Below are 144,179 nucleotides of genomic sequence, written 5' to 3'. Positions count from 1 at the left end.
GCGAGTGGTCCATCAATTTTACTGATTTTCTCAAAGAACCAACTTCTGGTTTTGTTGATTCTCTCTATTGTTTTCCTGTTCTCAATTGCATTTATTTCTGCTCTGATCTTTGTTATTTCTTCCCTTCTGCTTGCTTTGGGGTTAGTTTGCTGTTCTTTCTCTAATTCTTCCAGGTGAGCAGTTAACTCTTCAATTTTTGTTCTCTCTTCTCTTTTAATATAGGTGTTTAGGGCAATAAATTTCCCTCTCAGCACTGCCTTTGCTGCATCCCATAAGTTTTGATAAGTTGTGTTTTCATTGTCATTTGCCTCGAGGTATTTACTAATTTCTCTTGTAATTTCTTCCTTTACCCACTGGTTTTCTAAGAGGGTGTTGCTTAGCCTCCATATGTTTGTGAATTTTATGACTTTCTGCCTTTTATTTATTTCCAACTTCATTCCACTGTGGTCTGAGAAAGTGTTTTGTATAATATCAATATTTTTAAATTTGTTGAGACTTGCTTTGTGACCCAACATGTGGTCTATCCTAGAGAATGTTCCATGAGCACTTGAGAAAAAAGTGTATCCTGCTGTTGTTGGATGCAGTGTTCTATAAATGTCTGTCAAGTCTAGTTCATTTATCATACAATTCAACATCTTTATTTCTTTAGTGATCCTCTGTTTAGATGTTCTATTCATTGATGAGAGTAGTGTATTGAAGTCTCCAACTATTATTGTAGAGGTATTTATTTCTCCTTTCAGTGATCGCAGTGTTTGCCTCATGAATTTTGGGGCATTCTGTCTTGGTGCATAAATATTTATGATTGTTATGTTTTGTTGATGAAATGACCCTTTTATTAATATATAGTGTCCTTCTTTGTCCCTTTTAATTGTTTCGCTTTTGAAGTCTAACTTGTCTCATATTAATATATCTAATCCTGCTTTTTTCTGGTTGTTGTTTGCATGAAATATCTTTTTCCAACCTTTCACTTTCAGTCTATTTTTATCCTTGTGTCTAAAGTGAGTTTCTTGTAGACAGCATATAGATGGGTCCAGTTTTTAATCCATTCTGCCAGTCTGTGTCTTTTTATTGGGGAGTTTAATCCATTTATGTTTAGTGTTATTACTCTAAGGGCAGTACTTTCTACTACCATTTTGTTTTTTGGAATTTATATTTCATATCTTTTTTTTCCTCTCCTTTTACCTTTCCTGATAATTTTCATTTCTGCAGTCTTCTCCAACTCTCTCTCTCCTGTCTTTTCCTATCAGCCTGTAGCACTCCCTTTAGTATTTCTTGTAGTGCCGGTCTCTTATTCACAAACTCCCTCAGTGTCTGTTTGTCTGAAAATGTTTTAATCTCTCCCTCATTATTGAAAGAAAGTTTTGCTGGACATAGAATTCTTGGTTGGCAGTTTTTCTCTTTCAGTATCTTAAATATATCATGCCACTGTCTTCTTGCCTCCATGGTTTCTGCAGAGAAATCTGTACATAGTCTTATTGACCTTCCCTTGTATGTGATGGATCGCTTTTCTCTTGCTGCTTTCAGAATCCTCTCTTTGTCTTTGACATTGGACAATCTGACCAGTAAGTGTCTTGGAGTAGGTCTAATGGGATCTATTCTATTTGGGGTATGTTGTACTTCTTGAATCTCTAATTTTCTGTCTTTTATAAGAGTTGGGAAATTTTCAGTGAATATGTCTTCTATTACTCTTTCTGCCCCTTTTCCCCTCTCTTCTCCTTCTGGGATACCCATAACATGTATATTTGTGTGTTTCATGTTGTCACTCAGCTCCCTAAGACCCTGCTCATATTTTTCCATTTTTTTCACCATCTGTTCTTTTGTGTGTATGAATTCAAATGACCTGTCTTCCAGTTCACTGATCCTTTCTTCTGCCTGTTCAAATCTACTGTTGTGTCCCTCCATTGTGTTTTTCATCTCCTCCATTGTGGTCTTCATTCCCATGAGTTCTGCCATTTGTTTTTTTAAGTTTATGAATTCTTCTTTGTGGTCATCCAATGTCTTCTTTATATCCTTCAGCTCTTTTGCTATATCTTTCTTCATTTCATCGAATTTATTTAGCATTAATTGCCTCCACTACTGTATCTTAGCTGAGCTATTAGTTTGTTCCTTTGGCTGGTCCATGTTTTCATGTTTCCTGGTATGGCTTGTTATCTTAAGTTGTCTGGGCATCTGATTTTCTTGATTAGTTTATTTAGGAGCTTGTTTTCTATCTTTTACCTACTGGTTTTCTTGTTGGTTGGCTTTGTTCTCTGGCCTCTGTTGTTCAGTTCAACTTATTCTAGACCTCTAACTTTGGTTCTATTTAATTGATCAGAATTTTTCCCCTCTTGTTTTTCTGTTTCTTGCTTTGCCTCTATGTAACCTTTTTGTGAATGTGTCTCCTCAGATATGGTCGACCCTAGTCATATTTTCCCAGTCTAGTGAGGCCCAGGTCTCATTGGGAGGGTATGGAGTTTTCTGGAGAATGAGACCCTCCTATGAGGCCTTTAGAATTGGTGCTTTTCCTCTCCTGTCCAGCAGGTGGTGCTTGCCAGCCTGCAGCAGCTCCCCCACCAGTGTAAGGAGGTGTGGAGACTTTAGTTCTCCTGGTGACTCTGATACTGTTGGGGGTGTGGCTGACTGAAGCTGGAATCTGAATTCCAGCCCCTGGGGTCTGAGTTCCGAAAAGGACTGCCAGTTGAGCTGGACCTCCCTCCACTCTCCCAATCCTCAGAACTCCAGTTATCTCTCAGGGGGACTACTCCCTTCTCCCCTATCCTCTTTGCCGCCTCTCCAGGTAGATTCCTTGGTCAGCCTGAGTTGCCAATTAAAGACGGTGCTGGAGGCCTTCAGTAGTGAATATGGAATTCAAAGACACTGTGGGTACTCTCTCTCCCCCAAGCCCAGCCTAGTCCCTCAACCTGGGCTTTCCGATAGAAAATAACCACATATATTACTTTTAGATTAAAAAAAATAGAAAAGAAAAACAAGAAAAAGAAAAAAGGAAAAAAAAAAGAGCCTCTTTTAAAAGTCTTTCCCCAGCCTGGAAGTTTTGTCAGTGTCAGAATAGAACATTTAAAGATATGCTTTGGTCTATTGTCTGATAATTACTCTCCAACAGCTTCAGTTCCACCCCTGCTGGAGGCTATTAAAATGCAAAAAGATAAGGGATCAGTGAGAAGCCAGAAGGGACAAAATGTAGGAAAAAAAATGGCTTTTTTGGAGTCTGGGAATGAGGGCCCACTTTTACTTGTCCCCACTTCTCAGAGCCCAGCCCTTCTTTAGCACCCCAGCTCCCAAAATTAGTTAATTAATTTGTTAATTAATTCTGCAGTTGAGGTTGGGTTAAGCCTCCCTTCTTGCCCTCAGCAGATTGCTGTTTTTTGGGTTTTTTTTTTCCCTTTCAGGGAGCCAGCAGCAAGACAGTCTGTGAGGTCTGGGTGGGGAGGGGTGCCAGACCCCTGGTCTGGGGAACTTACAATGTTCACTGCAATCTCAGCTTTTCCTCCAATTCCAAACTTGTGTCCAATGTGTGACTGGTTACTGGAGACCCTGAAAACACTGTTTCATCTAGTTCTTGGGTATTGTTGACAGAGTGATGCAGGAATGAGACACGGACACAAAGCTAAGTATCCAGGGAGCAGGGGGCCCACTTGCCTCTTGGGCTAAATGGACGATAATGTGGAGTTGCTCCAGCTATTTATTAGAGCAGATCATGTGCATATGCTAAAGATCCTCGGGCTCAGGAGAGCCCACCAGATATCTACATTCACATCAGGTCATTTACATCAGGTGTGTACATCTTGTTTACATCAGGAACGTCACAGTCACAAGTTACATCACGTGTTTACAGAAGCATCATCATCATAGTCACAAGACTTACATCAGGTGTATATTGTTATCATAGTTACAAGACACACATCTTTACAGGGCGGGCCTGCATGGCATTCTATGCAGGCCTGTGGCTCAGCATTCTAAGCCACCACCCCAGATATGCCTCAGGCAGCATGGAAGACTCAGTTTCCCACATATCCCCCTTTTTGTTTTAGCTGCTGGCCAGATCTCTGTCTGCCACTTGGGCTCTGATCTGAGCTGGGCATGGGAAACAAAGTAGCCATGGGGGCAGGAGATCTCCCTTAAAAGGGATGAGGGTTCAGACCCTTGCAAAGCTGGGGGAGTGAGGTTCTGTGCCCCACCTCTGTTGGCCCCCAAGTTTTCTCCTGATGGCCCCTCTGTGACTGTGCCCATCTTAGGTTGTTCCTTCCCTAAGGAATCTTACCCATCTCTGGCTAACCAGCCATATTCGGGGGCCATACAGGGTGAGGTAAGGGAGGGGCAACGCCCCCCAAGAGGGTTAGTTTTGTCTCCTTGACAGCCTATGCCCTGTGGCCTCCATGCCCAACAATGGTTTGGACCCAGGCAGCCAAAATAAGGAGGAGGGAAAACTGAACAAACTGTACTCAGCAATAGCAATAAGAGCCATCATTGCTGCCATCAGGTTAGAACCAGTCATAGACAGCTTGTCTCATTGGACTTGTTTTTCAGCATCCTAAAAATTTCTTTATCTGCCCCCAAGTTGGATGTCGGGCTTCCCTAGTTTGGGGTGTTGGCCCGATCACTGTTGTCTTCAGTGTCAGACCCTGGAACTGCATCACTGGTGGCTTGATGTCCCATAGGAATTTTCTTTTCTTTGCTGGGTTCAAGGTACGGCTTCAGTCATTGAGCAGGTATCCAAAGTGGTGCTCGTCCATCACCTGGGGAAACACAAGTATAACCTCTTCCCCATGTTAATAAAGTGACCCTGCAGGTTACACAGAATACCTGCGGTGTGAAGAATCTGCCAAGCAGCCATGAAAGCTGCAAATTTAGTGGATGCAAATTTTTCTTTATCTTGATTTGCTAAAGGGATGGAAAAGAAACAGTCTTTGATATCAATAACCACTAAAGCCCAGTTTTCAGGAATCATGCTAGGATTGGGGAGCCCAGGTTGTAAAGGTCCCATGGGCTGAATGACAGCATTGACACTCCATAGATTAGTTAACATTTTCCATCTCCCTTTAGCCTCAATTCTGTTCTAAGCTTTTTTGTCAATTATCAACAGCCTGTCACCAAGTCTCAAATTGATTAGCATCTTGGCCAGGAGGCACTTCCTCAGTAACCGTGACTGTGAAAGCAACAGGATAACTCATAGCCCCCAAACTTCCACACAGCTTCACCTCCACAAGACCCCACCGAGCACCCGACAAACAGGCTGGCCTGGTCAGTGGAGCACCGCCAGGCACAGTAAGAGGAGGTGGGGGAAGGCAGATGCCACTCCCCACAGCAAGGCTCAGAAAGAGGTCTGGGGCACCAACAAGAACAAAAAACCTGAGATTTCACTGGATCTTTTTTTACCCTTATCTTCATCAGAAAGAGGTTTGGGACCAGTATCGTCATCAGACTCATATTCTTCCTCATCATCCTCAGCCCCCAAAGCTTCAAGAACAGACTCAACCAAAGACCATGTAGACCAAATAGCAGCAGGTAAATCAATTCCTTGCATATGTTTTTGTTTCAATTCCTTACCTTCCTGCTCCCAGTCATGCAGTTCAAGGGAGCCAAGAGTAGGGAACAAGGAACAATACTTTTCAATAACCTGCAATAAGTCCAAAATCTGTGATTTCCCCACCTTAGTGCCACCGGCCCACAGCCGCTGCCGTAAGAGGGAAATATAGGAAACATATTTATTGTGTCCTTCAGCATTACCCATTACTCTGCTTATAATGCTAGGGGTCATTCTACAAGGAACGCATACAAACACGCGGCCGCTACCTCCACCCGAGTTCCTGCACCATTGTGCCTCCTTCGTTCAAGCGATTCTTCTGTCAGGAACCAGATCTGGTTCTTAAGTCCCTGTTTGGGTGCCACTTATTGCTGACAGGGTGATGCAGGAATGAGACACGGACACAAAGCTAAGTATCCAGGGAGCAGGGGACCCACTTGCCTCTTGGGCTAAGTGGACAATAATGCCGAGTTGCTCCAGCTATTTATTAGAGCAGATCACGTGCATATGTTAAAGATTCTTGGGCTCGGGAGAGCCCACCAGATACCTACGTTCACATCAGGTGTATTTACATCGGGTGTGTACATCTTGTTTACATCAGGAACGTCATAGTCACAAGTTACATCACGTGTTTACAGAAGCATCATCATCATAGTCACAAGACTTACATCAGGTGTATATTGTTATCATAGTTACAAGACACACATCTTTACAGGGCGGGCCTGCATGGCATTCTATGCAGGCCTGTGGCTCAGCATTCTAAGCCACCACCCCAGATATGCCTCAGGCAGCATGGAAGGCTCAGTTTCCCACACTTGGGCAATTCCCAGCTGCTCTAGGGGAGAGACGAAATTCTGCTCCCCACCACTCCACCATCTTGCCCCACCCTCCACCTACAGATTTATTTTTAACCAAACTCGAGAGATATCTTTCAGGTTAAAGTTCAGCTTTAAAGCACAGATATCTTCTTGCTCTCTTTGCAGTTGCTGTATTTTCCTCCCAAGCTCATTTCAAACTGCTGCCTCTCTCAGCATAAAACTAATATGAAAAAGTTTCCCTTAGTTAATTCCCATTTTAATTGATTCCTTTTAGAAGTTACTCCCTAGAAATTAAGATCTGCATATTCAGGTCAGAGTTATGCTCACTCTGACTGCACTGGCATATTTCTCTCACAGACCTCATCAGAACTGCTATGTCTCTCCAGAGCCTTTGGTGTAGTCTCCCTTTCTCATCATGGTCAGAGCCTGTTGTTCCTTTTGCAAAGGCAACGCATTCTAAACCAGCACATTTGACATGGTCAATTTGACCTTGCATCAGTGGACTGAATGATATAGAGATATATAGCAAATATTATTCCAACAATTACAATACAAAACCACAGAAGGTTGATTTGCTGTTGTTTATTTTAATCAGAATGGTTGCTTGCTTCTTTTAGCAACTCTGGTGGACAGAAAATATGCAAGAAAAACAAAAGTACATACATACAGATCATCAGAGTTAAAGACCGAAAACAACTTATATCCACATATAAGAACACATTTATTAGTTGAGGTTCTACATATACTGCTGTTGCTCCAGATAAGTAACTTGTAAAGAAAGAGTTTTTTCCTTTGGCAAAACCATTTGAGACCATGAGAAAATGAAACTCTTTGGATTTCTGACATCTAATGTAATATCAGATAGACTTCAGTTCAAATCCCTCCTGGGCCGCTTACTACCTGGGTAAGTTGCAGACTGTAGGTACTCAATAAATGTTAACTTCCTTTATTCCTCCTTCATAGTAGGAACTGATGGTCAGCCAAAATTTTAGTGTTCTAACAGCAAAAATCTTGACCTTTACAAACTGTCAAACCCAGTAGAGTTTTGAATGAAGCCCTCTGTGTTAGTACATAGATGTATGTACCCCAGAAAAACATGTTCTTAAACTTAGTCTAGGACGTGAACCTACCGTATGTAGAACCTTTTGATGAGGTTACTTTAGTTAAGATGTGGCCCACTTCATTCAGATGGGTCTTAATGCTATTAGTGGAGTCTTCCTAAACAGAATGAAATTCAGACACAGAGAGAGAAAACTATGGGAAGAAAGATCTGAAGGTCAACAGAACCCAGAAGAGAAGGGAAAGGCCAGGAGAGGCCATCTTGTACATTGTGGTGTGACAGAGGAATCAAGGATCAAGGATCAACACCAACCAGCCTCAGAATGAGAAGAAAACATCACCTTGATGATGCCTTGATTTGGACTTCCTTTTAGCCTCAAAACCATGAGCTAATAAATTCCCATTTTTTAAGCCAGGCCAAAACATGGTATTTGCTTGAGCATCCAGGAAAACTAAAATGCCTTCCTTAAAGGATTTGCTGATTTTTCTTCATGTTCAGATATCAGTGCTTGTGTTTCAGTTATAACAAGTAATTGCATCCTCAACATACTCTTCAAAAAGCTGGAGATGTGGTTTAGTAAGTGATTAACCAGTGCTTTCTTTTCAATATCAAGTTATCATATTGAGCCAATGGGTGTAATGATGCATGTATTTCTAGACTAAATAGACATAGAGAGAGGGTCCTAGCTATCTTTTTAGACAGTCATTCAAGTAAATTATCCTTCATGAATTAGAGTTGGCAAGAAAGTGTCAGGTGCAGTAAAGGATTCTGGATGAACATAGGTTACCAGGTCAGGATCAGAAACAGGAGAGGGTAAAGTAACGTGCTAAGTGAAGGCCAAAAATAGAAATTAGAGTCAACTTTCCAGGACAAGCCAGAAACAGGTGGAGTGAGAAGAATCTCACTGAAGAGCCATTTAGAGAACCCAGCACAGGATCTTATCTATTCCATCATTGGTACCCTTCAACAGGTTGGGTTCCAGTTCTGACTTATTTGGATTCTAACTGTGAACCTCTGTCTCTTCCAATTAGTTAAGTACGTCTGGAATTACCAGCTATGGACTTTGAATCAAGGAGGCAACAGAGTGGAACATGGTTATTTGCTTTAACTCTGGAAAAAACACCCCAAGAGCATTCAATTTTGCAAAATGGCACACAGGATCAGGCTTCTTGGTTGAGCCAGTTTGCTACCATGAGAACGTGCTGACATCAGGAATCATACTGTTTTCCAATTTTACATCCTCAAAGCATCCAGGTTTCAAAACTATCCTAATGATTATTAGTAAATGGTTGTTGAATTGCATTTCATTCCTAGCTGTTCTTTTTGTTTTGCACTCAGGCTGAGAAGTCGGGTAGGGTGGCACGAAGAAAACTCTAAAATATGTGTGGCCTTGGGATGAACTTTATGAAGGTACTTGTTCAAGGTTCTCAGAGTCAATATTGTGAACTTCCCTGATGAAGAATCACAATTGATAAATACAACCATCCTTGCTGTCATATGGGATGGACAATCCTTTGCAGCGGTGTTCCCCTGGCTTTAACATGCACCACAATCATGGGATTCTTTCAAATATATAGACTTTCTGATCCCACCTCTAGGGATTTTAATTCATTAGGTCTAGATCAGAGCTTCAGAATCCCTGTTTTCACCAAGCAACCCAGTTTGATGCAAATGGTTTATGGACCACACTTTGAAAAACAGTGAGTATGTGTATGTATAAAAGAGAGAGGGGGGATAAAGAAGAAGATTCCTCACTTCAAACAAACTCAGTCTTTCTTCTGAATGAGGATTCTCAACAAAACCACATAATTATTCTAAGCACTCAATTTGACTTGTGCACTGGCCTAGGGATGTCATACAGTATTAAACTAAGGGCATTTTGCACCAAAGGTGAAGGTCCCATTCACAAGCTTCAACATCCACACCAACTCTTGGTCTTCAGTTATCTTGTAGATTCTAAACCACTGAGAAGATATATTTGGTGTCAAAAAAAGACCAGCACATAATTTGTGCTGTTCTAGCATCAACATTTCACCTGAGGTAGCCTCCACCATGAACCTTAGGTTGAGTCTGTCTTGAATATTAAAGGTCAAAAGGAAATGCTGTTTTTCAATCAAAATCCTCTCTTATTTTCTTATCCCCACAACCAACACCTGCTTCTTCATTTGGACAGTTAATTGAATCTACTGTGTACCCAGTTAATTGAGTCTACTGTGTACCAGATATTCCTGATCATTCCAATTTGCTAATGCTGCCATTATGCAAAATACCAGAAATGGATTGGCTTTTATAAGAGGATTTATTCAGGTGCAGATTTAAAGCTCCAATGCCATAAAAGTGTCCAAACTAAGGCATCAACAAGAAGATACTTTCACTGAAGAAAGGCCAAAGGTGTTCAGAACACTTCTGTCATCTGGGAAGGCATGTGGCTGGTGTCTGCTGGTCCTTTGCTCCCAGGTTTTCTTTCAAAATGGCTTTCTCTAAAATGTTTCTGGGTTTTGTCTTCACTCCTCTCTCTCAGCTCCTGTGCATCCTTGTTTCTTTCTCCCAGGGTGTTTCCCTCTAAGTGTCTGGGGGTCTTTCTCCTGGGCAAACTCTGGGCTTTATCTCTTAACTTAGCATCTCCAAATACCCTTCTGTCCACAATTTCAAGCATCTCTCAGTGTCAGGGAGCATCTGAGTCTGTATTGGCTCTTAGTGTCTCTCTTAAGTACTCCAATGAACTAATAAAGACCCACCCTGAATGGGTGGAGCCACACCTCCATGGAAATAATTTAATCAGAGTTTCCACCCTAATCAACAGACTAATCAGTCTGCCCCCACAAGATTGCATTAAAGAATATATCTTTTCTGGGGTACATAATATATCCAAACCAGCACACTGATACAGAGCAATAATACTGCTTAACATTTATTCAGTACTAAATTCCAAGTGCTATACTATGCTCTTTGTATGCATTATCTTATTCTCACAACAATCATAGGAAGTAGGTACTAATATTATTCCCATTTTACAGATCATAAAGGTGAAGAATTTAACTAGGGTCACATAATAAGGAGCAGAACTGAGATTTGACCATTAGTCAAAGCATACCATGATCAATTCACCATCAATTATATCAGCACTGGTTATGGATTGGAGCAGAGGTTCTCAAAATGTGGCCCCACACCAGCAGTGTTAAAATCACCTGGTAACTTCTTAGAAATTATCATTCTTGGGCTCTACCTCAAATCTAATGAATCAAAATTTATGACTGTGAGGCAAAGAATTTGTTTTATCAAGGGCCTTTTTGGTGCTTCTGAATCATGCTAAAGTTTGAGAACTACTGAATTAGAGAACTGGCTGTAAAATTCTATGAATCCTAGAAACTGTTTCAAAGTCTTGAGTTGGTCAGTCAACCATGGTTACTCATTGTTATTGTCAGTACAACTCCCTCCATGGGAGAAATATAATTGCAAAGCCTATAGAGGTCCATTGGCCCTCATGGACCACACATTTCCTTATTTTAAAAGACACTTTTTATACAAGATAGTAAGAACTGACATGCTCCCACCCTTGCTAGCAAGTCAAACTGTCATCTAGGCATCCATTTTCTCATTCATTCATTCACTTATTTATTTATTTATTCATTCTACAAGTATTTAAGAACCTCCCATGTGTCATGAACTGGTGCTGCATACCAAGGATACATAACAGGTACATATTGACAACTACATCCAGGAAATCTTACAGTATATGATATTGAACTTTGAGATATGGTGGAAGCTTTGACCAATTTGAAGGCTATGACTAAGTACAAGTAATGGCCATATCAGTTCAAAGGTCTTGGGTAATAAAACCCTAGAAGGAGTGTTGCCATACAACGAGGTTCCACTACTTTTTGTTTCATTACTGGATCTAAACAAAATGTGCTTAGAGCATAAGATAAAACCACCCAGGGACTAAAATTAAATTCTGTGATCCCCAGCCAAGTGCCAGCCAGAGCCAATTGCCAGATGGCTTTTACAGCATCTCCCATGTGGCATAGATAGACAAATACTACTGTAATAGCTCATTTTACTTCATGAAAGTTTTGTCACTACAGGACTGACACCTGAAAATACCTTATCTTTTAAAACAGTCTAGTAATATCCCTGATAGTTTGGTGATATACAGATCTGCTTCAAGAATGTAAGCTCTGTGAAGCCAGGCTTTTTGGTGTTTATTTTGTGCCCTGATATATTTCAAGTACCCAAAACAATGTCTCGTGCATGATAGGTGCTCAACTGATATTTGCTGTGAACTTTCCTGACCTATTCTAGTTTCATAGAGCTATTCTTTTCATCAAGATGATTTGTCAAATTTGTCAAGTACACTCTACTTCAGTTTTATAGCTTTGCAAGGCTTTTTCATAAATATAAATTCCCACCTCCTCAAAGAAAACCCTTAGTTAAGACTATCTAACCAAGTTTTGTTTTAGGAATTATTGTCATCTCATTTATAATACACATACTCTTTGTACCTAGACAAATTCATAAGCCAAGTATTGGCTTTGGAAAAATAAGCCACTTAAAAGCAGGCAAGCCAGATATAGTTTCTGGACCCTAGAATGTCTTTCCAACTGGAGCAACTCTGATTTCCTGGCTATAAGCCAGGCAGGTTGAGAACACAGGGATTTCCTTCCTTGGCTGGCCTCTCAAAAGACTGGGATGACTTAAGAAAGGCTCTGGTGCTTGTTTCCTTTTTGGCAGCTGCTGCCATGGATACCCATGGCTAGAAAGCAATGGGCAGAATATCAGATGACTAGAGTCAGAGTGCCAAATCCAGGGCAGGAGCTCAAGTTGCTGAGGCAGGAGCAGCAGGGAGAAACAAGTGTTTGCCCTCACATATTGGCCAGAGAGGAGATCCCTGGCAGAACTGGTAGCTCTCAAGAAGGTCTTGTCACCTGCTTACTAGACCTCTGCTGAGTTGTTTAATCCTAAAGCTCCTGGCAGGGTCCTGCCAGAGCACAGTCCAAATATTAACAAGGTGGATTCCTCTGGGTAGTGGTTGGATTCTACTGGGTAGGTCTTTCTCAAGGATTACTCACCCTGTAGAGCTGAGAGCATGGCAAGTTCAGCTTCAGGCTCTGCATCTGAAGGCTGAGTAACTTCCAGTCTCTGAAACTGTGCAGGGTTATGCTTCTCAGCACATTTATTAACCAGGTATCTCCAAATATATGCGTTCATCCCCCCAACCCCACACCTCTTCATGAATAAAGGGAAAAGTGGGCATCTCTGGCTCTGCTTTCTCAATATGCAAAATAAAATATGGATAGTTTCACCTCTCTTTTAGGGAAGCTCCAAAATCTCTTCTCCATCTCTACTTTCTTAGCCAACCTACAGGATTGGCTGGCTGGGGTTTGTTCTGGGGGTACCAATTTTGATTCTCCAATTACCTTCACAATATCAGGTTACTCCCAGTATTCTTTTAAAATTATATACCATTTTTTGAATGAACAATCCATGTATTAATCACTCAGCTAAATAAATGTTTAGCTGAGAGTTTCAGCAGGTCAAGTATCTAAATAGCAAACTTTTGTTTCCCCATTGACTTTCACAAAACAAACAAACAAACAAAAAACTGGCAATGGTCCATTCAGGTATAATTGTCACATCAATAAATAAAGTAAAATTTGCATTGGATAGTGCAGCAAACATTTTCAAATGATGTAGAAAAAAATTGATTGTTTTATTGTAATAAGAATTGTCCAAAAAGAAAGACATGGAATGTGAATGCAAAGTAGTATTTTTCTTATTGTAACAATAGATTAAAGGGAATAAAGAGAAGACAATGGCAGTTTAGGAGAACAGAATACACTGGATTAAAGTGAATGAATTTCTATCACCCTTCCTCCATCCCTGACATACTTGCAACAGGAGAAAGCCAAATCTCTGGTTACTCAGACGCTGTTCCCTAGCATATTTTGGAAGCTGCTAGCTCTCTAAAATGAACAGATTGCTCTGAACTGAAGGAAGGAAAAGACACAAATACAGCTAAGGCATTTTCAAAATGCAAGAGGAAATGTGCAAACAAGCACCACCAACAGCCATGGATGGGGGTGGAGAGTGCAGAGGACACATTTGCTGAAATCTAAAGACTATACAGTCTGCCATCAGCATCAGATGGTACAAAGCAAACTGATTCCCCTTACTGTGATTGGATGAGGGTGGTGATGAGATGGAGTATTGACGGGTAAAGCTGACAAGCCAGTCAGCCAAAAGACTTCTTAACGGATGCTTTAGCAAATACATTTTGTCCCTCACTTGCTTCTCAGCCTTGCATGTCCAGAAACTAAATCTCGCACTTACTTGCAAATGGGTCAGACTCCGGAATACTGACTTGTGCCACTAAATTCACAAGAAACTGCTCTAGAAATCAGAACATGTTTGCACTCATATACATTTGGAGGATATTCCTTTACAGAGGCCAAAGTGTTTGTGTATGTGTGTGTGTGTGTGCTCTCCAAACCTCATTCTGATATTATGGGACCACAGAGTCAAATTCATCAGAAGAAGAATGCAAGATGCACATGAACATGCACATCACATGGACTCAGAGCACAGCACACAAAGAATATTATCCATAGTGAGACCTAACCAGCTATTAAGGAAAAGGCCTCCCTGGTGCCTGGAATGTATATGCTCTCCAGAATCTGCATCTGAGTCCCTCTCGCCTTGGCCACTCCAGGCTTCCATGCTGATCATCCTCTTTCTGTTGGCCTATTCTTTCCTTTGATTAATACTACTTGATTAAGCTAGAGTCAAGTCTTTTCTCCCAACTTCTAGCCTGGTCCACAATATTCTGACTCTATTTAAGTGCATATTGTATGAGTCAATATCTCAGCTATCTCAGGCTTCATTACTTTTGCCACCATGTGTGGGTTTTGACACAATTTGGAAATTCAGTGTTTCAAATTGTTATTTGTTGAACCTCTTAGTATTTTATATGTATATGTATGTATGTGTGTGTGTAGGAATAGTCACTACTCATTTTTATTATCCAAAAAGCACTGCTTAGAAAAGTGAATAGAGTTGGAATGGAGCTGAGAAGTCATTTCACTCAAATGCCATGTAAAGCTTGAGCTCCCTCTAAAACATCTTTGTGAAACAAATGCCCCCAAGGGAGATACGGAAAAGCTTTCAGGGAGTAGATGACAATTAAATTGGTTCCTCAAAACATTGGACTTTGATCTTGAAAACAAAGAGTAAAGATGATGGAGTAACAAAATCTTAAAGGTTCTAAGAAAGGATAGGGCATTTGGGGAGAATAAATGTTATAGGCTGACAGAGTATAAAATAATATAAGGGGAGGAATGGAGAATGAGCATGGAAAGCTAGATAGGAGTCACATAACAAAGACTTGAGTCACATAACAAAGGCCAAGGAGTTTGTACAATAGGGAGTTATTGAACATTTTGGAGCTAAAACCATAAAACTCTAAGAAGAAAACTTAGGGAAAAATCTTCAGGACCTTGTATTTGGCAATGAATTCTAAGATATGACACCAAAAGCATTATCAACAAAATAATCAACCCACATTCCATCAATAGATGAATGGATAGACAAAATGTAGTATATACATACAATGGAATATTATTCACATAAAAAGGAATGAAGGTCTGATACATGCTACAAAATGGATAAATTTTGAAAACATTATGCTGTGTGAAATAAGCCAGAAAAATATTGTTTAATTCCACTTACATGAAATACCTAGAATGAGCAAATTCATAGAGACAGAACATATATTAGAGATTACCAGAAACTGGGAGAAAGGGGGAATGGGGAGTTATTGCTTAGTGAGTAAAGAATATATGCTTTGAGTAACAAAAAGTATTTCATAATGGATGGTGGTGATGGTAGTACAACATTGTAAATGTAATTAATTCCACTGAATTGTACACTTCAAATTGGCAAAAATGGCAAAAATTCTTCCTTTTTAAATAATTTTTTGTAACAGAAGTTATTAGATTACATAAATATGCATAAAATATATAAAATACAGAGTTCCAGTATGTCACACTATTATTAAAACCTTGCATTAGTGTGGAACATTTCTTATAATTCATTAAACAATATGTTTATAATTGTACTGTTAACTATAGTCCATCATTTACAATAGGATTCACTGTGTTGTACAGTTCTATGTCTTTTCTTTTAATTTTTGTTCTAGTAACATATATATGACCAAAAATTTCCCCTTTTAAGCACTTTCACATATATAATCCAGTGCTGCTAATTACATTCACAATGCTATACTACCATCACCACCATCCATTACCAAAACTTTACAGAAACCCAAATAGAAATTCTGTATAATTTAAGCATTAACTCTCCATTCCCTACCTGCTACCCAACCCCTGATAACCTAGATGCTAGATTCTATAAGTTTCTTACTCTAATTATGTCATATCAGTGAGATCATACAATATTTCTACCTCTGTGTATGACTTAACTTCACTAAACATGATGCCTTCAAGGTTCATCCATGTTGTCACACATATCAGAATGTCATTCCTTTTTAATGCTGAGTAATATTCAATTGTATGTATATACAACATTTTCTTTATCCATTCATCAGTTGATGGACACTTGGGTTGCTTCCATCTTTTGGCAATTATGGATAAGGCCACTATGAACAATGGTGTACAAATATCTTTTCAAGTCCCTGCTTTCAACTCCTTTGGGTACATACCTAGCAGTGGGATTGCCAGGTCATATGGTGATATCACACTTAGCTTTCTGAGGAACTGTCTTCTACAGTGGCTGCACCATTTTACATTCCCACTAGCAGTGAATGAGTGTGCTTATTCCTCCATATCATCTCCAACTCTTATAATTTTCTGTGTTTTTTAAATAGTAGCCATTCTAGTGCATGTGAAATGGTAGCTCATTGTGTTTTTTTAATGCAATTTTATTGAGATATATTCACACACCATACTGGATAAAGGGAGTGTCGATCACAAGTTTCTCTTTTATAATCACATGGTCACATGATAAAAGCTGTATAGTTATACAATCATTATCAAAGATCAAGGCTTCTCGATGATGGTTCAACAATTTCAGGTATTTCCTTCTAGCTATTCTAATACTAGAAACTAAAAAGAAATATCTATATAATGAGTCAGTAGTCATAATCATTTGTTAAATCCTGATTTCTCAGTTACACTTCCTCCCTCTCATTTGATCCATTCTCTCAATTTTCAGGGATATTTGGGCAATGACCATTTTAACTGCTTACTTTTTGAAAGAGGTGTTGACCTGATAGGGTAGAGGAATGAAACTGCTTGATGTTCTTGGACAGACTGTTACCTCTGGGTTTCAGGGCTTATCTGGCATAAGAGCCATCTGGAGGCTTTAAGTTTCTGAAAAAATAATCTTACTAAGTAAAACTCTTATAGAGGCTTAGATAGAGCACAGGGTATTCTTTAGAGGTTTCAGGAATACTGTTGATTGGGTCTTGGCATACTGTGACAATTTGCAACATCTGGCTGAAGCCTGCATGAGGGTAACCTCCAGAATGACCTCTCAACTCTATTTGAAATCTCTTTGCCACTGAAACTTTATTTTGTTTCCTTTCTTTTCCTCCTTTTGGTCAAAAAGGCATTCTATGTTCAGTAAGGATTATTGTAAAGTTTCCTAAATTGTAAGATTTTACAGCAGTCACATCTATTCCTGAGTTTTAATTGTCATTTAAGAGATGTTTATTTCATATAAAATTTATATTCTCGTAGTGCACTATAGAATTTAACCTATCTGCTCAAGACAGTTATAAGATTTCTTTTTATATTCTACATATTAATCTCTTATCAGATATGTGGTTTTCAAATATTTTCTCCCAATGCATAGGTTGTCTTTTCACTTTCATAGTAAAGTTGTTTGATGTGCAAAAGTCTTCATTTTGATGAGGTACCATTTATCTATTTTTTTTATTTTGTTGCTTGTGCTTTGGTTGTAAAGTCTAAGAAACCATTGCCTAACACATGATCCTGGAGATGTTTCTCTATTGTTTCTTCTAGTAGTTTTATATTCCTATTTCCTATATGTCTGTCTTTCATACATATTGAGTTAACTTGTATATGGTGTGAGATAGGGGTCCTGTTTCATTCTATTGCATGTGGATATCCAGTTCTCTCAACACCATTTGTTGAAGAGATCATTCTTTACCAATGAGAGGGCTTGGCATCTTTGTCAAATATCAATTGGCCATAAATGTGAGGGTCTATTTCTGAACTTTCAGTTCAATTCAATCAATCAATATATCTATCCTTCTGCAGGTACAATGCTGTTAAGAAGACTGTGGCTTTGTAATAAATTTTAAAGTTAGAAAGTGTGAGTACTATAACTTTGTTCTTTTTCAAGATGGATTTGGCTATTTGGGGCCCCTTACCCTTCCAAATAAATCTGATGATTGGTTTTTCTACTTCTGCAAAGTAGGGAACTGGAATTTTGATTTAGATTGCATTGAATCTATAAATAATTTTGGGTAGAATTGACATCTTAACAATATTTAGTTTTCCAGTCATGAGCCAGGAATTCCCTTCCATTTATTTAGATCTTCTTTGATTTGTTTTAGGAAAGTTTGGCAGTTTTCCATGTATAAGTCCTTTATATCCTGATTAAATTTATTCCTAAATATTTGATTCTTTCAGTTGCTATTGTTATTGAAATTTTTTCTTGATTTCCTCCTCAGGTTGCTCATTACTAGTGTGTAAAAACACTGTTGATTTTTGCATGTTGACCTTATACCCCACCATTTTGGTGAATGCATTTATCAGCTCCTGTAGCTTTGTTGTAGATTTTTTGGAATGTTCTACTATATATAGGATCATGTCACCTGCAAATAGTGAAAGTTTTACTTCTTAATTTCCAATTTAAATGCTTTTAATTCGTTTTCTTGTCTAAGTTCTCTGGCTAGAACTACCAATACAATGTTGAATAAGAGTGGTGACAATAAGCATCTTTATCTTATTCCACATCTGAGACAGAAAACATTCAGTCTTTCATCATTGGGTATGATGTTAGCTATGAGTTTTTCATATATATCCTTTATTACATGAGGAAATTTACCTCTAGTCCTTGTTTTCTAAGTGCTTCTATCAAGAAAGTATATGATTTCATCAAATGCCTTTTCTGCATCAGTTGAGATGATCATGTGGTATTTTACCTTCATTTTGTTAATGCTGTGTATTACGCTAATTGATTTTCTTATGTTGAAGCCCCCTTACATACCTGGGATAAATCCCACTTGATCATGGTGTATAATATTTTAATATGCTGTTGGATTTTATTTGCTAGCATTTTGTTGAGGATTTTCATATCTATATTCATAAGAGACATTGGTCTATAATTTCCTTTTCTTGTAGTGTATATATCTGACTTTGGTATTAGAGTGATGTTGACCTCATAAAATGAGTTAATTTTTGTTCCTTTCTCTTCAATTTTTGGAAGAGTCTGAGTAAGATTGATATTAATTCTTGCAATGTTTGGTAGAATTCACCTGTGAAGCCATCTGATCCTGGGCTGTTTTTGGGGAGAGGATTTTGATGGCTGATTTAATCTCTTTACTTGTTTGTTTCCTCTTCTTCTTCTTCTTTTTTTTTTTTTTAGATATTCTATTTCATCTAGAGTCAATGTAGGCTATTTATGCATGTCTTAGAATTTGTTCATTTCATCCAGGTTGTCTAATTTGTTCATATACAGTTGCTCATAGTATCCTTTTATGATCCTTTATATTTCTGTGGGGTCAGTAGTAATGTCCCCTTTCATTTCTGATATTATTCGTTTCCACTTTCTATCTTTTTCTCTTTGTCAGTTGAGCTCAGGGTTTGTCAATTTTATTGATCTTTTCAAAGAACCAACTTTTAGTTTTAACTCTCTATTGTTTCTTTGTTCTCAATTTCATTTATTTCCACTCTAATCTTTGTTATATCTTTCCTTCTGCTATTTTCGGATTAGTTTCCTCTTCTTTATCTAGTAACTCCAGGCATGCAATTAGGTCTTTGATTTTAGCTCTTTCTTATTTTTAATTTAGATACTTAGGGTTATAATTTCCCTCTCTGCACTGCCTTTGCTGCATCCTGTAAGTTTTGATATATTTTGTTCTTGTTCATTCATCTCAAGATATTTAGTGATTTCTTTTGCAATTTCCTTTTGACGACTGATGGTATAAAAGTCTGTTGTTTAGGAGAGGTGGGGCAAGATGGCAGACTGGTGAGCTGTATGTTTTAGTTACTCCTCCAGGGAATTAGGTAGAAAGCCAGGAACTACGTGGACTGGACACCACAGAGCATTCTGTCTTTGGGCATACTTCATACAACACTCATGAAAATGTCGAACTGCTGAGATCTGTGAAATCTGTAAGTTTTTGCAGCCAGGGGACCCGCGCCCCTCCCTGCCAGGCTCAGTCCCATGGGAGGAGGGGCTGTCAGCTCCGGGAAGGAGAAGGGAGAACTGCAGTGGCAGCCCTTATCGGAAACTCATTCTACTGATCCAAACTCCAACCATAGATAGACTGAGACCAGACACCAGAGAATCTGAGAGCAGCCAGCCCAGCAGAGAGGAGACAGGCATAGAAAAAAAAAACAACACGAAAAACTCCAAAATGAAAGCAGAGGATTTTTGGAGTTCTGGTGAACACAGAAAGGGGAAGGGCGGAGCTCAGGCCTTGAGGCGCATATGCAAATCCTGAAGAAAAGCTGATCTCTCTGCCCTGTGGACCTTTCCTTAATGGCCCTGGTTGCTTTGTCTATTAGCATTTCAATAACCCATTAGATCTCTGAGGAGGGCCCTTTTATTTTTCTTTTTTTTTTTAATCCTTTTTTCTTTTTCTAAAACAATTACTCTAAGAAGCCCAATACAGGAAGCTTCAAAGACTTTCAATTTCGGCACATCAAGTCAAGAGCAGAACTAAGAGAGCTCTGAGACAAAAGGCAATAATCCGGTGGCTGAGAAAATTCACTAAACACCACAACTTCCCAAGAAAAGGGGGGTGTCCACTCACAGCCACCATCCTGGTGGACAGGAAACACTCCTGCCCATCGCCAGCCCCATAACCCAGAGCTGCCCCAGACAACCCAGTGTGACGGAAGTGCTTCAAATAACAGGCACACACCACAAAACTGGGCGTGGACATTAGCCTTCCCTGCAACCTCAGCTGATTGTCCCAGAGTTGGGAAGGTGGAGCAGTGTGAATTAACAAAGCCCCACTCAGCCATCATTTTAGCAGACTGGGAGCCTCCCTACACAGCCCAGCAGCCCAGAACTGCCCTGGGGGGACGGCACTCACCTGTGACATAGGACAGTCATCCCTCAACAGAGGACCTGGGGTGCACAGCCTGGAAGAGGGGCCCACTTGCAAGTCTCAGGAGCCATACGCCAATACCAAGGACTTGTGGGTCAGTGGCAGAGACAAACTGTGGCAGGACTGAACTGAAGGATTAGACTATTGCAGCAGCTTTAAAACTCTAGGATCACCAAGGAGATTTGATTGTTAGGGCCACCCCCCCTCCCCGACTGCCCAGAAACACGCCCCACATACAGAGCAGGCAACACCAACTACACACACAAGCTTGGTACACCAATTGGGCCCCACAAGATTCACTCCCCCACTCACCAGAAAGGCTAAGCAGGGGAGAACTGGCTTGTGGAGAACAGCTGGCTCATGGACGCCACCTGCTGGTTAGTTAGAGAAAGTGTAATCCACGAAGCTGTAGATCTGATAAATTAGAGATAAGGACTTCAATAGGTCTACAAACACTAAAAGAACCCTATCAAGTTCAGCAAATGCCACGAGGCCAAAAACAACAGAAAATTATAAAGCATATGAAAAAAACAGACGATATGGATAACCCAAGCCCAAGCACCCAAGTCAAAAGACCAGAAGAGACACAGCACCTAGAGCAGCTACTCAAAGAACTAAAGATGAACAATGAGACCATAGTACGGGAGATAAAGGAAATCAAGAAGACTCTAGAAGAGCATAAAGAAGACATTGCAAGACTAAATAAAAAAATGGATGATCTTATGGAAATTAAAGAAACTGTTGACCAAATTAAAAAGACTCTGGACACTCATAGTACAAGACTAGAGGAAGTTGAACAGCGAATCAGTGATCTGGAAGATGACAGAATGGAAAATGAAAGCATAAAAGAAAGAATGGGGAAAAAAATTGAAAAAATCGAAATGGACCTCAGGGATATGATAGATAATATGAAACATCCAAATATAAGACTCATTGGTGTCCCAGAAGGGGAAGAAAAGGGTAAAGGTCTAGGAAGAGTATTCAAAGAAATTGTTGGGGAAAACTTCCCAAATCTTCTAAACAACATAAATACACAAATCATAAATGCTCAGCAAACTTCAAATAGAATAAATCCAAATAAACCCACTCCGAGACATATACTGATCACACTGTCAAACACAGAAGAGAAGGAGCAAGTTCTGAAAGCAGCAAGAGAAAAGCAATTCACCACATACAAAGGAAACAGCATAAGACTAAGTAGTGACTACTCAGCAGCCACCATGGAGGCAAGAAGGCAGTGGCACGATATATTTAAAATTCTGAGTGAGAAAAATTTCCAGCCAAGAATACTTTATCCAGCAAAGCTCTCCTTCAAATTTGAGGGAGAGCTTAAAGTTTTCACAGACAAACAAATGCTGAGAGAATTTGCTAACAAGAGACCTGCCCTACTGGAGATACTAAAAGGAGCCCTACAGACAGAGAAACAAAGACAGGACAGAGAGACTTGGAGAAAGGTTCAGTACTAAAGAGATTCGGTATGGGTACAATAAAGGATATTAATAGAGAGAGGGAAAAATATGGCAAACATGAACCAAAGGATAAGATGGCCGATTCAAGAAATGCCTTCACGGTTATAATGATGAATGTAAATGGAATAAACTCCCCAATTAAAAGATATAGATTCGCAGAATGGATCAAAAAAAAATGAACCATCAATATGTTGCATACAAGAGACTCATCTTAGACACAGGGACACAAAGAAACTGAAAGTGAAAGGATGGAAAAAAATATTTCATGCAAGCTACAGCCAAAAGAAAGCAGGTGTAGCAATATTAATCTCAGAAAAAATAGACTTCGAATGCAGGGATGTTTTGAGAGACAAAGAAGGCCACTACATACTAATAAAAGGGGCAATTCAGCAAGAAGAAATAACAATCGTAAACGTCTATGCACCCAATCAAGGTGCCACAAAATACATGAGAGAAACACTGGCAAAACTAAAGGAAGCAATTGATGTTTCCACAATAATTGTGGGAGACTTCAACACATCACTCTCTCCTATAGATAGATCAACCAGACAGAAGACCAATAAGGAAATTGAAAACCTAAACAATCTGATAAATGAATTAGATTTAACGGACATATACAGGACATTACATCCTGGTGATTTGGGTATCAGCACATACTTTTCTAGTGCTCACGGAACTTTCTCCAGAATAGATCATATGCTGGGACATAAAACAAGCCTCAATAAATTTAAAAAGATTAAAAGTATTCAAAGCACATTCTCTGACCACAATGGAATACAATTAGAAGTCAATAACCATCAGAGACTTAGAAAATTCACAAACACCTGGAGGTTAAACAACACAATCCTAAACAATCAGTGGGTTAAAGAAGAAATAGCAAGAGAAATTGCTAAATATATAGAGATGAATGAAACTGAGAACACAACATACCAAAATCTATGGGATGCAGCAAAAGCAGTGCTAAGGGGGAAATTTATAGCACTAAACGTATATATTAAAAAGGAAGAAAGAGACAAAATCAAAGAACTAATGGATCAACTGAAGAAGCTAGAAAATGAACAGCAAACCAATCCTAAACCAAGTACAAGAAAAGAAATAACAAGGATTAAAGCAGAAATAAATGACATAGAGAACAAAAAAACAATAGAGAGGATAAATATCACCAAAAGTTGGTTCTTTGAGAAGATCAACAAGATTAACAAGCCCCTAGCTAGACTGACAAAATCAAAAAGACAGAAGACCCATATAAACAAAATAATGAATGAAAAAGTTGACATAACTGCAGATCCTGAAGAAATTAAAAAAATTATAAGAGGATATTATGAACAACTGTATGGCAACAAACTGGACAAGGCAGAAGAAATGGACAATTTCCTGGAAACATATGAACAACCTAGACTGACCAGAGAAGAAATAGAAGACCTCAACCAACCCATCACAAGCAAAGAGATCCAATCAGTCATCAAAAATCTTCCCACAAATAAATGCCCAGGGCCAGATGGCTTCACAGGGGAATTCTACCAAACTTTCCAGAAAGAACTGACACCAATCTTACTCAAACTCTTTCAAAACGTTGAAAAAAATGGAACACTACCTAACTCATTTTATGAAACTAACATCAATCTAATACCAAAACCAGGCAAAGATGCTACAAAAAAGGAAAACTACTGGCCAATCTCCCTAATGAATATAGATGCAAAAATCCTCAACAAAATACTTGCAAATCAAATCCAAAGACACATTAAAAAAATCATACACCATGACCAAGTGGGGTTCATTCCAGGCATGCAAGGATGGTTCAACATAAGAAAAACAATCAATGTATTACAACACATTAAAAACTCGAAAGGGAAAAATCAATTGATCATCTCAATAGATGCTGAAAATGCATTTGACAAAATCCAACATCCCTTTTTGATAAAAACACATCAAAAGGTAGGAATTGAAGGAAACCTCCTCAACATGATAAAGAGCATATATGAAAAACCCACAGCCAGCATAGTACTCAATGGTGAGAGACTGAAAGCCTTCCCTCTAAGATCAGGAACAAGACAAGGATGCCCGCTGTCACCACTGTTATTCAACATGGTGCTGGAAGTGCTAGCCAGGGCAATCCGGCAAGACAAAGAAATAAAAGGCATCCAAATTGGAAAAGAAGAAGTAAAACTGTCATTGTTTGCAGATGATATGATCTTATATCTAGAAAACCCTGAGAAATCGACGATACAGCTACTAGAGCTAATAAACAAATTTAGCAAAGTAGCGGGATACAAGATTAATGCACATAAGTCAGTAATGTTTGTATATGCTAGAAATGAACAAACTGAAGAGACACTCAAGAAAAAGATACCATTTTCAATAGCAACTAAAAAAATCAAGTACCTAGGAATAAACTTAACCAAAGATGTAAAAGACCTATAGAAAGAAAACTACACAACTCTACTAAAATAAATAGAAGGGGACCTTAAAAGATGGAAAATATTCCATGTTCATGGATAGGAAGGCTAAATGTCATTAAGATGTCAATTCTACCCAAACTCATCTACAGATTCAATGCAATCCCAATCAAAATTCCAACAACCTACTTTGTAGACTTGGAAAAGCTAGTTATCAAATTTATTTGGAAAAGGAAGATGCCTCGAATTGCTAAAGACACTCTAAAAAAGAAAAACGAAGTGGGAGGACTTACACTCCCTGACTTTGAAGCTTATTATAAAGCCACAGTTGCCAAAACAGCATGGTACTGGCACAAAGATAGACATATAGATCAATGGAATCGAATTGAGAATTCAGAGATAGACCCTCAGATCTATGGCCGACTGATCTTTGATAAGGCCCCCAAAGTCACTGAACTGAGCCATAATGGTCTTTTCAACAAATGGGGCTGGGAGAGTTGGATATCCATATCCAAAAGAATGAAAGAGGACCTCTACCTCACCCCCTACACAAAAATTAACTCAAAATGGACCAAAGATCTCATTATAAAAGAAAGTACCATAAAACTCCTAGAAGATAACGCAGGAAAACATCTTCAAGACCTTGTATTAGGCGGCCACTTCCTAGACTTTACACCCAAAGCACAAGCAACAAAAGAGAAAATAGATAAATGGGAACTCCTCAAGCTTAGAAGTTTCTGCACCTCAAAGGAATTTCTCAAAAAGGTAAAGAGGCAGCCAACTCAGTGGGAAAAAAATTTCGGAAACCATGTATCTGATAAAAGACTGATATCTTGCATATACAAAGAAATCCTACAACTCAATGACAATAGTACAGACAGCCCAATTATAAAATGGGCAAAAGATATGAAAAGACAGTTCTCTGAAGAGGAAATACAAATGGCCAAGAAACACATGAAAAAATGTTCAGCTTCACTAGCTATTAGAGAGATGCAAATTAAAACCACAATGAGATACCATCTAACACCGGTTAGAATGGCTGCCATTAAACAAACAGGAAACTACAAATGCTGGAAGGGATGTGGAGAAATTGGAACTCTTATTCAATGTTGGTGGGACTCTATAATGGTTCAGCCACTCTGGAAGTCAGTCTGGCAGTTCCTTAGAAAACTAGAAATAAAGTTACCATTCGATCCAGCGATTGCACTTCTCGGTATATACCCGGAAGATCGGAAAGCAGTGACACGAACAGATATCTGCACGCCAATGTTCATAGCAGCATTATTCACAATTGCCAAGAGATGGAAACAACCCAAATGTCCTTCAAAGATGAGTGGATAAATAAAATGTGGTATATACACACGATGGAATACTACGCAGCAGTAAGAAGGAACGATCTCGTGAAACATATGACAACATGGATGAACCTTGAAGACATAATGGTGAGCGAAATAAGCCAGGCACAAAAAGAGAAATATTATATGCTACCACTAATGTGAACTTTGAAAAATGTAAAACAAATGGTTTATAATGTAGAATGTAGGGGAACTAGCAATAGAGAGCAATTAAGGAAGGGGGAACAATAATCCAAGAAGAACAGATAAGCTATTTAACGTTCTGAGGATGCCCAGGAATGACTATGGTCTGTTAATTTCTGATGGATATAGTAGGAGCAAGTTCACAGAAATGTTGCTATATTATGTAACTTTCTTGGGGTAAAGTAGGAACATGTTGGAAGTTAAGCAGTTATCTTAGGTTAGTTGTCTTTTTCTTACTCCCTTGTTATGGTCTCTTTGAAATGTTCTTTTATTGTATGTTTGTTTTCTTTTTAACTTTTTTTTCATACAGTTGATTTAAAAAAGAAGGGAAAGTTAAAAAAAAAAAAAGAAAGAAAAACAAGGAAAAAAAAAAGATGTAGTGCCCCCTTGAGGAGCCTGTGGAGAGTGCAGGGTTATTCACCTAACCCACCTCCATGGTTGCTAACATGACCACAGACATAGGGGACTGGTGGTTTGATGGGTTGAGCCCTCTACCGTAAGTTTTACCCTTGGGAAGACGGTTGCTGCAAAGGAGAGGCTAGGCCTCGCTATATTTGTGCCTAAGAGTCTCCTCCTGAATGCCTCTTTGTTGCTCAGATGTGGCCCTCTCTCTCTGGCTAAGCCAACTTGAAAGCTGAAATCATTGCCCTCCCCCCTACGTGGGATCAGACACCCAGGGGAGTGAATCTCCCTGGCAACGTAGAATATGACTCCCTGGGAGGAATGTAGACCCAGCATCATGGGACGGAGAACTACTTCTTGACCAAAAGGGGGATGTGAAAGGAAATGAAATAAGCTTCAGTGGCAGAGAGATTCCAAAACGAGCCAAGAGGTCACTCTGGAGGGCACTCTTACGCACACTTTAGACAACCCTTTTTAGGTTCTAAAGAATTGGGGTAGCTAGTGGTGGATACCTGAAACTATCAAACTACAACCCAGAACCCATGAATCTCGAAGACAGTTGTATAAAAATGTAGCTTATGAGCGGTGACAATGGGATTGGGAAAGCCATAAGGACCACACTCCACTTTGTCTAGTTTATGGATGGATGAGTAGAAAAATAGGGGAAGGAAACAAACAGACAAAGGTACCCAGTGTTCTTTTTTACTTCAATTGCTCTTTTTCACTCTAATTATTATTCTTGTTATTTTTGTGTGTGTGCTAATGAAGGTGTCAGGGATTGATTTAGGTGATGAATGTACAACTATGTAATGGTACTGTAAACAATCGAAAGTACGATTTGTTTTGTATGACTGCGTGGTATATGAATATATCTCAATAAAATGATGATTAAAAAAAAAAGTCTGTTGTTTAACCTCCATATATTTGTGAATTTTCCAGTTCTCCACCTGTTATTGATTTCCAGCTTCATTCCATTATAGTCAGAGAATGTGTTTTGTATAATTTCAATCTTTTGACATTTATTGAGACCTGTTTTGTCTCATTTGGTCCATCCTGGAGAATGAACCATGAGCACTTGAGAAGAATGTATATCCTGCTCTTTTGGGATGCAATGTTCTGAATATGTCTGTTAGGTCTAGTTCACTTATCATATAATTCAAGTTCTATGTTCTCTTATTAGTCTTCTGTCTAGATAGTCCAAATCTATTGATGAGAGTGGTATATTGACATCTTCCACTATTATTGTAGAGGTGTCTATTTCTCCCTTCAGTTTTGCCAGTGTTTGCCTCATTTGGGTGCACCATTGTTAACTGCATAAATATTTATGGTTGTTATTTCTTCTTGGTGAATTCACCCTGTTATTAGTATGTAGTTTCCTTCTTTGTCACTTGAAATGGCTTTTGACTTACAGCCTAATTTGTCTGATACAGCTGCCCCAGACTTTTTCTGCTACTATTTGCACAGGATATCTTTTTCCATCTTTTCACTTTCTACCTATTCAGGTCTTTGAGTCTAAAGTGAGTCTCCTGTAAACAACGTATCATTGGATCATGCTTTTTATCTATTTTGCCAATCTGTGCCATTAACATTCAGTGCTATTACTGTAAAGGTACTACTTATTTTGGACATTTTGTCCTTTGGTTTTTATATGTCTTACCTTGTTGTCTCCTTTTCCTTTATTTCAGCCTCCTTTTCCATATAGTTCATCTTTTGTGATGTACCTGAATGATCCCTTTCTCATTTCTGTTTCTATGTATTGATATGCTCTCTTTGTGGTTACCCTGGGGTTTATATTATAAAACATAAATATATATATGTATGTATGTATATATATATATATATATATATAAATAATATATATATATATTATATATATTAATTTGAAAAGATACTTGCTGGTTTGAAACTGTTATGTACCCTAGGAAGGCCATGTTCTTTTAATCCAGTCTTGTGGATGCAAACTTATTGTGGGTGGGACCTTTTGATTAGTTTGTTTCCATTAAGATGTGACCCACCCAATCATGGGTGAGACCTTTTGATTAGATTGTTTTCATGGAGTTGTGACACCACCAATTCAGGGTGGGTCTTAATTAGATTTCTGGAGTCCTTAAGAGAGCTGAAAGCCCACACAAACCCAGACACTTGAAGACACTTGGAGATGCAGACATAAAGACATTTGGAGATGCTAAACTGAGAGATGGAGCCAAGGATCTTCCCCAGAGAAGCTAAGAGAGGATCCCCAGATGCTTAGAGAGAAATGCCCTTGGAGAACAGGAAAGGATGAATAGAAGCTGAGAGACAGAGAAGCTAAGAGACACAGAAGCACAAAGACATTTTGGAGAAAGCCATTTTGAAACCAACCCAGGAGCAAAGGATCAGCAGATGCCAGCCACGTGCCTTCCCAGCTGACAGAGGTGTGATGGATACTATTGGCCTTTCTTCATGGAGGCATCCTCTTGTTGATGCCTTAGTGTGGACAGTTTTATGGCCTTAGAACTGTAAATTTGGAGCCTAATGAATCCCATTTATAAAAGCCAATCCATTTCCAGTATTTTGAATAGTGGCAGCTTTAGCAGACTGGAACAAATACCAACTTAGCTTCAAAAGCATGTAATTTTCTGCATCAATATCCCTATATTTCCTTTTTTATATTGCTTTTTTCCACACTACCTTTTTATATTTTGCATGTCTATTATCAGAAAATATGACTTTTTCTTGTTCAGTTTTATTCTGACTCTTCTAGGAATTAAAGATTAGAGTTGTGGTTTGTATATTGAGTATACAGTGCTACAGTGCTTTGCTTTTATCCTTTTAGTTCTGTTTACTGAAGATCATCACTTCTTCACCCTACTCCAACCCACTGTCTCCTGTCTTATCTTTGCCACCTGCAGACCTCCTTTTAATAAATCTTGTAGGGCAGATCATTTGTTGACTAACTCTCTCAGTTTCTGTTTATATGTGAATATTTTAAACTCTCCCTCATTTTCAAAGGACAGTTTTGGCAGATAAAGAGTTTGAGGATGGCAGTTTTTTTCTCTTTCAGTACCTTAAATTTATCATACCACTGCCTTCTTGCCTCCATGGTTTCTGATAAGAAATCAGCACCTAATCTTATTTAGGACCCCTTGTATGTAATGAATCACTTTTCTCTTGCTGCTTTCAGAATTCTCTCTTCATCTTTGGTAATTGACATTCTGATAAGTATGTGCCTTGGAGTAAGTCTATTAGGGTTTATTCTTTTTGGAGTTTGTCATGCTTCTTGGGCATGTATATGTATGTCTTTCATAAGGGTTGGAAAATTTTTGGATATTACATCATCAAGAATTCTTTTTTCCCCTTTTCCTTTTCTTCTCCTTCTGGGTTACCCATGATGAGAATGTTTGGATGCTTCATGCTGTCACTCATATCCCTGAGACACTGTTCAATTTTTTCTATTCTTTTCTCTATCTGTTCTTCTGAATGTATGATTTTGATTATCCTATCTTCTAGTTCACTGATTTTGTCTTCTGCATGTTCAAATCTGTTGTTTTGTATGCCTCTACTGTAATTTAAATCTCCATTATTTGCCTATCATCTCAATAATTTTTGTAATGTTCCTTTTTTAAGCTTTTGAATTCTTTATGTTCACCCATTGTCGTCTTAATATCATTTCACTCTATACCCATTTTGTACTTCATCTCCTTGAAAAGATTTAGGAGATTTGATTGAACTTATTTGATAAGTTATTCCAAATTCTGCAACTCCTCTGAAGTTTTAATTTCTTCCCTTGACTGAGCCATATCTTCCTGACTCTTAGTTTAGCTTGTAAATTTTTGCTGATGTCTGGGCATCTGATTATCTTGATGTGTTAACTCTGAAGGTCAGTATATCCCTCTTGCCTAGGGTTTATTGTTGACTGGCTTTGTGTTAAGACACTTCTTTAACACTTTGTCCAAGTTATTCTGGACCTTTAGAATAGCCCATGTTTAACTTTTCAGATTCCCTCAGCTCTTCTGTACCTGATTCTTGTTTGGATATGCTGAACAATTTTTAAGGTTTCCTTTTTTGTATGCAGTTGTTTTAACTCCAGGAGAAAAATTCCTTTCCCCTGTTTCTTATCCAGGAATATTGATATGTTCAGTTTGTTTTGCACAAAATTTTCTCCATAGCTCTTATGATTTGTTTAAATTGTCTCCTTCTGTCACTGTCCACTTTTCAATACACTTTTCATCCTATCTTAGAGCAGTTTGTTTTCCCCTTCCCCCACTTTTTGTCAGGATTTTCTGCCTCGAGTTTCTTCCCTATTAGGGTATCCCACCCCATGGAGCCAGATGGGGTCCATCCAGAAAGGTCTGTTTTGCATTTGGGTGCCATGAAACAGAGATTGGACTTAATGTGCACCCCTCTTGTCAACAGCTCTTCCACAGTCTCTTTTCTCCCTGGAGGCACTTCTTTTTGTGGCAATCTTCAGCCACTTGTGTTCCACCCTGGATCTCTGTGAACTTGGGTCCTTCTGCCCAGATATGCTTTGGATTCTAACTTGCTACTGTGAGTGGCTCTATGGTCTGCATCTGATACAGGAGGGACCCAGGCTGTGCTATCTCTGTGCAACTCCCAAGCTTCATGGGAGCATGTAAGGGAAAGGGCTCTGAACTGGCAGGTCTGAGATGCAAATTTCCTACCCAATTTTGGTGTTTTTTCCTTTGGTTTAGTGTTTCAGAGTCCTTTTCCAGTTTCTATCATACTCCAGAATTCCAAGCAAGTTGGATTTGAATTTGTCTTTTTTGGTTGTTTCTGAGGGGAGAATTTTCCAGGAGATGTCTTACACTGCCATGTTGATGACATAACCACAATGGAAAATTTTATATTGTATATATGTTACCACAATAAGAAAATTTAAATTAAAATGTTTAAGAAGATTAAGGAAAAATAATCTTACAGTAATGTGGAAAACAGATTGTAGGAGAGAGACTGAAAGCAGGAAGAGAGTTTAGAAGGCACTTGCAGTAGCTTAGGAAAATGGATGAGCTCTGATTTTAGCAGAGAAGTGCATTTAGAGAATGAACAGAATTTCATAACTATTTCTGAGGTGGGATTTTTGGACTAATTGAGTAAGTGTATGTGTGTGTATGTGTGTGTGTGTGTGAGTGTGTCAAGCATTTATTTTCAAACAGCTAGAATATCTATTATTTCCTGTGATCCTTGTAAACACTATGAATTATGTAGACAGCTATTTTGTCCCCATTTCCTAGATAAGGAAATGCAATGAGAAGTTCCACCTTGTGATAAGCTGGTGTCATATTGCATAAAACCAGTTGCAGGACCAGGACAGGTACCCAGGCCTCCTGACAACACAAATAGCACCCTTCATCCTACACTCACATTCCTACACTTCTACTCCAGGTTTTGAGCAACATTCTGCCAATAAGGATATTGCTCTTTTCTCTTCTAAATGACCTACTTTTTAAAAAAATATTGACTCTTATTTGCTGAGTATAAATTACTGTGACACACTAACCAAATTTCATTTGCTTGCTTTGTTATCTTAAAAAAAATAGCTTCAGCTCAATGTAATCCATTCTTTGTAGCACTATCATCTCACCTAAGCCATATTGCTGTTTGACTGAAATACACCAAGGGAAAAGCATTATTCACTCAGTCTTACCACAAAATTAGTGGCTTCTGCACAGTGTAGCAAGGGAAGCCTGTACTAATATTAGAATAAATGGTAACTCTTTTATTGATTTTGAGGATTTCTTATAGAAATAAAATAAAAACCTAAAAAAAAGATCACATCTGGGGTTATTAGAATTGCTTCCAAATGGAAAGCAATGTGATGCCTCACCACAAACCCTGCTCTGGCCCAGAAACAGACATAAATGGATACATGGGAACCTGCCAGATCATTTCCAAACAGAAGATAGGAATAGTCCCTGGCCTGGGGACAAAATGAATTGTGAGTTGCAGGTACTGGTAAAATATTTCTCAAGAATGTGCCAAGAGATCTTTGAAGAAGCACCAAAGGTCTCATTATAGGAAGGGAACTGAGATGAAAACCATATGTTTCAGTCAGGTCTGAGGGCACAGCAACATAGGTAATGGATAGTGCCATTCATTCAGTACCTTTCTCCCTTGTAAATGGTAAGCTTTTGGCATCCTGATATCTTCTTTTTTTGATGCAATTTTATTGAAATCTAATCACATAACATACAATCATTCAAAGTGTACAATCAGTTGTTCACAGTATCATCATATAATTGTGCTTCCATCAACACAATCAAACTTTGAACATTTTCATTACTCCAAAAAGTAAAATAAAAATTAAAATAAAAAAGAACTTCCAAAATATTCCATTCCCCTCCTCCCCTCATTGTTCATTTACTTTTTAAAACAGTTTAACTGAGATATGTTCACACACCCTACAGTCATCCACAGTGTAAAATCAATTATTCACAGCACCATCATACCATTGTGCATTCATCACCAGAATCAATTTTTAACCTTTTCCATACTCCAAAATAAAAATAAAAGCAGAAAAAGAACCCCTAACTCTTTCCATTCCCTCCATCCCACCTTATTCTTCATCTAATTTTTTTCCCCATTTTTCCACTCATCTGTCCATACACTGGATAAGGGAGTGCAAGCCACAAGATTTTCACAGTCACACAGTCACCCTATGCAATCTTCATAGTTATACAATCATCTTCAAGAATCAAGGTCACTGGGTTGCAGTTTGACAGCTTCAGGTATTTCCCTTTAGCCATTCTAACACACCAAAGACTAAAAGGTGATATCTATATAGTGCATAAGAATACCCTCCAGAGTGACCCCTCGACTCCATTTGAAATCTCTCAGACACTGGAACCTTGTTGTGTTTCATCTCTCCTCACCCATTTTGGTCAAGAAGATCCTCTCAATTCCACAATGCTGGGTTCAGGCTCAAATCCAGGAGTCATTTCCCACATTGCCAGGGGGATTCACACCCCTCAGAGTCATGTCCCACATAGGGGGAAGGGCAGTGAGTCCACCTGCCAAGTGGGCTTAGTGAGAGAGAGCACCACATTTGAGCAACAAAGAGGCTCTCTGGGAGGACTCCTAGGTACAATTATAAGTGAGCATAGCCTCTCCCTTGCAGCTACTAACCTCACAGGGGAAATCCCCCTGATTGAGGGCTTGGCCCACCAAATTGGCAGTACTCAATATTTGCAGGAAAATCAGCAATAGCCCAGCCACATTTCTCCCCACCTCCTTGGGGGAACCCACAATGACACTTAAACTCTGCCCATGTCACTCTGAGATGTGTCTGGATTTCACCTCAGCCTGTAAAAACTCACCAAATCCCACTTCCCATTCAAAGCTCCACACATCTATGGTGTTCACACAAACTGCACAAGTTAAATTATCCAGTGTACTACAGAAAATATAGATCCTGCACCAGATAAATATCTCGTCCTTTAGTCTCATACATAAGTTGTAGTTTTAAAACCCATTCAGTATCATCCTTTAACCCTGGGCCTGATTTGCCTTAGTCCTAACCAGATCCTCTTCATTCATTTTGTAATTAAAGTCTGAACTCTTTTTGAGCTCTTTCAACAGTTGCTGTATGGGCTAATACTGACATTCATAGCTCCCAAGTTCTAGTTCTGAGTCACACAGATACCCAAAGTTCCAGAGACCAACCAGGTTATACACAAGGAGCTCAGCATCTCAGGATTTAGAGATAATCATTACAACTCAGGAATAGATGTGACTGCTGTAAGAGATTACAATCTAGGGACCATTACAATAAGCATTTCCCTGATAAGCTGTGCCCTAAGATTCAGTTCTCAGAGTTTATACATTATAGTTGGTCCATATTAATGAGGCATTATAATGTTTGTCCCCTTATTTCTGGCATGCTTCTCTCAAAATGTACTCAAGATCCGTTCACCTAGTTGTGTGTCTCAGAGCTTCATTTCTTCTTGTAGCTGCTTAATATTCTATTGTATGCATACGCTACAATTGACCATTCTGTTCATCAATGTACTACTCTTAGGCCACCTCAGTCTATTGCAAATAGTGAATACTGTCATTGTACATACCAGTTTGTAAATGTCCATTCATGTTTCTGCTCTGTGATCTTCCAAGTGTATACCCAATACTGAGGTTGCAGGACCTTGGAACCCCAAAATACCTGGCTTCTTGTGGGACCACTGTACTGGCCCCCAGATAGGTTACACCATTCTACTTCCCCACTAGCAGTGCATACATCCATCTCTCTCTCAAAGCTCTCTCCAGCACTTGTGTTGCTCTGTTTATTTTTCCCTGCAATTTTATAGGGCTGTATTCAAATATCACACAATTATCCACAGTGTACAATCATTTACAGTATCATCATATGGTTGTACATTCATCACCACAATTGGCCCATACACATGTTCATTACTCAAAGAAAGAGAATTGAAACAAAAGAATAATAAAAAGGATAAAAGTAAAAATAAAATAAAATACAGCAATAAGTTCAGTAACAAAAAGGATAAAAGGAAAAATACAGATAAGATAAAATACAATCACAATGAAGGAAGAAGTGAAAAAAGTAAAAAGACAAAAGAAAAAGAAAGAGAAAAATGGCAACTAAAAAGCCACAAAAGAAAAAGTTAAAATAAAATAAAATACCATAAAAAGTCAGATGACAACATTAATGCCAAAAATCCCATAACCATCTCTTATGCCCCTTCTAATAGACATTTGGATTTAGTATATTGCCTTTGTTACAATTGAAGAAAGAATATTACAATGTTACTGTTAACTATAGACTGTAGTTTTCATTGTGTTTATCCCCCAATACCACCCCCTTTTCAACACCTTGAAAAGTTGACATTCATTTGTTCTCCCTCATGCAAAAACATATTTGTACATTTTAATATAGTCATTCACTGCTCTAGGATTCACTAAGCCACACAGTCCCAGACTTTATCTTCTGTCTTTCTGTCTGGTGTCTACATGCCCTTAACCTTTCTCTTTCAACCATACTCACAGTCATCTATGTTCAGTGTACTTACATTATTGTGCTACCCTCTCCCAAAACTGTGTTCCATACCTCTCACTCCTGTCTTTTCCTATTTGTCTGTAGTGCTCCCTTTAGTATTTCCTGTAGAGCAGGTATCTTGTTCACAAACTCAGTGTCTGTTTGTCTGAGAATATTTTAAACCCTCCCTCATATTTAAAGGACAGTTTCGCTGGACATAAAATTCTTGGTTGGTGGTTTTTCTCTTCCAGTATCTTAAATATATCATACCACTGCCTTCTTGCCTCCATGGTTTCTACTGAGAAATGTGCAAATAGTCTTATTGATTTTCTCTTGTATGTGATGGATCACTTTTCTCTTGCTGCTTCCAGAATTATCTCTTTATCTTTGACATTTGATAATCTGATTATTATGTGTCTTGACATAGGCCTATTGAGATCTTTTCTGTTTGGGGTATGCTGCACTTCTTGGATCTGCAATTTTATGTCTTTCTTAAGGGATGGGAAATTTTCAATGACTATTTCCTCCACTATTTCCTTTCCCCTTTTCCCTTCTCTACACCTTCTGGGACACCCATGACATGTACATTCATGTGTTTCATGTTCTCATTCAGTTCCATAAGACATTGCTCATATCTCTCCATTCTTTTCTCCATCTGTTTTTTTGTGTGTAGGGTTTCAGATGTCCCATTCTCCAGTTCATGAATCTTTTCTTCTACCTTGTGAAATCTGTTGCTGTATGTCACCATTGTGTCCTTCATCTCTTGCATTGTGCTTTTCATTCCCATAAGTTCTGCCAATTGTTTTTTCAAACTTTCAATTTCTTCCTTGTGTTCACCCAATGTCTTCTTTATATTCTTTATCTCTTTTGCCATATCTTCCCTCAAGTCATTGAATTGATTTTTGGGTTGATTTTTTTAATTGACTTAGGAGATGTGTTTGATTAATAATTAGTTGTTTCAATTCCTGTATCTCAATTGAAGTATAAGTTTGTTCCTTTGACTGGGCCATATCTTTGTTTTACCTGGAGTGATTTTCTTCCTAGGCATCTGATTTCCTTGAATGCCCCAATCAGATTTTCCCAGACCAGAAGGGCTCAGGTCTCAGGAGGAGGCTGTGTATTCAGAATTAGGTTTCCCTGAGGATGGGTCCTTGAAGATTGACAGACTTTCCTGTGAGGCCTCTAGACTCTGTGATTTCCCTATCCGGACCAGCAGGTGTCACCTATCAACCTGCAGCTCCCCACCAGTGTAAAGAGGTGTGGTCCCTTCAGTTCACAGTGGACCCTGACTTGGTGAGGGGCCAAGGGTGTCAGAAACCAAGCTTAAGTTTTTTTCTGGTTTGCTTGTTTGTTTTCCCTCAGGCCCTGAGGTCTGAATTCTCTGAGGGAGGGCAGCCACTACAGCTGGTCCCACCCTCCTTTTCTTAATGGAATTATCTTATCCATTTGAGTTCCTCCTTTGTCTTTCTGGTTCTGTTAACTCCACACTTGTCTGGGTCAGCCATAACAGTTGAAAATGCCTGGGGCTTCTCTAATGGGCTGCTTATCATGAGAGAAAAAAATGGGAAGAGAGCAAAAGCCCCTTTTCAGAGCCAGTCCCCAGTCCCTCAGTTTTTTGGGGGCATAGCCATCTCCCAGTATTCTGAAAAGTCTCTTTTTTATTTATTTACGTATTTTCCCCTCAGCCCTGCCTCCTCCCTGCTAGAAGGAATCTGCTTCCTTCCTGCTCTGTGCTTATAGCTTGTATTCAGTAGTCCAAAAGTGTTAATTAAAACTACAGTTGGAGCTTGGTTGAGTTATTTTCCCTGTAATCTGTTTCTTTTGATCACATGGTAGTGTTTCAGCTTGGCCTTCCCTGTCTGAGAGGGGAGGGGCTTCAGCTCTGAGTTTGTGGAACTTCACTTACGATTATGTTTTATAATCTCAGTCACTTCACCCATTCCAGGCTGGTGTACAATGTGTGTCCACTCATGGATGTCTTCCAACAGTTTTTCCAGATTATTTACTAGTTACTCCTGGTTGTTTACTAGTCACTCTAGGGGACTAACTAAATTCCACACCTCTCTATGCTGCCATCTTCCTGAACTCTTCTAAAAGGGGCCCTCAGATCTGTGCTACTCAGAACTCTTCCCTGATAGCCAAAACTTTTTCCTGTCTCTGTCTTTATGCCTTATTACTGTTCCAAGACATACATTTACAGGATTTTGAGTGTTGGTTGAAAAATTTAGGCATAGATGCATCAACCACCCTGAAATAAGGTATCTTGGAAGTAAAGCCATGGACATACTGCATCTCAGTGCACACAGGACATAAGGGCCCAATGCTGTGGACTAGGCATAAAGGATTTACATCTCAGTCTAGGTTACCAACCCACAATAAGAACTTCTTGCCAGCTTTCCTTGGTAATGTGAACAGACATAAAGCAAAGCAAGTATCATTTATTGGGCTCCTGGACCCTGCCCACCCCCCAAGCCAGGCTGGTGAAGAGGTGGCAAATCTAGGCAGGAGGTAATAAAACAGTGTCTTTCAAAAGCACCTGTGCATTTTACCACATCTCTTAAATCAGTTTCATCCTTGAGCTCACCATAAAAAAGCTTTTCCAAGTCACTAATAGGAGGGAACATGATGTGGTGAAAAGATGACCCAACTTGAGAGTCTAGAGACTTGGGTTTAAATCTCAACTCTACTATGTCTAACCTTAAGCAACTCACTTAACTGTATGAATCTCAGTACCTCATCCACAAAAGAGGGACATTAATTTTTCTTACCTATTTTATAGTTAAGTGCAGTAGAGAGTAGTAGTTTACAAACTTTTGTTAAACAGCAGAATCCTTTTTCTTCCCAAAAGAAATCCTAGTAGAAACCCTGATACAAAACTAGACAAAGTAGAGCTGCTTTGGTAAAATTGGTCCTGGAGGGCCTAGGAGCATACCAGCTGGGCCTCTGCCACCCCCAACACCTCCTGTGGAAGGGGGTTTGAAAATCTGTTGACCCACCAAAAAGACCTCCAAAGGGAGGAGTCAGGAAATAGAGGCTCTAGTTTCAGTTTACCAATAGCTAACTAAAATCTCATCATTAAAGTCATAGTTCATCAGATTGAGGCTTTGATACCTGAAGAAATCCTACCTTCCTCCCCCCTCCCAAGGGTAATATTTAGAACTCTTGATGGTAATTTACATCTCAGTGTGAATAAAGGATTTCAAAAAGAACTCTTACTGTTTCTTTTTTTCAAAAACATTATCTATTTATTGTTTTTGTTGATTATAAAAGTATGCATGCTTATTATGAAAATATAAACAACAGGAAAATATATAAAATAGAAACGTAACCCTCCCCATGTGCCCACAATTCTCATCCACCTCTACCACCAGATAAATTGCTGATGTCCTTTGGTAAAATTCTTCCAAACTTTTGTGAGTATACATACAAACATTCTGTGTGCATGTGCATACGTGTGTGTGTATACATACTCTTTTTTTTTGAGAATATGAACATGTTCTGATATTGCTCTACAACTGCCTCTCATCACTTAATCATATATCTCAAAAGTCTATTGATGGACATATAGGTCTATTTCCTTTATAAATAGTTGACTACCTTCTAATTGCAACATATAAAATTTATCTAATCCCTTATTGATGGACCTGTAAGTGTTTCTACCTTTTTTGTTACTGCAAACACTGCTACAATACAGATCATTTTAATATAACTCTTGATTGAGGGTGGGGGCAGAGAACATAAGGGCACTGGTCTTAGGCAGCAAAAAAAAAATTACCTCAAGGGCACAAGGGACAGGGAGGCCGGGGCACTGGAATTCAGCTGTGGCCTCCTTCACCATTTTGTTAGAGGCTCTACATGACTTCTCTTTTCCTGCAAAAGATTGAGGCAATTTCTATTATCACATTGCTTAGAAAGCCAGCAATGTTTGCCCACTTCACTGAAAATTTTGTATTGACTCTATGGACTCCGTCTTAGCATTTATTGATGATCAAAGACAACCAAATGACCAGCTGAGCATAATTATTTTTCAAGTCTTAAGCTCATCTATCAGCCCACCTATGACAGAACTAGACTTCTCAATTACATTAACTTTTGGACCCCTCAGGCCTCCCACTCATCAATGAGAAGTAGTGTATAACCAGTTTTGAAATTTCTTCAGGGTGGAAGAGTAAAACAATTATAAACCACACCTTAATTAGTTACTTATTACACTAACTGAGCACATTCATTTTAGAGCTCCCAGCTTATGGGTTTTCACTCCATTTAACATTTTAAAACCCATCATGTTGAATGTGGAATTAAGTCTCAGTGACTGATGTAAATATCAGATTGAAAGCAAAACTAAAGAATACAGGATACCATGCCAGAATTGCAGATTGAGTGAAAAATCTACTTTATAGTCTTCCCCAGAGAATGATCTGGTTGGATGCTTCTTGAATTATTATGAAGAAGTGGCATTATACATTTTTTTATCTTCATTTTATTGAGATATATTCACATACCACGCAGTCATACAAAACAAATCGTACTTTCGATTGTTCACAGTACCATTACATAGTGGTACATTCATTGCCCAAATCAATCCCTGGCACCTTCATTACCACACACACAAAAATAACAAGAATAATAATTAGAGTGAAAAAGAGCAATTGAAGTAAAAAAGAACACTGGTTTCTTTGTCTGTTTGTTTCCTTCCCCTATTTTTCTACTCATCCATCCATAAACTAGACAAAGTGGAGTGTGGTCCTTATGGCTTTCCCAATCCCATTGTCACCCCTCATAAGCTACATTTTTATACAACTGTCTTCGAGATTCATGGGTTCTGGGTTGCAGTTTGATAGTTTCAGGTATCCACCACCAGCTACCCTAATTCTTTAGAACCTAAAAAGGGTTGTCTAAAGTGTGCATAAGAGTGCCCACCAGAGTGATCTCCCGGCTCGTTTTGGAATCTCTCTGCCACTGAAGCTTATTTCATTTCCTTTCACATCCCCCTTTTGGTCAAGAAGATGTTCTCCATCCCATGATGCCGGGTCTACATTCCTTCCCAGGAGTCATATTCCACGTTGCCAGGGAGATTCACTCCCCTGGGTGTCTGATCCCACGTAGGGGGAGGGCAGTGATTTCACCTTTCAAGTTGGCTTAGCTAGAGAGACAGGGCCACATCTGAGCAACAAAGAGGCATTCGGGAGGAGGCTCTTAGGCACAACCATAGGGAGGCCTAGCCTCTCCTTTGCAGCAACCGTCTCCCCAAGGGTAAAACTTATGGTAGAGGGCTCAACCCATCAAACCACCAGTCCCCTATGTCTGTGGTCATGTTAGCAACCATGGAGGTGGGGTAGGCCAATAACCCTGCATTCCCCACAGGATCCTCAAGGGGGCACTACATCTTTTTTTTTTCCTTGTTTTTCTTTTCTTTTTTTTTTTTTTAACTTTCCCTTCTTTTTTAAATCAACTGCATGAAAAAAAAGTTAAAAAGAAAACAAACATACAATAAATGAACATTTCAAAGAGACCATAACAAGGGAGTAAGAAAAAGACAACTAACGTAAGATAACTGCTTAACTTCCAACATGTTCCTACTTTACCCCAAGAAATTTACCTAACATAGCAACATTTCTGTGAACTTGTTCCTACTATATCCATCAGAAATTAGCAGACCATAGTCATTCCTGGGCATCCCCAGAACGTTAAATAGCTTATCTGTTCTTCTTGAATTATTGTTCACCCTTCTTTAATTGCTCTCTATTGCTAGTTCCCCTACATTCTACATTATAAACCATTTGTTTTACATTTTTCAAAGTTCACATTAGTGGTAGCATATAATATTTCTCTTTTTGAGCCTGGCTTATTTCGCTCAGCATTGTGTCTTCAAGTTTCATCCATGTTGTCATATGTTTCACGAGATCGTTCCTTCTTACTGCCGTGTAGTATTCCATCGTGTGTATATGCCACATTTTCTTTATCCACTCATCTGTTGAAGGACATTTGGGTTGTTTCCATCTCTTGGCAATTGTGAATAATGCTGCTATGAACACTGGTGTGCAGATATCTGTTCGTGTCACTGCTTTCCGATCTTCCGGGTATATAATGAGAAGTGCAATCGCTGGATTGAATGGTAACTCTATATCTAGTTTTCTAAGGAACTGCCAGACTGACTTCCAGGGTGGCTGAACCATTATACAGTCCCACCAACAATGAATAAGACTTCCAATTTCTCCACATCCCTCCAGCATTTGTAGTTTCCTGTTTGTTTAATGGCAGCCATTCTAATTGGTGTGAGATGGTATGTCATTGTGGTCTTAATTTGCATCTCTCTAATAGCTAGTGAAGCTAAACATTTTTTCATGTCTTTCTTGGCCATTTGCATTTCCTCTTCAGAGAACTGTCTTTTCATATCTTTTGCCCCTTTTATATTTGGGCTATCTGTACTATTGCCATTGAGTTGTAGGATTTCTTTATATATGCAAGATATCAGCCTTTTGTCAGATACATGGTTTCCAAAAATTTTTTCCCATTGAGTTGGCTGCCTCTTTACCTTTTTGAGAAATTCCTTTGAGGTGCAGAGACTTCTAAGCTTGAGGAGTTCCCATTTATCTATTTTTTCTTTTGTTGCTTGTGCTTTGGGTGTAAAGTCTAGGAAGTGTCCACCCAATACAATGACTTGAAGATGTTTTCCTACATTATCTTCTAGGACTATTATGATCCTTCCTTTTATATTGAGATGTTTGGTCCATTTTGAGTTAATTTTTGTGTAGGGTGTGAGGTAGGGGTACTCTTTCATTCTTTTGGATACGGATATCCAACTCTCACATCCCCATTTGTTGAAAAGACCATTATGACTCAGTTCAGTGACTTTGGGGGCCTTATCAAAGATCCGTCGGCCATAGATCTGGGGGTCTATCTCCGAATTTGCAATTCGATTCCATTGATCTATATGTCTATCTTTGTGACAGTACCATGCTGTTTTGACTACTGTGGCTTTATAATAAGCTTCAAAGTCAGGGAGTGTAAGTCCTCCCACTTCGTTTTTCTTTTTTAGAGTGTTTTTAGCAATTCGAGGCATCTTCCCTTTCCAAATAAATTTGATAACTAGCTTTTCCAAGTCTGCAAAGTAGGTTGTTGGAATTTTGATTGGGATTGCATTGAATCTGTAGATGAGATTGGATAGAATTGACATCTTAATGACATTTAGCCTTCCTATCCATGAACATGGAATATTTTTCCATCCTTTAAGGTCCCCTTCTATTTCTTTTAGCAGAGTTATGTAGTTTTCTTTGTGTAGGTCTTTTACATCTTTGGTTAAGTTTATTCCTAGGTACTTGATTTTTTTAGTTGCTATTGAAAATGGTATCTTTTTCTTGAGTGTCTCTTCAGTTTGTTCATTTCTAGCATATACAAACATTACTGACTCATGTGCATTAACCTTGTATCCCGCTACTTTGCTAAATTTGTTTATTAGCTCTAGTAGCTATATCGTCGATGTCTCAGGGTTTTCGAGATATAAGATCATATCATCTGCAAACAATGACAGTTTTACTTCTTCTTTTCCAATTTGGATGCCTTTTATTTCTTTGTCTTGCCGGATTGCCCTGGCTAGCACTTCCAGCACAATGTTGAATAACAGTGGTGATAGCGGGCATCCTTGTCTTGTTCCTGATCTTAGAGGGAAGGCTTTCATTCTCTCACAATTGAGTACTATGCTGGCTGTGGGTTTTTAATATATGCTCTTTATCATATTGAGGAAGTTTCCTTCAATTTCTACCTTTTGAAATGTTTTTATCAAAAACAGATGTTGGATATTCTCAAATGCTTTTTCAGCATCTATTGAGATGATAATTTGATTTTTCCCTTTTGAATTTTTAATGTGTTGTAATACATTGATTGATTTTCTCATGTAGAACCATCCTTGCACGACTGGAATGAACCCCACTTGGTCATGGTGTATGATTTTTTCAATGTGTCTTTGGATTCGATTTGCAAGTATTTTGTTGAGGATTTTTGCAACTATTTTCATTAGGGAGATTGGCTGGTAGTTTTCCTTTTTTGTAGCATCTTTGCCTGGTTTTGGTATTAGATTGATGTTAGCTTCATAAAATGAGTTAGGTAGTGTTCCATTTTCTTGAATGTTTTGAAAGAGTTTGAGTAAGATTGGTGTCAGTTCTTTCTGGAAAGTTTGATAGAATTCCCCTGTGAAGCCATCTGGCCCTGGGCATTTATTTGTGGGAAGATTTTTAATGACTGATTGGATCTCTTTGCTTGTGATGGGTTGGTTGAGGTCTTCTATTTCTTCTCTGGTCAGTCTAGGTTGTTCATATGTTTCCAGGAAATTGTCCATTTCCTCTACATTATCCAGTTTGTTGCCATAAAGTTGTTCATAGTATCCTCTTATAATTTTTTTAATTTCTTCAGGATCTGCAGTTATGTCACCTTTTTCATTCATTATTTTGTTTATATGGGTCTTCTGTCTTTTTGATTTTGTCAGTCTAGCTAGGGGCTTGTTAATCTTGTTGATCTTCTCAAAGAACCAACTTTTGGTGATATTTATTCTCTCTATTGTTTTCTTGTTCTCCATGTCATTTATTTCTGCTTTAATCCTTGTTATTTCTTTTCTTCTACTTGGTTTAGGATTGGTTTGCTGTTCATTTTTGAGCTTCTTCAGTTGATCCGTTAGTTCTCTGATTTTGGCTCTTTCTTCCTTTTTAATATATATGTTTAGTGCTATAAATTTCCCCCTCAGTACTGCTTTTGCTGCATCCCATAGGTTTTCGTATGTTGTGTTCTCATTTTCATTCGTCTCTATATATTTAGCAATTTCTCTTGCTATTTCTTCTTTAACCCACTGATTGTTTAGGTGTGTGTTGTTCAATCTCCAGGTATTTGTGAATTTTCTAAGTCTCTGATGGTTATTGACTTCTAATTGTATTCCGTTGTGGTCAGAGAATGTGCTTTGAATAATTTCAATCTTTTTAAATTTATTGAGGCTTGTTTTATGTCCCAGCATATGATCTATTCTGGAGAAAGTTCCATGAGCACTAGGAAAGTATGTGTATCCTGGTGATTTGGGATTTCATGTTCTGTATATATCTGTTAAATCTAATTCATTTATCAGACTGTTTAGATTTTCAATTTCATTATCAGTCTTCTGTCTGGTTGATCTATCTATAGGAGAGAGTGATGTGTTGAAGTCTCCCACAATTATTGTGGAAACATCAATTGCTTCCTTTAGTTTTGCCAGTGTTTCTCTCATGTATTTTGTGGCACCTTGTGCATAGACATTTATGATTATTATTTCTTCTTGCTGAATTGCCCCTTTTGTTGGTATGTAGTGGCCTTCTTTGTCTCTCAAAACATCCCTGCATTTAAAGTCTATTTTATCTGAGATTAATATTGCTACACCTGCTTTCTTTTGGCTGTAGCTTGCATGAAATATTTTTTTCCATTCCTTCACTTTCAATTTCTTTGTGTCCCTGTGTCTAAGATGAGTCTCTTGTATGCAGCATATTGATGGTTCATTTTTTTTGATCCATTCTGTGAATCTATATCTTTTAATTAGGGAGTTTAATCCATTTACATTCAATGTTATAACCATGAAAGCATTTCTTGAATCAGCCATCTTATCCTTTGGTTTATGTTTGTCATATATATTTTCCCCTCTCTCTATTAATATCCTTTATTGTACCCATACCGAATCTCTTTAGTACTGAACCTTTCTCCAAGTCTCTCTGTCCTTTCTTTGTTTCTCTGTCTGTAGGGCTCCCTTTAGTATCTCCAGTAGGGCAGGTCTCTTGTTAGCATATTCTCTCAGCATTTGTTTGTCTGTGAAAAATTTAAGCTCTCCCTCAAATTTGAAGGAGAGCTTTGCTGGATAAAGTATTCTTGGTTGGAAATTTTTCTCACTCAGAATTTTAAATATATCATGCCACCGCCTTCTCGCCTCCATGGTGGCTGCTGAGTAGTCACTACTTAGTCTTATGCTGTTTCCTTTGTATGTGGTGAATTGTTTTTCTCTTGCTGCTTTCAGAACTTGCTCCTTCTCTTCTGTGTTTGACAGTGTGATCAGAATATGTCTCGGAGTGGGTTTAGTTGGATTTATTCTATTTAGAGTTCGCTGGGAATTTATGATTTGTGTATATATGTTGTTTAGAAGATTTGGGAAGTTTTCCCCAACAAGTTTCTTTGAACACTCTTCCTAGACCTTTACCCTTTTCTTCCCCTTCTGGGACATCAATGAGTCTTATATTCAGACGTTTCATATTATCTATCATATTCCTGAGGTCCCTTTTGATTTTTTCAATTTTTTCCCCATTCTTTCTTTTATGCTTTCATTTTCTATTTTGTCATCTTCCAGGTCACTGATTCATTGTTCAGCTTCCTCTAGTTTTGTACTATGAGTGTCCAGAATCTTTTTAATTTTGTCAACAGTTTCTTTAATTTCCATAAGATCATCTATTTTTTTTATTTAGTCTTGCAATGTCTTCTTTATGCTCTTCTAGGGTCTTCTTGATATCCTTTGTATTCCGTACTATGGTCTCATTGTTCATCTTTAGTTCTTTGAGTAGCTGCTCTAGGTGCTGTGTATCTTGTGATCTTTTGATTTGGGTGCTTGGTCTTGGGTTATCCATATCGTCTGTTTTTTTCATATGCTTTATAATTGTCTGTTGTTTTTGGCCTCTTGGCATTTGCTGAACTTGATAGGGTTCTTTTAGGATTTGTAGACCAATTGAAGTCCTTATCTCTAATTTATCAGATCTACAGCTTCGTGGAGTAAACTTTCTCCAACTAACCAGCAGGTGGCGTCCACGAGCCACCTGTTCTCCACAAGCCAGTTCCCTGCTTTGCCTTCATAATGAGTGGGGGAGTGAGTCTTGTGGGGTCCAATTGGTATACCAAGCTTGCGTGTGAAGTTGTTGTTGCCCACCCTATATATGGGGCATGTTTCTGGGTGGTCAGGGAGAGGGGGTGGCTCTAACAATCAAATCTCCCTGGTGATCCTGGAGTTTAAAAGCTGCTGCAATAGTCTAATCCTTCAGTTCAGTCCTGCCACAGTTTGTCTCTGCCACTGTCCCACATGTCCTTGGTATTGGCGTGTGGCTCCTGAGAGTTGCGAGTGGGTCCCTCTTCCAGGCTGTGCACCCCCTGGTCCTCTGCCGAGGGATGACTGTGCTATGTCACAGGTGAGTACCATCCCCCCAGGGCAGCTCTGGGCTGCTGGGCTGTGCAGGGAGGCTCCCAGTCTGCTGAAATGATGGCTGAATGGGGCTCCATCAATTCACACTGCTCCACCCTACCAACTCTGGGACAATCAGCTGAGGTTGCAGGGAAGGCTAATGTCCACACCCAGTTTTGTGGTGTGTGCCTGTTATTTGAAGCACTTCCATCACACTGGGTTACCTGGGGCAGCTCTGGGCTATGGGGCTGGCGATGGGCAGGAGTGTTTCCTGTCCACCAGGATGGTGGCTGTGAGTGGACACCCCCCTTTTCTTGGGAAGTTGTGGTGTTTAGTGAATTTTCTCAGCCACCGGATTATTGCCTTTTGTCTCAGAGCTCTCTTAGTTCTGCTCTTGTCTTGACCTGCCCAAATTGCAAGTCTTTGAGGCTTTCTGTATTGGCATTCTTAGAGTAATTGTTTTAGAAAAAGAAAAAAAGGATTTAAAAAAAGGGCCCTTCTCACAGATCTAACGGGTTATTGAAATGCTAAGAGACAAAACAATTAGGGCCATTAAGGAAAGGTCCACAGGGCAGAGAGATCAGCTTTTCTTCAGGATTTGCATATGAGCCTCAGGGCCTGAGCTCTGCCCTTCAGCTTTCTATGTTCACCAGAACTCCAAAAATCCTCCACTTTTGTTTTGGAGTTTTTTGTGCTGTTTTTTTCTATGCCTGTCTCCTCTCTGCTGGGCTGGCTGCTCCCAGATTCTCTGGTGTCTGGTCTCAGTCTATCTATGGTTGGAGTTTGGATCAGTAGAATGAGTTTCCGATAAGGGCTACCACTGCAGTTCTCCCTTCTCCTTCCCGGAGCTGACAGCCCCTCCTCCCACGGGACTGAGCCTGGCAGGGAGGGTGCGGGTCCGCTGGCCACAAAAACTTACAGATTTCACTGATCTCAGCAGTTCCATGTTTTCATGAGTGTTGTATGAAGTAAGCCCAAAGTCACGTTGCTCTGTGGTGTCCAGTCCACGCAGTTCCTGGCTTTCTATCTACTTTCCTGGAGGAGTAACTAAAACATACAACTCACCAGTCCGCCATCTTACCCCACCTCTCCCAGTTATTTTTAAAACATTATACATTTTTAAAACGCATTTCTAGAAAATACTTTTTTGTTCTGTGCACTTCTGTGCTTCAGCTTGGCAGCAATGGTGGTTTTACTGACCAGTCAATAAGCATTTAAGGGCTGTTTTAGTTTCCTGTGTGCTAAAACAAATACCATGCAATAGATTGACTTAAATAACAGGAATTTATTGGCTCACAGCTTTCAGGCTAGAAGTCTAAAATCAAGATGTTATCAAGGCAGTGCTTTCTCCCAGAAGACTCTGGTGTTCTTGGGTTGGCCTCTGGCAATCTTTACTGCTTGGCTGTTCTGTCACATGGCAATGCATATGGTGGCCTCTCCTGGCTTCCCTGGGTTCAGTTGACTTCTAGTTTCTTTCTGTGGCTGTCTCTGTGTGTCTGAATTTCATTCTGCTTTTAAAGGATTCCAGTAACAGAATTAAGATTCATCCTGATTCAATTGGGCTTCTGTTACTTAACTTGAGTAACATCATCAAAAGGTCTTATTTACATAGGTTAACACCCACAGAAATGGATTGAGCTTAAGAACATGTTTTTCTGGGGAAACATCCTCAAGCCACAAAAAGGGCCAGGCATGGACAAGATAGTTCCTAGGTACTGGGAGCTTGGAAAGATAAATAAGATAATATCCATATCTTCTGATAGTTTAGATCTCAGCAAGTACATAAGTAATAGGTGTGCACAAGTTTAACATACAGTTGAAGAAGTAGAGTTCATGCATGTTAGGAGAAAAAAATGGGGGCAAGAAATTTCAGGTTATAATTAGATCAAGAAAGATGTCCATGGAAGACAACGCATATAAGGTGGCCTTAGAAGGATAAGCAGGAGTTAAACTAGGGTGGGGGATGTCTCAAACTGATATGCATTCCGAAGCCCAGAAGAGATGTAAATGAGTGTATTTGGGCTAGGTGTAAGCACATAGAAAGCAGTGGGACATGTGGTGAATGGGAGTATGCCTCATTTAAAAGCAGTTAATAAACACTGCAGACCAAACAAAATATGCCTATGGACATACTTTGATCTTCAAATGCTGGTCTGCAACAAAGAGAAAAGAATGAGGCATTTCATGAAGAGGCTTTGATAACAAAGGGACAGAGGTTGGAAAGAGTAGATTATGCTCAAAGAAAAGTAATGAAACCATTTTGTTTAGAACACACTGGAAAGGGGGGAGGGGAAAAGGAAGACAGTAAGGAAATTATAAGACAAAGAAAATAACCTTCATTTGCATGCTAAGAATATCACCTATATTATCACATTTAGTCTTTGCAACTGCCATTTTTAAGTAGGTATTATCATTCTCATTTTTTAAAAAAAAATTAACTGAGATACAAAGAGGTAGGTAATTTTCCAAAAGCCACATAAGTAAGAGTGGCAGAGGTGAGAAACAAACACAAACTTGCTTGTTTCTAAAATTTCTTTCCATTATGTCATATTGTATGGTATGAGCTAAGGTAGATGTGGTACATTGGGGCCAGATTGTGAATGACCTTGAATGACAAACAAATGAGTTATTAAAAAAAAGGTTGGGGAGAAGGAATAAGATGGTAGCATAGAGAGGAGTGTAAGCTAGTTTGGCCCCCTGGAACAACTAATAAACAACCAGGAACAACTAGTAAATAATCTGGAATAACTGTGGGTGGACAAACATGACTGTCTACTCATCTTACACCAAATGAATTGGGAGGAATGCCCAGATTGAGGCATAAAATCTGTAAGTAAAAACTGTGGATACAAGCTGGGAGCCTTCTCCCATCATGGCCCAAACTGCAAAGCCTCATGGTGCTACAGAGCAGCACTCTCCAAGCAAGTGAATATAGCTCAGCTGACCTCCAAGTGGGGTTTTAATTAACAAATGTGGACTGCTCAATAAAAGATATGAATCTCCAACAGGCAAGCAGAGGCTTTTGGTGATGACTGACCTTGGAGAGCCAGAGGGTGGCTGCAGACTGGCCCTGAAGGGGGCTTTCTGTCCCTTTTTTGACTCAGTGGATCAAGACTCAGTCATTTTCAGTTTTCAGCTCTGAGACCCAGAAAACAGTGGAGATAGCACAGGCAGAGAGACTATTCAAATGCAAATGACTTCTCACCAGGGGTTATATCTTCCCTAAGAGGAAAGAGGTGGTGCCAAGCCCTACTACCCACCTTTCATTCAGAACCAGACCCCAGAGCCTGGGGGAAAACAGCCATGGGCCACACATCCTTACACCAGTCTGGAGCTACAGACTGACAGGTGCCACCCACTGGGCAGAAAAGCACAGTGACTTGCGGTCTCACATTGTGTGCCAATCTTCTAAGACACACCCTCAGGGTTACATGATACTATTGCCTCCTGCTGAGACCTGAGCCCATTCTGGTCTGGGAAAACCTGATTGGGGTAACCAAGGAAATCTGATGCCTATACAACAGAAAACTACAACCTACACTAAGAAAAATGAAGTTATAGCCCAGTCAAAGGAACAAATTTACACTTTAATTGACACACAGGAATTTAAACAATTAATGCTAAATCAATTCAAAAAGTATAAGAAAGATACGGTGAAAGGGATGAAGCATATAATGAAAACACTGGGAATACATGAGGAAGAAATCAAAAGTTTGGAAAAACAACTGACAGAATCTATGGAAATGAAAGGCACTACACAAGAGATGAAAGATACAATGGAAATGTGCAACAGCATATTCTCAAGAGGCAGAAGAAAACACTCAGGAACTGGAGAACAACGCACCTGAAAGCCTACACACAAAAGAACAAATAGAGAGAGAATGGAAAAATATGAGCAATGTCTCTGAGAATTTAAGGACAAAACAAAATGCAAGAATGCACATGTCATTGGTGTCCCATAAGGAGAAGAGAAGGGAAAGGGGGCAGAAGCAATAATAGAGGAAATAATCACTGAAAATTTCCCATCTCTTATGAAAGACATAAAATTATGGATCCAAGAAGTGCAGTGTACCCCAAACAGAATACATCTGAATAGGCTTATACCAAGACACTTAATAATCAGATTATCAAGCATCAAAGATAAACAGAGAATCCTGAAAGCAGCAAGAGAAAAGCGATCCATCACATATAAAGGAAGCTGGATAAGACTATGTGTGAATTTCTCAGTGGAAACCATGGAGGCAAGAAGGAAGTGGTATATTTAAGATACTGAAAGAGAAAAACCACCAACCAAGAATCCTATATTTGGCAAAACTGCCCTTCAAATAGGAGGGAGAGCTTAAAATATTCTCTGACGAACAATGAAAGAGTTTGTGAACAAGATACCTGCTCTGCAGGAAACACTAAAGGAAGCACTGCAGACAGAAAGGGAAAGACAGGAGTGAGAGGTATGGAAAACAATTTTTGGAGATAGTAGCACAGCAATGTACGTACACTGAACAAAGATGATTGTGAGTATGGTTGAAAGAGGAAGGTTAAGAGTATGTAGGACACTGGAACAAAAGACAGAAGATAAAAACTGGGACTGTATAATTCAGTAAAACTTAGGGTGCTCAATGATTGTAATAAAAGGTACAAATATGTTTTCACATGAGGTAGACCAAATGAATGTCAACATCACAAGATGTTAAAAATAGGCTGGGATTGGAGGTAAATAAAATCAATGCAAACTAGAGACTATAGTTAACAGAAACATTGTATTATGCTTCCTTTAATATAACAAAGGCAATATACCAAAGCTAAATGCATATGGGGGGGGACATAAGGGAAGGGCATGGGACTCCTGGCATGGTGGTGTTGTGTGACTATTCTACTTTAGTTTAATGCTCTTTTTCTTTTTGTTGCTTTGTAGCTGTTGAGTTTTGTTTAGTTTAGTTTAGTTTTGTTTTGTTTTTCTCTCTTTCTCTATTCTTTTTCTTTTGTCTCTCTGCCTTCTTTGACTCTTCCTCCTTCTTTATGGAATAAATGGAGATGTCCTTATATAGATAGTGGCGATGGTGCTGAATACATAAATACATGACTATACAGGGAACCAATGATTGTTTACTTAGGATGGAATGTATGCTGTGTGAAGAAAACCATCTTAAAGTGGGTTGATGAAGAAACCTTGAGGGCACTATATTGAGTGAAATAAGACAAACACTTAAGGACAAATATTGCAGGGTCTCACTGATATGAACTAATTATAATATGTAAACTCAGAGACATGAAATATAAGTTACCAGGATATAGAATGAGGCTAAAGAATGGGAAACAGTTGCTTATTATGAGCAGAATGTTCAACTAGGGTAAACTTAAATGTTTGGAAATGAACAGAGGTGATGGTAGCATGTTCTGAGAATAACTAACAGACTTGTATAGTTTGTGCAGGTGGTGAAAGCTCAGAGTCATGAATGTCACCAGAAGGAAAACTGGAGGTTAAAACATGGAAATGTATAAAGCAGTGAACCTTGTGGTAGACAATGTCTGTGATTAACTGTACAAATATTAGAAAACTATGTCATGAACTAGAAGAAATGAATGACACTATAACTAGAAGTTAGTAATAGATGGGGCATATAGGAAAACATATACCTATTGCAACCTATATACTACTGTTAATAGTATTTTAACATTCTTTCATCAACAGTAACAAATGTGTTATACCAAAACTATGAATCAATAATGGAGGGAGGGGATGGTTAGGGGGTATTGGAGGATTGAAGTTTCCTTTTTTGATCTGTATGTCTTTTCTGGAGTAATGAAAATCTTTTAAAAATTAAAAAAATTAATTGTGGTGATGGATGCCCAGCTGTATGATGGTACCATGGGCACCTGATTGTACACTTTGGATCTTTGGATAGTTGTACAGTATGTGAACAATCTCAATAAAAACTAAAAACTTTTTTTAAAAAAAGGTTATATCAAATCAGGTAAAATATCAAAATATTGTACTACACACATTCCATGAATTTTGAATACAGAACTTTTAAATACCCCACGTGAAAGAAAGGTCAATTTTAACATGCATCTCTCTTCCCCCTTCCTACATGTATCTTATTCCCTTTCTCCCACTCTAAGAAGGTCAAGCAGTGAAGTGACATCACACTGCTTGGGTTTGAATCCTGCTTTGCCAATACTAGCAGCATGACCTTGAGCAAGCTATCTAACCTTTCTATGCCTCAATTTCCTCATCTATAAAATAGTAATCATAATATAATCTAACTCACAGTATTGTTGTACAATTCTTGGCATGGTGTAAGTGCTCAATAAATGTATAGTTCATCACTTAAAATTTAGCTAATGCAATCCCAGATAGCCTCTTTCAATCTCTGTACATCAATTGTCTTTATCTCATATTCTCTTTCCTCCTGTCTTCCAGCCCTTGACCTCACAAAACGTATTTTCCTCTATCCCTTCTTTTCATTTTATGTGTATCAAAAATCAAACCTAGTTACGACTAATGAGAATGAAAGGAGTGTGAGTCCTGAATCAAAAAAAAAAAAAGGAAAGTAACAAATTGAGATATGTAGTTATACAAAGAAATCAATTTGCATCATGGCAGATATTGCTTGTTGTTACCCAATAACTATTCTTCCTTTCTTCTTCTTTTTTCATTTTCTTCTCTACCTGTTTGTTATTCAATTTTATTGAGATATATTCACATACAATATAATCATCCAAAGTGTACAATCAGTCATTTACAGTACCATCATATTGTTGTGCATTCATCCACAAAATCAAATTCTGAACATTTTAATTATTCCAAAAAAATAAGAATAAATATTAAAAAAGTGAAAAAGAACATCAAAAAACATTCCAAACCCCCCATTCCCCCATTTAATTTTGTCCCCATTTTTCTATTTATCTTTCCACACACTGGACAAAGGGAGCGTGACCACAGGTTTTCACAATCACACAGTCATACTGTCTGTTCCAATTTGCTAATGGTGCCATTAAGCAAAATACCAGAAATGGATTAGCTTTTATAAGCAGGGTTTATTTGGTTACAAAGCTACAGTCTGAAGGCCATAAATTGTCCAAGGTAAGGCATCAACAATAGGGTACCTTCACTAAAGGATGGCCATTGGAATCCAGAAAACCTCTGTTAGCTCAGAAGGCATGTGGCTGGTGTCTGCTTGCTCCCAGGTTGTGTTTCAAAATGGTATTCACCAAAACGTTGCTCCTGAGGTGTTTTGTCCTCTCTCATCTGCAGCTCCTCTTCAAAATGTCACTCTCAGTTTCTTTCCAAAATATCACTCTTAGCTTCTCTGAGGTCCTTCCATCTGTGAATTCCTTTATATGACTGCAGTGATCCAATTACACCTACCATGAATGGGTGGGCTAACACCTCCTTGGAAATTATCCAGTCATTTCACCCACTGTTGATTGAATCACATCTCCATGGAAACACTCAATCAAAGGATTCCAGTCTAGTCAACATGAAAATGTCTGCCCCCATATGATTGCATTAAAGATAATGGCATTTTGGGGGACATAATAGATCCAAACTGGCACACTGTTTAAGCTGTACAGTTATACAATCATCTTCAAGAATCAAGGCTATTGGGTTGCAGTTCAACAGTTTCTGGTATTTCCATTTGGCTATTCCAAAACACAAAAGTCTGAAAAGGGATATCTATATAATGCAAAAGTATAACCTCCAGAACAATCACTCAACTCCATTTGAAATCTCTCAGCTGCTGAAACTTTATTTTATTTCATTTCTGTTTTCATTTTGTTCAGGAAAGCTTTCTCAATCCCACAATGCTGGGTCAGGCTCATCACTGAGAGTCACATCCCACATTGCCAGGTAGTTCTCCACCCTTGGGAGTTGTGTCTCATGTAGGGGGGAAGGGCAGTGAGTTATACCTGCAGAATTGGCTTAGAGAGAGAGGTCACATCTGAGCAATAAAAGAGATTTTCTGGGGGTGACTCAGGCACAATTATAAGTATGATTAGCCACCCCTTTGCAGTAACAAGCTTCATAAGGGAAAACCCCAAGTTTGCCCAGAGGGCTTAGCCCTCTAAAATGGTCGAGTCCAATGCTTGCAAGAGTATCAGTAATTCCCCAGGTGGAGAAGTGTAATATTTCCACATTTTCCCCAGTTCCTCAAGGGGAATTCACAAATACATTTTTATTTTCTTCCCAAATTACTATTGGATGTATCAGGGCTTCACACTAACCTATAAAAACCAACCAGATCTCACTCCATATTCCAAGTTCTACATAATTATGGTGTTTGAATACACTGACCATACAAGTAAAATTACAGAGTGTGCTACAGAAAACACAGGTTTTGCACCAAATATACATCTTTTCCTTAGGTCTCAAACAGAAGTTGAAATTTTAAAACAACATTGTGATGGTTAAGTTCTTGTGTCAACTCAGCCAGGTGATAGTACCCAGCTGTCTGGTCAAGCAAACACTGGCCTAACAATTGCTGTGAGGACATTTGTGGCTGGTCAATAAACCAACAGGCTGGTTTATTAAATCATCAGTCAATTGACTGCAGCTGTGACTGATGACTTACCAAAGGGTGTGTCTTCCACAATGAGAGAATGCAATTGGCTGGATTTAATCCAATTAATCAGTTGAAGACTCATAAGTGAGACAAATAGAGGACCTTCACTTCTTCTTTGGCTGCCCAGTGAAGTGTTTCCTGAGGAGTTTGTCGAAGTTGTCAGTTCATTTCCTGAGGAGTTCGTCAAAGTTGCCAGTTCGTTTCCTGAGGAGTTCATCGGACATCTTCCTTGAAGTTGACAGTTTGCTGACTGCCCTACAGAATTTGCACTCATGCATACTCGTCGAAGTTGCCAGTTCGTTTCCTGAGGAGTTCATCGGACATCTTCCTTGAAGTTGACAGTTTGCTGACTGCCCTACAGAATTTGCACTCATGCATACTCAGAGTTGCGTGAGTCACTTTTATAAATTTTATAATTATAGATATCTCTCATTGATCCTGTTTCCCTAGAGAATCCTAACAAATACAACCATCAATATCATCTTTACCCTTTCATCTGATTTTCCTTAGCCCTAACCAAATCAGCTTCATTCATAGTTTTAAATTGAAGTCTGAACTCTTTTTCAGCTTTTTTAACAGTTGCTGTATGAAGTAATACTGACTTTCATAACTGCAAAAGTCTAGCTCTGAGTCTTAGGTGTCACACAGATACCTGAAGTTCCAGGGACTGACCAGGTCAGCATCTCAGAATTTAGAGATAACCATTACAACTCAGGAATAGATATGACTGCTGTAAGAGCTTACCATCCAGGAAACTTTACATATGCTTTTTCCTGATAACCTATGCTTTCAGATGCAATACTCAGACTTTGCACATTATTGTTAGTTGCATAACTCACAAATTCATTTCTTCTTAGAGTTGCTCAATATTCCATTGTATGTATGTACCACAGTTCACCATTGCATTAATCAGTTGATGTACCCTTAGGTCATCACCATCCACTGCAAATCATGAATACTTCCACCATAAACACCAGTGTGCAAATGTCCATTCTTGTCTCTGCTCTCAGTTCTTCCAAGTGTATATGCAATAACGGGGTTGCGGGACCATATGGCAACCCTATACTTAGCTTCCTGTAGAACCACCACACTGCCCTCCAGATAAGATACATCATTCTACTTCCTTACCAACAATGATCAGATACATCCCTCTTGACATATTTTCTCCAGCACTTTTAACCTCCTATTTTTTAAACAGTTCTATTCGCACACCATATATTCCATCCCAAGTAAACAATCAATGGTTCCCAGTATAATCACATAGCTATTCATTCACCAACACAATCTATATAGGACATTTCCATTTCTTCCACAAAGACAGAGGAAGAGGAGAAAAAAGAGAAAGGAAAAAAAGAAAAAAAAAGATGAATAACAAATAAAAGGATAAACAAAATTAAATTAAAAGGACAGACAATAAGATCACCACCAAGAATCCTATACCCTTCCCCTGCATCCACCTCTAACAGATATTTAGATCTGGTATGTTGCCTTTGTTACAATTAATGGAAGCATATTATAATGTTACCATTAACTATGGAATCTAGTTTTCATTGATTTTATTTTTCCCCAATGAACATCCCATTTTCAACATCTTTCAAAATTGGCATTCATTTGTTCTCCCTCATGTAAAACCATTCTTATATTTGTACATTTAAGCACCATCATTGACAACTCTGGGTTTCACTAAATTATACAGTCCCAGTCTTTATCTTCTATCTTTCCTTCTGTTATTATACTTGCCCTGAGCCTTTCTTTTTCAACCATAATCACAAACATCTTTGCTCAGTATACTCACAATATTGTGCTAGAATCACATATTATTGGGCTATCCATTTTTTGATCTATACAACCAAAACTGTTGAACATTCTATAATCATTTGTCATCAAATGCTCAATCACTACCCTCTTGCTATCTCCTAATGAACCATGTTCTCAGCTTTAACTCTCAATGTTTGCTCATTATCATTGGTTCATATTAGTGAAATCACTAATATGAGCAGGATTGTTACTAATTCTTTCTTGACTGCTTGGTAGAATTCACATGTGAAGCCCTCTGGTTCTGGGCTTTTCTTTTCTGGGAGCTTTGTGATGACTCACTGAAATCTCTTTACTTGTGATTAGTTTGTTGAGGTTGCCTATTTCTTCTTGAGTCAATGTTGATTCTTCATGCTATTCTAGGAAGTTGTCCATTTTGTCTAAGTTGTCTAGTTTATTAGCACATAGTTGCTCATAGTATCCTCTCATTATCTCCCTTATTTCTGTGGGGTCAGTGGGTAATGTTCCCTTCCCCATTTGTGATATTATTTATTTGCATCCTCTCTCTTTTTCTTTGCCAGCCTAGCTAAGGGTCCATTGATTTTATTGATTCTCTCAGAGAACCAACTTCTGGTTTTGTTGATTCTCTTTATTGTTTTCATGTTCTCAATTTCATTTATTTCTGCTTTAATCTTTGTTATTTCTTTCCTTCTGTTTGCTTTGGGGGTTAGTTTGCTGTTCTTTCTCTAGTTCCTTGAGGTGAACAGTTAATTCCTCAATTTTTGCTCTTTCATCTTTTATAAAATGGGCAATAAATTTCCCTCTCAGCACCAGCTTTGCTGCATCCATAAGTTTTGATATGTTGTGTTTTCATTGTCATTTGCCTCAAGATATTTACTAATTTCTTTTTTAATTTCTTCCTTGACCCACTGGTTATTTGAGAGGGTTTTGTTGACCCTCCATATATTTGTGAATTTTACGGCCTTCTGCCTGTTATTGATTTCCAACTTCATTCCACTATGATCTGAGAAAGTGTTTTGTATAATATCAATATTTTTTAATTTATTGAAACTTGGTTTGTGAGCCAACATGCTATCTATCCTGGAGAATGACCCATGGCCACTTGAGAAAAACATGTGTCTTGCTGTTGTGGAGTATAGTGTTCTATAAATTTAAGTCTAGTTCTTTTATCATACAATTTAACATCTCTGTTTCCTTATTGTTCCTCTGTTTAGGTGTTCTATCCATTGATGAGAGTATTGAAGCCTCCAACTATTATTGTTGAGGTGTCTCTATTCCCTTCAGTGTTGTCAGTGTTTGCCTCATGTATTTTGGGGCACTCTTGCTCACTGCATAAATATCTATGACTGTTATGTCTTCTTGATGAATTACCCCTTTTATAATATATAGTATCCTTTTTCTTTTTGCTCTTTTAATTGTTTTACATTTGAAATCTCATTTGTCTGATATTAATATAGCTACCCCCTCTATTTTCTGGTTGTCTGCATGAAACATCTTTTTTTAACCTTTCACTTTCAAATTTTTTTGTTCTTATGTCTAAAGTGAGTCTCTTGTAGACAGTATATAGATAGATCCTGTTTTTTAATCTGTTTTGCCAGTGTGCCAGTTTGACTATATTGTGTCCCCCAAATGCCATTATCTTTGATGTAATCTTGTGTGGGAAGATGTTATCAGTGTTGATTAGATTGTAATTCTTTGAGCGTTTCTTTGGAATGTGCCCCACCCAGCTGTGATTGATGACTGGATAATTTCCATGGAGGTGTGGCCCCACCCATTTAGGGTGGGTCTAAATTCAATCACTGGAGCCATATAAATAAGCTGAGGGGCAAAGGGAACTCAGTGCAGCAGTAAGTGACATTTTGAAGAGGAGCTACAGCCAAGAGGAACACTTTGAAGAATGCACTGGAACTGAGAGAGGAGCCAAAGCTTACAGAGACATTTTGGAGATGGCCTTTGAAAGCTGACTTTTGCTCCAGAGAAGCTAAGAGAGGACAAATGCCCCAAGAGCAACTGAGAGTGACATTTTGGAGAGAAGCTGAAGCCTAGAGAGGAACATCCTGGGAGAAAGCCATTTTGAAACCAGAACTCCAGAGCAGACACCAGCCACATGCCTTCCCAGCTAACAGAAGTTTTTTGGATGCCATTGGCCATCCTCCAGTTAGGGTACCTGATTATTGATGACTTACCTTGGACATTTTATGGCCTTAAGACTGTAACATGTAACCAAATAAACCCCCTTTTATAAAAGCCAATCCGTCTCTGGTGTTTTGCATTCTGGCAGCATTAGCAAACTAGAACAGCCAGCCTATGTCTTTTTATTGGGAAGGTTAATCTATTAACATTTAATCATTTAATGTTATTTAATGCTATTACTGCAATGGCAATACATTCTTCTACCATTTTTTCTTTGGCTTTTGTATGTCATACCTTACTTTTTATCTGTCTCTCCTTTTAACCTTCCTGATAGTCTTCGCTTCTATATCCTTCTCCAAACCTTTCTCTCCTGTGTTTTCCTATCAGCCTGTAGCACTCCCTTTAGTATTTCTTATAGAGCAGTTCTCTTGTTCACAAAATCCTTCAGTCTCTGTCTGTCTGAAAATATTTTAAACTCCCCCTCATTTTGAAGGAAATTTTTGCTGTATATAGAATTCTCAGTTGGCAGTGTTTCTCTTTTAGTCATAAATATATCATACCACTGCCTTCTTACCTCCATGGTTTCTGCAGAAAAATCTGTACATAGTCTTATTTAGCTTCCCTTGTATGTGATAGATTGATATTCTCTTGCTGCTTTCAGAATTCTCTGTTTTTGACATTGGACAATCTGATCAGTAAGTGTCCTTGAGTAGGTCTAGTCAGATCTATTCTGTTTGGGGTACACTGTACCTCGTGAGTCTGTAATTTTATGTCTTTCATAAGAGATGGGAAATTTTCAGTGATTATTTTCTCCATTATTCTTTCTGACCTTGTTTCCTTCTCTTCTCCTGGGACACCCATAACACATGTATTTGTGTACTTCATGTTGTCATTCAGTTCCCTGAGACACTGCTTGTATTTTTCCATTCTTTTCTCTATCTGTTCTCTTGTGTGTAGTATTTCAGATGTTCTGTCTTCTAATTCACTGATTCATTCTTCTACCTCTTCAAATCTCCTGTTGTATGTCTCCAATGTGTTTTTCATCTCTTCTGTTGTGCCTTTCATTCCCATAAGTTCTGTCGTTTGTTTTCTCAAGGTTACAAATTCTTCTTTATGGTCATCCAGTGTCTTCTTTATATCCTTAATCTCTTTTGCCACATTTTCCTTTGGCTCAATGATTTCATTTATAAGATTTGGTTGAACATCTTTAATCAGTTGTTTCAACTCTTGTATCTCAGCTGAAGTGTTAGTTTTCCCTTGGGCTGGTCCATATCTTCATGCTTCCCAGTATGAGTCAAGATTTTTTGCTGTCTAGGCTTCTGGCTTTCTTGATTACATTGTTTTCACTCTTTTACCTAGAGTTTTCTTGTTGGTAGGCTTTGTTCTAACTGTTCTTTGGCATTCAGCTTAACTTATTCTAGACCTCTAGCATAGTTTCAATTTAATTGAACAGAATCTTTCAGCACTTGTTTTTCTTGTTCTTGTACTGCCTACATGGAACCTTTTATGAAGGGGTCTCCCCAGATAAAGTTGACCCCAATCAGATTTTCCCAGTCCAGACAGGCCCAGGTCTCAGGAGGAGGGTATAATCCATATCAAGTTTCCCTGAGAAAGAGACCCAGCAGGTTGTCAGACACTCCTGTGAAGCCTTTAGAGTCTGTGTTTTTCCCATCCTGTCCAGCAGGTGGTGTTAGTCTGCCTGTGGTTCCCCACTGGTGTAAAAAAGATGCAGTGCCTCTAATTCTCAGCAGTCCCTGTCCCTGCAAGTAGCATTGTTGATTCACTCTGTTTCTGTTTTCTAGCCCCTGGGGTCTGAGTTCTCTGAAGGAGTACCCACAATTGAACTGGGCCCCAGCCCTCTTTTATTGAAGAAGATATGCCCTTTAGGGGATTATCTCCTCCACTTGACTCACTGCTTTGTCTCTCAGACTTATCTTCACTCCACCTTTGCCTGGGTCCATCTGCCAGTTGAACATATTAGAGGCTTTCTGTAATGAGAAACTTAGAATAGTTTTTAAAAACAAAAAAAAAACTAAAAAAAGGAAAAACAAATAAAAAGGAAATCCCTCTTCAGAGCCTTTCCCCAGCCCCTAATGTTTCCCAATTAAGAGCCAAAGTTGGTAGCCATTTCTATGTGCCTGTTTTTCTGGGGTCCAGCCCTTTTCCAGTATTCTGAGCTCCACTAACTCCAAAAGTCTCTCTCTTTTTTTGTTAGCCCTGCCTCCTTTCAGCCAGGGCAAAACTTCCTGGTTCCTTTAACTCTTGTTCTTGATTTATCTGTGTTCAGACCTTTTATTCAGCAGTCTGAATTTGTAGTTAATTCTCCAGTTGGAACCTGGTTGAGCCACACTCCTTGCTCCCAGCAGAGACTGCTTCTTTTTCCCTCAGGTAACCAGTTCCAAGATAACCTATGATGCCAGTGGGGGATGGGCACCAGCTCCCTAGCAGGGGAAACTCACAGTTCTTTACTGCTATTTCAGTATTCCACCCATTCCAGACTGCTGTACAATGCATGTCCAGTCACAGAAGTCCCCCAAACATTTGTTCCAGACAGTTTCTGGTTATTTACCAGCAGCCCTAAAAGAGTAACTAATTCCACACATCAGAATGTCACCATCTTGCCCTGCACACCCCTTCTTCTTTAGTAAAGAGAACCTCAAATTTTTTCTCAGTGCATTCAGCACAGGAATGATTACATTTCTTAGCTTCTCTTTCCACTATGTGAGATGATGCATGTAAGTTCTGAAGAGTGAGGTACAAAGAAAAGTGGTGCATGGAATCTCTAGGAAGTCTACTGAAGAGAGAGAGGAAGTATTTTTCCCTTTGTTCCTTCACTCTCTTACCTGGAAAACGGATGCAATAGCTGAAGCTCTTGCCAACAACCTAGATTCTGGGGATGGGGCCTCTGAGATAATTCTAAAGTATACTAAAGCTTAACAACCACTGGTTTATACCTATTGCCAGTTTTCCCTTTTGCAGAAATACAAATATATTAAGCCTGTTCAATTAACAGTGTGAATAACTTTATCATATAAAATTACCAGGAGAAAATTATGACAAGATTGAGGTTAAACAGCTTCAGGATACTGGGCCTAACAACCTGTTTTGTTTCTTCAAATATCAACTGTAATCATCTGTCTTACCCACTAGAATATAACCTTCATATTATTTAATAAAAACTCACATAACATTTAATATGGGCCTGGTACTCATTTAATCTTCATAACAACCCCATGAGATAGATACTAATACTATTTCTTCTCCATAGATTCAGAAACTAGGGCACAGAGTGTTTGATTTGTCTATTATCAAATAGTTGCTAAAGAGCAGTACCAGATTTCAGACTCAGGCAGTTTGATATCAAGATTGTGCTATTAACTGCTGCTCTATGCAGCTGCTCTGTCAAATTGAGATCTTGCATTGTTCATCACTTGTATGCCCAGTGCTTAGCATGATGTCTAACAAATACTGAAAGCTAATTCTTGAATGAATGAATGAATGAATGGGAGAAAAGAACAAAAAGTGGGAAAATTAGATGACACTGAATTCCTTTTCATATACTTTACCACCTGAGTGCCAGACCATATTCTTTCAGAGGTAGTAAGGATATGGGAATGTATATTACTGTGGATCTAGATCCTACAGGTAAGGCTCTGAGAGCTTTCCCCACAGAGGGTATCTTGGCTTTGCCAAGAACAGAGGTTTGACAAATAAGATAAAAGTTTCCTGATAAAACATCATGCACACTTACCTTGCTAAGTCACTAACTGGAGAGTGCTCAGAGATGCTGCATTATTTGTGAGTAGTGTGAAGTCACTGCATTTCTCTTTTGGGACAATAGGGAGACCCTATTGTGTCCCAAAAAACTAATTTTAGGAGGTAAAGTTAGAGTTTACAAGAGCCATTTCTACCTAGACCTCAGCAATGAAAGTTACCCTTCTGACCCAATCTTCAAAGTAATTTTAACAGATGACAGTAGACTCTGGTCAGCCAAGATCACCAGTTAAACCAGAAACATAAGGACACTCCCACTTCCTTCCATCTCTTTTGCTTTGAATAAAACAGAAAGATTTCATCCAGAATAAGCACAGTGACACTACAACCTTAGGCGAGTAATAGTAATTGCAGATAACAAGTGTTGGGAAAGGGGAGCAAATGGAGGTCCACCATCTCAATGGCTAAACTGCCTTCAAGGAGCCAGGGACATTAATTCCTTGTTTTAAAAGTAGGGAATAATGCCCCTAGAAGGGAGTAGAGAGAGTTCATTTTTTCAAATCTGAAAAAAATAACATGTTTTCCTTCAGAGTTCAGAAAAAATTAAAATTTTTGATAACTTTTGTGCTTTTCAAAAACACATTTACAATATTTATATCAGGTCAAAATGTGTGTTTAAATCTCTTCTGCACTCAGGGTTCTCCTAGTGGTCTGAGTGACATCAGCCCGGAGGCTGAAAGCACCTTTTCCATAGGATTAATGACTTCACCCTAATGAAGCATTTTCCTTGGATTTGCAGACAAGAAAGCTCTGTCTTCCACACGACCATAAATTTCAGCCACTTTGTTCCATCTCAGTCTGGGTACAATCTGGGTACAATCCCAGAAACAATACCAGAAACTATAACTCAGCAGAACTTCACTGGGGTTGATACTAGTCTAAGCCCACCTGAAGTCTCAACAGTGGACAACTACAAGGTTCTCAGAAGGAGCAGCAAAGCTCAATAGGTAAAACACAGCATCCTTTGCCACAAGCAAAAGGGGCTTTAGGAAATATTCCCATGTTGACAAAATTTGAATGTGTTTGTTTTTACTAAGAAAAATGTTGTCCACACATTCTGGAACAGTTTGGACATCAAATATTCCCCTCCATTGTCTCTTAAAATATATAGGAATTTGTCAGACCATCTTTCCTGACTTACAATTTGCAAAATATGGTCACTACAGTGATACAGAGTTTGAACTATGCAAGGCAGATAGCTGTTATACAAGCTTACAAGAAAGATGAAAACAAAAGAAAACATGCAACAAATTTGCCACTCAAGAGCAGATAAATTTTTGAAGTGATTGGTGGGGCAAGTTTCTCAAAGATTTTGCATGCAGTGTCTCTGTGTAAACCAACACTCATCAAGATGTTCTATTTCAGGCTCTGTGTCCATAAGTATCTGTCTTTTGCCAACATCCTAATACTGCTTCTGTTTGGCTCTGGCACAATGTTCTTCAAGAAGGGGATTCCTCAATAGTCAAAAGGGCAGTCAAATCATGTGGAAGTGTGCCATGTGGATACGAATTAAAGCTTAAATCTTCTTCATTTAAAATATCTGTATAACAAACAAGGCTGCATGTGAACAGATGAAATAATATTTCATGTCAGTGGATTTTTCACAGACCTACAACAACCAATAAAATGTTAGGTATCTAGTAGGGTGGCTGTAAAGTAAAAGAAACATTAAACAAGTGTTATCAATAATACAAGGGAGAGGAACAAGAAGGGAAAAATACAGTGTAAACAGAAGAGCCAAGAACAAAAGCAGAAACTTCCCAGGAAGATGGTGGAGTAGGGAGCTTCAGAACTCACTCCTTCCTCCAAAAAAGCTACTAAACAGGCAGGAACTCTCTGAAACAACTGTTCTGGGGCTCTGGAGGCCAGAAGAACACTGTACAGCATCCAGGGAAGAACAGAAGGAAGAGACTGATAGAACACAATAAACAACCCTGAGTAACTCTCTCCATGCAGTGACTGCTGGTGCCCATCCCCAACTCACCTTTTAAGTTGCATTGAGATCAGTATCTAGATAGTTGCTGCTGTCAGAAAGGGACATAAAAATCCTCTTCTCCAAGTATGGGGTTGGTGAGGGCATAGCCCAGCACTGATCATGGCTTTTGACTAGCAAATTTATACTACTGGGTCCTGGCTCTGATCTACAGTTTCAACCCACTCCAGACAAAAGCAAGGCTGTGGCAGCTATTGTTTCAACACTACATCTGACAGGGACAAAAGTGGTGGAAGTTTAAAGACTGAGTGAAGAGAACAATTTGCTACAGGGTAACATCTGCTCAAAAGGGAAGGAAAGCACAACTTCAGAGAATCATCAAAAAGTCTTTTAGTGTCTTTCCTGACTCTTTCCTAAGGGGACTTTTGAGCCAGTCTATAACCCCTTCATGGGTCCCTGGCCCTGTTTCTGCTGGCAAATACTGGCTTGAGAAAGTCCTCTCCAGGATGACCCTCCTCCCAGAAGTTGCCCTTCAGGCAAAAGGGGCTAGAGACAATGAGAGGAGTGTTAAAAAAAAAAAAAAAAAAAAAAACCTGCAGAGGCAAAACAAAAACAAATAGAACAGATCAAGATACCCAGAGAAGGAACAGAGAAAAGGAAGCTTTCTCCTTGGGGTGAAACAATTGCACAAATACTGCAAACCTAAAACCTGTACTAAATATCCAGGGCAAGAATCAGATGAAGAAGAACTGAAAAAATCTGATCAGTTAAAGATTCTATTCTAAAAGTCTAGAATAAGTTGAATCAAGTGTCAAAGAAGAGCCCTAAAACAAAACCAATCAACAATAAAACCTTAGGTAAAAGATAGAAAAACTGACCTTCAGAGTCAACTCATCACAATAATTAGACATTAGTTAAAAAAATTACAAGCCGTACTAGGAAAAGGAAGGTATGGCCTAGGCAAAGGAACAAAATTAAAAGTAGAGGAGACACAGAATTTGAAACAACTAATGAAAGATATTGAAAGAAATCTAAATCAATTCAAGGACATGAAGAACAATATGGTTAAAGAGATAAAAGATATTGAGAAGACACTGAGTAAGCATAAAGAATAATTTGAAAGTACAAAATGAAATATAACAAAACTTATGGGAATGAAAGGCAAAATAAAAGATAAAATACAGTAAAGGAATATAAAAGCAGATTTGAACATGCAGAAGAAAGAATCAGCAAATCAAAAGACAGGATACTTGAAATCTTACAGACAGAAGAAAAATGGAGAAAAATGAAAGAAAAATTGAACAGGGTCTCAGGGAATTGAATGACAACACAAAGCACACAAACATATGTGCCATGCATGTCCCAGAAGCAGAAGAGAAGGCAAAAGGGGGAGAGAGAATATTTGATGAAATAATGGCCAAAAATTTCCCAATACTTATGAAAAACATAAATATACATGTCCGAGAACCATAACATAATCCAAAGAGAATAAATCCTAATAGGCCATATTATGAGATACATACTAATCAGAATGTCAAATGCTAAAGATAAGTAGAGAACCCTGAAAGCAACAAGAGAAAAAGGGATTTGTCATATAAATGGAAATGCAATAAGATTAAGTCCCCATTTCTCATCAGAAACCATGGAGGCAAGAAGGCAGTGGTATGATACATTTAAGGTACTGAAAGGGAAAAACTGTCAGCCTAGAATTCTTTATCTGGCAAAACAGTCCTTCAAAAATGAGGGAGATTATAAAATATTCACAAATAAACAGAAATTGAGAGAGTTCAACAAGAAGAGACCTGCCCTACTAGAAATACTAAAGAGAGTTCTGCAAGCTGAAAGGAAAAGACAAGAGAGAGTAGCTTGCAGTAGAGTGTAGAAATGAAGATTATCAGTAAGGGTAACTTAATGGGTAGAAAGGAAGACAAAAATAAGATATGACATATAAAAATCAAGGGATAAAATGGTTGAAAGACACACTGCCTTTACAGTAATATCACTGAATGTTAATTGGTTAAATTCCACAATCACGACACAGATTGTCAGAATGGATAAAAAACTATGACTCAACTATAAACTGTATATAAGAGACCCACCTTATTTCCAAAGATGCAAATAGGTTGAAAGGGAAAGCCTAGAAAAACATACTCCATGCAAAGAGTAACAAAAAAGAGCTGGGGTATCTATGCTAATATCAGACAAAATATACTTCAAATGCAAAACTGTTGTAAGAGACAACAAAGGACATACATGGTAATAAAAGGGGTAATCCACCAAGAAGAAATAACAACCATAAATATTTATGTGCCTAACTATGTTGCCCTGAGATACATGAGGCAAACACTGGCAAAACTGAAGGGAGAAATAGACACCTCTACAATAACAGCTGGAGACTTCAATGCACCAATCTTATCAATATATAGAACATCTAGACAGGGATCAATAAGGAAACATAGAACTTGAATAAAATCATACATGAACTGAACTAACAGACATATTCAGAACATTGAACACCAAAACAATAGGACGTATATACATGTCAAGTACTCATGGGTCATTCTCCAAGATGGACAACACATTGTAACAAAAATAAATCTCAATAAATTTAAAAAGATAGAAATTACACAGAGCAGTTTCTCTGAACATAATGGAATGAATCAATAATAGTTGGAGAACTGAAAATTCACAAATATGTGGCAAATGACACACTCTTAAATCAGTCAGGCAATCAAATCAGAAATTGCAAAAGAAATCACTAAATATCTAGAGATAAATGGAAATGAGAACACAACATAACAAAATGTGTATGATGCAGTGAAGGCAGTGCTGAGAGGGAAATTTATACCCCTCAACACCTATATTACAAAAGAAGAAAGAGCTAAAATTCAAAGACCTAATTGCACACCTGGAGAAACTAGAAAAAGAACAGCACTAATACCATAGCAAGTAGAAGGAAAGAAATAACAAAGATTAGAGCAAAAAGAAATGAAATTGAGAATCAAAAAACAATAGAGAGAGGTGGAGCAAGATGGCAGAATGGTGAGGTCTGGGCTGTAGTTACTCCTCCAGGGCAGTCAGTAGAAAGCCAGGAACTGTGTGGCCCATACACCACAGAGGAATTTGAGATTGGACAAACTCCATACAACACTCACAAATGTGTGGAACTGAGATCAGCAAAATCTGAAACTTATCATGGCCAGGGTGCCCACATTCCTCCCTGCCAGGTACAGTCCCATGGGAGGAGGGGCTGGCCATGCTGGGAACAAGGAGGGAGAATGAAAGCTGAAACCACAGATAAACTGAGAGCAGACACTGGAAAATCTGGGAGCAGTCAGCCCAGTGGAGAGGAGATAGGGCTAGCAAAACAGCAAAAAAATAGAAAACAAAATAAAAACAGAGACTTTGGAGTCAGGTGAACATAATACAGAGAAGGTCAGGGCTCAGACAGGATCAGACATATGCAAATCCAGGGAGGGAGAGCATTTGTCTGAAAAGCCAGCTTCTCTGCTTTCTTGATTGCTCCTTAATCACCCTCAACTCCTGGTCTTTTACTATTTCAATAGCCCATTAAATCTGCAAAGACTGTAAACAGTCCATACCAGGCCATTCCTTTTTCTTTCAATTTTTTCTCTTTTTCTTAAACAATTACTCTAAGAAGCCCACTACAGAAAGCCTCAAAGACTTGCAATTTGGGCCCAGACAAGAGCAGAGCTAAGATAGCTCTGAGAGACAAAGCAATAAGTCTAGTGGAAGAGAAAATTAGCTAAACACCATAACTTCCCAGCCCTTTGGGAACTCAGATCCCAGGGGTTGGAATTCATTAACTAGCTTCAGTCAGCCATGCCCCCAACAGGGTCAGGATCACCTGGAAAACTAAAGGCTCCCCACCTCCTTACACTGGTGGGAGAATTGTGGGCTGGCAAGCACCACCTGCTGGACAACATAGGAGAAGCACAGAGTCTAAAGGCCTCATAGGACAGTCTCATTTTCAAGGAAACTCCATACCCTCTTCCAGAGACCTGGACTTCTCTGGACTAGGAAAACCTGACTGGGGCTGACCATATTTGAGGAGATCACCAAATAGAAAGGCTACATAGAGGTAGGGTGAGAAACAGAAAAAAAAAGGTGAAAAACTCTGATAAACTAAACAGAATCTAAGTTAAAGGTCTAGAATAAGCTGAACTAAACACCAAAAGCTACAGAGCAAAGCCAATCAACAAGATAATCCTAGGTAAAGGAGTGAAAACAAGCTCCAGAATAAACTAATCAAGAAAGTCAGATGCCTAGGCAGCTTAAGATAATGAGCCATACTAGGAAACACAAAAATATGGACCAGCCAAAGGAACAAACTAATAGTCCAACTGAGATACAGGAGTTGAAGCAGTTATGCTAAATCAGTTCAATCTGCTGAAGAAAGAACTAATTGGAGATGTTCAAACAAATCTAAATCAATTCAAAAATCAAGTCAATGAACTGAGAGGAAACATAGCAAAAGAGATGAAGGGTATAAGGACACTGGATGACCGTAAGGAAGAATTCCTAAACTTGAAAAAAAGCAAGTGACTGAACTTATGGGAATGAAGGGCATAATGGAGGAGATGAAAAAGACAACGGAGGGCTACAACAGTAGATTTGAACAGGCAAAAGAAAAGATCAGTGAATTGGAAGAACAGGCATCTGAATGCACACACATGAAAGACTAGATGATGAAAAGAATGGAAAAACATGAGTATGATCTTAGGGAGCTCAGCAACAACATGAAAAACACAAACATAGGTGTTATGAGTGTCCCAAAGAGAGAAGAGAGGGAGAAAGGGGCAGAAAGAATAATAAAAGAAATAATCACTGAAAATTTCCCAACCTTATGAAAGATAAGAAGTACACCACCCCCAAACACAATAGACCCCAATAGACATACTCCAAGACACTGATCAGATTGTCTGATGTCAAAGACAAAGTCGATAAGACTGTGTACAGATTTCTCTGCAGAAACCATGAGGCGAGAAGACAGTGTATGATATATTTAACATACTGAAATAGAAGAACTGCCAACCAAGAATTCTATATTCAGCAAAACTGTCCTTCATAAATGAGGGAGAGATTAAAATATTTTCAGACAAACAGACACTGAGAGAGTTTGGAAATACGAGACTGGCATGACAGGAAATAATAAAGGGAGTGCTACAGGCTTATAGGAAAAGACAGGAGAAAGAGGTTTGGAGAAGAGTATAAAAATGAAGATTATCAGGAAGGGTAAAGAGAGAGAGAGGAAAAAATAAGACATGACATATAAAATCCAAAAGACAAAATCATAGAAGAATACATGAATAACACTAAATGTTAATGGATTAAACTCCCCAATAAAAAGACACAGACTGGCAGAATGGATTAAAAAACAGTACACATCTATATGTAGTATACAAGAAACTGACCTTAGACACAAGGACAAAAATAAGCTGAAAGTGAAATTTTGGGAAAAGATATTTCAAGCAAACAACAACCAGAAAAAAGCAGGAGTAGCTACATTAATATCAAAGTAGCCTTCAAAAGTAAAACAGTTAAAAGAGATAAAGAAGAACACTATATATTAATAAAAGGGTCATCTCATCAAGCATATATAACAATCATAAACATTTACACACCAAGCCAGACTGCCCCAAAATTCATAAGGCAGATACTAAGAACACTGAAAGGAGAAGTAGATAATTCCACAATAATAGTTGGAGACTTCAATACACCTTTCTCATCAATGGATAGAACATTTAGAAAGACAATCAACAAGGAAACAGAGACGTTGAATTGTATGATAAATGAACTAGATTTGACAGCAATTTATAGAACACTACACCCCACAGTAGCAGGATACACATTCTTCTCGAGTGCTCATGGTACATTTTCTAGGATAGACTACATGCTGAGTCACAAAGCAAGACTCAACAAATTTTAAAATATTGACTTTATAAAAAACACTACCTCAGATCATAATGGAATGAAGTTGGAAATAAATTACAGGCGGAAGAATGTAAAATTCACAAATATATGGAGATTATCAAATGTCAAAGTCAAGGAGAGAATTCTGAAAGCAGCAAGAGAAAAGTGATCCATCACATACAAGGGAAGCTTGATAAGATTATGTGTGGATTTCTCAGTAGAAACCGTGGAGGCAAGAAGGCAATGGTATGATATATTTAAGATAATGAAAGAGAAAAATTGCCAACCAAGAATTCTATATCTGGCAAAACTATCCCTCAAAAATGAGGGAGAGTTTAAAATATTTTCAGACAGACACTGAGAGAGTTTGTGAACAAGATAGCAGCTCTACAAGAAATACTAAAGGGAGCACCACAGGCAGATAGGAAAAGACAGGAGAGAGAGGTTTGGAGAAGAGTGTAGAAATGAAACTATCAGTAAGGGTAAAAAGAGAAAGAGGAAAAAATTAAAATAAAATAAGATATGACATATAAAATCCCAAAGACAAAATGTTAAGCAGTGGACATTATGTTGAGTGAAATTAGCCAGAAACAAAAGGAAGGATACTGTATGGTCTCACTAATATGGACTAACACTAATGAGTGAAATTTGAGAGCTTGAGAACACAGGTTATCAGGAGATAGAAAGAGGTTATAGATCAGACATTTGATGCTGAAAGAGTACAGAAGTTTCAACAGGATTGATTGTATAGATCCAGAAATTCAATGGGTAGCATAATAGTGTGTGATGGTAACACAATATTGTAAGTACTCTGAACAAAGATGAGTGTGAGTACGGTTGAAAGAGGAAGGCTAAGAGCATATATGACACCAAAAGGAAAGATAGAAGATAAAGATAGTGATTGTATAACTTAGAGAAACCTAGAATGGTCAATGATAGTGTTTAAATGTACAAACATAAGAATGTTTTTAAAAGAGGGAGAACAAATAAATGTCAACACTACAAGGTGTTGAAAATTGGATGGTATGGGGAAAAATACAATCAATGAAAAATAGAGTCTATAGTTAATGGTAACATTGTAAGATGTTTCTATTAGTTGTAACAAAAGCAATATAGCAAAGCTAAATGTCTATGAAGAGGGGGATATATGGGAGTGATATGGGATTCTTGGTGGTGGTGACGTTGTCTGACCTTTTCATTGTATTTTATTTTTATTTTTCTTCTATCTTTTGTATTTTTATTCTTCATTTGTTTTCCTTTTCCTCTTTCTTTGGGGTAGAGATGGAAATATCCTCATATATATTGTGGTGGTGAATGCATAATTATGTGGTTGTACTGGAATCATTGATTGTTTACTTAGGGTGGATTGTATGGTGTGTAAATAAAACTATCAAAAAATAAACCAAGGGATACACTGTAGAAAATGTTGAGAGAGGGTGTACCTATTCCTTCTTGGTAGGGAAGTAGAATATCACAGCCCAGCAGGAGGGCAGTGTGGTGGTTCCACAGGAAGCTAACTATGGGGTTGCCATATGGTCCTACAACCCCGCTGTTGTGTATATACTTGGAAGAACTGAGAGCAGGTGTACAAGTGGACATTGCACACTTATGTTTTTGGCTGCCATATTCATGAATCATAATAGATGAAGGTGGCTTAAGGGTACATTGACTTATAAACAGAATGGTGAACTGTGTGGTATACCTACAGTGGAATACCAAGTGGTGGTAAGAAGAAATGAAGACATGAGGTATGTACCTAGGTGAATGGACCTTGAGGACAGTATGATGAGTGAAATAAGCCAGAATTGAAAAGACAGACATTATAACACCTCATTAATATGGACTATAATGTGTAAACTCTGAGAACTGACTCCTAGGGCACAGCTTACCAGGGAAATGCTTATTGTAATGGTCCCTAGATTGTAAACTCTTACAGCAGTCACATCTATTCCTGAGTTGTAATGGTTATCTCTAAATTCTGAGACGCTGAGTTGTTTGTGTATAGTCTGGTCAGCCTCTGGGATGTTGGGTCTCTGTATGACACCTGAGACTCAGAGCCAGAGTTTGGCAACTATGAATGTCAGCATTATCCCATAGAGCAACTGTTAAAGAGGCTGAAAAAGAGATCAGACTTCAATTAGAAATGTGAACAAAATGGACTTGATTAGAACTAAGGTAAACCAGACTAAAGGGTAAAAGATGATATTCACTGTGTTTTAAAACCTCAACTTCTGTGTGAGACCAAAGGAAGAGATGTTTATTTGGTGCAAAAATCTATACTTTCTGTAGCACACTATGTAATTTAACTTGTTTGGTTATTTTTTTCAAACAGCATAATTACATGGAACCTTGAATGGGGGTGAGAGCTGGTTGGTTTGCACTGGTTAGCATGAAACCCTGATACATCCCAGAGTAATTTGGGCAGAGAGTAAGGAGTATTTGCAGGGCCCACTTGAGGGCCTAGGGAAAAGTGTGAAAACATTAAACTTCCCCACCTGGGGAATTCCTGATATTCTCACAAGCACTGGGGACTACCAATTTAGAAGGCCAAGCCGTTGATCTTGGGGCTTGCCCTTATGAAGCTTGTTACTGCAAAGGAGAGGCTAAGCCTTCTTATACTGGTGCCTAAGAGTCACCCTCAGGAACCTCTTTTGTTGCTCAGATGTGGCCTCTCTCTCTCTAAGCCCACTTGGCAGGTAAACTCACTGCTCTCCCCCACTATGTGAGACATGACTCCTGGGGATGAGCCTGGACCTGGTATTGTGGGATTGAGAAAGCTTTCCTGACCAAAAGGGGGAAGAGAACTTAAACAAAATAAAGTTTCAGTAGCTGAGAGATCTCAAATAGAATTGAGAGGTCATTCCAGAGGCTATTCTTATGCATTATATAGGTATCCTTTTTTAGTTTTTAGCGTACTAGAATAACTAGAAAATACCTGCAACTGTTGAACTACAATCCAGTATCCTTGATTCCTGAAGATGATCATATAACTATATAGCTTATATGGTGTGACAGAGTGATTGCAAAAACCTTGTGGAGTCACACTCCCTTTATCCAGTGTATAGACACATGAGTAGAAAAAAGGAGGACAAAAAGTAAATGAATAATGGTGGTGGGGGGGAGAAGAGTGAGATGTTTTTGGTGTTCTTTTTTACTTTTATTTTTATTCTTATTTTTTGGAGTAATGAAAATGTGCAAAAAATTGATTGTAGTGATGAATGAACAACTATGTGATGATACTGTGAACAGTTGATTGTACATTTTGGATGATTGTATGGCATGTGATTATATCCCAATAAAATTACATTTAAAAACTCATTACATGGTGCCTAAGAGTCTCCCCCTGAGTACCTCTTTGTTGCTTAGATGTGACCCTCTCTCTCTCTAACTGAGCCATCTCGACAGGTGATCTCGCTGCCCTCCCCTCTACGTGGGACCCGACTCCCAGGGGTGCAAATCTCCCTGGCAACGCAGAGTATGACTCCCAGGGGTGAATGAGGACGCGGCATCGTGGGACTGAGAGTATCTTCTTGACCAAAAGGGGGATGCAAAATGAGACGAAATAGTTTCAGTGGCTGAGAGATTCCAAATGGAGTTGAGAGGTCACTCTGGTGGACATTCTTATGCACTATATAGATAACACCTCTTAGGTTTTAATGTATTGGAATAGCTAGAAGTAAATACCTGAAACTACCAAACTCCAACCCAGCAGTCTGGACTCCTGAAGACAATTATATAATAATGTGGATTACAAGGGGTGACAGTGTGATTGTGAAGACCTTGTGGATCACACCCCCTTTATCTAGGGTATGGATGAGTGGAGGAATGGGGATAAAAACTAAAGGACAAATGGGGTGGGATGGGGGGATGATTTGGGTGTTCTTTTTTCACTTTTATTTTTTATTCTTGTTCCGGTTCTTTCTGATGTAAGGAAAATGTTCAGAGATAGATTGTGGTGATGAACGCATAACTATGTTATCATACTGTGGACAGTGGATTGTATATCATGGATGACTGTATGGTGTGTGAATGTATTTCAATAAAACTGAGTGTAATAAAAAATATTAATAATAATAAAAAAAACTCATTACAAAGCTACAGTAATCAAAACAGTGGGTACAGGCATATAGATCAGTGGAATAGAATTGAGAATCCAGAAATAAACCCACACATTTACGGCCAATTGATTTTTTTCTACTTTATTTTGAAATAAATTCAAAGTTACAGAAACAGTTGCAAAAACAATACAAAACCCATACACAGAACTCCAGCATACCCCATGCCTCTCCCCTGATACCCCAATCCACCAACTTTAACATCCTGTCACACCACCATTTCTTTCTTTCCCTCCCTCTCTCCCTATCTATCATCCATCATCTATTGCTCTGTCTTCTGAACATATGAGAGCAGGCTGCACACATACTTGAAAAAACAATATAATTCACATATACGTTTCCCATGAACAAGAACATTCTTTTATGCAATCCCATTAAGTGCAGCTAAGAAGTTCAAGAAATTCAACATTGATACAAAGCTTACATTCTATATTTCCTTTTTTTTTTTGCTTATGTCTCAACTGTGTCCCTTTGAGCCTCCTCTCCTCCATCCTCAGATCCCATCCAGGATCATCCTTGACATTTAATTGTCATTGCCTATTTAGACTGTCTTTTTCTTTCTTTTTTTTTCTCAATTGTGGAAACATATATACAGCCTAAATCTTCCCATCCCACCCCCTCCCTAGCATTCCATTAGTGGGATTAATCACATTTAGAATGTTGTAATGCTATCACATTTCCACCATCCATTACTAGAAATTTCCCTTCACCTCAAACAGCAACCCTACAATCATTTCTTAACTCCCCATTGCCCTTTCCCCTACTTCTCATAACCCATACTCTTCATCTCTATGGTCATATTCTCTGATAATTTCTTTGTGTTTACTGTGGGGCTTAAATTTAACTTCTTAAATCTGTAACAATCTTGTTTTTCTTTGATACCAACTTAACTTCAATAGGACACATAAACTATGTTCCTATGCTCTTCCATTCTCCCACCTTCATGTAGTTCTTGTCAGAAATTACCTATTATACACTGAGTCCAAAGCCACTGATTTGTCATTAGGTTTTATATATTTTATATCCTGTAGGAAGCAAATAGTGGAGTTGCAAATCAAAAATTATTGACTTCTGTTTGTATTCCGTTGTGGTCAGAGAATGTGCTGTGAATATATTCAATTGTTTTTTTTTTTTTAATTTATTGAGGCTTGTTTTATGTTCCAGCATATGGTCTATTCTGGAGAAAGGTCCATGATCATTGGAGAAAAATGTGTGTCCTGGTGATTTGGGATGTAATGTTCTACATATGTCTCTTATTTTTTTCTATATCTCTCTCCTTTCTTTGCTTCTCTGTCAGTAGGGTTCCATTTAGTATCTGAAGTAGGGCAGGTCTTTTATTAGCAAAATCTCTCAGCATTTGTTTGTCTGTGAAAAATTTAAGCTCTCCTTCAAATTTGAAGGAGAGTTTTGCTGGATAAAGTATTCTTGGTTGGAAATGTTCTCTCTCAGAATTTTAAATATGTCATGCCACTGCCTTCTCACCTCCATGGTGGCTGCTGAGTAGTCACTACTTAGTCTTATGCTGTTTCCTTTGTATGTGGTGAATTGCTTTTCTCTTGCTGCTTTCAGAACTTGCTCCTTCTCTTCAGTATTTGAGTCTGATCAGAATATGTCTTAGAGTGGGTTTATTTGGATTTATTCTATTTGGAGTTTGCTGGGCATTTCTGCTTTGTGTATTTATATTGTGTAGAAGGTTTGGGAAGTTTTCCCCAACAATTTCTTTGAATACTCTTTCAAGACCTTTACCCTTCTCTTCCCCTTCTGGAACACCAATGAGTCTTAAATTTAGACATTTAATTTTGTCTATTGTATCCCTGAGATCCATTTCAATTTTTTTTTATTTTTTCCCCCATTCTTTCTTTTGTTCTTTCATTTTCCATTCTGTGGTTGTTGAGGACGCTGAGTCATTGTTCAACTTCCTCTAATCTTGTATTATGGGTATCCAGAGTCTTTTTAATTTGGCCAACAGTTTCTTTTATTTCCATAAGATCTTCTATTTTTTTATTTACTCTTGCAATTTCTTCCTTATGGTCTTCTAGGGTCTTCTTTATGTCCTTTATATCCTGTGCCATGCTCTTCTTCATGTCCTTTATGTCTTGTACCATGCTCTCATTGTTTGATTTTAGGCCTTTGATTAATTGTGCCAAGTACTGTGTCTCTTCTGATCTTTTGATTTGGGTGTTTGGGTTTGGGTTCTCCCTATCATCTGGTTTTATCATATGCTTTAAGATTTTCTGTTGTTTTTTTGGCCTCTAGGCATTTGCTTTACTTGATATGGTTCTTTCTGGATATAATACCAATATCTAATTTTTCAGATCTACAGCTTGATGGCGTACACTTTCTCTAATCAGCAGATGGCATCCGCGAGTCATCTCTTCCCTTCAAGTCGGTTCTCCCCAAATTTGTCTTTGTGGTGTGTGTGGGTCTGATTGTTGTGGGTTTCAATTGGTGCACTAAGTTTGGGTGTGTTGTTGGTGCTGTCCGCCCTGAATGTGGGGCATGTGTCTGGGTGGTTAGGGAGGCGGGGCAGCTTTAATAATCAAACCTCCCAGGTGTTTCTGGAGATTTAAGGCTGTTACAGAGTCTAAGCCTTCATTTCAGTCTTGCCATGGATTGTCTCTGCCACTGACCCACAAGTCCTTGGTATTGGTGTAGGGTCCCTGGGATTTCCAAGCGGGTCCCCTTCCCAGCTGTGCTCTTCCAGGACCTCTGCCAAGGGAAGGCTGTGCCACATCACAAGTGCACGCTGGCCTCCAGGGAAGCCCTGGGCCGCTGGGCCATGCAGAAGCATTCTCAGCCTGCTATAAAAATGGTTGAATGGGGCATGTTAACTTCCCCCTTTTTGCACAGCTCTGCCTTCCCAGCTCTGGGACAATTAGCTGTGTGTGCACTAAAGGCCACTGTCCACGGCTGATATTGTGGCATGTGCATGGCACTGTGGGAAACACTCTTGGTGTGGCTCTGGGCTATGGCTCTGTCCCCGGGCAGGAATGTCTCCAGCCCACTGGGGAGACATCTGCAAGGAGCATGGTTTCTTTCTCCTTTTGGATCCTCTCTATCCCCCTGGCCCTGAGACAGTCAGCAGCAGGTGTGGGGGGGGGGGCTATCCTCCACGCCAGACACCGAGGTGTTGGCTACGGCCTGCTCCTGCAGTGCTTCACTGTGCAGTTCTCACTGCCGTATCTGCAGCCACTCCCAGGTTTTTTGTTTTTTTTTAAAAAGAACTAGTCTGTCTCCAAACGCCAACCCGCCAACCTGCGGTTACCCCACACTGCAGTGTGGCCGCTGGACTTTCTGCCAGCTTACTAACTGGTTTCAGAATGCAGACTCCTGGTTTCACCAAATGCAAGATCCCTGTGGATTTAGCAGACCTTGTCCAGCTGGTGCATCGCTGAAACTGGTGTTCTGGGTCACTTCCTGGCTTTTATTTAGTATTTTTCATGGAGGTGTTTTTTTTTGCCCAGTCTCACCTAGCCACCATCTTAGGTTCTCCCCCAATTGATTTTTGACAGGGTGCCAAGTCCACTCAATTGGGAAAGAACAGTCTTTTCAACAAATGGTGCTGGGAAAACTGGATATCCACAGAGAAAAGAATATCACACCACTTACAAAAAGTAACTAAAAATGGAGCAACAACCTAAATATAAAAGCTAAAACTATAAAACTGTTAGAAGAAAGCATAGGGAAATATCTTTAGGACCTTATATCAGGCAATGGATTCTTCAACTTTACACCAAAAGCACAAGCAATAAAAGAAAAATGGACTTCACCAAAATGAAAAACTTTTTTGCAAAGGACATTATCAGAAAGTGAAACGGAAACCTACAGAATGGGATAAATATTTGGAAGCCATTTATCTGATAAGGGTTTAATATCCAGAATGTATATAAAATTCCTATAACAACACTAAACAACCCAATAAAACATGGACAAAGGACTTCTCTAAAGAAGACATAAAAATGACCAATAAGCACATGAAAAGAGGTCCATCATCATTAGCCATTAGGTAAATGCAAATCAAAACCACAAGAACCACTTCACACTGACTAGAATGGTGATTATTCAAAAGGCAGAGAATAACAAGTGCTGACAAAGATCCAGAGAAATAAGAACACTTGTACATTGTTGGTTGGAATGTAAAATGGCACAGCTGCTGTGGAAAACAGTCCAATATTATCTCCAAAAGTTAAACATAGAACTATCATGATCCAGCAATCTCACTTCTAGATATATATCCAAAAGAACTGAAAGCAAATCTCAAAGAGATATTTGTAAACCAGTGTTCATAGCAGCATTATTCACAATAGCCAAAATGTAGAAGCAACCCAAATGTCCATCACTGATGAATGGCTAAATAAAACGTGGTATATACATACAATGGGATATCATTTATCCATGAAAATGGATAATGTTCTGAGACATGCTACAACATGGATAAACATTGAAGACATCATGTTGAGTGAAATAAATCAGACACAAAAAAAGATATTGAATGATTTCACTTATATGAATTAACTAAATATGCAAACTCATAGAGACGGAAAATAGAGAACAGTTACCACGGGCAGCAGGGAGGAGGGGGAATGGGGAGTTAGTGCATAATGGGTGCATGGTTTCTGTTTGAGGTGATGGACAAGTTTTGCTAATGTATGCTGGTGAGGGTAGCACGACATTGTGAATGTGGTTAATTCCACTGAATTGCATGCTTGGGACTGGTTAAGGGGAAATTTTAAGTTGTAGTCGTGTTTCCACAATTTTAAAAAAGACTAAAGAGGAAGTGACAAGTAACTGCAATACATGATTCTCAAAAGGATCTAATAATGGAGAAGAAAATGCCCCAAAGGATGTTATTGGAACAATTAGAAAAGATTGAATATATACTGTATGTTTTACATCAATGCTAAATTTTTTGAACTTGAAAACTGTATGGTACTTTAATGAAGTTACATAAGTGAATATTATTCTTAAGACATATACATAGAAGTATTAAGTATTCAAGGAACATGATGTATGCAACCTACTCTCAAATGCTTATGAGAGATAGAGAGATGGGGGAAATGATATAACAAATGTGGCAACATATTAAAAGTTGGTAAATGTGGGAATCTATGGTGGGGGTATATTGGAATTCTCTGTATTGGTTTTGTATTATTTTTGCAACTGTCCTGTAAGGTTGAATTTATTTTTTCTCTTTTCTTTTTTACAGAATTATTATATTTAAATTCATATAGAGCAATATCTACAATTTTAAGTTACACTTTTGAAATTAGAAGATGAAGTAAAGCTTAAGTTTTACAACAAAGGAAAGAAAAATACAAGACAAAAACAGACAGGGTTAACAGGATCTCCATAATGCATATATTGTTACATTTTATGGTGTTCCAGGGGTCTCAAGTCTATTTTCAGTTTTTATAGTTCTTCTTTATAATTCCTTGTGTGCCTCAGCCTCATTTCAATCGTCTTGTTGCTGATTCCTTCTTCTGCATGGTCCAATCTGCTTTTGAAACCCTCCTAGGAATTCTTCATTTCAGTTACTGTGGTCTTTAACTCCAGTCATTCTGTTTGGTTCCTTTTTAAAACTTCTACCTTTTTTTACTGAGATTCTCATATTGTTCATTTGTTGTTTTCCTGATATCCTTTAGTTCTATCTCTGTATTTTCCTTCATCTTTTTGAGCATATTGATCTTTTTTTTTAAACTTTTGCCTGTATGTCCACAATTTGGTCATCTTCTCTGATGCTTTCTGGATTTTTATCTTCTTCTCTTGGATGGGCCATCATTTCCTGTTTCATTGTCTTCTAATCTTTTGTCACATATTGTAAATTTTGATATTTTAAAATGTTAACTCTGGGACTTATTCCCTGAGGTATCTGTTTCTTGTGTTTGTAACCAGCTGATGATATGACAGATTTTTTGAGTGTCAGCTTTCCTATCAGGAAGGTTCACCCAAGCTCCCTGTCTTTTCTGGGTCTGTGTCTTGTCCTGGGCTTGTGCTTGCTAGGGGCCTTAGGAGTTCCTGTTTACAGGAGTTTGAATGCCCCCTCTACTTCCCAGGAGACAGACCCCAAAGAAAGTAAACTCAAAGAAAGTAAGTCTTTGCCCCAGGCAATCTGCCCCAATTTTTTTTTCTGACACTGCTTTCCTTGTCTCAAACTGCTTTTGACTGGAGGGCAAATTCTGGAAGGGAGAGTTTTAATGAATTTTAATGAAATTCTACCCTACATCAAACCATATAAAAATTAACTAAAACTCAATTCAGATTTTCCATCAGAGAGGAGTTTTCCAAGTCAATCTTTCCCAGTAGGAACTGGGCCCGAGTCCTACAAAGGGAGCATCAGCTGTCTCCAAACTGCCTTGTTGAAGGGATGAGCACCAGAAACTTCTTACATGGCTTCTCAAAGCTGTGTTTTCTTGACCAGCCCAGAGAATGCAGCTCTTCAATTTTCCTCCACAGCTCTGAGGAAGCATACTGTCCTTAAATCTCCTCCACCACCTTTGTTCAGGGATGGGTTGGAACAATGGCCACCTTCACACCCTCAGAGCCAGGTCCCCAGTGATCTGAAATAGCTACAATCAAAAGCTGTCATGAATGATTGGCCCGTGCCCACCCCAGATCTTGCAGAAGTGGATTTATGTCCCTTTCTGGCACCAGCAAGCTATACCAGAGGCTGGACCCCACTGCTGTCTGCTGTGAGAGTGGGGGCTGGATGATAGTAATTGATGTGGAGAGAGCACAGTTTACTGGTATTTACAGTAATTTATCAGCCTCTTCCTCCCACTCTTCCCTGGATGCTGTACAGTGTTCTACTGGACTACAGAGGTTTGAAAACTCGATTCAGACAGTTTCTGCCTGTTTAATAGCTGTTCTGGTGGAGGGATTGATTTCTGGAGCTTCCTATCTGCCATCTCTCCACCTCAGAAAAGAGTTTTATATAGTCAATTGATTTTTGATATGGTTGCCAAAGTGATTCAATAGTGGAAAGAAGAGTTGTTTCAACAAATGGTGCAGGGACAACTGGATATCCACACGCAAAAGAATGAAATTCTACCCTACATTACACCATATAAAAATTAACTAAAAGTGTATCAAACACCTAAAAGTAAAACCTAAAAGTATAAAACTCTTAGAAAATATTGGTGTAAATATATGTGACCTTCAATTTGGCAAAGCTTAGATATGACACCAAAGCATAAGTAAAAAAAATAAAACAAATTGGACTTCATCAAATTAAAAAAAACCAAAACCCTTTTGTGCTTTAGAGGACACCATCAAGAAAGTGAAAACACAACTTACAGAATTGGAGAAAATATTTGGTCAACCATAAATGCAACAAGGAACTTGCATCCAGAATATATAAAGAGTTACAGCTCAATAATGAGACAACCAAATTTAAAAATAAGAGAAATATTTGAAGATATATTCCCAAAAGAATACTACAAGAATGGCTAATAAGCACTTGAAAAGGTGCTCATCATTAGTCATCAGGCAAATGCAAATCAGAAACACAAACCACCATAAAGTATCACTTAATACCCACTATGATGGCTCTAATGAGAAAACCAAAAATAAGTGCTGGAAAGGATGTGGAAAAACTGGAATCTTCATGCACTGCTGGTGGGAATGTAAAATGGTACAGCCCATGCATAAAACAGTTTGCCAGTTCCTCAAAAGGTTAAATGTAGAAATACCATATGATCCAATGATTCCACTTCTAGGTATATGCCCAAGAGAATTAAAAACGTCTACCCAAAAACTTATACACGAAACGTTCATAGCAGCATTATTGAAAATGGCCAGAAAGTAGAAATAACCCAAATGTCCATTAAACTGATGAATGGATAAAATGTGGTATATCCATACAAAATATTATTATTCAGCCATAAAAATGAATGAAGTACTGATTCATGCTATAGCATGAAAGAATTTGCAAACATTATGCTAAGAGAAAGCAGCCAGTCACAAAAGGCCACATATTGTATGATTCCATTTATATGAAATGTCCAGAATAGGCAAATCCAGAGAGACAGAAAGTAGATTAGTGGTTTCCAGGGGCTGGGTATTGGTCAGGGGTGGGGGACGAAGGATAGAATTGGGAGTGACTGCTAAATGCATAAAGGGCTTCTCTTGGGGATGGTAACAATGTTCTAAAATTGTGGTGATGGTTGCAAAACTGTAAATATGTTAAAAACCATTGAATTTTACACCTTAAATGGGCAAATTATATGGTATGTGAATTATAGCCCAATAAAGCTGTTAAAAACGAAGACAAACAGAAGGAAAATGAAGCATGTCAGAAAAAGTTTTAAAATGCCACACACAGAGGTAAAATTTTGAACTAGTCACAGCTTCAATCAGGAGGTGAATAAGCATCCATTCACTTTTCTTAGAGAGTGACCATTATGTGGTTAGGGACTAGAAAAAGCATTTATTGTAACTGCAAGTGGGTACAAGGCACTATTATGGGCCAACTCCCAGGATAGGTAAATAGTCTTGTTATACAAACTTACTCCCCACCCCCACCAAGTTTTATCCTATACTTTTCCCTTTATGTTTTGATAACCAAAGTAGTGTTGTGAAAATAGCCCAACATTTTGTGGTTCCAGAAGCCTGAAATATATATGTAATCATTAATGTTTTGAAAAGTTTGGAAATTCCTATTATTCTAATACTTTGCTCAGATTCTTCATCTCAGATGAAAATAATATTTATAAAGAAGCTTGGGTTCTTATTATTACGATCTTTTTAGTTTACTTATTAACCAGTGAGTCATCTCTAGTTCCATGTTATACTGGTCACAGTTTCAAGGCTGTTGCTACCACTGTTGCTTTCTATTTCACTTTTTAAAAGATGCATACAATATTTACATACACAGCCATATTATATAAATATGGGAACAATAACAATCCCATCTATAGACATGATGCCACAGAACTGGTAACAACTGGTTACTAGGAAAATTTGCATGAAATTACTTATTTTCTCTATGGTTTATCATCGTAGTGATAAACACTACAACAGTGACAATCACATTTCACAATATGTCCAAAAAATATCAAAACAATATTTTCCTAGGGAAATTGGACTGAAGCTTAATTACAAAACAATTAATATAGCAAAATGTATTCTGTGATGTGAATTAATTTGTAGAAGCCAAATCACTTCATGAAATCATTAAAGTTATATAAATGATAGTACCTAATACATGCAGTGTTTTGAAACACATTTGCCTGGTTCTCTCTGGTCTAGCCCACTTTGTTCTCCATAACCTGCTGTTCTTAGTCTGAAACCTGACAAAATAAAATCTAGTGAAATTGTGCCATGTGATTGAGAACTCACCAACCACAGGAAACAGAATTATCTTTAACTTTTTCTTTTTTTTTCCCATAGCCATCCAATGAGTCCTGTCCATTCTTTCCACATAATGTCTCTTATACTTTTCCATTTCTATTCATGTCACTCAACTTCAGGGTTTTATGGATTCATAACTGGGTTACTGAAATAGCCGTCAATTGGATTCCCTGTTTCTAACTCTTTCTGCCTCAAATATATCTGGTAGTAGTATAAAATATTAACATCCCCAAAATAACATTTAATCAAGTAGTCTTAGTTTAAAAACCTTTGACTGCTTCCCCCATGCTTACTGAGTAAGCTCCAAACACTATAAGCCTGGCACTCAAGGCTTTCCAAAGTCTGGCTCCAAACTTCCTTTCTAGAGATATCATTTACCATTAATTTGAACAAAACTGGTCCCCTGGTGATCCCCTGAACTTCTGCTAATTCTCTTTGCGCCTTTGCTCACGATGTTTCTCCTGCCTAGAATATTCTCCCATCATTGAAAGCCTGGCTAAATGTTTACTTTTGGCCACAAAACCTTTCCTGAACATTACAATTCAGTGATTTCTCCTTTCTCAAATGTGATAATTATGGACAGTGTCATTTATTTGGGAATACTCATATACACTTTTCATGCCTTATACTGTTAATTCTTCTATTAGGTAATTTTGTGTATATCTTGCCACAACTAGATTGCAAGCTCCTTGACGACGGGGGCCATTTATTATACTTTTGGAAGAATTACCCACAGTGCTGGGTGATATATGTACTCATCATTGACAAAAGAGTACCCTGAGTTTCCTCAAGATGCTTCATTATCAGATGGCAGTACTCACTTGAGGTGACAGTTCCTTACACATGCATGTCAAAATAATTTTAAAGGGAAACCAACTCTATAGATTACACCAAGATATTAAACAATTACAAACTGCCTCTGAAATACTTCTGCATACCCTAGTAAGATAAATTGATTTTCAATAAATAATTTCATGCTCCCCTTAAGGCTTAAAAATTATATGTAAAGTGTATTTGGTGACCTTTTGGCACTGTTGGCTGTGGGTCCTCGGTCTGGCCTGCGCTGCTTGTCCTGCACTGAGATGCTTCAAAGCATTATTAAAAATGTTTGGAAGCCCTATTATACCCAAGTCTACCACGAGATTTGGGCAGGAACGGGTTTGATAGGCCTTGTCATTTATAAAATCAGGAGTACTGATAAAAGAAGTAAAGCTTTGAAAGCTTCGAGCCCTGCGCCTTCTCGTGGTCACCATTAACCAGCTCCACGTGGAGTATGCGTCAGATGAGACGCCAGTCTGGTTGTAAATGGAAGCCAACCATGTCAGATGGGAGCATGGGACATCACTGTATACTTGTGTAAGCACTTTTGGCTACATGGCATGAAAAAACATGTCTGTAATGTAACCCTCAAAAATGATATGTAAAAAAAAATGGTCTAGCCAGGAGAATATCTGTAACATTTACTTGCTCATAAAGAATTAAAACAGCTAAGGCTCTGAGTAATTCCTTTCTATGTCAGTGTCTTTTGTTTTTTCATCTGTAAAACAGGTTTAACTGCATAAGGAAAATAAACTCAGAACTCAGTTTACATGGAAAGCAGTCAAAATTATATGGTAAATTCAAGCTAAAATGAGTTCCCTATACCTGGGTGTTCCCTGAACTGTTCAGGTAATTTGAAGTTTCTTCATAGATGGAAATGTACTCCCTAGTTACCAGTTGCTAAATCTGTTTAGGGTGATTATATATACTGACCCAATGCATGCTGCAACCATCAAGTCCTATCAAAATGTTTGTTAACCCCGTAACTGAGGAAAATAATTGTTACAAAACTTCCATCTCAGACTCTGCTGCTAAAAGCTCTGCAGTTACATAGAACGTATTGAATGTAGAGTCTCAGACATGTTTTCTTTAGCTTTATGGGTAGCCCCTGACAATCAGGCTTTGGCAACGCATACTGCTTGCTAGGGAAACCTGGGCCACATATGAATCCTGCATCTCTTTATGTAGAAAAGAGACTAACTCAATCTGCCTAGCATCATCAGATCCAAAACTTCAAGAACACTAAGCTTGGTATTTCTATGTATATCCTTTTCTTTTGAAAACTTCCTTGCTAAATAATGCTTTTGGTTCCTTTATGCAGCCTAGACTAATAATAGGTAAGAATTCAAATCTTATCAATATTTTTCTCCAAGGATTAGTATAACAATTGAGCTTCTTGTTAAGACAAATGCTAAGTTCAAAGTATTATTTCCTTCACTTCTAATTATGAATAAGTTTTACTTTTTACTGAGTTCCATTATACTTTATACAGTACCATTATTTTAAGCAATAATTAAGCAAATTGAATTAACATTTTTGAGCTCTACTTTTCAGTATATAGATTTACCTAAAAAAAGTACAAACCAAGCACATTGGTGCAATGTTCCAGGCACTTTCAAGTTGCTTAAATATTTACAAATATGTAAGCACCCTGTTTGAAAGCATAAATATTTTGGTGTCAGGAGGTAACACTCCATGTATACCAAATCTTTAAATTTTAACATTTGCACAGCTCCAAATATTCCTGAGAAAGGTCAGTCTCATCATTTTGCATCTGCATGTCCTCATACTTCAGCAGCGTATCCTGGGGAACCATAACCTGTGTCGCTTGATGTACCACTAATTGCACAAAATACATGTAATGTGTTGCTCATCCAGGGAGAATGCATTGTGTCTTCTTGCAATATCTAAAACAAAAGAAATCTGTATGTTTATCATGAAGCAAAATAGCCACAGCCAAAAAAGAATGTGTATATGAAATTACAGGCACATTTCAATTTATCACTGACACTTGGCTATTTAAAATGACATAAAGCAGAAAGAGCAAAGAATAACATTACTGACTTAAGTCTTCAAAGCTGTATTATAAAGGCAGCATATCAAAAAAGCAGAAAAGATCAGGTTACTTATCAAGAAAAACAAAATATTTTAAAATGCAAAATTCAATAAAAAAGAGGTAATGCAATCTTTAAATTTTTTTTAACAGACAGTCTTAACAAGAGCTCTAAATCAGTGGATTCTTCTCAAAATCACCTGTGGGGCTTTTGACATGCAGATAACCCATGTTCTCTCCTTGGAGACTTAGAAATAATATTAAATGAAGATAAAATCTTAAGTGCATATTTTTAAGACACACTACAATTATATAAGCTAATTGATACAGAAGATTTTTCTTGGAAAAGGACTTCATAAATACAAAATATAAATTTTATATTCCTGTAAGTACATAAACATACATATTCATATTACTATCAATATGAAAACATTCTCCTTTATTGTATGATCAAAACAGAGAATTTATACTTGGGCTAGACAGAGAAAAAGAATAGCATATACAAGTCATTCAGCCTCTTCACTATAAGGTCCCAGGCTTAGGTCTCAAGCCTTTAATATTTGGTTCTCAAGGTAGCTCTGAAACTTCAGTATCAAGCCTGGAAACTGGTATATGGTGGTTGTACCGAGTTATATCATTTGTATTGCTACAAATCATAAGGTTTAAGTGAAATCCATAATAGAGACATTTCCTCTTACAAAAATCATAACTCCTGACACTGATCCAAAGGCATATTGGAGGTTTAAGAGATGACTGATTATCCATACCTGTCAGGTGTGACAAGCAAATATGGTACTCAATGTGAAGAAATTACAAAACATAGCAAACAGACCCCAGAAGTGGCCACCAGCAACTCTAATCTGCAATTAATTGAGAAAAATCCTGTTTTAAAAAGTCAAAACCTTGAAGAATTTTTAAAAATGACTATATACTTTGTAATACTGTAATAGATTACATTTAAAAAGGCCAAGGAATACCCAGGCTGTATCTTTTTGTCAATCAGTCCTTTATGGAACCCAATAGAATATTTTATATTTCAATAATTTATACTTTGTCTTATTTTAAGGTATTACTGTATTTTCCTTTGGGAAATAATGTGTCCCCCTAAAGTGTGTGACTAAAAGAGGCTTTATTTAGAGAAGCTAATGGAAATTACTGATTTATGATAATTCACTATAAAGTCAACATTTGCCAAAAATAGGGTGTATCTGAATATGGTATATGACAGAAAGCTTGCTAAATATAAACCAAAAGGAACTTATGATTTTTCTTGGTTAGTTTTAGGTATCAAGGATATAAATATCAGTCTCTAGAATGAAGTAAAATAGCCATGGTTTATGGTAATTAACTGATACAGAGAGATGGAAAATATAACAACAGATTTATAAAAACCATCATTCAAAAAAAAAACTGTATAAAACAATTGCTCTAAATGTCTCGGTTACAGTAATAACAGTACAGTGAATAATTTGCTTTCAATTTGAATAATTTAGGTTCAAGACTAGGCCATGCAGCTGCATGTGAATTAAATAACTGTAATATAGTACACACTGGCTTAAAACAATGTGTGTCATTGTTTTATAACTTTTGTGAAGGAAAGTGTTCTTTTGTTTTTTGTTTTTTTTGTTTTTTTTTTTGCTGATTCTTACATGCATTACAAGGAACAAAAACCCATGAACCAGTTTCTAGGAACAAACTATATAGTATGTCTGATGAAAATATAACTCAGAACAGTGACACTGAATAAGAGTTATACCTCACTATACTCATAGGTTGAGCTTGAGATAGACAATAAGGAACGTGGAATGGTTTCTCACCCTCCTAGTCCTCATCACCTGGCTGCTTTGAGGAGGAAAAAGTAGGCCCATGGAAACTAAGCAGCAGAAGGATGCCTTGGAGCTGTTTCTAAGTGAGCTAATAGGAGTAAAAATGACAAACGAAAGACATAGAATACTGATTCTAGACTCGTTCAGCCAACAAGATTCCCAGATACCCAGCCCTGAGGATGGGGGCAAGAAGAGGAATGGGGTAATGAATTTCATTCATGGGATGATCAAAATCTGGCTGACTGGATTTTCCATTATGAGAAGATGATACTCTTTGGAAGATTAGACTCCTGATCACTCAATGCAACCATAAGCTAATTGAAACTAAATTTCCCACAGCTCTTTCTAAGAAAACAGCACACAAAATAAATTCAGAGACAGAGAGCTTGATTCAACATCAACTAGCTTTGTTTTCTCAGAAGCATACCTTCTATTTTCCTGCTCATTACACTGCACACTGCAGTTCAGCCTATTTGGATACACTCTTTTTGGGAATCTTACACTGGGAATGTCTTCCATCAATCACTGAAAGGCAGACATCATGACCAATAGAGAGCAATTAAGGAAGGGGGAACAATAATCCAAGAAGAACAGATAAGCTATTTAAAGTTCTGGGGATGCCCAGGAATGACTACGGTCTGTTAATTTCTGATGGATGTAGTAGGAACAAGTTCACTGAAATGTTGCTATATTATGTAACTTTCTTGGGGTAAAGTAGGAACATGTTGGAAGTTAAGCAGTTATCTTAGGTTAGTTGTCTTTTTCTTACTCCCTTGTTATGGTCTCTTTGAAATGTTCTTTTATTGTATGTTTGTTTTCTTTTTAAACTTTTTTTTCATACAGTTGATTTAAAAAAGAAGGGAAAGTTAAAAAAAAAAAAAAAGAAAAAGAGAAACAAAGAAAAATAAAAAGATGTAGTGCCCCCTTGAGGAGCCTGTGGAGAATGCAGGGGTATTCTCCTACCCCACCTCCATGGTTGCTAACATGACCACAGACATAGGGGACTGGTGGTTTGATGGGTTGAGCCCTCTACCACAGGTTTTACCCTTGGGAAGACGGTTGCTGCAAAGGAGAGGCTAGGCCTCCCTATGGTTGTGCCTAAGAGCCTCCTCCCGAATGCCTCTTTGTTGCTCAGATGTGGCCCTGTCTCTCTAGCTAAGCCAACTTGAAAGATGAAATCACTGCCCTCCCCCCTACGTGGGATCAGACACCCAGGGTAGTGAATCTCCCTGGCAAAGTGGAATATGACTCCCGGGGAGGAATGTAGACCTGGCATCGTGGGATGGAGAACATCTTCTTGACCAAAAGGGGATGTGAAAGGAAATGAAATAAGCTTCAGTAGCAGAGAGATTCCAAAAGGAGCCGAGAGGTCACTCTGGTGGGCACTCTTATACACACTTTAGACAACCCTTTTTAGGGTCTAAACAATTGGGGTAGCTGGTGGTGGATACCTGAAACTATCAAACTACAACCCAGAACCCATGAATCTCGAAGACAGTTGTATAAAAATGTAGCTTATGAGGGGTGACAATGGGATTGGGAAAGCCATAAGGACCACACTCCACTTTGTCTAGTTTATGGATGGATGAGTAGAAAAATAGGGGAAGGAAACAAACAGACAAAGGTACCCAGTGTTCTTTTTTACTTCAATTGCTCTTTTTCACTCTAATTATTATTCTTGTTATTCTTGTGTGTGTGCTAATAAAGGTGTCAGGGATTGATTTAGGTGATGAATGTACAACTATGTAATGGTACTGTAAACAATCGAAAGTACGATTTGTTTTGTATGACTGCGTGGTATGTGAATATATCTCAATAAAATGAAGATAAAAAAAAAATAAAAAAATAAATAAATAAAAGCATGTCCTGATTAAAGCTTAAAAAAAAATGCAATGTCAAATTCCTTACCAGATTTTTCCAAAGTATTGGCTCTTTCCTATTTTTGGGGCAAGAATTGAGCAGCTTGTCCAATAACTGGGAAAGAAGTACCTGTAACCATCTGGCCTGGTCTCTGTTAATGACGTTTCTCCTTTTAAACTCCAGTCAGGTTTGGGAGAGGCAGAGTGAGCCCCAGAACCCAGGCCTCTGTGGTCCTTGAGATGTTAAATCTTGTGCTGATTCCTAGTGATCTAATCAATAAAGTAACTCTAGCAAAATAAAATGTTTTTTTTTCTATTGTATGTTTTTTTTTTAACTTTTTTTGATATAGTTGATTTAAAAAAAAGAGTTAATTAAAAAAAAAAACAATGAAATAAATATTCAGAACCCCCTTGAGGAGCTGGTGGAGAATGCAGGGGTGTTGGGCTTCCCCACCTTGATGGTTGCTGATGTGCTCACAGACATAGGGGACTGGTGGTTTGATGGGTTGAGCCCTCTACCACAGGTTTTACCCTTGGGAAGATGATTGCTGTAAAGGAGAGGCTAGGCCTCCCTATGGTTGTGCCTAAGAGCCTCCTCCCGAATGCCTCTTTGTTGCTCAGATGTGGCCCTGTCTCTCTAGCTAAGCCAACTTGAAAGGTGAAATCACTGCCCTCCCCCCTACGTGGGATCAGACACCCAGGGGAGTGAATCTCCCTGGCAACGTGGAATATGACTCCCAGGGAGGAATGTAGACCTGGCATCGAGGGACGGAGAACATCTTCTTGACCAAAAGGGGGATGTGAAAGGAAATGAAATAAGCTTCAGTGGCAGAGAGAATCCAAAAGGAGCCGAGAGGTCACTCTGGTGGGCACTCTTACGCACAATTTAGACAACCCTTTTTAGGTTCTAAAGAATTGGGGTAGCTGGTGGTGGATACCTGAAACTATCAAACTACAACCCAGAACCCATGAATCTTGAAGACAATTGTATAAAAATGTAGCTTATGAGGGGTGACAGTGGGATTGGGAAAGCCATAAGGACCACACTCCACTTTGTCTAGTTTATGGATGGATGAGTAGAAAAATAGGGGAAGGAAACAAACAGACAAAGGTACCCAGTGTTCTTTTTTACTTCAATTGCTCTTTTTCACTCTAATTATTATTCTTGTTATTTTTGTGTGTGTGCTAATAAAGGTGTCAGGGATTGATTTAGGTGATGAATGTACAACTATGTAATGGTACTGTAAACAATCGAAAGTACGATTTGTTTTGTATGACTGCGTGGTATGTGAATATATCTCAATAAAATGAAGATTAAAAAAAAAAAAAAAAAACAAAGCCAAACTAGAAACGGGGCCTTATTTTGATAATTAATATTTCTCCATTTTAAAACCACATATGTACTAAAAGGAAAAACCTAGAATATACCAATTTCAAACACACAGACTGGATAAAAAAATTTCAGTACCAAGCTGAAAATATTAATCTAAAATATAAGCAAAATGAATCTACACTTAAATCATGATATCCTGTATCAGAGGAATCTTTTTAGAAAAAGATTCTCCAAATAGGTGGTGTTATATGAGGCAATTAAACATGGAGGTTTAGATAAATGAAAGCTATATAGTTAACTGTAGGATTTTTGGAATTAAAACAAAACAAAACATAAGATGATTGCGTTCCCGCAGCCAAAGCCAGAGTCATTTGAGTCCTGCAAGTTGGTTTCATTTTTGCCTAGTGTTATTAGTTTGCCTTAAAGGAAGTAGCTTGGACATGGTGATAGATAGTAGGATATTTCTTGACTGAAATCTCAACTGCCAAGCAATTTTTAAAGCTAACAACTGTTTTATTATTTGAGTAGTTACAGTAGTCAAAAATACTGTTTTTGGAAAGGGAAGCTTATAGACAGAATCCTGAATTAGAGTTGCTGGATCTTGTGGCTCTTTGAGAGCATGACTCCCTTTTAATATCTAGGTATTGTTGCACTCAAGTGGCTGTAGAAACATGGTCTGTGGGCAGATAAAGTAGAGGCAAACCAGGGGGAAATAAGTGATTTGTATTATCTTGAACTTCCCATGAGCCCTGAGAAGAATTTAATTGGTGGCAGTCTTCCTGGAAGAGTCATAGAAAATAAACATTGGGCATCAGGCCTGGCCTTATACTATATAACTTATTCTTGTGACCCCTAATGAAAGCAGAAGGCAAGATGAACAATTCAGTTTTCTTTTAAAACAACTTCTGTTTAACATTGAATGTGGTTGAAGATGAACATATTTTTCAGAGCTCAAATATTCACATTCATAGTTGCAGACCACAAAGATAAAAACTATTGTGTTAACTGGAATTCTCCCCATCTCTAAAAACAGAAATATCTTACTTTTTCGATGAAAAAACTCTGCAACCAGAGCTGCTACATGGACATAACACATTGCGGCCTGAAAAAGGATGACAAAGACAGACCTATCAGAATGTGCTCAAGGGTTTTGAAGGGCTGTGTTTACAACAAAACCTTAAAAAGTCACCTCTGAAAAATCTCCATTTTTAATGTGGATCTTGGCCATGCTATCGAGCCAGGTTTTCCTGAGCTCTGGGGTGCTTGCATAGGACTTGGCTAAGCTATTTTGGAGATCAATTAGCATTTCAGGGTCTTTCTCATGCTCCTTCATTTGAGCAGTGGCCATAAGAACGGTACGGATCCTCTTGGTCAAGTCTTTGACTTCTGTGGGAAAAGCAGTTGCCTAATTTTGAAACAAACAAACAAAAACACATTATCAAGATTACTGGTGAGCACTAGTCCTTGGCATCCAATCCTGGGAACACCATTATGATTTTTACTCTCGTTATCCTGCTAGGTGACGCATATAGCATGTCTGAAGAGCTTTAAATTAATTATTTTTAAAAGATTCAACTAGTCCAGGCTTCAAAGGCTCTAAAGGTGAGGGCAGTGTATTTGAAATACATACAAGCATGAGCTCTGGAGCCAGACTGCCTGGCTTCAAATCCCAGCCCTTCCACTGTGAATTCCATGGCCATGGGAATAATCTGTTTCCCATTACTATGTGGATTTGTAATGGTAACTAATATTACTGACAGCTTACTTTGTACCAGGCACTGGTCTGGGTGCTCTATATGTTTTATCTTAATTTTTACAGCAATCCTATGAGTTAACTATTACAATTCATTTTACCAGTGGGAACACTGACACACAGAGTAATTAAGTAACTTGGCCAAGGTCTCACCGTCGGTAAGTGGTAGAGACAGGATTCAAAACAGGCAGTCTGGCTCAAGAGCTAATGCTCTTAGCCACTCTTGTATATTGACAGGCATATCTGTCCCATCCATTGACTGCCACATATACTAAAGTGAAAACCAGACTGCAAAAATTTGCATTCACACAAATGAGAAGTTATGAATCACATTACATACTAAAGAGCTTAAAGAGACCATTAGCTTCTCTCAAACAGTTGTTTTTGGCCCCTAAAACACTAAATTTAAGTTTCCTCTCTATAAAGCAACTATCAAAAAAATTATCACTTCCTCTAAATTCCACTGTAGTAATCACAATTATCTGTATGATTCAGGGAAGATGAGAAAGGAAGAGGAACAGGGTTTAGGGAGCTTTTTAATGTCAATATAATCAAACACAGAGTTACTGGTTTTTAAAACTGCCTCCTCTACCCTTTTTAAAAATAACTATTATACCTAAAGTCTCTTTTTGTATATTAATAGGGACTCCATTTCCTGGGGGAAAGGCATACCTTGTAATAGGATTATTTGGTAATAACTGCCCTAACAAAATAAAACCAGGTCATTTCAGAAATGAGTCATGAAAAAGATTTTCTATCAAGGAGAGCCAACACGAAACCTATTTGCTTTGAAAAAGTTGCTAATCCTCCTCTATAACATGGTATCAAGGACAGTAACAACTGGTAAAATAAACTCAGAGTATAAGTAAAAGATCATAAACGGCATAAGTTGTTTCTATGCTCACAGGATTATTTGGAGCATATATTGATACCCTGGAGAGTGAGGAGAACTGGCTGAAAAGCAAACTTTCCCAGCCTGAAATTGGCTGGCAATAAATCAGCGTTTTCTTTTTTCTTTTTCTTTTTCAGCCTAAGCAATGTTCCTATGGTAATATTTTTTTGGTACACAGATTCTACATGTCCCAAGTATCAAGTATGCTGTGACTATGAGCTTTTAATTTTTTTCAGATTTTACACATTATTGTCAAATTATGCTGAAAGATGACCTTTCCCAAGAATGAGGATCATTCCTTTGGGAGTAAAAGTCCTCTACTGGCAAAGGATTCTTCTTTCCTTGTACACATGTATCACTGAAGATCTGAACCTGCACTACTTATAACAAAGCAACAGATGGATTTTCACAATGTTATACATTTTAAGTATATAGGTAGGAAAGAGGGATGGTGGATAGGGTCTTGGGGATGGCCTAAGAACAAAAGCCTTAGGCTTGGATTTGTAATAAAAATCTATGGAAAGCCACGATTAGTTAACGGACGATTTTGTATCTCACAGAACTGTCAAATAATGAATCCCTTCTGTGCCTTTCCTAATTTGTTGGCAATGGGTAAGGCAGCTGTCAGCTACTCTAAGAAATGAGATTTTGGGAAATTTCAAACTCAATGCTTAATTAGCCATCATTATAAATGGTAACAACTGTCAAAGAAAGGACATATTTATTTTCTGAGGTTTCAAAAAAGTTCCAAAAAAATTCAGATACTAATAGCTATAGTAACCGTGTATACACAATATATTCATTCTTCCAGCCATCCACCTCATGTTGAACATGCAGTATTCTAGGTACCTGGGAAAAACTGGTGTACAGGACAAGCCCTTGACTTACAGAGCTTACATTCTATACAACCTGTACCATTAAAAGTTGTGAATACGATGTGACTTTAATTCTAGGATTAACTTCTCCTATAGTAAAGACGGCTCTAATTTAACACTCAAAGTTAGAACATACTTTCATAGGTGTGTCACTATTTGCAAAATTACTGATAATGAATAAAGACTCCAGAAATCTTGATCATCCACTTAGTGCTACATCAGCTATCAGCTGGCTTACAGCAATTATTATCTGTGGGTAAGAAACAAACACTGTTTTCAAAAGGCTTTTGGACAAATGCTGCTTATTTTCATCATTGTATAAACACATAAGCACTTATATGAAATACTTCATTTAAAGATTCTACAGTTTCATCAAAATCTATTTTCCTGATACATGAGGGGTTTAAATTCTTCTACTGAAATAGGAACTTCAAAGGTCTCAATTGAAATTTTATCGGAACCTTTCTTGGTTAGGTATGAATGATTTATCAGCATTCATAACACTGCTAGATCTAAAACTGTTTTCAAAAATAGTAAACTGAACCAACGGTGGTCAAGCCTCCATTTTGAATACACTTGCTAGGTGGTAACCAGAGAAAAGTTGGGAATAAAAGATATTTTTCTCTGATAACTTCTCAGTCCTTTCACTAGTCTATGTTAGTGTGCTGGACTTCTAAGTCCCGAACTTCAGGGCTCCCTTCTTTGTTTTGACCAGGGCCAACCAAGTTTAGCCAGCAGGCTCAAGCAATGACCTTTTTTAAAAAAATCATTTTTTTAATTGTAGAATATAACATATATAAATAGAAGTGATAACTTTCCAAGTGCAATTTAACAAGTAGTTAGAAAATTTCAAAGAATGTTATGGGTTACAGTTCCACAGTCTCAGTTATTTCCTTATTATGCAATACAAGGTATATACAGAAAGGTGATATCTTTCAAAGTATGATTTAACAAGTAGCTATATAGGAAATTTCTAAAAATTTTATGAGTTACAGCACCATAGTTTCATTTATTTCCTTACTGTGAAATATAACATATACACAAAAAGGTAATAACTTTCAAATTACAAGTAGCTATAGAACAAATTTCAAAGAATGCTATGGGTTACAGTTCCACCATTTCAATTCTTTCCTTCTAGCTATTCTAATACCCTAACAACTAAGAAAAAGAAAATTATATAGAGACTCAGTATTCATAATCCTTTGTTAAATTCCATCTTGTCTATTGCTTAATCACTTTCCCAATCTTCAGGGATGTCTAAGCAGTGACCACCCTAACCTGTTCATGTTGAAAAGGGGTGTCAACTTTATGAGCAAAGGGGACACATCTGGCTGATGTTGTAAGCAATGACCTTTGTGTTCTATTGCCTCAGAGCTCCCCTGAATGAATGTCTAAACAACTCAAGTTGAGGTGATAATGGCTGGATGTTTTACACTGATTATGGGGAGTGGGAAACAGCAGTAGCTAGGGTGCAGGCTCTGGAGTCCAAGTGCCTTGAATTCAAATCTTGACTCTATCACTTATTCACTGTGTGGCTTTGGGTAAGTTATTTAACCTTTCTGTCTCACTTTCCTCATTTGGAAAATGGGGGTGACAGCAAATCCTACTTTATAGCATTGTTATGAGGATTACAGAGATCATAATCATAATACTCATTAACACCTATTGACGACTTACTGTGTGCTAGACACATTCTGTCCACATACCTATTAATTCATTTATATTTTAATAAATGACTTGTGAGAACTGGTGCTTTGATCCGAGGAAGGGACTCTAATGGGGAACTTCAGGAATACTGGCTCAGTAATTGAAAAAATGTTTTGAGAGAAAGTAGTTTTCAAATGACCCCATGTATAAACAGGAAAAGAACAAATGTGCCATGCTGGCCCCTGGTGTCCAAAAATAACTAGATAGCAGATTTTTACAGGAAGCATATACTCCTATCAGATTTTACTCAGATAGAAGTAAAATGTTAACTAATGACATTTTATGAAACTGCTTATGGTGGTTTCCCTATTAATAACACAGTCTCCAGTAAAACTCCAATGGTATAGACCACAGCAGTGAAGGTATAAATATGACCAAGATTTCCCATATCACAAAGAGGCCTCCTTAGTCAAGAAGTCCCAATTGTGGTTTGGTTCAGAGCTGTCTCATCAGATTAGCAAAAATATGGAGATTTTTAATAACTACCATGAAATAAGTGTCTATGGTGTGCCAGGCACTACACACACTATTTTTAACCCTCATGATTACCCTGCAAGGTGAAATATACTTAGCTTCCTTTTACAGATGAGGAAACTGGTTCAGAAATATTGAGAAACTTGCCTAGAATTACACAGCAAGCAGCCAAGCTATGATAAAATTTCATCCCAGGTAGGTCTGACTGCACTAAAGAGGCATGCTTTCCACTAAATCAAGTTCTCTCATTTTTAAATAACTGGACATGCTGGAGCATGAAAAACACAAACTGTATTACCTGTTAGGAAATAACAATATATGGTAAGTATTTTGCTACTGTCATCTCATTTAATCCTCACAACCACTCTGTGAGCTTGGTACTAATATTGCCCCTGGTCTACATGTGAAGAAACCAAGGAGCTGAGAAACTAACTTGCTCAAGGTCATGCAGTGTGCAGTAGTGCTAGAATGTGAACTAGAGCCCATCCTCTTAACACCTGTGCTCTACAGTAGCACTGTCCAATAGAAATATCATGAGTCACATATACAATTTAAAATTATCCAGTAACCACATGAAAAAGAAAAGATGAAATTAATTTTAATATATTTAACTCAACCCAATATATCCAAAATATCATTTCTATATTTAACCAATATAAAACAATTAAGATATTTTACTCTTTTGTACTAGGTCTTCAAAAGCCAACAGGTATTTTATATTTATAGCACATCTCAGTTCCAGCCAGCCACATTTCAAGTGCTAAATGGCTACATGGAGCTAATGGTTACCATACTGGACAGGGCAACTCTAGATCTTGATCAAGAGGTTAAAGATTGAAAAGAATAAAGGAGAAGAGAAGCTTTGATTTTCACTGACCTGCAAATGTGTCCTCAAATAGATTTTCCTTTTGGTATACTCAAAGTTGTTTCTCATCAAAAGATACAAAAGTGCCGATGCTTCATTCCTGGTTGAGCTAATCTTTGAGGTACAGCACTTTAAAACCTCATAGCAAAATGCAGCACACATGTTTACCCTTCCTTTGAAAAAGGCTGAGGGAAACTAAAGAACAGGGAAAACATAAATAATATCTGAAAACCCAATCATAAAAATCAAATACTAAGAGTCCAGAATTCATTTAAACTAGCTTAAAACATAAGAACAGCATGTGTCAATGACAGAACAATTCAAGAACGTACACAAGTCACTACAAAACAGGAGGTACTAACAATAAATGCTACAGATCTGAGAAGAGCTCAAGATGGTCTGGAACAGATGATAAGCTGATTCTCAATAAGATGTGCAAAATGAAGAAATCACTGAAATGATGAATGAATGCCAGTGTTGAACTGGGCCTTAAAAATGAAAAGGATAATTTGTATTACATATTCTATTGCTTTATATATTTAAGCACTTCCTTACATTATGAACTTCCAAGTATTGAGAAAATTATTGCTGGAACTTATTTAGCAAGTGAAACTCATCTTTTAACAAAATGGAGTACAGATGAAGTTTACACACATCCTCTACTCATAAACGGTGTTAGTTAAGATACATTTTGGCATGGAAAAAGACTATGACTTTTTCTACCTATTCCTGGAAACAGCCAAGTGGCCTGTTACTTTGAGAATGTATTCAGTCTGCTTTGTGGAAGAAAAACTATACATATAACATAGGTTTGTTACCATCTGCCATGTTTATAGGACTAGGCAAGTAGTAAGCTGCTTCAGGATACACAATGACTGTTTTTCACCCTTTCAAAATTATTTCTTGGGAATCCTGAATTTAAACCCAAGTTATAGGAATCTACCTTCTGTTTATTTCATCTTAATACCGAGTGCAATGTTATGCATACAATGAATATTTAATAAATGTTTTCTGATTGACAATTAGGAAATCTCATTAATAGCTTCACCAGATTAAATCAACTCTTCCTGAGCAAGGTACTCCAGTATGAAAATACAGGTTTAAGGGGGGGCATAGTTATATTGGAGCTTATGTACTACATTCAGTCTTCTACCCACATCACTTCTCTGAGTCAGCAATGGCCTAGGTCACCAATGACATCCTAATTTCCAATTCCAATGGACACCTTTCTCTCATCTTATTTCACCACTCTATATCTCATGACAACGGTGAAACTCTTTCCTCTCTTGGCTTCCATAACATCCTTCTTTCTTGGCTTTCTTCTTATCTCTGTGACTGTTCCCTCCCATCTCTACAGATTCCTCTTCCAGCCCACTCTATATTGTTTTTCTCCAAGATTCTGCCCTTGACCTTTTGTGCTTCCTCTACACAGTCTCCAAGGGAAATCACACCACTCCCATGGCTTCAATTCTCACTTACATGCTGATGCTTCCACTAAATCACTATACTCCAGCTATACCGGCTTTTCAGCTATACAGAATATTCCAAATTCATTCCCAACTCAAGTCATTTGCATATGCATGCTCTTTTCCCTAGAAGGCTTTTTTCTTCAGCTCTTTGCACAGGTGGCCCCCCGTCACAAATCAGGGCCTTATTTTAAAAGTCACAAATCTGTCTAAAGTAAGGCACCCCATGCACAAATCATTATACTCTATCTCAGCTCCTTGTTTGTTTCTTTCCTAGAACTTAAAATTACTAATTATTTTAGGTACGTTTAAGTTTTTTGTCTCCTCTCACTAGACTGAAATTATCATGAGGGCAGAGATTATGCTTGTTCTTGTTTTGTACCCTCACCACTGTATTTCCAGTACCTAGCACAGTGCCTGAAACAGAGCAGGGGCTCAATAAATATAGTATGAGTGAAAAGGGAAAATGATTCCAAATCTATCTTTCTAAGCCAGGTATCTCTCCAGAGCAAAGATCTGAATATCCAACTACCTAACCAACAGTTCCCACCGAATGTCCCATCGTCGCCTTAAATTCAACAGGTCCACATAATCGAACTAGTTAACTCATATCCCAAACATGAAATACATGGAAAAAAAACTACATCAGTCTTCACACCCTACTACCCAATCAGTGAAACAATGACCAAATCCTATAAATTCTACTTCTTTTAAACATCTTATATCTGCATTTGACTTTCCATTTCCACTGTGGCTATCTTACTCAGGCCCTCATCTCTTATCTAGCCTATTGCATGCAACAAATCTTCTTACTAATCTCTGTCTTTAATCTTGCCACCGTTCCATCCTCCACACTACTTTTAAAAGAGTTGCCCCCCCCTCTTCCTGCCGCCCACCATGATTCTCTTTTATACAAACCTAATCGTTATTTCCCTGCTTAAAACACTTCCATGGCTCCCTGACACTTAAAAGATGAAGCACGGCTCTCAAGATGAGTACACAATGATCTGGTGCTTCATTTCCCTCTTCAGTCTTATCTCTTGCTGAATCCATACTAAATCTTAGGTCCAGAGTTACAGAAAGACTTGCAGTTCCTGAATGGCCATATCTCCAGGACTTTTTTCAAGACGATTCCTCTACCCAAAGCATCTGACAAATACTAATTTGTTTTGCATACTAAAGATAAATCTTATGAAACTTTTGCTAAATCATAACATTTCCCCTCCTTCTCCTGCTCATGCCCAGTTCTCTGTACAGACTTCTTTTATCCTAATGGTACTCACATGTGTGCATATATGTATGTGTGTCTGTCTGCCTCCCTCTACTGGACAATAAGCCCTCAGGGATTATATCCCTGACACATCAGTAAGTACCTACCCAGTAACTGTTAAATTATTTCTGAATCTCTTTCCTTTAGTGTGGTGGCCCAGGGCCTGGGCCCCCTCCTAGACGGCCCAAGAAAAACCTACTTTAGCTGAGGACAAAGGTCCAGAAAGTAAACAATCACCCTAGAGGGGGAACAATGTAACCATGGATGTAAAACGGCATTGGTTGTATCTTAGCCTTAAACACTAATCTTATTAAAACATCAGGTTTTAGGCTGCTTTAATGATCGTACTAGAGACCCAATGTCCTCATACTACATGGCATGTCTCTGATCTAAAATGATATATTACTATTTGAACTCCCCCGATCCCTTGTGGAGCACTCAATATCCAGAACAGCCACCACCAGAGAACTTCTCCTGCTTGTAAGTCCCAATGAACTTATGTCTGCTTCTGTGCCTGGTGTGTTTCTTATAGTATGCCTGTATTGAACTCAGTTTTCCATATATTTCCTTATTCGCAAATTATATTAAAGGATGACAATAAAAGTTTAAAATTCACTTAATTCTTATATCAATTAAATGTAGTAAGTTACCATACAAATAATGATAATAAAAAAGTTCTACATGTTTAGCTATCCTAACATACAAATCAATTCATTGAATTTCTGTCTTGTTGACGTTATATACACCAGAGTGGAAGACCTAGACTGTGCCTTTCCATAATTTTAACTCCATCTTGGTTTACTATGCTTATTCCTAAATTTTTAAAGCCATCAAAAACAGACTAGAAATAAGTCTTTGCTGTCTCTTTCAGGCATATTTATTCTTAAAAGCCAAGTATGAAGTTATTATTTAAATACGTAAATGGCGTGATTTAGGGCCACAGATACAATTAGCACTGAAAGGAAGGATTCATTTATTTGTGAATGTACTGAATGCTTACTATTTGCAAGATATTACACAAGACCCTGGGGTTATAAAACTTGGCTCCTGCTTCCAAAATGCTTATACATGAGTGCACTTACAGCTTATTTCCTTCAGCTTAATAATACTTTAAAAAGAAGCAAAATAGAAGAAAAACTGTCACAGTTGGTAATTTGAGAATGATACTCTTCAAAGGAACCTACTAGGAAAGGAAAGGTATGACAGGGTAAAATAAAAAGTAGGTTCTGATTTTATGATTTTCTTGGTCAGGCCCTCTTTATGTATTTTGTCGTTCTGAATTCATATATATAAACACACTTCTTATGGTTTCATTGTCTGAGGTCTGTAGCTGTCACATCATAACAATCCTCTTTTTGCTCTCCTTTTCTTTCCAATTTGCCCTGAAGTAAGCTCACTAGCACTTATAGAGCTTCTTGCCTTACCTTACTAATGAAAGCTCTCAGAGAGGCAAACACATGTCTCAGCGACACTTCAGATTGTCCATTTTTAAGAAAAGCAAGATGAATATCAAACACTTTTTTCATTAATGGGTTGTGGCCATCATTATTTAAAAGTTGGCTCTACAAAACAGGAAAAAAAAATTCACAGAAAGACTTAGCTTATATACCCCAAATGCTACAATCAGAGAACTGACTTTAACAACTGTTTATCAAACCACTGCTTGGAAGTTTCAGAAAAACAAAAGCTTTTAATGGGATTTTAAAATATTTTTGTCATCTTTCAACTCAGAAATTTCAAATCTCAAAAAATACTACATAAAATATATTTAGAATATTTGATTCCATCATTCTCAATAGATGAAAACAATTGTTTTTCCAATACATAACAGTAAATATGGAATTAGTATGGGAAGAGTATTTGCCATTAATGGAACCACTTTTCTTCTCAATTAAGAAAACAGTAAACTAAAAATGGGTACAAGAAACTGGCCTTTTTATTTCTCTGAGGGACACTAAATAATGTAAGCATTAAATAAAATATAAATTCTATTTTAAAATTCTATTATCTAATTTGTTTTTAAAAGTATGATTAGAAGATATACTTAGCCACTGGTGACAAACTTAAACCTCCTATGAGTAGTGATAATAACAGGCATTACAAGTCAATGGACTATGTAAATTGTTTAAATCCTTCTTGCAAAGAAGGACATAATAGAAACAAATAATACTTCATAAAGGGATTCTGCATCTATTTGTATTAGTATTTAATTTGATTTTCCTTTATAGGCCTCTTTGAAATGCATAGGCCAGGTTTCCATAGTAAATTTGGGGGCTGAAAAAATTAATTGAATTACTTAGAGAAGGGGGGGTGGATTATCTGTGTAACTTAAGTGGAAGGCAAGCAAGATTTTTTATCTTGAGTTCTCTCACTAACGCTACCTTACATTAGTCATAAAGTTTTTACTTTCCAAAGCACTCTCACATCCATTAACTCATTTTTCGTCTTCAACAACTCTGTAAGATGACTGACTTTACCTTCATTTTATTTACTTTTATTATGGCAATGATGATTTGCAGTGAGAGACAAACATCTGAAAATAAACACTAAGCACCTGACTAGGGAATCCAGCCAGCCAGCCTGCCTGGACATCATCTAGTCTGACAAGACACTTCATAAAAATAGGTGTTTGAGAACTGACCCAATTAAAAGTTGGGCTAGTTGCTGTGGAGGAGAGGCTAGGCCTGCCTATGGTTGTGCCTGGGAGCCTCCTCCCAAGTGCCTCTTTGTTGCTCAGATGTGGCCCGCTCTCTCTAGCTAAGCCAACTTGGCAGGTGAAATCACTGCCTTCCCCTACTACTCGTGATTTGATACCTAGGGGAGTAAATCTCCCTGGCAATGTGGAATATGACTCCCGGGGAGGAATCTAGCCTAGCAGTGTGGGATGGAGAACATCTTCTTGACCAAAAAAGGGGATATGAAAGGAAATGAAATAAGCTTCAGTGGCAGAGAGATTCCAGAAGAGCCGAGAGGTCACTATGGTGGGCACTCTTATGCACAATATAGACAACCCTTTTTAGGTTCTAATGAATTGGGGCAGCTGGTGGTGGATACCTGAAACTATCAAACTACAACCCAGAACCCATGAATCTCGAAGACAGTTGTATAAAAATGTAGCTTATGAGGGGTGACAATGTGATTGGGAAAGCCATATGGACCACACTTCCCTTTGTCCAGTGTATGGATGAATGAGTAGAAAAATGGGGGAAGAAAAAAAAAAAAAACACCCAGTGTTCTTTTTTATTTTAATTGCTCTTTTTCACTTTATTATTCTTACTATTTTTGTGTGTGTGGTAATGAAAATGTCAAAAATTAATTTTGGTTATGAATGCACAGCTATATAATGGTACTGTTAACAACTGAAGGTACGTTTTGTTTTGTATGACTGCGTGGTATGTGAATGTATTACAATAAAAATGAATTTAAAAAGTTGAGCTAAAAACTATTGGATATCTTAATAAAAGTATGAAAGCAAAATGTTTTTAAACAGGAAAAATAGAGAATTTAAAAGGCAGAAGGGAGCTTAAGGGCAAATTAGTCCAGTCTCTCACTTTATGGATAAGGACAAGTGGTTCTCAGTGACTTTCAAACTAGGCCTGCCTTCCAAGTCTTCTGCCTGCTCATCCAAGGCTATTTCATTATACCATTTTGCCTCTGACTAATTTTTTTTAAATTCAGTTCTATTGAGATACATTTACATACCATGCAGTCATACAAACCATACAATCAATTGTTCATGGTACCATTATACAGTTGTGCGTTCATCACCAAAATTAATTTTTGAATTTTCATTACCACACACACAAAAATAAGAATAATAAAAATTAAAGTGAAAAAGAACAATTAAAGTAAAAAAGACCACTGGGTGCCCTTTTTTTTTTTTGCCCCCATTTTTCTACTCATCCATCCATAAACTGGACAAAGGGGAGTGCGGTCCAAATGGCTTTTCCAATCACACCGTCACTTCTCATAGCTACTAGTTAATTTTTATACATTTTCTTTGCAATGATATCAACCGAATTCTAACTCCTAATTTTTACCTTGAAGCACTGAGTGAAAAACGATATGGTATCCAGTACTGTTAGGGAAACTTCAGCAGCAGTATTGCCTTCAAGAAGTGCCTGGTGGAAAATGTCTGCTTCAGTGTTGCAGAACCTAGGGTTAAAAAAGAGTAAGTTTAAACTTTACCCAAAACAGAGATTCACATAGCTGTTTTGAATGACTATTTTTTTCTCCAGAGTCAAGAAAGAGCCAAGCAAGAACCCTCAAAACCTGTGACTCCAATAAGTTTCATTCTATTTATAACTTAATCAAAGATGATCTTAATCAATTCCATGAATTTTCATGTCAGCTCTGTATCAACAGTTCTGTAGCACTAATTAGGTACCCACTACTTTAGAGACAAGATTTCGGTAATAAACTATGGTGATATAACTAGGACATAATGTGTGAGGCAGTTTAGGCTGTGCCACTAGTTATGTGTGCAAAATTAAACCCACAGAAATTCAGCTAAACTACATAGAGTAGTACCCAATGGTCAGATATTTTCAATTATGTCAATGATATGAGGATTGTTTCTAAATTAGAAGGAAAATAAAGTATGTGGGCCAATGAAGGAAGTAGGTTTATTATGTTTTTACAAGTGACAAAGAGCAAAGCTGAAGGCTTTAAAACTTGCAATTTTTAAAACATCTTGAGCCTATTAGTTCAGGGTCTATTTGTTGAAGATGTTTGTTTATATTATCAGCTCCTACCACAAAGCCTGTTTTGCTGTCTTCCTTTTCTGCAGCATCCAAAGGACTGTATGGAAACTAAGTTTTCTCATTCTAAGCTTTTATTAATGTTTACTTTTCAGAGGAGAGCAGCAATTTATATAACTCTCTTGTTTTCCCAGCTTAGCAAGGTTTGTCTCCTTGTCCTATTCTCCTTGTCAAGATTTCAACCTCCCTGAAATACACCTTTGCTGAAATAGTATTTAAAGTTCATTAATTTCTGCAATTAGCTCAGGATGTGTAATCTCCCAATCAGTGAATGAACAATAGCAACTCTAAACAAATACTACATATTCTATCATAATTAAGCACACCATTATTTGCATTAAAGTTGAACAGGAGGAATGAAGGATACCCAAAAGAAATTAACATGATGAAAACATAAATTTAATGAAAAAATGGTAATTTCTTTAACACTGAGCTAAGAAAAACCACCATTACCTAAAATTGTTGAAAAATCCATACATATTTTATTGTTATAGTCATGTGTGATGGTTAGGTTCATGTGTCTACTTGGCCAGGTGATAGTGTCCAGTTGTTTGGTTAAGCAAGCCCTGGCTTGATTGCTAGTGTAAGGGTATTTTGTGGATTTAAATTATCAGTAGATTGCATCTATGGCTGATTACATCTACAATCAACTGAAGAGACTGCTATCAACAATGAGAGTCCTCTCATCCAATTAGTTGAAGGCTCTAAAAGGAGAAGTGATAATTTCAGCAGTTAGAAGAGAGAATTTCCATCTCCACTTCAGCCAGCCAGCTTCTCCTGGGGAACTCACTGAAAACCTTCTTCAGAGTTCCCAGCTTGCAGCCTGCCCTATGGAATTTTGGTCTTGCACATCCCCACAGTCACGAGACAATTTTTATAAAAGTTTCATAATATTTACAGATATCTCCTGTTAGTTCTGTTTCATGTATGATGAAATGATTTTATATAAACACACAGAAGAGATATGCAAATATATCCATGTATAGGAAGTCATTTCCAATTATAGGGGTGACTTTAAACAAGAATTTCATGGCTATTTTGAATGGGTACAACATATATGTTTTCACTTACTGTGATTAAGTGTAAACGAACTTTCCAGGCTACTAAGATGTTGAAGCCGGGCCTGCATTACTCCTGACCTGTTTCGAAGAGCTGGCATGGTTTGTGATTTTCTGTCTACTCCAAAGTGTTTAGACAGCCAGGCATCATGCACCCTAAAATAAATACTAAAGTTAGGAACTGGAGTGCTCTAATAATATATCTTAATGTTAGACTTCAACTAAAAAAACTAGGTTTCCACATAATCATGGTACTAAGCACAATATTCTGTCAACTATCACTTGGAAATTGTATGAAGTCTTCATGCATCTTTAAAATAGCATATATGATAAAAATATAATGAAAGAACTTAAAAGAACTTCCCACTTCCTTCCTTCTCCTCAAAACATCAGCGTTGGTTGGCTAACACATTCAGCCTTTTAATAAGAGGTGAGGAAGGGCAAGTGTCAGAGAAGACAGTGAGAGTTCCTCAGAGTTGAAATGAGGGAGAAAAAAAATGCCTGTAGTTAGATGCTCAAGAACAGTTGTGTCAATCTAATCTGCCTCTGGGCTTATGTTAAATTTGGATCAGAAATTTTGACTCTGCAATCGTCTATTTTAAGATGTGCAAATGTTAAAGTTCCATTTAAAAAAATTACAATGGGTCATACATGAGCTAAGGAAGAAAGAGTTTGTTTATTCTCTAGTAAACACTGTGGTATGGTCAGCAGAATTCTAGAAGCTAAAAGTCATGGTGGGAACAATCATACTGGTTCTAAAAGATGGGGAAAAACAGTGGAAGTTTACTTGAACCATCTATTATATATCATAGAAGTTTCCAGAGAAACAACAACAAACCCCACCCAACTAGCCTCTTTCAATTTTCAAAGCGCCATGGAATTTTAACTTTAAAATATATATATTTGAGTCAATTTAATGACTAATTCTACCCCTAAAATAGATTTTATTTAAATAAATGACTAACTTTGGGCCTTAGGGTTCCTCAACCACTTCTTCAGGTATTTATTTCACTTGGACTTAAACAACAAAAAGAAGAAACAGATACTACAAAATGTATCTCCCAGTCACTGTTGGGGATTTCTGAGGCAAGTGTTTTTAAGGCGAGATTGAGGTGAATATTGATAGATTATAGACAAAGGTACAGACCTTGCAGTAGTCCTCACTTTACGAATTCCTGCCATCCCCTGGATCTAGCCCTTTCTTCCATCGTTTAGGAAAGATGACCATCTGTTCTAGGATCAGTGAGATCTCCCAAGACAGAAACTGCCTATCAGTCTAACCAATACCCTCTGGAAAACTTAAAAAATTTTTATCAGTTCACATCAGTTTAATTTCAACTTCATTGTGTTGGGACATGTTAAATAAATTATGGGTGCCTTTATGTTAACTCAAAATTAATAATCTGGGTTTTTACATGGCATGATGAAGAATGCCCTCTACCAGAAGAAAAGGAAAAATGGAAATTGCAGTGCTACAGAAATTACCTTGCTATGTTTCTTTTCCCCATGTATCTAAAGTGAAACAAACATACTCTAAGGAAAAAAAACAATAGCATGTTAATAATATATTATCATATTCTGCAATTTAGCAAATAATTTTTAAAAAGCCTTCAGTTACAAAGAATGGCGTATTGAAACCATATTAAAATATTATTACAATATTATATATTACAGTAATAAATGTTTTGGCATACAGAAATGAATGTGCACATAACTATTTGCAGACTTGACATATTATCTTTCTATATTTATCTACAATTACATCAGCACCAGGAAAAATACGTTTTTCATATACCATTCTAATTACAGATTTTAAAAAAACAACCGTCAATGCTAATCATCCCTCGTGCCATAACATACCATAGCAAAGGTTTCTAGCATAGTCATTAATACCTAAAGAAGGTTCTCAAGCCCTAAAATTTCAGGCAATTGCAATATTTTTTCTATTGGCATTAAAATAGCTTCTGTTACAAAAATCTCAAACCTATATAAAAAGTAGGGAGGATAATACAAGAAATCCCCACATACCCATTAGCCACCAGCTTCAAAAATTATCAACTCACGGCCATTCTTGTTTAACCTCTATCCTCCCCAGGTCACCTGCTCATCCCTCTGTTCTCCCCCAACTCCTGTAATCTTTTGAAACAAATCTCCATCACTTATTTTCAGTATAATTCTGAATATTATTCCAGTATAATTGCACTCATTTTCTTTAAAAATCATATAAACTGTTATCTAATCTACTGACATTTTCCGTAAATTTTGAAAGACTTTAATAAAATCTTTATGCATTGATTACCTTCTTTTCCTTTTGGTAGACACGCACATGCAACATCATATATGTAAACATTTCTTACATTTCATTCTTAGTCTAATTTTTCTTTTACCTTTTAAAATAACAACATAAAAATAGCTCAGCACACAGTATAGGACAACTTCCTACCTCCAGATTAGGTTTTGTTCCAAGGTCCCTGGAATGGATATATATATATAGTCGATCCTCACTATTTAAAGATTCTATGTTTGTAAATTTACCTCTCACTAAAATTTATTTGTAACCCCCAAATCAATACTCATGGTGCTTTCATGGTCATCCACGGACATATACAAAATAGTGAAAAATTTACATTGCCTGATGCATGCACAAATTTCCAGATGATGTCAAATACGGTGCAAATCTACCTTCTTGTTTCAGCTCTCATACTGTAAACAAGTATTCCTTCTCACAATCTATTTAGTGTCATGTTTTATGCATTTTTGTGCTTTTCGTTGGTGATTTCACTGTTTAAAATGGCCCCCAAGAACAGCTGTTGAGGTGCAGTCTAGTGTTCCTAAGCACAAGAAGGTTGCAAGGCAACTTACAGAGAAAACATGTGTGCTAGATAAGCCTCATTCAGGCATGAGTTACAGTGCTGTTGTATATGAATTCAATGTTAATGAATCAACTACATATATTAAATAAAGTGTCTTTAAACAGAAACACACATTAAACAAGATTACGTACTGACCAGTTGATGCCAGCCCTGTATTTCTCCTAGGAGCAATGGTTCATAATTTGCTAATTCAGTCTTCTTGGTTACTTTATAGAACATAACTACCGTGAATAATCAGAATCAACTCTATATGCATTTCTGAGTGGGCAGAATTACTCAGCTTTACCTAAAAGTACAAACCCTGAACATCAATACTTTAAGCTACTCCATTAATCCAACATCCGCTCCAAATGCATGATTTGGGACCTGATGCCATAAGCAGTTTTCCAGATCACAGAAACACTCCTGCTGGGCTGTAAAGATGGTTTATTATTCACCAGAGTTTTCTGTAATACCACAAATATTTCATCTGCCTGCTTTTCTTTCATTTACATGTGAAGAGCATGTATGCCAGCTTCTATAGTATAACAAATTTAACATTTTCTACATTTTTAGTAAATAAGCTGTTGAAAAAAGAAAATATTTTATTGTGTTTGGAAATTAAGCACCCACAAATAAGGCAAAGTTCATGAAAATAAAGTTAATATAACTTACTCTAGAAGTATGAAAATGTTTATGAGCTTCTGAGGAGATACTCTATTCCAGTAAGTTAAAAGAGTATCTGAAAATTGAATAAATAAAGTGTCAGAATTTGAAATAATCAAAGCAGATAGCACTGTGAACCCTCAAGTACCCATAACCCACTTTCAACAATCATGAACTCATGGCCAATCTTGTTTCACCCATACCCTCCTTTCCCGTCCCATTGCCCAATACATATACTGTATTGTTTTGAATAAATTCCAAACATATATATAATCTGTAATAATTTAAGCATCAACAATTCTTTTTCTTTACTTTGCAAACATTATCTTGGATGGTTTATCTCAATCTTCATAGCATCTCTGAAGACAAAGGAAGAGAAGTAGTTGCATTACTACTTCAGACCCAGGTTGTTAAATGAACTCCCTGAAATTTTATGCAAGACTGTGTGCTTATGTGTGTTTTTCTAAGGAAAGGATCAAGTGCCTTTGCCTGCTATTCAAAGGGTTTTGTGAACCAAAAAGTTTAAGGATTTCTGCTTTAGAGGCAAGCCAGATAATCCCCCTGCTCTCCTCTTCGTGTTTGGATTATAAACTCTGAAGGCATGGTACAATGCATTGCACACAATAGGTGTCCCCATATTTGGGGTATTGTAGACACATAGTTACTGTGCAGCAAAGATAAATTTGTAGCTGAACAGTGTATTAATTATGGGACCACACTGTTTTTCCAACAGCCTTTGGAAAAAAATTCAGACCTGATAAATGATGAGGTCTAAGGATTTTAAAAATCTATCTATAGTATCTATATAATTTTGCATTCTAAATGAATTTTATGCTTTCCTTACTGATTTTCTATTTCCTTGCTATAAAATTGTTGGCAAAGCCAAATATTACTACTGCACTTAATAAATACATGTTTTTAAAGGATTTCTTATATGCAGTTAGAGGTCTGCTTGCCCACTTGAATTTATTTAGTTTTAAGTAATTCTTGAGGCTGGGATATATCAGGGAGGCCTATATTAATGAAGCTGTTAAAACAACCTCTCTGCCTTAGATAATATGAAATCACAAAATAAATATTGAATTAAACTAGTAGGAACAACTATTTCTGACACAAAAGTCCCTTAAATGTACCACACATACTCTTTTTATGTATTTCCTTATTTCCAACACACCCACTTTCTGAGACTAAAAAAAAGAAAAAAAATTGCCACTACTTAACTTTCTATTCCTGTTTTAACCTGATACAGTTACTTGTGCTAGCAAATCCTTTTCTAAACATAAAACAACAACACACATGTGGGCTTTGCAAAAGTAGACAAATAATTCTATTTCCAACCAAACTAGACTAGAGCAGAAGCTGCAAGCTATAAATTGAAGACAAGACCATGTGGCAGGCGGGGTGGGGGGTGGGGGGGTGGGGTGAATTAGTTACCTCCAATTTTTTATAAGACGATCAATATTAATAGGTTTCTATGACTACAAAATATTGATAAAAAATAAAAATGTTAAAATAATATCAAATAGATTTGTAAAAGTTAGCTAGAGGTGACTTCCAGTAAACTATCCTCTTCCCACCTTCCTGTGTCTTCCTGCTTACGAAAGTGTAGGTTCACCTATAAGGCACCGGGTTTCCGGCCTCCTCAGCCGGCGGTTTGCGGCGCCATTGCCTGAAGGCGGTGCCTTCCCTCTCCTGCCGAATTGCATTGACCCTTCCCACCCAAAAGGCAGCAAGGGCCGTCCGTCCATGTTTGAGCCCCCACTGCTACCTGCCGCAAGCCCTGAAAAAGCTTCACAGAAGGTCTGTCAAAAGGGGGGGAAGGGTTCATCATTGCCACAGCCAATCTAGTCAGCAGCTCTTTCCGCCATTTTCTCGGTGGCGTCTAAAGACGAATCCAAATCGTTGCAACATGATGCTGGCCGGGAACATGGGTGGGGGAGACAGGGGAGATGGTAAGAAGCCTTCAGAAAGAGATAAACTGCAGTTTAGTATATGTGATTTGTCATCTGATGATTTTAAAAAAACATGGCTACGACTGAAGGAGCTCCATGATAAAGAGCTACGCCATTTACAGGCGAAATTAACCAGTATGAGGAAAGAGCGACTGGCAGATGGAAGATGGACGGGCTCTATAGCCAAAATTAAGGAGTTGACTGAACAACAGAAAGTTCTTAGTGACACCATTAACAGCTTGAGAGATCAGGTAAGCACAAAAACATGTGACCACTGTTTAATGAATGAGACTTACAGGAATAGGCTACAGCAAGAATTTTATGATATTCAACAAAAAAATCTAAAGTTTATTGCTGAACTCACTGCAGAAAGGAATAAATTAAGAGAAGAAAATAAGAAGCTTTTGGCAAGACTAAAATCAAATCAGGAACAGGTTCATGTTTCTTTTACTGACAGTGATGATGACTTCATTCCTTGTTCTCAAAGGGCTGTGCCAGTTTTTTCCATCAGGGGGCCTACACAAGGAACTCTGATGCCTGCACCTATCAAACTGCCAAAGCAATCACAAGCTGAATTGCCAAAGTCTGAAGGAAGACAGGAGCTGCAACAAAGTTCAAAGTTTTCACCTCCATTTTATAGCCAGGACCTCTTTGAGGTGCCAGAGACCTCCTTTGAGAAAACTTCCTCTGATGGCAAGAAACCTATCACAGAAGACAGTGTCAACCAGATATGGGGTTTCCCTTTAACCTCTCAGAGGGGTTATGGATTTCAAGTTGCCTCAAATGCACCTGAAGACAAGGTTGGCCAGCCAAAAAGGAAATATGGAATGAAGACCTCAACACAAAAGACCTCCACACAAAAGCGTGAAACTCGCCTTGACTTCTCTTGGAGCCTTTCCAGTATTTCTCCAGGAGATAAACCGACTACTCAGATAGTATCTGAAACTTCAGAGGAAAATATGCCTGGTTATAACAGAAACACATTTCCTCCTTCTACACAGAAAAAGGAAAATCTTCCTTTGAATGTACTTCCTCTTGACCATGCTGTAAGGTCTAGTGGGAAACGATCATTTGCTCATTACAACATTGGGTTTGAAGTAAGAGATGATATTGCCCAGACACTTTTCAATAAGCAGTGTGCTCTGAAGAGGAATACTAATGAACCAACAGGCACATGGTTTGGTGCTGATAAACCTCAAGATGATACTGAGAGTACTGCTGTGGGGTCTACACTGAAGAGAAAAGCCAGGATGCAATCAGATAAAAAGAATAAGTAGCTTCCCTTCATCATCACTTGATAAAAAAAAAAAAAACATGTCAAGAGGTTTCTGTCAATTCAGACTGTGTAACTGATAACTCCTGACTCTGATTCCTTTTTGAAGGTATAAATAAACAAGGCAATAGGCCTAAAAAAGTTAGGCAAGTGACTCAGACTGTAAAACAGTGAATTACTGCCTGTTAAAAAACTGCAATTACAAATAAGAAGACAATTCAGCCTTCAGAATCTCTCTACTTCCATGTAAAAGTGTGGAGGTAGACTATCTTTTTGTTGACGTTAAAAGTTACCACTGTTTAAAATTCAATTAAAAAAAGTCAAGAAGGAGCTGAAGGGTGTGGACTTGTACCAGTTCAATATTTAAACCCATATAGAGTGACTGAAATAAAATACTTACCGGACAAGACAATTAACCAGAATACATCCATTGAGTATAGATCCAGAAACAGACATTTCTCAGAATACAATGAATATATGACTTTACAGATACTATACAGCACGTCATACTCACAAAAGATAAAGAGATATGACACAGATTGTACACTGGTTATTGAAAATGTGCTTTTAAAAACCAAAAGCAAGAGCAGAAGAAAAATCTAATTAATAAAGGCCAAATATTTGGCAGAGTATTGCCATGAGCAAGGTCAACATTTACAAGAAGAGGAGGAACTAACAAGTTCCAAAGAAGCACAACAGTCATGGTTTTATCCATGATATTTTAAAAAAGCAGCCAGTGACTTGTCACTGGTTAGCAATGGTGTGTGTGTGTGTGTGTGTGTGTGTGTGTGTGTGTGTGTGTGTGTGTGTGTACAGGAGTGGAGGAGGGGAAAAACAGTAAGCAATGCATTTCCCACTCCCCAGTTTCTTCTCTCTCTCTCCCATCCTACTTTCACTGGGTTGTGGTGGTTGGTATTCTGCCACCTTTTTTTTTTTTTTTTGGCCGTTTTTATTTATTTATTTTTTTTTGATGTGTTTCCTTGGTCTTTTTTTTAATGAGAAAAAATTTATTAAGATAATTCATATACCATAAAATTTACCATTTAAATAGTGCAGAGTTCAGTAGTTTATAGTATATTCACTGAGTTGCGAAGCCATCATAAGTTTATTTTGCACTATTTTCATCACCCTAAAAAGAAACCCCATGCCATGCGCATCAGCAGTCACTTTCTGAAATTGATTTTTAACCCTGTGGGACAACAGAAACAGCGAGCTGTGGTTGTAGCTCTCAACTGATCCCATTATTTCCTGGAATGAAATACCACCAGGTTGAAAAATTATCTCCTTTAGTTATTTCCTTCCAAAACCATGGAGGCCCCTCACATAGCCTCAGTAGAATATTTGACTTTTATTCCAAAACACATATTACTAGAACTTAAGATATTCCAGTTATTTTTCTATTGTTTTATCTACTGCTTATCTAGCTACTGATTTATTTTAATGTTTACTTAGCTAGTTGACTGTCAACTTAACTTTACATTTTTACATACTGCATTATTATAAAAAAGATTCAAAGAAATATTAAAAATAAAAACATAAAGAAAAAATTAAGTAAAAATAATGATTATGAATCAGAACCCAGGTGCTTATGTGTTCTTCATACTTGCATACATTTTTTGAGCAAAAATATTAAGAAAAGGAAGAGCAGGAAGGGAACTGCATAAATAACTGTGGTATTTGGGAATAAGTTAATTCTCTGATTTTACTTCCAGAGGACATGGAGCTATGAAAATCCTTTGGTTATATTCCATCAGATAGTGTAAAGAGGCACTGGTAACACTAATAAATGAAACAGAGTCTCGACAGAATACACCAAGGAGATAAACAGAGCCTGACAAGGAACCTGATACACCAGCTGCTGGTTAGCATACAATACCATAACCAGGTTACTATAAAGATCACACGGTGTTCCCTACCCTGAAAGAACCCTTCCAGATTGTTTTGCTTCTGATTTTTCAAATCCTGGGTCAAATAAAAGCTAAAGTATTAAATAAGAATTCTTGTTATTTATATTGGTTGTTTAACGCGTTATATGCTCTGCATGATAAAAGTATTTAGATTTTTTTAAACTATTGCCTCAGTTTAGAAATTAGTTTAAAATCATTTCAAAGAATCTAATCTGTAAGACCAAGATGAACCTATTTTCAGTTAAAATATAGGAACATTTTAAAGTCAGAGTCTTCAAAGAGGTTTCTAATGTGCATGTGTTCTATATACTTATGATGGTCAGATACCTGTTGCATGAGCCCAGGAACCTATGGGGGTAGTCTAGTAGACTTCATGCTTAATATGCTGGTAACTAACCTTCAGAAATCATTTTTATAATATACAGGTAGCACATCAGGAGGCTTCTGATTTCATATTGATCCAGATGGTTATACTGGGATACACTACTCCTTGTAGAACTCTGTCGGGTCTGTAATATAAAAACAGGGCATTTTTGTGAAATGATGTCAGTGCTACAATTTTCCATGACCTTTTTACTCAGTAACTATTTTTTTTTATCATTAGTCCTGTTTGGGAAAATTCTAAGCATAAATCTAAAATTTACATCACACTTGGAAGGTAAGCTGAATCTTTATTGCTATCGCACCTAGTAGTAACATCAGTGGAAGTTTTGGGATCTTCAAAATATAGTCATGAATATGGCATATGCTTCATTTCCCAAATGCCCTGTGTTTTAGTAACAATTTTAAATAATCATATGTGACTATTACAGGAAAAATAGCTTTTGTATGGAGGAGGAACTTAATTAAGGTACATAAAAACAGAGGATACATTTTAAACTCTTTCATTTGAGTCTCTCCTAAGAGTTTATAAAAATCCAACCTCCAAATCATAGGTCAGAAAATCAGTCTTGAAAAATGGGCAATGTTAGAATAAGGTTATTAGGCTAGGGAGGACCCAGTAATACTTCAAAACTAGAGCCACTACGAAGTAGGCATGTACCTATTATTTAATGACTTTTGTCAAAATGTCAGAAGCTAAGCATGTTGAGGTCTGACTTATTTGAAGATCTGTATGAATAGAGCAACAGTACTCTCCTAAAGAATTTAATGAATTTACTTTTGTTAAAAACCAGTAACTTTCAGTTGCGCTAAACTGGGGATATACATTTATTAAGGTGGGAAGGAAAGTGCTTTAGCTTGGAGCAAAACAGATCCAGGTTATCACTGCCTGCTATCTGTGTGACTACTAGCAAGTCATTTAACTGCTCTGTCCTTTATCTGCCTTACTGATCACAGTATCTGTTGTCATAATCCTAAGTGGTATAAAATAGGAAACTTTGTTAATAATTACTATTTACCCAAAGGCTCAAGGAAGTGTACTCAAGTCCAGCGGTTCTTAAGGAGTTGGTCGTGGACCAGCAGCCAGGATAGGAAGGAAATGCTAAAATATTCAAGAATCATCAGATACATTTTACAGATTCAGGATTGATTATAGGAGATAGCCTCATATTTATATATATAAAAAAAGACTGTTCTATGTGATGACACTGTAAGCCAGTGATTGCATACTTCGGATGGTTTGTATGGTATGTCAGTGTATCTCAGTAAAACTGCATTTTTTTAAAAAGGCATAGACAAAAAAAGTATGAAGTAAAAAAATGTAGGAAAAGGTCTTATAGAAGTTTATTAATTAAAATATGGTATTTTCCTGGAATTTGAGATACTTATATTTGTCAGATTTAAAAATTTGTGATTTCGTGATTTCTTCTCTTATTCTAAATAAACATTCACTTTCACACACACACATAAAAGACTGCTGAAGCCTAACCCATCACTAGGATTATTCTATATACTCAGGTTCTTACATTTTCACCAGTGTTGCCCTGATCTGGAAATCCCGTTGCTCCTTCTGGAATGAGGGAACCTCTTGAATCTTCCCTCTTAATTCCATGGCCATTTTGAAATAATCCATAAACTGGGAAAAAAGCCAAGTCCTATTAGCAATAGGAGGAACTATCAAAACTATTTCTAAAAATAAGTACTGGGTTAATTTAAGTAAAGATATATTTTAGGGCTAGATCTTGGTCATCTAACGTGATGTTTATATATTATATCAAAATACTATAAAAAGCCAAATAAAGGGTGAACCGTTTTTTTTTTTTTTACATCTCAAAACACTTTACCATATGTGAAACTGCAAGAAATTTCTTGGACGTCATAGCCAGAATTTGAGAGACAATTTTATAGATGAGGAAACTCAGGACCAGAAAAGAGAAGCATTTTGACCAAGATTGGTGACAAATAAAAGAGTCTGAAACTAGTGTTTTTCTTATTATCATCTATTTTTCCATTATACCAAGCTACAATTTCAATAAGCTTAGACAAGAGAACTCTAAGCAGAGAAATGTGGCTACAAGTGCCAGTCAGATTGATTTTAATCAACTTCCATAGAAATCATGCAAACTTTGTATAGATTTTATTATGAAATACTTTAAATGTACAGAGTAGCACAGGGTACTATATTTCTAAACACCTATGCAATGTGTAATCTTTAAAGGGCTTAATTACCAGTGTCTTTGTCAGTGCTCAGACTCCCTCTGCTTGTAGGTGAAGCAAAGCCACGTGCAAACTCATCCCGATGGGATACTGATTTCAAACTTTAAACAAAGCTCACTGTAAAAGTCTAAATCAGGTATCAGTGCTTGGTATTTAGTTGACATCTCTTTCAAAAAATTGAGTACAAACACACTGTTGCAACCACAGTCTCTGGCCAAGTGACATGATTCTAGATGGCTGGTAAAAGCCAATTGATGCAGTCTGAACATAGTTCAGTTCTCCTGGGAACCAGGGGCAATGTTAGAAGTAGGAGTGTGACCAGAAGAAGCCCTAGGTGAACTTGAGCTGCAAAAGAAGGAACAGATAATTGAAATATTTCCAAATCTCACTATTAAATACAGGAGTGAGCATGAGCATGAGCTACTGTGTTTGTGGAAGGAAGACCACCCTAAGGTTGGTGCTGCAGCACCCACATGTAGCTGACTTGTATGATCAGAAGTTCCACACAAGCAAGCCATCAGGCAAAGTTAAAAACAGCTTACTCAGGAATCAGGGAATTTCACGGGGGGGGCGGGTTTCAGAGTAAACTGTAAAGGACACAGTTTAACCTACAATGTAATATAGTGTGGGAACTGAAAGTACCAAGGTGATCTTGGGCTGTACAGAACACAGTCTGCCAGGGGGTGTTGCTAAAGTTAACATTTTTACTGGGCAGACAATATATAAAGGGTATAATTCTGTGCATCATATTTTAATAAGGTCATTGGTAAACTGGAGCACACCCAGAAGGTAACGAAGAGAGTAAAGGGTTTGGAATGACAGATGACAAAGTGGAGATATTTAGCCTGAAAAAAAAAGGCACATGTTGAAGACGTGGGAACAGATGTGTTCCATGTATCTCTAGATACACAGGGATACATGTGAAACTAGGACCAGTGGATAGGAATCACTGACATTTTAGGTCTAATTTGAGAAAGAATGTTTTAATTATTACAATGGAAAATAGCTGCTTTCCCAAGTGGGAGACTGATCACCTCCAAAGTTCCTTCCAACTCTAAGATTCTAAGGTGAGAGAAGGGGTACAGACCAATGGTGATGAGCTAAAAGTGACTCACCAAGAAGTGCTGAAAGGAAGCTGCCAAGGGAGGGGGGAAGTAAAGGAATACAGTTTGAATACAGTTTAGTCCCTGGTGCCTAACATTTTGAAAGTTAAGAAATTTTTGTTCAGTTTTCAAATTGAATAAATATATGACGGTATATAACAACAGCAATGTTTTGTTTTTGAGAACAAAATAGTGGATACAAAGGATTCTTGATGTCCTCTAGGACCTTGCTATTCAAAAAGTCCTTGGACCATAAACAGCCAAAATCTTTTTAGAAATGCAGACTCTCAAGCCCGTCCCCAGATCTAATGAATTAGAATTTTCACCAAATCCCCAGGTAAATTCATGCTATGTTAAAGTTTGAGAAGAGCTGCTCTAGGAAAAACTGCAGAAGTAAAAATGGCGTATAAAATGAATTATTAAAATCGAGAGCCTTAAGATTGATAGCATATGACCCCAATCCCAAATATATTAAATAAAACATGGTAAATTATCAAGATTCCAACAGAAACACACTACAACTTACAGAATTAGGCATGGCTGCACAAGAATACAAGGTATCTCGACCTGCTAATCCTTGTGTATTTTCCAAAAGCAGTCCAACAAATGGAAGGTACAACTGTGCTATTTTGGCTTGTTGGTTCTGAAAAATAATTATCAAAAGTTAATATATATATATATAACAAATAAACAGAGTTGGTTCCATATGTCAATTTAAAGATTAAAAACTGGCTAATATCCACAACAAATTGTCAAAGCATGAGTATGTCTATACTCATGGTCTCAAAACTACCAGAAGACTTCTTGGCATTTGGATTTATAGATAATTCAGAGGCAAATCACATCCCTCAAATACAACTGCATAATGTAAAGGTGTTTTTTTTTTTAATAGCAGTTGACCTATAAGCCAGTATTATTAGTTCTGCTCTTTAATTCCAGTGACAGTTGAGCTTCATGAAAGCAGAGACCATGTCTGTCTTGTTTGCTTGCTGCATCCCCAGTGCCTGCCAAAAAGCAGATGGTCAATCTGCGTTAGTTGAATAAATGAATAAATAGAAGTTTAAAAAAAAAAACTGTGAATAACTGTTTTAAAAACATCTTTTGCTGTGATTAAAGCTGCAATTAAAGTAACGTGATCTTGTTCCCTGCTTTAGTTTCCTTGTTTGCTCAAACAAATACCATGCAGTAGGTTGGCTTAAACAATGGGAATTTATTAGCTCATGGTTTTGAGGCTAGGAAAAAGCCCAAATCAAGATGTCATTAACGCAATCCTTTCTTTCTGAAGACTGGAGTTCTGGGGCTGACTGTTGGTGATCCTTGCTTGGTCCTGGGATCCTCTCACATGGCAGCTTCTCCTGGCCTCTCCCTTCTCTTTGGGTTCTGTTGACCTTCAGTTTCTTGCTTCCAGTAGCTTTTTGTTTCTATGTCTGAACTTCATTCGGCATATAAAGGACTCCAAGTATAAGATGAAGACCTATCCTAATTGAATTGGGCCACACCTTTACTAACGTGACCTCATCAAAAGGTCCTACATACAATGGGTTCACACCCTCAGGAATGGATTAAGTTTAAGAACATGTTTTCCTGGAGTACATATCTCCAAACCACTACAGTTCCCTAAGTCAGTTATAAAACTTGTAGATTCATATGTTTGTAATTATGTAAATACAACTGGCCACTGGTGGTCTTAATTAATGCAGTACCTCTTAAACAAATGTATTTATTGCTTTCCTCAGTTACAGACATCCCTCATCAGATATGTACATGTGGTGGCTTGGAGATATTTACCCCAGAAACACATGATCTTGAACTTAATGCATTCTTGTGGATGCTAAGTCTTGTAAATAGGGCCCTTTGATGAGGTTACTTCAGTTAAGGTGTGGCCATGCTGAATCAGGACAGGTCTTCATTCTATTACTGAAAGGCCTTATAGGGAAGGTCAAAGAAAGAGAGAAGGCCACAGGGAGCAGCCAGAAACTGGAAGTAAACAGGACTGAGAAGCCAGGAGAGACGACCAAGTGCATTGCCACATGACAGAAAGTCAAAGACAGAGGGTCTCTGGAATTCAGCCCCAGAACACCACAGATTTACAAGGGAAAGCATCATCCTGAGGCCACCTTGATTTTGGATTTCTCCTAGCCTCAAAATTGTGAACAATCAATTCCCATTGTTTAAGCCAACCCATTGCATGGTATGTGCTTTAGCAGCCAGGAAACTAAAATAGCACATATACTCAAATCAGAGAAAACAGTGGCTGTGATGTAACAAGAGTTGCCTTCCATATTTCAGGACCTTGTGAGGTTTCTTTGGAGACTTAGATAAGGCCTCTATGGCACAATGTACAATACATAAAACAAAGAAGATTTATAGTATCTCATTGTTGTTTTAATTGGCATTTATTACTCTTGAGGTTGAACAATTTTATGTTAACTGGCCACTGTATTTCTTCTTCATAAAAGATTATGAATTGCAAGAACCCTTGGTAACAGATTTCTGACATATAACCTCATCAGTAATAGTCTCTATCCCCAGGAGATTCTGATTCAGTAAGTCTGGGCCAGGGCCCAGGAATCTCCCCAAGATGATGCTCATGTGCATATATGTTTGAGTACCACTGATCTAGTTCAGTTTCTTGCCCAAGGCAGGAATGGCCTTAACAGGCAACCCTGAAAAATGGTAGTATTTTGGCTTCTCCTCAAACACTCCAAGCCCTTTGGAGAGTTCTGTTATAAAGGTCCTCCTTGTAAGTTCTCTGTGCTAGATATAGCTCTGCCCTTTGGAATAGAAAGAATAAGTCTGTTTCCACTTTTATATGGCATCCCTTTAAATATTTGGAGATAGTTACCATGAATCATCTTATTTCACTCTTCGCAAGGCCCCATTACTTTCTTTCATCCCACACATGGCTTTGTTTCATGATCACAACTTTTTTTGGTGGTTCTCTAATTTTTCAGGGCCCCATTTAAGAGCTGAGAGACATTATAGACTAGTGATTAAGAACACAGATTTTAGAACTAGACAGGCCCAAATCCCAGGTCTCCCAATACTAACTGCTTGATTTTGAGAATTATTTAACCACGATTTTCTCTTTGGTAAAATAGGGATAATACTGATAATATTAACTCAAGTTAAATATTTAATGCAGTGTGTGGCATATAGAGAATTTTCAATAAACTTTAGCTATTAATAATATTATGGCTTCTAGATTGGAGTCCATTTCAGTCCTGATTGAGTGATCTAGAGAAGAAGATGCTACAATTCTCTCTGGTAAACCAGAACACAGGAAAACAGTCATTGCAGAACATACTAAAGTTTGCCTGCACAAAAAAAAAAAAAAACAGAAAATAATCTAAATATCTATTAATAGAAGATCAGTTGGCTATGTAAAATAAGATATATCCATATGATGGAAAACTATACAGCTATTTCAAAAAATATGAGCGATCTAATCTTCAGGATATATTAAGTGAAAAAGGAAAAATGCATAATGGATTCTAATATGAATACATTAAAATAGGCTTATACATGCATAAAATTTAAGTATAAATAATAAATTGATAACAGTAGCTTCTCCTGGAGAGATGAATTCATGGATGGAGTTAAGGAATGGGAAAGAGCCATTCTGATTTTTGTTTCTCACCATATGTGTATTACTTTTTAAAAAATTAAAAGGAAAAGAGAATTGCCCACAGCCCAATGAGAAGTAGAAACTGCAATTCTCTTAGGTGTCAACATTACTGTAGTGGGTTTAGGAACTGACACAGTCTCCTGGACAAATGTTAGATATTGGACATTCTTGGTCTGATTAGGAAAGACATCTCATGGTAATTATAACAAGTTAGGAAAGCTCCTAAAGCAGTTTAATAAATAGCACATAATAGGAACCAGTGACATTTCCAGAATTTCATTAGAGGAGGGGATTAAGAGTGGCCATCTGGTTGAAAGAGGAAGACAGGGGTCTAGTCTCAAAGCAGCCTTTCCATAGCAAGCATTCTTCTTCTTTTTGTGGGGTGTGCCAGTTTGAACGTATTGTATCCCCCAGAAAAAGCCATATTCTTTGATGCAATCTTGTGAGGCAGACATAATAGTGGGGATTAAGTTGGAACGTTTGGATTAGGTTGTTTGCATGGAGATGCACTCCACCCAACTGGAGATAACTGATGGGATATTTACATGGAGGAGTGGCCCCACCCATTCAGGGTGGGCCTTGATCAGTGGAGCCATATAAATGAGCTACTGAAAGAGAAGTAACTCAGTGCAGCTGTGAGTGATGTTCTGAAGAAGAGCAAGCTTGCTAGAAAGGAACGTCTTGGGAGAAAGCCATTTTGAAACCAGAACTTTGGGGCAGAAGCCAGCCACATGCCTTCCCAGCTAACAGAAGTTTTCTGGACGCCATTGGCCATCCTCCAGTGAAGGTACCCAATTACTGATGTGTTACCTTGGACACTTTATGGCCTTAAGACTGTAACTGTGTAGCCAAATAAACCCCCTTTTGATAAAAACCTATCCATCTCTGGTGTTTTGCATTCTGCAGCATTAGCAAACTAGAACAGGGGGTCACTTTGGGGACCTGATGGAAATTACGGGGCTAAAGTCCCTTCTCAACCTATATTTCTGAACAAAGAGGAAAAGGCTTTAGAAGTCAATGGAAAGATAATGAGGCTTGACATTTCAATCTTTCCTGTAGCCTAAAACTTCATCATGTCTAGGTTCTAACTTAATTACAGATAAATATAGCTGTGCGTATATGTGTACATACATATTGCTCTCAAAACTGAAAAAGGTAATACCCAAATTTGTGTTATAAAATATTTTAAATTCCACTTTATGTAATGCATGGTGAAATCTCATTTATCCTTCACTTCCATCTGAAGGTAAGGGAAAAAAGAAAAATACAACTTACTTCAGGGAGATGAAGTTCATTTCGTACTTTTTCTGTGAACCCTTTGAAATCACAAATCAAGACACACTCCTCCACATTGCATAAAAACTTTCTCCCCACTGCTAGGTATAAGCAGCCAGAACCCAGCAGTAACTGGCATTTTAAAAGACTTGACCAACTGGCATTTTAAAAGACATCTTTTATGGATTTATTGTACTGGCTAATTTGTGTTAAGTCAATATCAGCATCCCCAAAAAAGAAACTGCAAAAATAGAAAAACTATACTAAGTAGAGATATGTTGTAGCTATAACTATAACATGCCAAAAATAAATAACTGCAGTAAGCAAAAAATTACATCTTAGATCTACTTTAGGATAGAAACACATGGAGAAAATTAGTAAGATTCTTCAGAAAACAATCTTTGTAATTAAATATGAATGTATATAGCTGTCATGCCTTTTCTGTTTATAAAGAACAAATGGAACTACTGTAGAAAAGGAATAAAATCCGTCTCTAATTCAGCTTTCCAGAGTAACTACAATGATAAATGACATGATTTTCTCCATATTTGAATGTAAAAACAAAGGAACAAATTATTAATTAGGAAACAATATGATGCATCCTTGAGCTATTTGATACTAAGAAAGTTAGGTTATTCCAAATCCATACAATTTGAAGTCTACTTTTCAACCTGGTAGAATTTAATGTCAATATGATTTGAATATATGTTAAAAGTGCAGCAAATAAGAACTATGCTGTGGCCTTCACACACAATGTGTAATGGATATAAGTTCACAGCCACCCCCACAGCTATTGACAGTAACATCATTAGCATCACCATTTTTTCAGTAAAAAGAGAAACTTCATATTACTATATTTTATATATGGCATACTTAACAAGCCTTATTATTAACCACTTAATAATAAACATTACTGTATTTATTTAGAGTTTGGTTAAAAAGCAGCAGCTACTATATTAGGGTACTTATGCAGTCAGCCCAAATTAAGGTATATATTTGAAAGAGTATGCGTGGCTGCAACCATTTATGATTTTTAAAAAATCATAATTAGTTTATGCAATAAATCATGAAGCAGTTATGTTGTTCTTTAAATGTGATTTGAGAAACCAGTATTTTCTTCAACTGTTAACTGAACAGTATTTTTAAAACCTAATTATTTGGAACTGAAACAAATCTTATGTGTAAACATACGTTTTCATCAGTGGTCACATTATGTTCCTTACTGCAAACTTCATCTTTAATTTTAAATTTTAGTAGAAATTCAGTAATGTGATACTGATGACCATATGGACACCCTTACCTTGTGCTGCTATCTAGTGTCAAATGCATGTTTTATCAAAAGATTCTTTATGACAGAGATAGCTGTGTATCTGATCTCATAATTGTCTTGAAGAGCAGTGGAGGTTTCCCTCAGAAGTAGGCCGACCAACAAGTGATGCTTGCAATACTCATCAGATAAACTGTATTCAAGATTTGAATCTGCAGTACAATGAAATTTAAAACCCAGTTATAAAATTATTCCAAAATTACTTTTAAATTAAAATGCTACTTATTCTTTAATAATATATGCTCATGCTATCCAGAATTATAATTTTATTATTAATGAACCTGAACAAGTCTTTTTCATATAGACTAAGCATGCAAATTTCTTTAACACAGGAACACTCATAATTAGGGGTAGATGACAGACTTGTTAACTTCAGTCAGTAAGATAATTCCAAGATTCTTTTTAGCTCTTAAAATTCCTAGGACTGAATTTAGAAATAAAGAATTCTATATTTTGTAATGTCTTAATACTTTTTGTGTATCTCACGAGATTATGTTACAATTATAAATATGAATAATTCTACACAATACTTCATTTACTTATCTGTTTATACTTGTAAAAGTGGGAAAAGGAAGAGAAACTAGACAACTGAATCATTCAAACATTATTAACCATTGACTGTTTTAGTAAAAGTTACATATTGGCACATACACATGGGATACAAGGGCACTAAGATAAACAGCCTCATCTCACTCCACTTCACTACCATACGCATACAAATATTTTATTTCATAAAATCACCACTTCAAACTATGCCTTTCACTCCCTTTAAGATCCTCACTCCATCTTAAACTCCAGCTGGTAATATCCTGGTTGAAACTTGCCTTCTAACTATTTACTCACAGGGGACTGTAATGAATTTTAGTGATTTCTGTAACAGATTTCTATCTTTATTTTTTTCTTCCCTACTTTTTCATTTAGTTAGGCCATAAAGTTGAAAGATATGTTTTCTATTTTTTGTGGCCTCTTCAGCTATTAATATAATGCTAAGGGTACAATATGGGCTTAATAAATGCTTATTGAATAGTCAGATTTAATCCTAAATCCTGGGATCTGTCTGTCCACATCTCTTCTTTTCCCTGAATTTCTCAGCTATCAGTAAACATTGGGGAAGTATGTGAGCGATACTTGCTCAGAATCTAATAAGTGAGTGGTGGAAAAGGGGTGCTCAATTATTTTTTTCTCCATTTTCACTGACGGTGATTCTACCACTAGAATCAAGTAGGTATTTCCCCAGGGACAAAGCCAGGAAATTTCTTCCTGCCACTGGGCATACTCTTTCGTGAAGCCCAATCACGTCCTATGCACAAGGCTAATACTGCCTAACCAAGGTGGTCTTATTTGGGTAGATTTTGCAAATGATAATGAATTTTTTTCTTTCAAGCTTTGAAAAGAAATCTAACCAGGTGGTTTCATCCATACCTTCAAAGTGGTAGCCAAATAATCATTAAATAGGGTCAGAGAAAAGGGAGGTGAGCCTGGGAGAGATGGCACATACTTAAAGAGCAGACACCCTCTAGTTTCCACCTTTTGCTCTCATGCTGGCTTGCAGCAGGATCTTGTTTTCTGAGCATGGACATTTTAAAGTTGATTTTGCTAGCAACACTTAATCTTATTTTAAAAGTAAAAAAACATACCATCTTGTAGGTTTTCTGGGTACATTAACTAAAGCCTTGTTCCGCTAGGGAGGATTTGAAAAGCAACCAAAACCCCACCCATCTTAACCATACATTAAATCAATTGTTTTTAAAGAAAGCAAAATAGTTTAGAGTGAACCAAGTTAAACCTACCTACTGAAGTCAAACGGTCCACCGCAAATGAAAAAAATCTAATTAATATATGAAAAGAAAAGGGACAAATAAAAAACATAGTAACATAAGAATAGTGCTACACAACAAAGCATTCAATAAAACTAGCAATGGAGATAACTGAAGGCATTTTGTAAATTTAATACATAGATGTTACTATTTTACCCTGCCTTTATATTTCTCTTTTGGTGCTCTTTTCAAGCAGAAATGTATTTTTCCTTTAATTTAGTCTCACAAAAGGTTCCAAACACTACTACAGAAAGTAATTTTACTAGTATCTGACATCTGTGTTTAAGTAGCCATCTATGTAACAGACCCAACATTTTCATACTATACTCTCACTCCCACTATAAAGGAAATGCACAATACCATTAAGGAACCTAGCTTCAGATAGTAAAATTTCTGAGGCTACCTTCGAGTTGACTGGTTTAAACAGAAAACATTATACTAAACTAGCACTAGCAAAAAAGGAAAAAAAATTCCAAATGATGGAACATGAAAATGTATACCTTGAACTCTCTGCAGTTTAGGTTTTGCAAATGCTATTGGCAAATTCAGAGGAATGTAATGTTCGTGGTTGCAAATTGTTTGCAGAAATTCAAACTTGTATTCAGCCAGGATCTAAATGGAAAGAAATAACACAGTAACTCATATGTAGTAGGCATTTATGATTTTAATAATTTAATACAGATCACTAATTTTCACAACAGAAGCGTTTAGTATTCTAAGCGTACGTTGAGGTGTGATCTGTGCAGGAAAGAGTTAACATAGCAGGCCTGGGGCTGCTATCCCTAAAATGACTTACTTACAAGGTTGGTCTTTGGCAGGCATTGTGCCTGCTGTGCCAGCCTCCTTAGACTATTTGTACAAACAATGTGATTCTATGATGAACACCTGCTTTCCTTCCGAGAGTTGGAATTTTGACCAGTCCACAATACAAACTCAACTCTGAGTCTCAAACATACTTTCCCAACCAGGAATACTGCCCACACATGGCTGTGTTTTCAATGAGCAAAGGAAAAGTGTGCTCTGTGTAAGCCATCACAGGAGGGAAAGAGCTTAGGAATCTTGCACATGGATTCCTACAGACTCTGCTTGACGTATTTTGGCTGAATATCCTTACTGTCATTGTAATGAATCTGAGCCACGAATAGGAGTATACACTGATTCCTGTGAGTCCTGGAGATCACCAAACATGTGGGTGGTCTTGGGGACCCCTAAAACACTAGACAATATTCCCTGCTTTAAGGTAGAGCTATATTCAATGTATCTAATAAAAAGACAGTTCCAGAACCTCCAGAGAATAAATGTCACCCTTGGTCTCACACTCTTACGTCTCATATCCACTACAGTTATGCCCTTAAATTACCTTAGGATCTTTGGGGCTGAATCCAGATACATTGTCATTTATCAAATTGAAAACAAATCCTCTATCCATTAGTGTCAAACAGCGCTACAGAAAACAAATAAAAATGAACTGTTAGTTATATAATTCTAAAAGGCTGTCAAGCGTAAGTTTAAAAAACTGTTCCATACTAAAGGGATGACCATTTCCATTTTATAGATAATGGAATAACTTTTTCAGAGCTTCAGATGACCTTAAAAAAAGAGTTAAGGGGTGACACTGTAGAAATCAGGACTCAACTGTGCAATTTTCATAACAAGAGATACACCCACACATATACTTACACACATGTAATCACTGTGGCCAACCCTCAAAGCCTGAAGTGAAGTATAGGGATACAAGTTAGCTACTGAGAGTGGGGCTTGCCTTTGTAAACAATTCAGACCAAAAGGGGGTTTTCTTTATTGTGTCCCTGAAGTCTTGACCTATTAAAACATTCTTCCTCAGTGATAACCCCAATAATTATTCATATTTGCTTGTTGTCATTCTCCTATTCAGGGCACTCACTACCTTGCAACTGAACAACTGCAGTTAGCCTCCTAACTGGTCTTAATGCCTCTACTTTCTTCATTCATCTAACTACTTCCAATTTAATCTCTAAGTCCCAGCCTCATCATGTCACTCTTCTACCCCAAAGCTTTCAACATTTCCCTATTGCCTCTAATGTAATTTCAAACAGCTTACTCTGGCATTCAGAGGCACTTAGAATCTTGTCCCAACCTGTTTTGCCAGTTTAATTTCCCAATACAACTCATCTTATTATCCCCTCAAGATGCCCTGTGAATTCCTTCCTCTGGATCTCTGCTTACGCCAGGCCTATCACCACTAGTATCTAATCTCGCCCCTTCTCCAAGATTCTGCCGAAATCCCCTCTTCCTTTTATACCTCACTCCACAGGTTCCTTTAAGCACTTTATTTTACACTATTTGCATTTTAATTATCATTTTCAGTGTTCTCACCTCGATAGAACAATAGAAACTCTTTTTCTTTATAGTCTCCACAGTACTTAGTGTATGCCTGTGAAAAGGAAGGAACTTGATATTTGATTAACCAGTTGTATGTATCTCATGTCTCATCTGCTCTCTTCAACTTCCACTGCCACTGCCTCAGGTCAGACCTTTGTCTCCTGTCACCTGAGATACTTCGGTAGACTTATAATCATTTATTTATTCATTCAAATCAACATTTTGAGGATCTACTGTGTTTGAGACAATGCATTACATTCTAGAGAAATACAAAGATGAGGAAGACATGGTTCTTAGTCTAGTCCAGTAGGGAAAATAAACAAGCAAAGTATAGTGCATTAAGAAGAATCAGAGAAGTATTTGAAGGAGGGGTTAACAACAGAAGGGGTGATTAGTACTTCCTGGGAAGGTTAGAAAGAGTTGCACCTGAAAAATGGTTGTTAAGACTCTGTTCCTGTTCTCATTTCATCCAACATACCAGAAAAAGAATCATCTTCGGAAATATTTGGGATTCTCCACTGTATGCAGATAAAATCTAAATTTCTTATCTTGGCATTCAAGGTCTTCTATCATCTGGCACCAGACTGCCTTTCTATCTTTTTTCTACACATTCTAAACTCTCCACATAGCAACCTTCTCCCACATCCCTAAACAATTCCTCAACACGCATAACTTATCTTTGCCCATGGACTCTGCCCTTAACACCCGCAACCCTCGTCTTGGGGAACTTTTAGTTCCTTTTATAGTCTCTGTTCATGCTTCCCAGTAATAATCCTTCTCTTTCTTGTTTTCCTCTTTTACTATGTAGTTTTGGTATAATAGTTGTCACATTTTATCTTGGGTGTGTATTTGAATGTGACTACAGAGACGGCCTTTCACATCTTTGAATTCCCACACAGAAGACAGGCAAATGGTGTGGACTTGAATTAAGTAGAATACTACTATTAAATCAACTATGTTCTATTCCCTTTACATAGTAAACTTCAAGTTCAAACTCTATTAAGGAAACCGAGATTTTTACATTTCAGATGATCTCAGCGTTATTTTAATTTAAAAAGACATGTGGCACTCCAAAGTGGTTACAAGGGAAAACTTATATATATGTCACCACAATAAAAAGTAAAAACAAAAAAGATATGTGGATGTTCAGGTTCTAAATACAGGAAAAGGCTTATGTAATAGTGCTAAATCTTTATTTTAATTCTGGCAAAGAGAAGTCTTATATTAGAAGATCATGGTCTGGATATCGCAAATCTATGTGTGAATTTTAAATTAAAAAACAAGAGTATGTTAAATTAAAACTGTTTGGATGAATTATTGTCCATGAGGTTCTTAATATAAGTTTGCTATATGATGAAGAGCTGTGAGAAGAGAGGGAGTGGAAAGAAGCAAATAAAAACTGCTTGTATTGCAAACCCATAGCAGCCCTCTGCAACAAATCAAATATTGTTATTTGCCCCCTGCATATTGATAAGAGTAAAATATAACAGTGATAAATGTCTTTCATAACCCTAGGGATTTCTGGAACTTCTCAAACACAATAAACTCACTGACCAAAATTTGTACCATTTTCAATTACATACTTCATTTACAACATGTAAACTGTAGTAGATATCAGCGAACAAGTTGCTTTAGTTTAAGAGTTGCAAACTCAAAGGCCCAGAGGGGTCAGAAAAGCAACTTAACTGTATAAAGAGGGTTAAGGTAATACTAAGGAGTGGACTGTGGTAAATTAGAAAGCACATGCCCCATCCTAAGGCATTCAAATTAAAATACTATGAAAAGTTTTGTATAAAACAAATGAAACACGTTCGCTGGCCAAGCCACCTGTGTGGGACTTCTGATTTAACTCAGTAGCCACTGGTGGTGGGGGGGTTTAAATCAAACTCAGAATGATCAACTCAAGCAAAAGCACTTCTCCAACAGCTTTAGAAAGACCTGAGTTTTTAGAAAGCAGGCATTTGTTTCCTTTGGCTTTCAAGACTAACATGTTATTACGTTCAGGCTGCCTTTAACTCACCTTCAGGAAGCTAGCCAAACTATAATTGACATTTCTGGACTCATCAGGAATCTCTCCATATCAAATAGTCACATGTGGAATTATTGCGAGAAGCAGTGAATGTAAGACATGATGGTATGCCTCAGGGAACCTCTGGCCTCTAGGAAGCTTAAATTAAATAGGCATAGAAAAAAGTCAGAGATCTAAAATACCTAAATCAACTGCCATTTTTACTCGTAAACATGTTCCATATATAACATGTTTTTTTATCTGGAGTATAATCATTCTCCCAACTTCAAAATGGCACTGCTAGTTTAACATATACCTTATTCTAGATCATTACAGGAACTATCTAGACCTCTAAGAATATAACTGAGTGAAATTATCAGGAAAAATGGGTTATTCTGGCCCAACTTTGGAATATTATGTTCCTGAGATGCAGACACATCCCAGTTATTCATTCCGTGTTTTTCCTGATACATACAGTATGCATGTGTCTCAATTTCAGTTAAACCAATTCTATGAAAATTCTGATTAAAAAACGATAAATATGAGGTGAATGTTTTTTACTTCATACGTCTTAGTTTTAAGATTCCTATAATTAAGAAAATTTGTTTGTACCTGTAAAACAACTTTAAAAAAACAACTAAATGTATGTACCATATTTCAGGAACAGATCTATTGTATAAAGGGTTTTTAACCTTGTATATTACTTAGACCTTTCTAAGAGAAAGGTTATTTCTGATTTGGTACTTGCTCTACTTCCAAATGATTATTTTCAACACGGACATTTTAAAACCACAACTCAAAGGCCAAGACTAAGAGGTAATAAGACTCACTGGCAAATAATTTTATGTAAGAATCTATGTGGAAGACTCTGCACGTTAGACTGAAAACACATGAACTATCAATACCACAGATTTATGCAAATACACCCATTTGTGGGTGGGGGGCAGGTAAGCAAAGTTGAAAAAACTAAGGGCAGAGAGCCCTTAACTATAAAAGAGGATATGCATGTCATGGCCATCTGTGAGTAAAATCAGCTTTCTTTGTCTAGGTTAAATATTATTCTTGAGTCTACTTACCTCAATTTTATTTTCTTCCAACAAGTACGTGGCCATCGACTTCACAATAATGTCAAAGAAAAACCATGAGTACTAAAACATATAAATAGATAAAAATCAATCTTTAATAGTTATCCAAATCTGTGAAGCTTAGCAAAGTACGACAAATTAATACAGATCTTGTCTCTGAATGTTAATAACAACTTCAGGTGAGTGTGACTCTGTACCAAAGTCCCACAGAATACTTCCAAATTGTTATTTGGGGAAACAAGATAATATTGTACCTCAGGGCTGACTTGTGATACACACAGGGTGTGATGGCAATATTCAGTCTAGTGAGGAGGGGGATTCTATTGCTGACATTCCTTAGAATTTCCCATACATGATGAAAATGAAGAGCAAGCCAACTTTTAGTTGATTTTCTTATTTTAAAAAATTTTCTACAGACAATATTATTACTGCTTGCACTCAGCGGTAACCCTAATCCTGCCTTTGGTATGACATTGGAGCCAATATAAGTAGTATATGTGTTTGCCTACACAGGGTAATTTGAAAGGCACAAGGGAAGCTTCAAGCAACTATATTCTCAGATAATGGAAATTCCACCAGTAAGTAAGATACATAATAAAAATAATGACATTAATAAGAGCTACCATTTATTGAGTGCCTAATATGTGCCAGAAACTATGCATTAAATGCTTTATTTATGGTTCAGAAATAAGGAATTCCTCAGCAAGGCTCAGTAAGTGGCCCGACATCACAGAACTAGTGTGTAGTGGATACAGGATCTTAACCCAGGTCCATCTGATCCAAAATTCCTTCCATGATACACTGGACTGAGAGCAGGGTGCTGGAAGGGTGCAAAAGGCTGCGTGGAGAACTTCAGGAAAAAGACATGGTCCCTGTTGTGTCCTGTTTCCTTCCCTTTAGCAGTTTGTTTACTGCTAAAAAGTCTGCAGACTGCTTCAATATTGCTATCATCATAGTAGCCAGAGTTTCATGTATCAGCTGGGCCTGAGGAGTGCTTTGTTTTTCAGGTCGGAAGCTATACTACAAGCAAAGAAAATGAACTGTGAGACAGAATTGTCACATAATATAAGTTGTTCAGAAAGAAAGCTTACTCCACGTATCTTTATGAAGGACCTTAAATAATTATCCAAGCCTTCTTCATGGCACTTTGATACAATACGTAAAAGAACCCTGAAACAACATTCACAAAAGCCAGCATGTCATGCTACAATTAATTACCACTGTTTGACTGTTAAATAAGATCATTTCTAACCTGAAGTATTTAACACTGCCTGAATATTAAAAGCATGGATGATTGCATTACGTGTCATGCTAGTTTGGTCTAACACAGATTTCAGCATCTAACATGCTGAGGGCCTTGTAAAATGCAGTTTCTGGCTCAATCCAGATGTTTCATCTCCTTTCTAAAATCTCTGTATTCATTTTAAGTACAGCCATATCTACTGTGTGGTAAAAGACTTCAAAAGGTTAATATTGAAATCCTTTTTAATGAGAATAAAAGGAAATACAAAGATAAAATGAAAAGCATGTCAACAGATGGGGGAAAAGGGAAGGGAGACACAGGAAAGCAACAATGATATGAACTAAAATTGGAGGTAAATATAAAACTCATAGAAAGTCTTAAAATTAAGAGACTAACAAGGGTTCTCAAACTTTAATGTATCTCAGAATTACTTGGAGATAGGTGCTTGTTAACAGATTGCCTGGCACCCAATACCAGACTTTGGAGGTCGGGGTGAAGCTCAATTATTGGAATTTTAAGTAAGTTTCTAGGTGATACTGATGTTGCTGGTCTGGAAACCACAGAACCACTGGACTAGAGTAATGCTGCTTAGATTTTTCTACCAGACTACCCCCAATGGCAGAGGAGGACAAATAGTATGCAAGAGTGTATAGGTTGAGGTCTGGTGAGAAAGGCTGTGGCAACAGCAGATACAGAAAAGCCAGAAACATTCAGAACCGAGCTCACCAGTTCTCTGAAGTCTCCTGTTTTCATTTCAAAATTCAGGTACATTTTACATTCTAATCCAAAATATAAACATGTTTGTTTTCATATAAAAAGAATACTCCCTTAATCTCTTGAACAAAAATTGATGGTTTAGTGCTGTTCTGACCAATGTGAGAGCCACTAGTCACATGCGGCTAGATGAAGTATAATTAAAAATGTAGTTCCTCAGTTGTACTAGCCACATTTCAAGTGCTCAATAGCCATAGGTAGCTAGTAGCTCCCATACTGGAGAACAAAAGGGTAGAACATTTCCATCATTGTAGAAAGTGTGGAGAGCCGTCTCCCGGGACGGGCATAGCGCATGCGCTGTAAACCTGCTCCAAAGTCCCCCCGCCCATCGAGTGGTGCCAAGATGGCGCCCACATCCTGCTTCCGGCTTCTGATGTATGTAACCACCCGCTGTATTCACCAATCATGCTTGTGTGCGTGGCGTTAGCCCATTGGATACACGCAAGGTTTATAAGAAAGTTCCCGGGCAAAGCTCGGAGAGACAGCCCACAAGGAGCCGTACCTGACGGCCGCATCGAGGTTGTTCTCCCCCGAGGTGTCTCGCCCCGGGTGGAACCTGTAAAGATGATGATTGCCTAGTTCCATTAAAAGTTTATCTGCTTTACCACCGCGAGTCCTGAGTGATCACAAATGCTCCGGGTAAGACGTTGTCCGCACCCTCTCTCCCCTTATTTCTCTGGTCCCCATCGCCGGCCGACCGGGGACTCGAGGCGGGGCGGAGAGAGCGCCGGACAAGTGGTGGCCCGTACGGGGAACCTCATTCGCGTTCCCCTCGACCCGACGGAGACGTGCTCCCGGGATCCGTGGCTTGACTTCCGCGACTGATCACCGCGAGAAGGTAAGCACCCCTTTTTTTTCGTGCGAGGACTAGGGCCCGTGGGCGTTCAGGTAGCCCCGGGGACTCGGAAGAGCTCTCCGAGTGATTAAGAGATAGTGCCGACTGCAAGCATGGGGCAGTCTGGGAGTTCACCCCTATTAACCCCCTTAAAGACCCTTTTGAAACAGCGGGGTATCTCAATTAAGAGAAGTTCTCTCCAGCGATTTCTTGATGATGTGGCCACTTTTGCCCCCTGGTTTCCTTGTTCTGGCAGCCTTAATCTGCCCTCTTGGATATGGGAGACTGTTAAGGGCCATATTGCTCCCTCCACGTCACAGTGGAAAGGCCCTGACCCGGTGCTCGGCTGGGCCGGAGGCTCTGTTTGTGTTTTTCCCCAGGAACCAGGACGTCAACCGGTGTGGGTTCCGGAAAGACTGGTGGGAACCGTGGCATCACCTGGGGAGGCCGGGGAGCAGCTGTCAGAAACGCCAACGAATATACGGCCTGGGCCATTGGACCAAGCCTCCGGCCTTCAGGGACTTGAGAACATTAGGGAATTGAAGCCTGTTAGTTTCGACCTTTCCACACTGGGCGAGACTGTAAAAAATCTGTGGGACCAAGTCACCTCTTGGTTCTCTTGGCCCAATTTGACTAATTGGATTCTCTTGATGGTGGGACCATTGGTGGGATTAGTCATTGTTAAATCTTTGCTAGAACGCCTGTTTCAAGCGCGGCAGTACCGTGTTACCATTATGATGGCTATGTCCTCCACCTTTGATACCCCCAACAGCGACCATTCTGATGGCCATACCCCATCCTGGCCGCCTCGGGCGGGGCACTCGGGAGCGAGGTTTGTAGCTAAGCGCGCAGCTATGTCCCGGGTATAACGGGCGACGCCAGCAGTCATAATTTTTGTCTCAGGTAGGTCCCTAAGGCAGAGTCATAGTTGTGGCCAGACCTGACTCTAGCCAATGCATAGGGACGCCTAGTGACGCCTCCGACTCTGGTTAATGCTATCCCTGCCCCCGCCTTTGTCCCCCAGTTGCAAGGCAAAGCACTGCAGGGAGAGTCATGTTGTTTCCAGCTCACGGACTCTCCTGTCTCCATATGAGGTGAGCATTCTGGTCGGTGCTAGAGGCTCCGCCGCTAAATGGCTGAGACCTAGTCCAGACTCCCCAAAGCACCGGAACAAATTGTGAGCCATCTGGGTTCACGGGAGCACACTCATCACTGGGGACACTGGGTCGATATAAATAATAAAGGGGGAGATGTGGAGAGCCGTCTCCCAGGACGGGCATAGCGCATGCGCTGTAAACCTGCTCCAAAGTCCCCCCGCCCATCGAGTGGTGCCAAGATGGCGCCCACATCCTGCTTCCAGCTTCTGATGTATGTAACCACCCGCTGTATTCACCAATCATGCTTGTGTGCGTGGCGTTAGCCCATTGGATACACGCAAGGTTTATAAGAAAGTTCCCGGGCAAAGCTCGGAGAGACAGCCCACAAGGAGCCGTACCTGACGGCCGCATCGAGGTTGTTCTCCCCCGAGGTGTCTCGCCCCGGGTGGAACCTGTAAAGATGATGATTGCCTAGTTCCATTAAAAGTTTATCTGCTTTACCACCGCGAGTCCTGAGTGATCACAAATGCTCCGGGTAAGACGTTGTCCGCACCCTCTCTCCCCTTATTTCTCTGGTCCCCATCGCCGGCCGACCGGGGACTCGAGGCGGGGCGGAGAGAGCGCCGGACAAGAAAGTTCTACTGGACAGCACTGGTATAGGGCAATGGTTCTCAAACTTTATCACATTATGGAATCACCTGGGAAACATTAAAATAAAAAGATACCAGAGATGTTGATTTATTTGGTATGAAGTGTGGTCTCAGCATAGACATTTTTAAAGCTCCCCACCCCCACCCCAAGGTGATTCTAACATGAAGAAAAGTTGTAGAACCTCTGGTGGAGGAAGATACACCAACTTCATCCTGTGGCTTCTGAAACCATCTATTCCTAGGGATACACATCTCCCAATCTGAGAAGAATGAAACCAGAGAAAGCTGAAATTATGTGTCTAAATTTGGGATCATTTGGAAGAAAAATTAATGTTTAAAATGCAGAAACTCAAAAGAAAGCAAAATTTGCTTCTTTGTATAACAACAAAACTCACACAGTGCAGTTGATAGGAACGTCATCTTCATGGGTTATATTTGTGAGAACTCTGAAGAGTTGCATAAGAATTACAGGTAGAAACTGTATCACGACTTGGATCTCCATGGCATGCAAACACTAAAATAATTCATTATTAGTTATGAGAGCAAACAGAAATATGATATAATTTGCAAATGTGAAGCACAACAAAAAATTACGTAATGAAAAATATATTCACTAGAATACAGGCTCACTGGAATGTGAGTTTCATGGGACAGGAGACTCTTTCATTAATTGTTTTATCCACACCTCTACTTTGCAATCGGAGTTTCTTAGTTTATTTTATATTTAATTAAATGCTTTACTTAAATGACAAGTACAACTGGGATAAGTAAGTTTGGGAATAAAGACATCTGATTTTCAGTTAATCTAGTGAGAAGTTAAGTGGGATTCAATAAGGAGCACTCCTTCATAATTGGCTTCATACCATCTACAAAACTGAAGCAGTGTTCCACTTTAACATCTTCGTATCACATTTCTTCAAAATGTTAACACTGTCTCTACTGATAGGTGTGTCATTATTATCAAAAAGGTAAAAAACGTGTTCATATATACACAGAAATGGTATGAAGAACAAAACTTGTAAAAACAAAACAAAACAAAAACTAGGATTTTGCCAAACTCTTCTCTCCCCATTCATTTACTCACTCACTCATTTAATCAACCAGCCAACCAACATAAAAAAGAAACAAACCAACCTTGCTGAATGCCTTAAACATCTTCAATGTGCAGTGTGAAGGGAAACAGAGATGGAGAAAACAAGTCTCTATACTTAAGGAGCTCACAATTTATTCTTCACAATTTCCCTTACTTTTGCCCCATCTTTCTGTCATTACTCCCACTACCCCTTTTCAGAACTCTATAACTCATCTCCAAATCATTCTATTAAATTTCTGTGCAGCTTCTCTTCAATTAGATGCCTAAAAAACTGTCTCTAGCTCAAGGAACTCATGGTCTAGACTTCAAATTGTCCCTTCCTTTTGTGGCCCTCTCTCTCTTCCTCACTGCCATCATCACCCCTTTGCATGAACCTCTTATCTATAACCAAAATAGTATAACAATTTTCTGGCAGGTCTCTGTACAGTTTCTCTTTACTCCCAATATATCCAACTCAACTCTCACTTCCAAATTAATCTTCAAATACTAGTTACATTAGGCCACCTCCTGCCAAGATTTGTTTTCTGCCTACCTTACTACCTAGGGCAGTGGTTCTAAACCAAGAGTTATTTTGCTCCTACCCTCCCAGGGGACATTTTGGAGTCATTTTCAGTTGCCACAACTGGGAGGGGGGGGCGGTTTGCTATTGGTAGAGGCAAGTGCTGCTGCCAAACATCCCACAATGCACATAACAGACCCCCACAACAAAGAATTATTCTATCCAAAGTGCCAGTAATATGAAGGTGAAAAAAATCCTGATCTAGGAGAACTTCTAAGTTACTTAAGACTCAACCTACATTTTCAACCTGAATCCTCATCATTGTTCTTCACAAGGCCAAACTGGTGTCATTACTGCTCCTTGAATATATCATAAGCATTCCTGCATTTGTGCCTTTGGTCAAAGTGTTTTGCTTTTTTTGTTTGTTTGTTTGTTTGTTTTGCCAAATCCTAGCCACCCTTTCAAGTTAAGTTCAAACCTCCACTTCAGTGAGAACACTCACTCACTCCTCCAACAAAGTTGTACCGAATGACTGTGTTGAGCACGTCAAAAAGACATGGTTCCTACCATCAAGCAGTTCACAGTGTATGGAAGACGACGTGGAACTAAATCATTGCAATACAAACAGTAAATAGTACAACAGAGGTATATACAATATGCACAAGGGGAGAAACAACTAAGTCTGCAAGTGGCTGGAGGATGGGCAGATAAGGCCTCAGAGAGGAGGGAGGTTAAGGTAAGTACGATAATGGCAGTTAGAAAAGAAAACGGGCATTTCATGTAGAATTGATCTCCCTGGTACCAGAATTGCACTTCTGCAATTTATTCGCAACCCAGCTGCCATTTGTTTTTTCAAATGCAAATTAGATGATGTCATTTCCTCTTGTTAAAAACAAACCAAACCAACAACAACAAAACTGTCAAAGCCTTGCTTCCCTTGCTTACATGTCCCCTGCCTATCTCTACAAATCATGTCATGACACCTGTTAGCTATTGATTGTGCTCTAGCTACATCTTTTCTTTTTTTCTGCCCTTTAAGCGTGCCATATTAAGATGTCTGCACCTGCAGCAATATTCTATCATCCTTTTACATAGTTTTATTACCTATGGCTGTCTTCCTCATACTGGTTTCTTTTCAGCTTGAATGCCATCTCTTCAGACATGTCTTCCCTGACAATTCTATCTAGAATGCACTCCCAGCCACATTAGATCCCATTAATCTGTTCTATTTTCTTCATGGCATTCATCACTATCTAAAGTTACTTTTTTTTATCTGTCTACTCCAACTAGAGCAGGTATTTGCCTGAATTGGCCCTCATTATATTTCCAGGACCCAGAACAATGTCCAGCCCATAGTAGGTGTTCAAGAAACATTTGATGAATGACTGAATGAGTAAAATAAGGAACCAAAAGGTAAGATAAAGCTAGGAGCCTTCTAGACTTCAGTGATTCCTCAATTCGCTGACACCATAGCACTTTACAGTCTGTATCATGCACTTAATATTTAATCACATATTGTTTTGGAACATTATTTGTATTGCTATCTTATATTGCCAATGAATTTATGTATGTGCTGTCTCTCCAATCAGGCTGTAAGATATCCCTACCAACAATGACCCAAAGTTAATTTCTGCAGGTGCCATGACATTTAGGAAAACATTAAGTAAACAAGAGCTCACCAAATAGATAATCAATGTGTTGATGAAACAATGTAATGTGCAGAGAAAAGAAACAGCAAGACTTGCTAGAAAGAACGTGGGATTAGGAGTCAAGAGACATGTGCCAAAGGCTCAGCTCAGCTCTGCTACTAACCAGATGAATGACTACAGGCAAGTCACGTCCACTTGGGCTTCAGTATTTTCTCATCTATAAAAAAGAACTCTAGAATCCCTTTCAACACTAACATTCCATACCAGAGCTTGGCTATTTCTGTAATCACATAGCATTTCACTCACTGCCACTAAAGGGCAAGAGTAGGTCATAAACATATCATAAAACCCACACCCTTAAAAACATAAATACGAATATATTTTTTCCCATTTTAAGAGTAGCAATATATGAAAACGTTGTGTTCCATTCCTTCTTGTTAAAACTTTTTACAAAGCTCTGTCACTGAAAAAACCAGTGACTTTAATAGACAAAGCATACATATATATATATATATATATATATACACACATACATACAGCTGGAGTTCTCTTAGCCATTACTGAGGAAAGGATTTGAAAGTTAGATGACAATTATACTTCTTAATGGTGATTAATAACAATAGCTGCCATGTATTGACTGTCTCCCTGCTTTCACGCTTGCCTTCTAACAGGGTATTTTCTATATGGTAGGCAGAGTGATACTTTTAAAACCAAGGTCAGATCATGTCACTCCTCCCTGCAATCTCACTTAGAATACAATTCAAACTCCTTACTATGGCTTATGAGGCCTTACCTGACTAGCTCCCTAGCTACTTTCCAAATGTAACATCCTATCAGTCTGTTCATCAGCCACACTGGAAACCTTGCCATTCCTTGAACACACCAAGCAAGCTCCTCAGGGTCTTTGTACTTGCTGTTCCCCAACTCTTCCTCCAGAAATCCACATGGCTCCCTCATTTCCTTTAGGTCTCTGCTCAAATGCCCCCTTACCAGAGAGATCTTCTCTGACCACTTTATCTAAAACCAGAGCCCATTTCTCTCCCTATTTTGTTTTTCTTCAAAACACTTATCACCTGACATAGCATATATTTATTCATCAATTTGTTTATAGCCCAACTGCCCCAACCAGAAAGTAAGCTCCTTAACAACAGGGATGTTGTTTCTTTTTTTCACTTCTATCCCTAATATTTAGAACAATGCCTATCATCAGAATCATTCAATATTTAAGTGCTGAGTAAATGGATGATTATTATATAGCAGATACTCTGTTTAATCCTCACAACCACCTTATAGGATGGGTATTATTATTATTATTATCCTCATTTGAGAGCAGAAGAAACAAAAGCTTAGAGAAGTTAAGTAATTTGGTTCAAGGTCAACCACAGAGCTAGTGACAGGTTTGGGACTCAAACTCAGTTTATGATTTCCAAACTCCTACGTTTTATCTCATGCCACACTACCTCTCTGAAAGAAATGGACATTTCTGTTTCCCAAGAATACCCTTAAGTAACAGCATATGCCAGAAGGGAAATCCTGTAGAAGCTTCATTTGAAGTCAAAATTCCTCAGGTATGCCGTGGATAACTCACTAAAGGAGCAACCAATAGAAGACCGCTACCATCAGCAAGGTCCTAGGATGTGCACTTCAGTCCTAGCACATGGGGAATAAACAGTCTCAGGTTCTTTATACATTTGATAAAATAAGGTGTTCCTTAAGACTCTCCCCTATGCAACATGCTTATTTCTCTCTTTAGCTGACCGTTGTAATAATCTTTCACTCATGGAACACAGGAGCCATTTCACATTTTATTCCAAGCAAAAGTGATTCTGTTTCTTCTGGCCCTTTTCCCCATTGTATTTTCCACCTTTACTGGGCACTCAGAAAGAATGAAAAGACCTGAAAGATCAATTTATGGAACTGAAACATTTTCATGAGATTTTTAAAAATGTGATGTCAAATCCTAGCTATAACATTTTCTTCCTAATGTAGCAACTCTGATGTTTGCTTCCAAACAGCCACTTGATGGAAAAGTACATAAGAGAAAGTGTTCTCCTGAGAATACACAGCCAAAGTTATTTTAAAGCGTTAGTTTGATTTTTTCCCACATCAAAATGGCAACAGAAAGGCATGAAAAGCAAACATTTCTCAGAAAGCTGCTGCACATTTACCTTTAAATATTTAATGAGCTCCTCTGGAACTTCTTTAGAGCCTGACTGAATCAGCTGGCAATGATGGAAGAATTTGTGCACATGCAGATCCTGGAAAACAGATGGAAACGGGCATGTGAAATTTGATTCATTATCCTCAAATACAGGCTCTCTACCTTTCCTTCCTCCCACATCTTGCATCTTCCATATCTCTCAGGTATTCCAACACTCAGACTCAGCAGTTGTGGCTACCAATGGATGTGTCCATGTCCCAAAGCTCTTGACCAGCACACAAAGCAGCAAAATCAGGTAAATTTGGCATATACCTAAGCACACCAGGTAGGCTACAATTTATGCCCAACTAGTCAAACATTCATTTAATGCCTTTTTTGACTAGTGTATTCTATGAAGAAGGGTGTAAATCTGACAGTTGGACCACCTCTATATTTTAATGAAATGAGAAGGAATAGAGTTCTGACAGGTGAAGAAAAGGTAGCAGCAGGGAATTACCAGAACAATCATCTCAGGCATTCAATGCTCAATTTTACTACAGCCTTTCACTGTTAACTGAGTCCAATGATCTTATATGGAATCCACATACACTGCTTTTGGAGACAACATGGATTATATCAGGAATTAGAATAATGAAATTTGGATTTTGACTTGGTTTCTCTATTACCTGTGTGACTTTGGGTAAGTCACCTAACCTCTGTATCTTCATCTATAAATGGGGATAATAGCCGCCACATCTCAGAGTTTTGAAAGCCTCAAAATCCCAGTAATCAAAGGATTTTGTAATTTGAGAATTATCATAAAATTTGAGGTATTATTAATAATGTTATCGCTAATTAGAAAGTCTTTCAGGCCACAACTTCTCTAAGACCGTAGGAATCAAATGCAGTTTATTTTAATCAAGAAATAAATTCAGGTATTAAAGCTGACAAATTCAGATGATGCAACTTACTTCAGAGTGAATGGTAGACTCTAAGTGGCTTTTAATCTTTAGCAAAGGCTTTGCACCATCTACCCACTTAATATTCACATTAGATTGCTCTGACTAGAAAATATAGAC

General features: G+C 38.0%; 2 protein-coding genes across 2 annotated transcripts; one reads left to right on the top strand and one right to left on the bottom strand.

Annotated features, from left to right (window-relative positions):
• The first annotated feature begins 85,254 nt into the window (after positions 1-85,254).
• Positions 85,255-85,693, top strand: LOC119525953 (ATP synthase subunit ATP5MPL, mitochondrial-like). Its single transcript, XM_037824730.1, has one exon. The coding sequence runs from the start codon at positions 85,341-85,343 to the stop codon at positions 85,512-85,514; it is 174 nt and encodes a 57-aa protein (XP_037680658.1). The 5' UTR covers positions 85,255-85,340; the 3' UTR covers positions 85,515-85,693.
• An 828-nt stretch (positions 85,694-86,521) lies between these two features.
• Positions 86,522-143,975, bottom strand: LOC119525949 (dedicator of cytokinesis protein 11-like). Its single transcript, XM_037824727.1, is given in 24 exon segments — positions 86,522-86,984; positions 87,601-87,605; positions 93,193-93,250; positions 93,338-93,553; positions 95,805-95,918; positions 98,727-98,909; positions 102,875-103,012; positions 105,491-105,605; positions 107,278-107,424; positions 108,754-108,801; positions 110,796-110,862; positions 116,316-116,427; positions 117,826-117,935; positions 118,529-118,606; positions 120,139-120,262; positions 125,823-126,001; positions 128,167-128,278; positions 129,027-129,110; positions 132,048-132,194; positions 133,112-133,185; positions 134,017-134,140; positions 134,212-134,290; positions 138,115-138,233; positions 143,129-143,975. Coding segments are annotated over 24 exon segments (2,736 nt in total). The 5' UTR covers positions 143,309-143,975; the 3' UTR covers positions 86,522-86,861.
• Between the last annotated feature and the right edge of the window lie 204 nt (positions 143,976-144,179).

The sequence above is a fragment of the Choloepus didactylus genome (assembly GCF_015220235.1).
Source record: "Choloepus didactylus isolate mChoDid1 chromosome Y unlocalized genomic scaffold, mChoDid1.pri SUPER_Y_unloc2, whole genome shotgun sequence".
Lineage (NCBI taxonomy): Eukaryota > Metazoa > Chordata > Mammalia > Pilosa > Megalonychidae > Choloepus > Choloepus didactylus.
This window is presented reverse-complemented; position numbering and strand designations above follow the sequence as displayed.

Bases quoted from the DNA above. Each gene is read 5' to 3' on its own strand.
- LOC119525953 (XM_037824730.1), top strand. From the start codon at position 85,341: ATGCTTCAAAGCATTATTAAAAATGTTTGGAAGCCCTATTATACCCAA.